This window comes from Dermacentor variabilis, chromosome 8 (assembly GCF_050947875.1).
Source record: "Dermacentor variabilis isolate Ectoservices chromosome 8, ASM5094787v1, whole genome shotgun sequence".
Taxonomy (NCBI): domain Eukaryota; kingdom Metazoa; phylum Arthropoda; class Arachnida; order Ixodida; family Ixodidae; genus Dermacentor; species Dermacentor variabilis.
In genome coordinates, this window is record NC_134575.1 from 91059222 (window position 1) to 91203400 (window position 144179).

Below are 144179 nucleotides of genomic sequence, written 5' to 3' on the forward strand. Positions count from 1 at the left end.
AGAACATGGCTGCAAGGCCGTGCCGCAGATCACGTGGTTGGGCACACGCATGCCTCTGAATAAAATCACGACTACGTGCGAGTTCTTGATTCGTCTGTCTTCTATTGCCGTGGGATTTCTTTCGTTCACAAACATGTTTCTAAGCGTGCCTTCGTCGTGACAGGGGTCGATGTACCTTATTACGCCTTTGCACGTATCTTCGGGGGCGGCGACGTACACCGAGACTTCGCAGGCGCCGTACTGAGTATGGATTTTCTTTAGTCTCGCACAGATCCTCGCATTAGAGGCGTGCGGAGTGGTGATGATTAAAATATTCTGTACCTTGTTCGGGCACACGGTGTCTTTCTTCCTTCGCTTGATGCTCAGGCAGAACGCCGCCATCGCCAGGGCTTGAGCGAGCAGTACTACGTCGACTTTTGATACGTTTAAACCTCCCTTTGGGCGCACGATAACCTTGATCTGTTCCTTATGGAGCTGCGGAAGCCACGAAGCTGCCGTTACTTGCGACAACAGACCTTTAGCCGGTCCCTTGGCAGTAAGGTAGCCAGCCGTCTTGTTCACGGTGCCACGTTGGCCATCTCGTGATGGCGGCCTCTTCGTCTCCTACTTTTTACGGTTGCTGAGGGCGGTGATTCACCCAGCACCGTTGAGATCTTCCTGGGTTACGTCCATACCTTCCACAGTTACGACTTCGGGCATGGCTTCGCTTTCGATGAACGCACGAGCCATCGCTTCATTCGCCCGCAGAGACGGGCAAACGCAAGCGTGGGCCTGCCTGTACAGGCAAGCCTGCACCGCCGCGCCGAGAGCAGGGGCGCTATAACGTAAAACTATTCCAAACTTTTCTATTCCAATTCTGCTATCAGCCCTCCACGATTGGTCAAAAACTTTTTTCGACCACCCCCACTTCACCTGCCTGTCATGCGACGTCACGAAAACCGCGATACCTCCCCATCTTATATGATGTGTACACACTGATTATGCAGGATTTGACAGAAAAAAGAAAAACAGTTATTTCTGATTCGACTCCTTTTAGCCATTTGCCTTCGGCTATTGGTAAAAAGTTTTCGGGCTGCACTCACTTCACCTGCCTGTCACGCGACGTCACAAAACCGCAAGAACGCACCACGTCAAAGTGACGTGTACGCGATAAAGATGCATTAATATGCCGAACAAAACTGAATTTTCTTCGGAATAGCCGCAGGCTGCCCCGTTCCGAAAGGAATAGAAGATGGCTGCCACCGATCGCTCAGACGCTGGCTACTCGCACCTGCCGGAGAGCATGATTGTATTTGCGTATATTAAAACTTTTTGCGTGGCCGTGTAACGTTTTCGAGCACTTTCGGCACGTTTACCCCGTCATTCTGCCAATTCTTCTTTGCTGAGGGTCCGTTTTAGCGTCATTCTTGAGCTTCCGTTGCATGCCGCCGCGATTTTCCACCAGCCACAGCAAACTAAGTAAGGGAAAGCCGACCAATCGTAGGCGCCGGCACCACCCTCTTCATCTGGTTATCGACTTTCAGTGCAGTGGCTCGGCCCCATCGAATCCCTCTCCACTTGAGCGTCCTCCTCGCCTCTTGTCAGCCAATTAGATAGGACAAGCCGCTCAGTGTAGGCAATGTTATTCGTTTTTCAAGCAAACAAAAGTGACCTCCTATGAACGAGCAGAGCATTTTATTGGTCTGTTCAGACAACCCTGCGGGTGACCGCCCGGTGCTTGCGTTGGTAGTTACGCAAATTTGACGTCAAGAGATTGGAATAGAAACATATTGGAATAGTTTTACGTTATGGGGCCCCAGGCTGCGTCCGTTAGGGCTAGCTCCCTCGTCGGCGTGATCGTAGAGCAAAAGCCTCAGAATGTGATGAAATGTCTACCCAGCGATAAAACTGTGGTACTTAAACATCGTGTAATATTTATCTTCTCAAGATGCAGGAAAACGAGCACGCATAACACCGGCATTATGACTGATGAGCAGTAGTCGAACGAATAATGTCACTAAAGCCAGCATTTAAAGAAGGAGAAGCGTCGTCTTCAAACGCTAGCTCCAGCGATATTACTTGTTCCACTACTGCTCATCACTTCAAGCCCTGATGTACTCGTCCACTCTTAATTTGGTTGAATCGTAATAATCACGCGCATCAAATTCGGCCTACAAGTCGCACATTGCGTGCCACCCATTATCGCCAAATATCGACCCAGTGATACTCCCAGTTCGTCGTCAACTCCGTGAATATGAACTGCGAGCACCTCGTTACTTATGTATTCAGATATATACACGCACGGTGTCCCAGTAACTTGAGTCAAAGGTTAATAATACACTGATGCACTCTAAGGGGGAAAAATACCACGTGACGTGCCCGGTTCCGCGCCGGGAATTCTGTGTCCCAAAACGTTGCGCGTACAAAAAACCACAGCATTTAGTGTGGTGTGCTGCCGCTTAAAGACGACAGGGCAACCGTTATTGCAACGCATACGATAAGCATTGCTAGCGTAAATCGCACAGCCAATGCCTGCGTTTCTCTTTTGTCGCCTTTTAATCGGCAGCATACCTTCCTAAACACTATGTTCGCTTCTATGGGGAAAGTTTGTGAGCACTGCAATCAGGGCGCTCAAGCGGACATGCCACGCGGTTTTCTTCAGTATTTCGCGTGCACCAGACGTAAGCGCAAAATGACTAATACCTAAGTGGTAGAGAGTTAGAATCCCTTTAATGTGATATTTTCCAAACACCTCTACAACTTCCTAATTGCATTATTTTGCCTAACTTCGTTGCTTTAAAAGCGGGTAAATAAATCTAATTAGGCAATTAAACAAAATACAAGAAATTGTGTGTTTTACTCAATTCAACAGTAAGCAACGTGCATTTGGTCGCGTCCTATTAGAGTGCATCGGCATATTTTTAATCGGTGACTAAAGTTAGCTGGGATACACTGTGTATATATTCTGGAGAACGGTCCGTTGCTTTTCGCCCCTCGAATAGACAAAACGTGTGCCAATTGAGGTACTGAAGAATACTTTGCAATGTGGTGAACGCGGTGTCGATCATGGATTTGGAATCTGAAATAGGTGGGACGTAATGCTAACACATATCTCTCGGATTTATTGCTAAATTGCCAATTATTTTTTTTCGCCACCGGTGGACGTTTCGAACACCGATTTGGTGCATTATTGTATACGGAGGTAGGGAGGGTTTTTGTTAAGCATTGTGAATACATTTTATGGCCAAAGCAATCACCCAGGGCCTACCGGCATCTGCAAGGGTGGCGGCCGCCATACGGGCAAGTTATCCTTTTGGAACCATTGCCCACACTACGCAGTGCACAGCATTCAGATAATTTGCAACTCCAAGTAGATGATATATATATATATATATATATATATATATAATGTACCCGTTCTCTATATCAACGCGGTGAGTTGTCAGTTTTGCTCGCACGAAATTTAGAAGCGACTGGAAACGCCTCTCGTTCCAGCTTTGGAGCGTTCGACCTGCTACGACTTGCATTTAGACACTGCACACAGCTAAATTTCAATAGAACTGATTTAGTTCGTTTCCAAGCCATATATTTCCATTAATACTTCTGACTTTGTTAAAAGTAAGCCCACGCTAAATTTTCGAAGCCTATTGGAAGAAACACAACATGATCCGATTGGTTTTTATTCACTTCTCACGTTCTACAGAAGTTCTGGGATTTATGTTCTACTCCCAAGCCCCCGCTCTACATCGAGCACTCAGTACTGCAACAAGCGCCAGTCATCGGACGCAGACGACCTTATCACAGGTGTAAGCTAACTATAAGAAAGTCGCAGTTTCACCCGAAAGACAAAGCGAGGGCGTAAACGTGCCTAAAGGGCTCGAAAACGTTACACATTCACGCCAAAATTATTATTGTGAGCAAATAAACACATGCTTTCCGGCATGTGCGAGTAGCCAGTGCCTGAGTGGTCGGCGGCAGCCATCTTTTATTGCTTTCGGAACGGGGCAGCCTGCGGGTATTCAGAAATACATTTCAGTTTTGTTCGGAATGAATCTTTAATGCGTACACGTCACTTTGACGCGCTGAGTTTTCGCGGTTTTGTGACGTCGTGTGGCAGGCAAGTGAAGTGGGTGCAGTCCAAAAACTTTTGGCCAATAGCCGAGGGCTCATGGTGAAAAGGCGTCGAATCAGGAATAACTATTTTTCTTTCGTTCAGTCCAACGATGCATAATCAGTGTGTACGCGTCATATCAGATGGGGAGCCATCGCGGTTTCCGTGATGTCGCCTGATAGACAGGCGAAGTTGGGGTGTTTCAAAAAAGTTTTTGACCAATCGCGGCGAAGTGGTTGCAGAATTGGAATAGAAGAGTTTGGAATAGTTTTACGTTATAGCGCCCCAGATCACTTTACAGCTTTAGCATCGTTTTATAAGAGCAGGATATCCGTATATAGCTTCTGAGAGCGTGATAGAGGTTACTGGTTATATATTGCAAGATGGTATACGAGTATGTGATATACAGCAACACGAATCGCAGAGTGGAGTTCTGTATAAACTTAGCAAACAGGCAAGTATCGTACTTGTAGCAGCGCGTGGAGGAACCCCGCGAAAACGCACCCGCACGTTTGCAAAGGCCGTTACGCACAAACACTTTCTTTACTATTTTTTAACCTCCTACTCGCTTGAAAGGCACTTTGTTTTAAAAAAAAAATCTGATGCGGCTCGCTGGGCAAGCCGGACGTTTGCACGCACAGCACAACTATTTCCCCAATTTGGTAACTCCAATCTTGTGACCTATCAAAATAAGGTTAATGGCTCGCACGAAACACATCGATTCGACGTCACAAAAGAGAGACGTCGCCACAGGACCAAGCCAAAGGGCCATCATGAAGCTGGGTGTTCTTGCCATCTTTGCTCATCTCGACAGTGTTACCAGCTCAAGTAGCGGATTCTGGGGTTGTCATTCAGTAGTGCTGTTCAAGGCCATTGCACGTGAAGGAAAATGAACGCGTCAAAGCTAACGCTTCACGTAGAACAAGCTCTACGTGTTTCTAAGAGTCCATAGAAAGCCTATCTACAAGAACAATATTTACTTCACCTTAACAAGTAAACTACCTCAGGTTCGCAGTTCTCCAAAACTACATTGAATTACGAAACATTTTCAGTACTTTAGCAATTTCCCTATCGTCCATATTGTTCAGAACGTTCGCTCTGTCCGGTGTACACTGCTTCAGCTGTTATCGCGGGAAAGCTGAAACTGTTGTCTTGCAGCCGATGCAAAATTTCCAGCACCGTAAAGGCATAAAGCCACAGTACTTTTGGACGAGCTCAAGTAAAAAAAAGGCGGGGTAGTGAGCAACGTATATTACACTATGGAGCGTCAGAAACAACCAACTTCAGCTCCTGTTTATTCAAGTGTAAATATAAATGTTACATCTTCGTGCCAGAGCACGCATGTACACGCGGTAGGAAATGTTCAATAAAACAATTACGCTCACATGCAACGTTCAAATAGCGAACCATTCCAAAATGGAACTTCCCCTCGGCGGCAGAACGAGTATAACTTACGAGAACAAATATATCGAGTAACAGGTTAGATAGACTTACCATTTCCTACGACGACTCTAAACCTGCATTTCTTCACCTGATCTGGATGGTCCTGTCGGCAAAACAGTATTATAAAAGGAGAGGTAAAAGCTTGAAAGCCCATTTTCTTTCGTGATCGATGCCTCGCCATGGGTTTCCACGTTGCTTTTGATGCGTATTATATAATGAAAATGTTTTTCTTCGTTTACTTCATATTTTCTCGGAATAAGTAATGAGAATAAAGAAGCGAGCTCTCAAAAGTCATATAAACGCCTGTACTGGTTTCATACGTCAATACCCGTGACTATTTTCAAATGTCAAATCATGTTTCTGCACTTACTCAGTGCATCGATCTCAGATATGCCGGCAGAGCTCCTACTACGTTGATATTGGCATCGGTGCAAAAATAATCTGTGGTTTCACGAAAGCTCATCTAGTCGAGTATGATCATTGTATAATTGTGGGAAACACGATAACACAGACAATATGAAACCAGTGAAATTCTGATTTCTGTTAGCCTGAATTTAGGCTAAATGAAAAACATTCTTTCACCTGCCTATTTTACTTTGACTATGAGGAAGGTGCAGAACAATTCGACTTATTAGAAAAAGCGTTGTGGTTATGACGCGGAAACCATAGAACAGGTGCCAATCAATATTTTTCTTTTATTTTCTAACATTCTTCATACCTAGGTACATCTACTTTAGCTATCGTGTATCTTAGTTCTTATGGCAAGAAATGAACCAATTTACCTTAACAATTTTACCATTTTCTGATTCGCCGGTTTGTCTTGTACTTAGTGCAAAAGAGAGGCACGTTGTCCTTTGCAGTCAGAAATTTTGCAGTGCCACCTTTGCTGTACTTTTTGGTGTCAATTTCCCGCGTTATTATGGTGGACCACAGTATGAGGTGTTGGGGCAAGTAGTGAACTTTTTTTTTCCGAGCTCTCTTTCCACGGATAGATCCAGCTTTCCTGTTCCTCATGAGATCCTTGTTTTGGGCAAAAAGACCGCTAGATACAGAACCAGTTAAAGTTATGTGCTCAAGTTGCTCCCATTTCAGATTTGCCGGTGCGTCAGAACCTCTGCGATGGAGGAGTGAGCTGCTCACGGCAGCCACCCCGTGGAATGCATGAAAAAAATCTCAGGTACCATTCGATTATTTCCGAAAAATGTAGGTCGTCACGCATTCGTTAGTTCGGCGCCACCCACACGATTGCTGGCTGTCGCACATCGCAACTTTCCTTTCTTTTGTTTTTATAACGATTGCACCTTCCGAGGCGCTCAGTTCTGCCAAATGTGCTGTTTATATTTACTCCGCTGCTATCGAACTACTTCCTCGCTCTTACTTCGACCCCTTCAATTGTGGCCTGCCTTTCGACGTTGCTGTCTCTTCTCTCTTTCATTTCAGCATCAGTGGAAAATCGGCAGCCGGAAATCCTATTCGTGCGTACGCTAAACATGACAGGACTATCTCGCTGCTGCATAATGGCGAGGAGCTTTATTAAAGTGAATCATTCATAAAAAAAAAGAAGTATTTGTTTTTTTCCGGAATACACCGCAATAGCTCAAGACCAATATTACAGATTGCCCTCAGGTATTATGGAAGGCAAATATTCCCCTTTCAAATGGCGAAATCTTGCACAAGCCCAAGGATGTCGCAAAGGACAAAAAAGAGTGCAGAAACTCCGCTGTAATTGTCCTGGTACGCGTAAGCATTTCCCCAAATTTTGGTTGGTCCGCCCACAAATTTGCGTTGGCCCACCTGAAAACTCAGAACTTCCAGTTTACCCAACCCGAAATTTCAAGTTGAACAACTCCTGAATTTCAGTGGCCCACCCCTACTATAAGCTTCCCTGTGCATTTTCTAAGAAGTCGTATGTATCTATGAGTATTATCGTGTCATTTTTTTGTTTAAACTGTTCCTTATCGCTTATAGAGCTACCAATCACGTATCTTTTAACTACCATAAGGATTAAATGCCTTATCTTTGCAATTTACACATTCTTGTGTATATGCACTGCATTGCACTCTTCCCGTGATGGGATTGGGGTATTCGCGAAAGAATGCTTCGGCATTATAATTCATAGCCCCGCCGTTGAGCTTTGCTGGAGTCCTATTATTTTAGGAATGTAGGCCAATGAACGATTTGTTCGTCCACCGCCACCAATTTCGACTTAGGGGAAAACTTGAAATTTTGGCAGCAATAGTAAATCAGCGTCTGTATTTCGAGCATTCGGATCAGATCGCACATTACTGATCAGGGCTGCATATTAATGCGCCAGCGTTAAGCCCCCCTCCCCCCCCCCCGTGTCGCAATAAAAGAAACGATGACGGCGTCAGATATCGCTTGATGAAATAAACATTCAGAACCACAACCACGCAGGTCCTCCGCGTGATGCTCAGACATCGCTTGATGAAATAAACATTCAGAACCAGAACCACGCAGGCCGTCCGCGTGGTGCAGATGCGTTACTGAACTAATTCTACTCCTCAAAGTAAAATACATCAGAAAAATCGTAACTTACGACGTACACACAACCTACAGACATGATAGCGTCGTAATTCATTTTTAAAACGCCGGAAAACATCATTCTGTTACCTAGAATCTCAAGCACAATCCCCTTTCCCAAGCGACGCAGCCCGCTCGGTTCCTTGCAACAACACCATCGCGCTCGCCTCTGCGCAACAGCAAGAAAGCTGCGCTTGCCAGGAAGCGTGACAAGCAGTCAGGGACCTTTGAAATCTATCGCGTTCCACTCTTAAAGGGGAAGCTTAAGTGTCCTGGCAATTTTTTTTTTTCATATCGCTGTCCCTAAGGTAGCCTCCTACCTCTCATCCACCGGCGACAGTCTGACCCCGTGGAGCTTCTTACATTCCATCATGGGCAAAAGAGATTTTATAACTGCAAAAGCGCGATAAATGTTAGCTCTGGGACCACAATCAGAGAAAGAGCAACATTCTGCGTAAATAGGGACGTCACTGCCGAATCATGATAAAACATTACAAAGCGAAAGTTGCCTCAAATAGCAACAAATCTTCAAAGCCAAATAATTTTTGTATACTACAAGAGTGTGTCTAGTGCCCTAGTTCTTAACGTCCGTGTCGAAAGCATTGCTTTTCAGCCCGTTGTTCCACCATGAAAATGCCAGTGTTATGCAACAGGCTAGCTTTTATCAGGGCTGTTATTATATTCAAAATACTTATCTTCCTGCATAGAGAGCGATTTGAATGAATGGACATCTCAAGCACGCTGTCTATCGGTGTCAACAGCTCAAAGTGGTGCAGCAGCCCTTTGTTCAGTGAAAGGTAGCTGTCGCCCCTTTCAGTTGTTGCCAGCGTTCTGTGGATGTCTGAACGGAGCCATAGTATATACCGGTTGTTAGTTTTATTTTTGCGTCGTATAATCGGTATGTCACAAGTTCGCGACCACTGGCTGCAAGAGTTGAAATAAACAACAAAAAAACCTATTCCGACTATCCCAAACCGCGACCATGGTGGTGGCCTCTATGGGATCTTTTTACTGGGACAGCAGTTAAGAGCGGTCCCAACAAAACGGCAAGATACTGGTTTGATATTTGAACACAGTTTAAGGAAGAAGTTCCCGCGCCATTGAGAAAAGATTACAGTGTTTGAGCAGAGATCTTTATTTATTTCTTCTTTTAGAGGCAAAGCCTTCTTGTATTATCCGTGTGCGCGTTTTTTACGGAGCGATTTCAAGTACGCAGACAATTTCGGCAGCCTAAATTTCCATATTTCTTATGCTGGAACCGAAAATTTAAGAGCTCTTACACACTTACTGCAAGTAGTATAAGTACAGAAGCTCGTTTTCATTTGGATTTGAAAGTATCAACAGGACAACTGAGAATTAGGCAACTGATTGTTTAATACAATAATTTAAACATATTTCGATTGTCTCTGGTGCGCTTAATACAGTACGGTCGTTCCCGTTAGAAGCACGTATTATATATTCAGCACATTTTAAGGCTTCTACATTTTTTCAAACATCCAAAAAGCACATACATAAAACACACACGCGTTGAAATCTGTGTGTAGATAAGCCTTAATAAAGCTGGTGGTTGCATTCCATACGTAACATTTTTTTTTTATATATAAAGCACAATTGCTAAATATCTCGACTGAGTGCCCAAACACATCTTGCGTCTGTCAAAAGTCTTTTATCACTGCCACATATAAAAATTTACTGGCTCCTTCGATATAGCTACTTTCGATAAACAAAAAACAGCGTTTCCCAGCATAACAAAACAGAAAATAATATCGTTTAAATGGTATTGATACCATTGAAAAGTTTGGACCAAAAAAGTCACTGTACATTCGCGAACCTTTCAGGCGCAGCCATGTCTACATTATTACAAACTCACATTTTTGTTTACCTCTATTTAATACATACTACAGATCTCAACAGGATTCAAGCAGCAGAGGCGTGTCGTAGTAAAGATATTGCAGTAAATACTTATATGGATGGACGGAAAGATCATCGCAGAAAATACAATTTTGAATACTTCGAATGTGGCTACCAGCAAAAAAACACAGAAGATAGAACAATTTGGAAAAAAATACGCACAGAATATAGGAAAGGTACAGTAAAATATATTGCAACATCTAATAAAATGAATGAAGCGATAAATTAGAGGGAAAGTGCGCATAGTATGTAAAATACGGGTTATACAGGAACATTAACCGAATACTCAAGGACTGGTAAAACGTACTGCTGTGTGTGTGTTGAATAAGCTCTTTTGCGGCGATTCCATTTAGAGGGAACGAAGAATATTTATGCGTATCCGTATGCGCAAAGTTAGGAGTTAGTGAGTGGGCCCGGTGATTTCGTGGATACCTTCAATATAAATGAGTTAAACATACAGAGTGTTGAGCGCTGACATGTTGCTATAAGCAGGCAAGAAAGTTCAGGGATGCACTTTTTCTTAGGGTTTGGAGAGCTTCAATTTAGTTACTTTTCATCGGCTCCATAGGAGATTAGCTTGTTTTAAATTGACAGTCAATAAACTTGTTTTCTTCTAGGTAAAAGTACTCTAGATTGTTAATATTCTTCTTAGTTATTGGGTTTCCTACAATAGACGTGCGCTGGGATTTTCACCTGACATAACCAACGTATACTGTTGCGTTTACAGGAGGGGTGGGAGGAGGGGGGTGCTAATTGCTAATCTTACGTTTCAAGAAGCACTGTTTACGGAATGCGTTGAAACTAATCTTATCTTTGAGTAGACTCCAGGAGAGATTGTTTGTGATTGTTATGCCTAGGTATTTGTAGCTATTGGCCTGCATCACTGGCAATATTTCCAGTTGATACTGATACGCTATTGGACTAATTTTGCGTGTGCAGCGAAGAAGACTGGCGCGCCCTATGGACGCACTATCATCATCGGCTCGCCGACGAAGAGGGGCTCGCGCTCTCGGTGTCTGACGCTCGACTGAGACGGTCGCGTTTCTGAGTGTTCAATAAACCGCGTTACATAGTTGGCTGAGCTATGTTGGGTAGTACTTCCCCAACCACCCTGCAACTACGTAAGCGGACGCTGCCAGCCATCTTGCCTGAGGACGCCAGCCAAACAACACCGCCGGCATCGCCAACATTGATTTGTCCTGGCTCAGTGCGTCAACGCGATCCTGCCATCTTCAGCGGTTTCGACGAATACGACGTAGAAGATTGGCTCTGGATATATGAGCGGGTGAGTGCCCACAATAAACGGGACGATGCTGCGAAGCTCAGTTACGTGAACTTCTATCTCACGGGTGTCGCCAGCGTGTGGTACCACAACCACGAATCCGACCTCAGCAGGTGGCCAGATTTCAAGGCGCGCATTACGCAAGTCTTCGGTCGCCCTGAGGTGCGGAAGCTCCGTGCCGAAGAGCCCTTGCGCAGCCGTTTTCAGCAACCCGGTCAAAAATTTCACCAAGTACATAAAAGACGTTGTGGACTTTTGAAAGCGCGTCGATCCATCCATGACTGAGTCTGACAAGATCCATCACTTAATGAAGGGCATCGAAGACGACGCATTCCAAATGCTCCTCTTGAAAAGCCCGCGGACCGTGGCCGAAATCGCTGAACTTTGTCACAGCTACGACGAACTCAGGAGGCAACGTCTACTCACTCGACGTTATTCGATCCCCGATACTTTCATTGCAAGTTTAGCCGCTGTGACTAGCAACGACCATCTGTTCGGTGAAATCAAGGAATTTATACGCTCCGAAGTCGCCCGCCAGCTATCCCTACTCACCGCCGTCCCAGGGCCTACGCCCTCCTTGGCTCCTACGTTGCGTCAGATGCTCCAGTAACAAGTGTCCGAAGCCATTCAGTCCCCTCGTACAGCACCACCATTGCCTATGCCTCTAAGCTACGCCGAGGTTGCAGCACGACCACCTCCATCGACTTTTTCAGCACCACCGTTTGCTGCACCGCCACGTCCAATCCCTCCAGTGTACACCACCAGATCACCAGCTAGCATGGGACCGTGGCGTACACCCGACAATCGCCCCGTGTGCTTCTTCTGCGGAATCCCTGGTCACGTGGCACGGCACTGTCGCCGTCGCTTATGGCTTCAAGGTAATGACCAACCTGTCCACTCCTACGCTTCGCCAGCTTCCTCCTTCTCGCCACCAAATGACCCGCCCTTGCCCTCCACGAGCAACATCATTCCTTCTGCCCGTGATCGTCGCTCGCCACCCCCTCGTTGCCGCTGACTTCCCCCTCCGTCCGGCCCCATCGGAGCAGGAAAACTAGCTACCGCAGTTCAAGAGGCGAAAACTGCGTTCCAATCGAACCACACAAAGCCTCGCTCTCTTCCGACGAACGTAATCGAAGTATCTGTAGAAGGAGTCCTCACACTGGCATTAGTCGACACAGGCGCCGCCGTTTCAGTAGTTACGGAAGAACTTTGTCGCAAGCTTGGAAAAGTAATGACGCCCTTATCTGCGCTGTCACTGCAGACAGCAAGTTCCCAATGCATTACTTCTGTTGCCCCATGTACCGCCCGCATCTTCATTCAAGGATACACGTGTACAGTCGAGTTCGTCATCCTCTCATCCTGTTCGTACGACGTCATCTTGGGGTGGGACTTCCTTTCCGATCATCAGGCCACCATTCGTTGTTCTCGCGCTGAAGTTGAATTTTCCCCGCTTCCCGATTCCCGTTTACATGACCTTGACGATTTTGGTGACAGACTGGCCGTTACAGAAGACACCACGATCCCTCCGCACTCTTCTGTGATTGCGAATGCCTGCTCTACTTTTGCCACGGACACTACTGCCCTGTTTGTCCCATCCGACATTTTTGTTCACCGACGATGTTCCTTTCCCTTCTCTGTCTTGTCAGCAATGGCTGCACGCGACGACTCGTTTCAAGCGATAAGGTCACGCCCCTCGTCTTACGTCGTGGCGCGTGCCTTTGACGTCTTCAGCCTGCCGACTCAGTAACCATCTTTGGCGCACCTCTTGACAACACCTGTTCAGACGTGAACTCCTTGACTTATAGCTTGCCTTGTTCCCAGCCTACGCAAGACGTCTTCCATAGCTCAGTAGATGCCCTCCTGAGCCCTACGCAGCGTTCGCAGCTTCTCAGCCTTCTACGGAAATACCAGTCTACGCTCGACTGTCAACAAGCCCCTCTAGGCCGCACATCGACTGTGCGTCACGAGATCGACACTGGCACCCACGCACCACTGCGCCAGAGGCCTTATCGTGTATCATTCGCGGAGCGCCGTATTGAAAACCAATTAAGCGAAATGCTTGAGCGTGGAGTGATACAACCCTCTAATAGTCCCTGGGCGTCCCCTGTAGTCCAGGTTAAGAAAAAAGATGGCTCAATTCGGTCTTTCGTCGACTACCGCCGTCTTAATAAGATAGCTCGCAAAGACGTCTACCTTATACCCGCATCGACGATGCTTTGGACTATTTGCAATGCGCAGAGTATTTTTCTTCGCTCGATTTACGCTCAGGCTATCGGCAAGTGCCTATGAATCCCACCGATCGTCCGACGACAGCCTTCGTGACCCCAGACGGCCTATATGAATTCATTATTATGCCGTTTGGGCTTTGGAACGTCACTGCTACATTCGACCGAATGATGGACAATATCCTCCGTGGGCTAAAATGGAAGACATGCCTATGTTACCTTGATGATGTCGTCGTCTTTTTTTCTCCAGATTTTCCCACACATCTGTACCATCTCGAACAAGTCCTGCAGTGCATCACCGAGGCAGGCCTCCAACTCAACTTGAAGAAATGTCGCTTTGGAGCCAAGCAGCTTGCAATCCTCGGACATGTCGTATCGAAAGATGGCATACTACCTCATGCTTCCAAACTTCGCGCCGTCGCCGAATTCCGGAAACCCACGTCCCTGAAAGAACTTCGGAGCTTTATCGGACTCTGCTCCTACTTTCGTCGTTTTATCCGGAATTTCTCTTCTATCATTGCTCTGTTGACTCAGCTGCTTCGCGGCGACACATGACTTTCTGCTTGAGCCACAGCTGGCGACGATGCTTTTGAAACAATGCGGCGTTTGCTCACTCCGTCTCCCATACTGCGCCGTTTCGACCCCACGGCCACCATGGAAGTCCACACTGACGCCAGCGGCGTAGGACTTGGTGCCGTGCTTGCACAGCGAAAAAGTGGGCATGATGAATACGTAGGAGGCTACGCAAGCCGAACCCTAACGAAAGCGGAATCCAACTACTCCGTCACCGAAAAGGAGTGCCTCGCTATCATCTGGGCCCTAAGAAAATTCCGTCCCTACCTGTACGGCCGGCCCTTCGACGTCGTTACAGATCACCAGGCTGTTTGTGGGTTATCCATTTTAAGATAACCGTCTGTCCGCCTTGCGCGATGGGCTCTACGGTTGCAAGACTTCGACATACGCGTCATTTACCTGTCTGGCCGTAAACACACCGACGCGGATGCCCTCTCTCGGTCGCCCACACCAAGTGACATGACTTGCGTTTCAGTCATCGAATCGGCGTTTTCGTCGCCTGTGTAGGTCAACATGGCTGCGGAGCAACACCAAGATCCCTGGATTCCGGGACTTATGGATTGAATTTCTGACAATTCAACAACACGCCCTTCAAGCGCTATCCGCCGCCAAGCTTCTCATTTTGAGTTGCAGGACGCTGTTCTCTATCGTCGAAATTACGCTTCCGATGGCCGCAAATGGTTATTAGTCGTGCCCCATCATATGCGCACAGATGTATGCTGCACTCTCTATTCAGACCCGCAATGCGGCCGTGCCGGCCTCCTTAAGACTTACGCCAGGCTTCTCACCCCCCTTTATTGGCGTGGCACATGTACTTTTGTGCGAAAGTACATTCGGTCGTGCACAGCGTGCCAACGACGCAAGCTTCCCGCCCCTCGTTCTTCTGGTCCTTTGTAGCCCATTCCTTGTCCGTCCTGACCATTCGACCGCGTCAGCGTCGATCTCTACGGTGCTCTTCCCTGCACACCAGCTGGCAATCGCTGGATTATTGTCGCTGTCGACCACCTCACCCGCTATGAAGAAACTGCTGCACTGCAAACAGCGACAGCCTGCGACATCGCGTCCTTCCTCCTGCATAACATCATACTGCGACATGGGGCACCGCGGGAAGTTCTGAGTGATAGAGGGCGTGCGCTTCTTTCCGAAGTTCTTAACGCCCTTCTGACCTTGTGCCATACCGTCCATCGCACCACTACAGCTTATCATCCGCAAACGAACGACATAGCAGAACGGTTCAATCGTACTTTGGGCGACATGCTATCCACGTACATTACATCGGATTACATCGGATCATACCAACTGGGACCTTGTTTTGCCATATGTTACATACGCCTATAACACCGCTTCACAGGCCACGACGGGATTTTTGCCATTCTTTCTCGCATAAGGCCGTGAACCTACCTGAACGCTCGACACCATTCTCCCCTACCGACCTGATCCATCAGAGGGCACGCCTCTATCTGAAGCCTCCAAGTATGCCGAGGAATGCCGTGAGCTGGCCCGTTCGTTCACGACGGAAGACCAGAGTCTCCAAAAATTCCGTCGCAATGATGACCGACCCCCCTGTACCTATCAGCCGGACTCACTAGTCTGGCTGTGGATACCTTCAAGCGCCCCTGGTCTATGCTCTAAACTCTTCGCTCAATACCACGGTTCGTACCGCGTCGTCCAACAGACGACGCCAGTCAACTACGTCGTCGAGCCGCTAACGCCGTCTACTCACTTGAGGCGTCGCGCACGCCAGAGCACGTCCAGAGGCTTAAACCCTATTACGACCCCCTTGTCCTCGCTTCTCCTTGAGTCGCCAGGATGGCTCCTTCTTCTCCAGGGGGCAGTTGTAGCGAAGAAGACTGGCGCGCCCTATGCACACATTATCATCATCGGCCCGCCGTCGAAGAGAGGCTCGCGCTCTCGGTGTCTGACGCTCGATTGAGACGGTCGCGTCTCTGAATGCTCAATAAACCGCGTTACACGTGTTATATTCAAATATACACTTTTGTCGGTTGCACTCATTGGTTCGTTGAACATCGTTCAACGGGACCACGCCACCTCAGAAAAAGTCAGACATTGGACGGCGCACCGGCCTGTGACAACGAAAATCCCTGAATGTGCCAACGAAGACTATTCGCTTTAAAATTACGAGGCGTTATTCTTGCTCGCGCGGTTCCGAGACTTCGACGTGTGAAGCTTCAAAGTTGTGTCCACCTAGAGGATGTAATATATAGATGTGATCGCAGATAACACTTATATCACTAAATGTATGCAGATCCAACGCGCAGCCTGAAACTACGTGAAGAAAAGATTTCATGAAGCGGTTAACCAAACGCTATAAATTTGTTCATTTAAATCCTGCAACTCTTGCGTAAAGAAAACTTGCGTGCGTGCATGTGGTGTTGCACACTTGGCCACAAATTATTTGTCTGGAAATTTAGTATGATAAACATAGCATACGATCGGAATATAGAAGCTGCAAAATCTATATGGGTAGAGATGTAGAGAGGCAGAGGATAAAATAAAGAAACGATCGGACTAGACGGCTTAGATGGCAAAATGTTCAACGAGAGCACGAGGCCGAGCTGAAAAAATTGCGTGGAATATATCCAAAGAAATTCTTGCTCAAAATGTGACAAGAGACGCAATGCGCACGATTGCAGCTCGCTCTGTCCGTCTTCTGCGGATGCCTCCGAAGCTTTCAGAGCCCTCGGCTAACAGAAACATGTAGAGCCAGCCGGGAGCACGCACCCGTCTAGGCTTTCCTCTTTTGCTTGGGAGCGCGGCCAATGCGACGGCCGGAGCAAAGCGTGTCAACGTGCGCAATCTCTAAGGTCATGGTGCTGGGCAAGTGCATAAGCGTGTCTTGTACAAATAGTGCATAACTAATCCGCAGATTCAGTTTTGTTCCGGCTCATAAGGAAAGGTGCTTGATAACTACGAAATATGTTAGCAAAACCAGGAAAAATAAATGAATCATTAAGTGAATAATATTATATTCGGAAATGAATTGGCGGCAAATGAAAAGCGAAAAGTCTGGGTTTCCTCCATACCCGTACATAAATATTCCACAGCGGATCTTTTGCCTGAGCTTAGCAAAGCGTCAAGCTGCTTTGAGTTATGTGCATGGCGAAAGTACAGTTAACTGTGCCCTTCCTGGAGGTCACACGAGAAAGCGTCCTTTATGTTTCCTACATGTAGAAATTTGGCCACTGCTTTTATGTTTCCTTCGTGTCTCCGTCCTTTATCTATCCTTTATGCTACGGTCCTTTAAACATCCTAGATATTGAAATGTCGCCACTGCTTTGATGTTTCCTCGATGCTTCCAACCTTTATGCACCCTTTATGTGGCCATGTTGATAACACCACTCATCCTATGTAGACACGCATATATGAAGAGTTACCTGAGCCCATTTTATATTTATGCACATTTTGTGAGTTTTAAAGTTCTGCATTGGTATTCATTATAAGGTTACTGTTCTCTACGATATGCAGCACACTGATTTGAGGAAGCTGTAAAAGACAGCAACCTTATATTAACAGGAGGTCTTAATAATGCAGAAAATTTAAATGCTTATTAGTCGGCTTTCACCTCATGGTAAGGAATATCAGTAAAGATGTCCTTATCATAATTAAAATCTATCCGCTTGACAATGTTTCATCTGAGTTCATCTTTGCAAGCTGATACCGACTTGAAGATGGTTCATATTGTGGGCCCTTGACATATGTCCAACCATCAAACAAAGGTTATTCCCAATGTTTCATTTCAGGAAGGCGTGCTACCCTCCTGCCTTTCGCACCCTTTCACAAACACGCATAAGCCAAAAGTGCTGCGTGAAGAGCGTTGTTACTCAAAATGCACAAGCTACCGTAACTCACCTCGCCTATATCGTGGTCATTCAGGCTTAGATGAGAAATGTATGTTTTAGATACACACATCATGAATCCGAAAAGAGCAGCCCGCGACCAGTCCGCCTAGGTTTCTTCGATTTCGTACTTCATCCTAGCCGCTAATTGCAGCTCAGAGAGCAGAGCGCTAAATGTGGAAGTGGCAGAGAAGGTGCTCGATACTATCTCGTCACCCACAAAAAATTTCACGCAACGCTGCTTAAAATTCCTAGACAATTTCATTTGCGACACCCAGCCATTTGTAACACAGGATCATTGTTTTGCGATGGCAGAGTACAGGTGACGGAGAGGATGGTTATGGAGATGAAGGCACACTATATTCAGCAGCAATTTAGGAATTGTTGAATGAATGACTTAAGTTATTGAGAAAAAAGAGGAGCAAACATCGGTTTAAGCATGTCTCGGCACATTGGGAAAGGAGCGGGGCAGAAAAAGAGGAAAAGCTGAAGTCCGGGTGGCAGGTGAAGCCGCAGTTTAGGGTCGAGATAACTTAAGCGAGAGTTTGTGAAGCCGGTTGAATTCCAGTGTAGATGTGCGATGTGGCGATGAAGTGATTAGAGTCACCGCCCAGCATCCATCCTTTGCTTTAGTATAAGCAGCCGCCGTTCTTGGTAATAAACGTTTACTGAAAACCAAGGGCGCTATAACGTAAAACTATTCCAAACTTTTCTATTCCAATTCTGCTATCAGCCCTCCACGATTGGCCAAAAACTTTTTTCGACCATCCCCACTTCACCTGTCTGTCACCTGACGTCACGAAAACCGCGATAGCTCTCCATCTGATATGATGTGTACATACTGATTATGCATGATTTGACAGAAAAAAGAAAAACAGTTATTTCTGATTCGACCCCTTTTCGCCATTAGCCCTCGGCTATTGGTAAAAAGTTTTCGGGCTGCACCCACTTCACCTGCCTGTCACGCGACGTCACAAAACCGCACAAACTCACCGCGTCAAAGTGACGTGAACGCGATAAAGATGCATTAATATGCAGAACAAAACTGAATTTTCTTTGGAATCGCCGCAGGCTGCCCCGTTCCGAAAGGAATAAAAGATAGCTGCCACCGATCGCTGAGACGCTGGCTACTCGCACCTGCCGGAGAGCATGGGTGTATTTGCGTACAATAATATTTCTTGCGTGGCCGTGTAACGTTTTCGAGCCCTTTCGGCACGTTTACCACCTCATTCTGCCAACTTTTCTTTGCTGAGGGTCAGTTTTAGCGTCATTTTTAAGCTTCCATTGCATGCCGCCGCGATTTTCGACCAGCCACCACAAGCTAAGCAAGGGCAAGCCGACCAATCGCAGACGCCGGCACCACCCTCTTCATCCGGTTATCGATTTTCAGTGCACTGGCTCTACCCCAACGGATCCCTCTCCACTTGAGCGTTCTCCTTGCCTCTTGTCAGCCAATTAGATACGGCAAGCCGCTCAGTGTAGGCAATGTTATTCGTTTTTCAAGCAAACAAAAGTGACCTCCTATGAACGAGGAGAGTGTTTGATTGGTCTGTACAGACAACCCTGTGGGTGACCGCCCGGTGCTTGCGTCGGTGGTTACGCGAATTTGACGTCAGGAGATTGGAATAGAAACATATTGGAATAGTTTTACGTTATAGGGCCCCAACTTTGGCAATCATTCATCGGCCATACCTTGCCGCACATTCCTTAGTGGCAGGTTCTGTGGATTACAATTGTGCCGTCGCGACAAGTTACGACCATATCGTGACGCTGGCGGTTGCGGTTGCCATACTCGTGACTCTTGCTATTGCGGGAATACTGTAAGAGGGGTTTAATGCACAATTTAGAGAACATACATTTTAGAACAGCGTTTCTCACCTTATATACGCTCGACGTAAGCACCATTGCAGCATGCTATAGTGCGCGTCCCTTCAAGGCAGAAACGCATACGCAAACATAAGAACGCATTATAAGACAGCGTGCCGTCTTGGGCCTCGTGCTAAACATATCCAAGCCAGCAATATATTAGCAACCATGCTGTCGTTTTGATGCAAGGAGGTTATATACTTAAACTTCTCGAGTACCCGTCCCAGCCGCCGCCTATGGGAGCTGGTGAAGCCGCTGGCGGCGATATTGATAGAGGGATTGCTAGCAATATATTGCTAATATTGCTAGCATCACAATAGCGGGCGTAGTCAGGCAAAAATTTAGCGCATTTCATTAGAGTGTGCCTGAGGACTCTGTGTAGATTACGTACGACAGTGATAGCAAGACTACAACATTATTAGAGAATATATTTCAAAAACAAGTTCACTTAATAATGCAGTGCAGTAAAAAGGAAGTACCACCACTGTATAGCTGTACATCATGTATAGATGTACTTCATAAACAGCAGTGGGGATAAAGGGCACCCACGCCTCAGTCCCTTGTTGATATCAACTTTCTCCTCGCTCCACATTCCTTCCCATTCAACGCAACGGTATTTTCTAGGTAAATCTCTAAAAAGCTGTAGATAATCGTCACCTAAACCTTCCCCGTCCAGAATATTCCACAAAATGCTGCGCTCTACGTTGTCATATGCCGTTGTCGTATGCTGCGCTCCTGTAATGCCTAAAAAGGCCCCATATAATGGTCTGCTTTCTACTTTTGATATTTCAATACAGTGAGTAAGAACGAATAAGTTATCATCTAAACGCCTACCTATTCTGAAGCCATTCTGAAATTCTCTGAAAATGCAACTATTCTCTGCCCATGCTTGAAACTTTAGTTTGGTTACCTGCATTGTTAGCCTGTATTTACCGATGTAACGGTCAACGGTCTATATGAGTGAATTCTATCTTTCCCCTCCTTACCTTTATAAATCAAATTAATTCTACTTTGTCGCCAACTGTCTGGTATTCGTTTATCTTTTAAAGTTTTTTCCACTGCTTTCACCAGAGCTTTCTTGCTTCTTGTTCCTAGTTCATTTATCAGCCTAACGGGAACCTCGTCTAGCCCTGTGGTTGTGCGCTTAAGGATTTTCTCTTCGGCTTTCCTCCAGCTGAAATTTGTTAGCACCAGCTCCTTTACCACCTGGGTCTCTTTCATGCTCTTTTTTTCTTCAAATACAACCTCGTCATTGCCTTGGGGAGATTCGGCTGTTACTTTTTGGATGTAATTTAATGCCGCTTCTCCTTCCAATCTGTTTCCAACTTCGTCTAGGATATGTTGTTTATTGTTGTTGACTTCCTGCCTAATAATTTTATGTGGTTCCAAAATATTCTAGGTGCGGCCCTCCTTTTCTCGCGTATTTCTGACAACCAACGTTCACTTTCACCTTTTATCTTTGCTTGCGCCAGTATTTGAACCTTGGACATTTTCTCCCGGTATATTTCCCATTTACTGGCTACTTCATCCAAGAAGACTACTGCGACTTCTTTGCCTGCCTGTGCTAACGGGATGCTTTCTGTCGTTCGGCGATCACTTCTCGTATTTCTGTGTTCCACCAGCTTTTCGGTTTCTTTCTTCCTTACCAACGAACATGTTGTTTCTCTTTCCGTATTTTTGTCGTTATTACACTAACAAGTTCACTATGTTCCCACTCTTTATTTGGCCATTTGCCAAGTTCTTCTGCGACTCTAGTGACTATATTTGTTATTTGTTCAGCGTTCAAATTTGGACTGGCCATCTTGCACGGCTTGCTCTCTTCCTCAACTACATATACCATTTTCAAAATGATGCGTTTATGGTCACTCCCTATGCAGATATAGCCTTCCTCGTCAATTACCACATCCCTCAACTTATCATGAATTCCTTCTGTCATCAGGCAGTAATCAACGGCTGATTGTCCGTTTCCCACTTCCCATGTGATCTGCCCTTCACACTTCTGCCCTGTATTCGTGATAACGAGGTTATTAGCTAAGAAGACCTCGTTTTCTAAAATAAAGGTGTCGATCGATGTCTGTTTATTAACAAAGTTGATGTCAAAAAACGTCGCGGACGCATGGTTCCCCGACCTGTCGTCACTCACAGTAAAAGGCATGGGAAATGCTGGCATACTTATCTCAAGCAACAAGTGACAACATTAATTGAACGCATCGGGCTATCTTTCCTTTACCGTGATTTATTCCAAACATGTAGTTATTGCAACAACCAACACAGCTTTATACGTGATGTGTGTCTCTTGAAACAAAACAAAACTTCTTTTCAGACAAACATGACCTACACTCCAAGTGAAGTAAATTCAACTGCTGTTTGTGTAGTTTCTGTCATTCGTGACGGGACTTGGGGAACCATCAGCTAAACGACCAGAAGCCATGAACAGAGAACGGAGGTAGCGTAAACCCAGTCAAATGCACCGTAAACTATACACTACGCAGCACGCCTCTGCTATCGCGAAAGCCGCATGCAGCACACGCAGTGACCGGATGCAATATTTGTGGTTTGCGGGTTGTTGTTGAAATGCTTATTGAAACAATATTTAATTAATATTGGCAAATAAAAATAATTCTGTCTTGTTTTTAAATCGCAGATATATTTATGTTTCACATATTTAACTGTAGAGTTAACAAACAAGCAGCACTGAGAATGTTCTCACGATCACAAAATCAGCCATTCGTGTTGGTGGATCCAGCTGTTTGGGGTGACATTGCATGACGGCATTGCGAAAGCGACACCAACCAATTTTTCGCAAGTTTTTACAAGAGATTGTCAATTACTTGCTGGAGCCAGTGCAGTAATATTCGGCTCTCGTGTTTCAGGGGCCCTTAAAGCTACATAAATTCAGTCCACCTTAACATGATGAGACATAGAGTAGTCAAGTCTGTGCAAGAAGGGAAACCAAGGGGCTTCATTTATGTTAATAACGGCCATGAAAACCCAGCACACCATGAAGCCATGAATGAGCTGTGGTTGAAGTGGGTATGTAGAAAATTATTAGGAAAGGCAATAAAAGTGGACGGAAAGCTAACTTGCTGGCTGGAGGAGCCAAACCCACAACTTATGTATTACGCAGGTGCGTTTGAACCACAACCACAGCTAATTTCCTCTGTGGCTTCCTTGATTTGATTGTTGTCTTTCAAAAGTTTGTGCATAGAAATTCAAAATGAAGATGGCGCTGACAGATGGAGTAGCGCATTGCTGTATAAAGGTTACAAACACGGGTAAGGTGTCTCAGAAAGGCCGGCCAACTTTTCAATGGCAGGACCTATCTTTGTTAAAGGTGGCCTTCATCCTCGGCAGATTAGTTTTAACATTTACTAGAGTGACGTCACATGTGGTCTTTGTCGGTGGCGTCTCGCAGTAAAGGGAGAGTATAAAAAGGAAGTTAGCGCTATTCTAGGCGTGGTTTCTGAGACGAGGGCACAACAGCAGGACAGCAGGGAGGTGGCAGAAAAAAAAGAAAGAAAAGAAAAATAAGAATATAGGAGGGTGCTGGGGAAGCGATAGGTTAGGAAGCTTTCAGCGACCTTGTCAGACCTTGTTATGTTGTACAATGCTTTTGATACTTGTATAAGATAGGCATATGTTTTCTCAGTGTCAATTAATAATGTATGTCTATTATGTTTTTTATATGTTCTATATACTCTGTTAATCTTATTGTAACGCCCCCCTTACCCAATGCCTCATACGAGGCCTGTAAGGACATTGTTAAATAAATAAATAAATAAACTGAACAGAAGCTGTACGGGTAATAGGCGGCATGCGTTTCTGGTTTTAGAAAAGCCGGTCAGCCGGCCACTGCGCGAGTACCAAAATGGCATCAGTTTAAAGAATTACTTGAGAAACGCAGCTCCAATGCGTCGGGTAATCTTGAACATGTTAAGATGGCGACGCGGAGTCGGGGGGAAACTTATGAAGTAGTTGGAATGCAGCGGCTTGGTCTTTTAAGGGACGTTGGCTTCAGTAGTTCGGAATAGGCGTCTTCACCGCGGTATGCCGAAGTGGGGCCACACTGTGTGATGGAGGAACCAAAAACGGTGTTCCGGCTTCTGGTGCTTTCGAAAGACAAAAAAAAGACGAGAAAAGAAAAAATACGGAACAATAAATAGGAGGGTGATAGCAGAAAAAGTGGGAGGGGGCAGGTAGACATAGGAAAAGGGCTCGTATGATTGATATGTGCGTTAGGGCGTGGAATAAGAAAATATTAAATTGAGTAGTCGGGGAGGGCCAAGGAATAGCTGGAAACGGAGGCATAGATGAGCTTAGGAATCGAGGTTAGCTGGTGGCTTACCGTCTTTTGTACCTATCTTACTGATATGAGAATTTCGGGTTTAATTACAGCTTTTAGAAATCCTAAGTTGACATGTGCGAAATTGATTCCCGTTGAATGCACGCAATTATTCTTTTGTGTGAGGTATGAATCTGTATATTCTCTCTCGAGCTGAATGGAATATTGTAGTATATAAAACCACGGTTTATCGAATTAGTCGCCATGTTCATTGAAATGAGTGGCTGCTGCTTTAGGTAAATTGCGTTTTTTATATACGCGAGGACCGTTGAGTCTTGCATGAATTTGTTCTCCAGTTTCACCTATGTATTGTTTATTGCAAGCGACATAGCCTACACCGTTGGCTACGTTGCTTGATAGGCAAGTTAAACTCGAAGTTACTTTGTGAAGGTGACCCGATGATGTACTTTATACTGTAGTAGATTGTATATGTTTGCATGTAGAGTACCTTGGGTGGCCACAGGGACCGGTCGTTGGCTTCATCATTGTTCTTTGTTTGGCATGTACAAGAATGTCTTTGAAATTAGTTTTGCGTCTGTACGCCACTCTGGGCTGGTCGGCACAGATCTTAAGTTTCTAGTTGGTGGTGAGATATGGGCAGTATTTACTGAGGATGTCGTTCATGTTTAGAAGTGTGTTTGAGACTTTAGTATTAAGAAGAGGCGCTGTTGTTCTTGTGATCTTAGGGAGGAGTTTGAGGGCCTCGACTCGCTCAAGGTTAGTGGCGTAAGTGTAAGCTCTTTGAAGGACAGTGTTAGGGTGTTTCCTCTTTGATAAAGTATCTTTAAGGTGATCGATTTTATATGTGTATTCTTGGTTTTCAACACATATGCGACGTAGACATGTGGCTTCTCCTTTGATGACACGTTGCTTGTAGTGCCTGGGATGGTGGCATGTATATTCAGGTACTGTCGTTTGTCAAAAGGCTTCCTGTGCAGCGTTGCTTTTAGTGTCCCATTGTCAATATGTATTGTTGTGTCCAGAAAGTTTATGCGCTAAGAAAGTTTATACACGCGCGAAGTCGGCCGGGGAGCCCCAAGCATCTGTAACAGCAGCGTTCACTTTACTCGAAAGTGAAGCGATAATGTTGGCATACGCGTCATTCACTTTGATTTAGCAGCTCGTTCAAAAATGTATCCACCGTAGACACCACTGATGCCTTCATGTGTTTTACAGAGTCAGAGATGACTCGTCTGTTTGCACTGGTGCCTGCAAAATCGCTTTCGAATACTTACTCCTTTGTTGCTCTGAAGCAATAGGTCGCGGAATGTTTCTTCCTCGTCCTCTACTACGAATTCGTACACCTAAGGCCACTATGTTTCATGAGTACCCACAGCCTCCTAAAGGGAAATATATAGGACACTACCAGCTCATTATCTTTCCTGATTCTTCTTGAAGAACAAAGGGCGTGCGAAACTTCTGACAAGCTGCCGCGTGCGCGGAGAGGGCGCAAGTAAAGGTTCGATATAAAGAGAAAAAAATACTTTTGGAATGATCTGATATGAACTCCTAATTTAAGGAGTTTAGGACATGAAAGGATTAAAGGCAGTCTCAGGAGAAGCACTGAATCAGTGTACGACTGACGAGGTCATATTCGAAAGCACTACCTTCGTAAATTTCCTGGTAGGCCTTCTTTATTAAAATAGAATATGGAGGTCAAAATTGTATATATTTTTCAATATCACGCCGAAACTTCTGCACCAGTATGTCACTCTAATGTCATGGATTTCAAAACATCTTGTCCTGCTTGAGGTGTTGTGGCAGTAAATTTTTTTAAACTTGCCGAATTCAATCTTTGGCTCTTTTACAATCTAGTCCAGCCCATTTTTATTTATAACAAATGCATTAGGTTACAGCAGGCGCTGTCAAATTGTATGACATCACAGCAAGCTGGTGCGGGAACTTCAAGGTGGCGTCGCCCCATACCTTTTGCTTTTTGCGTTTCCCTCTAGCTTGCCAAACTTCATATCTCAATGAAAGCAGCTTTATAATATTGTTAAAGGGTAATTTACTAAGACTGCTGAAAGTATCTTTTTCTCTTTAATGTTCCTTGAATTTTAGCCTTGGAGGCGTACTTCGCCACATTCCGCATTCACATCTATTTTTAATGCACCACCATTTATGACCTCGGCTGCTCATAGCTCTCCGAGGATAAACTAAAACGCCTTAATTGAGCCACGCTCGGGCAACTGCGCCTACAGATTACTCACAACATTCCTTGCTATATCAGACGCCGTGAAATCCCATTGGTTATAGTGTATCGCTGCTGAGTCCGAGGTCATGGCTGCCGCTCATTGGGGGCAGTTTCCAAAAACACTTGTGCACCTGTGAATTGGGTGCACGTTAAAGAAGCCCAGGCGGCGAAATTATTCCAGAACCTCCAGACTACGGCGAGCCTCATAATCACATTGTTATTTTGCCACATAAAACCTCAGAATTTTCATTGCCTCTGTGTCCATGTAATGCGAACAAGGTTAGTCGTTTAATTTACCCAGGACAGCACAGGATGTCTCGCACAACGCATAAGAAGAGAGAAAACCTATGGTTGAGTAAATACTTGCACAGCTGCACAATAATGCCAAGGCATTAAAGTTTTGCCCATCATTGCACATCACAGGCGCCCCATTTTCATTAACATGGTCAAGAATATAGTTCTTTGGGAGCATTGGTGATCAGCACATAACAGCCAAAAAACATTTTCGAGCACTTGAAGACGATATTTTTTACGGAGGTTCACTTTACGCAGACACTTTCACTTCGCATCCCAGTTTGCACGAAGGTTCCCCTCATTTTTAGCAAACTTTGGGTCAGTGGTAGTTATGTTTCCCCCAGGATGACGAGGTAGATTCTGCGCCTTTCCTAAAACACGCTTTTAATCCAACGTTCCGGATGTCTCATGTACGTTTTTTACGGAAGAGGCCACAACTGAACAGACCACACTCAGCTTACAATTACCCACATTTTAGAGCGCAGCTCTTTGGCGTCCGTTCCTGGGTTTCGCGTCGTCGTCGGCGTTGTCGTCGGCCTCGTAACCAGCTCCGCCCCCCTTTCATCCCCCCAGCGCTAGCAGCGACCGACTGATACCGCTGGATGCCGCTGACGCCGCTAGAGAGTCAAGATAACGTGACTGCATAGAACACCGTCGCCGCCATGCAGAAAGAGGAGGAAAGGGCCCCCCCCCCTGTTCTTGTGTGGCGGATAGGGTGCTCTTCAGTTGCCGACGCGCCGGTTATTTCACGTAGGCCCCGGCACGTCGACGAATACGTGACCACCTTCCCACGGCTAGACCTGGTTCTTAGCGCTGCGGAAGCGAGGGTATCATATTGTTTGTGTCGGCATCGGCGGCGTTGTCCCTGAAACCAACTCCGCAGCTGGGGTTGACTCACTATCGGCGTCAGCGGCATCAGTCAGTCGCTGCTATCTCTTCCCTCCTCCCTTTATCGTGTTGTCCGCTTGCTGCGCGCGCTTCTGCCCCCATCGTTTGCCGCTGGGTGTACACGCCGCCCCCCTCCCCCCTCTTCCTGCGAGTCTCCGGTTGTCAAAGCGCCGGCTCGAACTTAATTCAACGGCCGCTCAAATACCCAACCCCACACCCGAGCAGTGGGAGGCCGTGCTGACTAGTTCGGACCCTCGTAACCAGCAGCAACTGGTGCGGCGGGCCCGGGAGACAGCAAGAGCCGCAGGAGCCCTGGACTAAGGGCGCCTCCCGCACAAGCAGAAAGACACCTGCTTGTCCTTTCTTTTTAATAAATGTTTCTCCTCCTCCTCCTCCTCCTTTCTTCGCTCCTCCTCCAATGCAACCCCTGTGCGGTGGCAATCAGAGAGCCAGATCGGTGGCGGCGGATCTGTATATGTGCACCGCCCGAGCCGACATTGCCGCTGCCGTTCGCCCTGTGCGGTGGCAATCAGAGAGCCAGATCGGTAGCGGCTTGACATAAAGACAAACAGCAATTTCCTAACACTTATGCGGGAGAACATCCCGTTCCTCTCGCTCGTAACGCGTCCCACGGCTGTGACAACCTCGCGAGGCACTTGTATAGATCTCGTCTTTGAGAATCAAGCATTGGTGTACCAAGTCGAACATATATCAGTCTATTTCTCCGACCACAAAGCTTCCTTCATGACTGTCAAGAACTGTTAGTGGAGTCTTTGTTAAAGGAATAGGTGTGAAAAATAAAAAAAAAATTCTGTGATAGCGCATACATGTGTTGCTCGATTTCTTTGCCTCAATCTATCGAAAAGGTGAAACAGCTTATTTGCTGCGCTCAAATTTCGCATTAGGAAGTAACGTAATCGTCCGTAATTTTTTACTCATACTCTCACTTAATAGAAACCAAGCTACTCGTTTAGTCCACTAAGAGCATTGAGAAAACCTACTAAGTACTTCGTGGAACGCATCAAAAACACGCAGAAGTTAAGCATTCAGTAAAAAACTTTGAATTGTCATAATAAGGTCTCAAACATTGCACTTCTTCCATACATGCAGCCCCCATTCCCCCTTTATGCGAATTGGACGTGATGTAGAATTATCGTGGAACATCAGGAAACCTTCAATCATGAACTCACTCACTCACTCTTTCAAACACTTACTGAATATTTTTTACAGAAGCTGTAATTTAGCAACGAATCTAACTTCATATGCCCATTCGCCACATAGTTCCCCCTGTCCAAATTCCATCTTGGTGAGAATCACAGCACAGCGGGCGAAATTCGGTGGTGTTCGTAAAACACACCTCTAACGCTCCAGATCACTGGAATACCTAACTTACCGCAACTGCTGGAAATTACCCTCCACACTTTTTACTTCGCCTGCACAGTACCCTAAATATTTCACTCATTTTTACCAATTATAAAAACGGCACCTAGTTTAACTCGCCGAAGCCACCGGAAAAACCGTCTACAAACCCCAAATATCGTGCGAAAATAAACACAGAACAATGTCTCAGTAAGAATTTCCAAAGCTCTAACTCAGGCCAGGAACGCTGACGTTTCATGGCGCTTTACATTTACCATGCCCCCTATTCTCACTAATTAAAAATTGTGTTATAGGATTCCCTCGCTACACTGCCAAAGACAGAGCACGCATGATCTATGTTAACTAGGGTCCTGAGACAACTCTATGACTGTTATACTGGGTGTTCGAAATTAGGCTTTATGGTTTTCTTAAAATTAGGCACTGGGAGGCACGCGAAGACCGCCTGTGCAAATAAATTATGTGGCCAGGGGGTGCACAAAGTCAAATTATAATTATCCGTACTCGGTTACCGTACTTGGTTATCAGTACCTGGTGACAATTCATTTGGCTTTTCAAATAACGCTGGAGGTTACTGTTCGATACGAGTTCAGAAGATTGGAATAAAAACCGATTGGAATTGTTTTACCGCGTCCTACTTCTCGCGTTATCGCGTCCTACTTCTCAGTCAGCTGCTGCGCACATTTCAGTTTAGCTTAAAGGACACGGCTTGCCACTGGTATCTGAAACACTTTTAAAAATTTGTAATGCTATTTGATACGAAAGCAGTTCCTCTGGATACAAGGTGTCGTACGCCATGAATCGCAGTACAACGCAGATCAAAGAAATTGCGCTTCATTAAGGAAAAATATTCTCTCACACTCAATTTCTGTACATGAGCAGTCACGTCAAGAAGCCCGCGGATTCTTCATTGCTCAATCTTTATTTGTCTTCTTACATAGTCCGGGTAGTCACGCCTCAACACTTTCTGCACATCAGGCTTTGTTGTGTCCCACATACGGTCCGCAAAGAGCCTCATTACTTCGTTCGCAAGTTCTTTGTCGCCAATGAAAATTTTTAATTTTGTAAAAGGTGGTTGTGTAGTGGTCACGACAACAAAATTCGTTGCGAATGTACTGACAAGCAACCCTGAAAAAAAGGCAGCACATAAATCACTTATTACTACAAAAGACGAGCAATTGGCATATTGACTTATTTAGCATATACGTTAGTGCCCATACCGAGAGAACATGAGCAGATATCCTCCTCGGGAGCTCTTCTGAATATGTGCCATCTGAACTTCATAATTGCATGTGAACTACAAACGTCTGGCAAATATATATAAAGTAGTAATTTGTTCATATAGCACGGCGAAAAATTCAAGCAGTACTATAATACGCACATCGAACACGGCAGAAGAATAATTTATATAGCAGTAAAAACCAGGTAATGTTATGCTAAAAATCCCCGATTCCTGATTGTTCCCTTTATTACTACACCGCACATTACTTGAAAGTTACGCAATAGCTTCCAGACGTTTTCACATGTCGAGAAACAACTGGCCGCTATGGCAAATAAGCCGGTGGCATTGCGCACAGCGAAAAACGAAGGCTCGGTATCTAGCGGCTATACGAAATTTCTGTGTAGCGTATGTGCTTAAATAATACCCATGCTCTTGCTCATTTAAAAGCATTGCCGTGTAAAAGAAAATTTAAATAAAGCTATGTACCTGGTATTAGCACTTGCAGATATATCCTCTTCACAGCTTTCAATAATAAGCGAAACGCAGCACATTTTTGTTCGTTTCTGGGAACGTGCACGTTACACGCCTCACACATATGGCTATGTGGCGCGGTTGGCTCAGCGTATTTTATTTCCCCCCCCCCCAACTTTTTTTTCATAAAAAATATAACCTTTATTGCAGCTAATGTCTCTTCGCAGAGATAGTGAGGGAGAAAGATGTAAATAAGAGAAGGCTGGGAGGTTAACTAGAGCTAAAGCCTCCGGTTTGCTACCCTGCACTAGGGAAAGGAAAAGGGGAAGTAAAAACGGAATGAAGAGTGGTGACAAACAGAAAGGCGGGAAAAGAAAGGGACGGGACCATTACAGTCTTCGTAATAGGCCACTGCCACGTAAAAAAGTCAACAAAGCCTTGACGGACTTTCGGTTCGACGACCAGTTCATGTCGGCACTCCAAGTCTGTCCGTTCGGAAAGTGGCCTGTTGTCAAGGCGTGCCAACACGGCCGCTAGCGACAGCCGGTGCGTGCTGTATCGAGGAAAGTGGCACATACGTGTTCTATAGTCTCCACGCTGCCGCAGTGACTGCGAGCCGCGCCCTCGTATATACCGACTCCGGAAGGCGAAAGGTTAGTAAACTTCCTTCATCGCCAACGTTTTACGCACGCCTAGCCGAACATTTTCGTAGCCAGGGGGGAGGGGTCGTAGTCTCAACCTTTGACAAGCCCTCTCCCCACACTCGTCTCCCTTTTCCCCGGCACCGAAAGATTTAAGAGTTGGGCTCACAAAGAACGACAGGAATGGAAATTGAAAGGTTCAATGTGAAAGCAAGTCGAGGGCTAGTGCCGGTCCGAAGGGCGCCGCGTGAGGGGTCATATCGGCGATTCCCTGTGCCATGCGCACGCCAAAAACGCCTTCGCCGTCGCACCAAGAACAAATAGGTGAAAGGTGCGGCTTACTATGCGTCTGCATCAGCTCGCATCCGGTTTTGGAAAAACCGACTACATTTGTGCTTTTTTGGAAGCCGACACCGTAAAATTGGCCTGAAATGGGGGCTGGTGCAACTAGGAGGGGACAGAAATTGGAAAAAGCACTGATTTGGGCGACACTAAAGTACACAGGGCCTATTTCCAATAATTACAGGATTTGGAATTCTGAGTATTAACGCTATTTACTGAGTTATTTCGCCTCCCATTGGGGACACACTGTCTTGTGGGTATGAATATGGCGAGCAGACGATTAGGAGAGGCCATTTCAAGAGGCGCAAGCCTACGGGCCATTGTATATAGTGGAGGAGGAGGAGGAGGAAAGATAAAAGTAGAAGGCAGGGAGGTTAATCAAAATAACGTCCAGTTGGCTACCCTACACCGGGGGAATGGGAAAGGGGAAAACAAAGATCACATCGAGAGAGAGGAGGGAAGGAGAGGTGGAAATTGCGGTGAGTTCGCTGACGCGTGTGGTCTTACAGAAATTGCATTAATAGTCACAGATAGTCGCCCAAACCCATCGTCCTTAAGAAGCACAAAAGCGCCTTCGCCGCTTTATGATGGGGGCGGTGTTCAAGCAGCACAAAAAGCGGCCGATTGTCCAGTTTTTGGAAAGCTTTGGCAAGTTCTTGTCTCTTTGGGCCATATCATGGACAGTGGCACAGCAGGTGGTCAATGTTTTCTTCGGTGCCACAGACCTCGCATGCTGCGCTGTCAGTCACTCCAATTAATGTAAAGTATGCCTTTGTGAAGGCAACTCCTAACCAAAGGCGACAGAGAAGCGCAGCTTCACGTCCAGGAAGTCCGAGTGAAGATAGGAGTTGGAGATAGGAGATAGAAGTTTGGCGAGTTCCACTCGGTCACTGTGAGACTGCGTGCCAGGTGTCGAAGCTACCTTGCAGCGTCTGTTCTCGAAAGCTGAATTGGAACGCTGTGCTCTTCTTGATGTGCTGTGCGAGCAGCGTAATCGGTGGAATCATTGCCACTGATTCAACAGTGGCCAGGTACCCATTGAAAAACAACCTTGTGACCTTTTTGTTGGACGTCATGGTAAAGTTTCACGACTTCGTATGTCAATTGGTCATGACATCCGTGTCGGAGAACTGACTGCGTGCACTGTAATGTCGGTTTTGAATCACAGAACACAGCCCATTTTCTAGGTCTTTCAGAATCAGTGAATTCCACTGCTAGACGCAGTGCCGTTAGTTCTGCCGCCGCTAAGGTCGTGACATGCGATGTGTTGCACCGCAGTGTCATTCCTCGTGTTGGTATAACCACGGCGCCACCAGAACTGCACGACGTAGTCGATCCATCGGTATAGATATGCACGTGGTTGCTGTACTTTTCATGTAGAAGAAGTAAGCTCAGGTGTTTTACAGCAGGGGCCGGTAGATCTGTCTTCTTCTGTAGTCCTGGAATCATATGTAATTGTGGACTGCTCAAGCACCACGGAGGAAACGCTGGCTTGGCGGCAGGGGCGTACCCTGAAGTAAACGAGGCACGATTTGCACTGACAATACCGCTAAATGTCGAGCAAGACCTTGCAGCAGTGAGGCTCGCCAAGTGGTGAGAAGGGGTCCTAGCATAATGCCTGAGATGCATACGCATTCTCTCAACGGTATTGTGTGACGTGATTGGGTAACCCTGCGCAAGAGCAATGGTTTCGGCAGTTGACGCACTGCGTGGTAAGCCAAGACATACCTTAAGGGCTTGGGCTCGAACATTCTGAATCATACGCAGGTTAGTCTTGCAGGTGTTGGATATTACAGACAGGCTGTATCGCAGGAATCCAACGAACAACGCCATGTACAGCTGTAAAATACCGTGTATAGATACCCCCCAACTTTTCCCTGCAAGGAACCTGAACAGGTGACAGATAGCAGTCAGCGGCTTTTTCACGTACTTGACGTGCTGAGTCCAAAACAGGTCTCTGTCAATTACGACTCCCAAGAACCTGTGACTTCAGTTGTATGGTATAAGTTGTCCGTTAATAGATACGCAGTAATCAGACATTGGCTTCCTCGTGAATGCCACCATTGTGAACTTTGCGCATGAAATTATAAGTCTTCGTTCACGAAGGTAGCAAGATGTCATTTTGGCTGCCTTCTCAAGCCGGGCGCGAAGCTGAAGTCGTGTCACACCTGATGCCCAAATGCAGATGTCCGCATAAATGGAAAGTCGTGCGGTGCTTGGCAGGGCGTAAACTAGTCCACTGAGGCTGAGATTGAAAAGAGTCGGGCTAAGCACTCCGCCTTGAGTTACTTCGGCTACCGTAATGCTCGGATGTGGGGCCATTTTCTGTGTGCACGTAGAATGGTCTCCTCTGTAAGTAGTTGCACGCCCACATATACATCTTACCACCAAGTCCGACGGCTTCTAACCTGCTAAGGATGGCTTCATGGGTGACATTATCATAACCTCCTTTAACGTCTAGAAACAGAGCAGCAGATGGTCGCTTACAGGCCTTTGGTGTTGCACAAAAGTTATCAAGTCCACAAAGTTGTCTGTTAACGAACGGCCACGTCTCAATCCGTCCTTGGCATGTGGATAGATTTCATAGTACTCTAAGTACCATTCCAGACGTGTTAAAACCCTTCTTTCCATTGTTTTTCCGACACAGCTGGCAAGTGCGATCGGACGGTAAGATGAAATCTCCAAACGCGACTTGAGAGCTTTGAGAAGTGGAATGAGGCGAGCTGACTTCCATTCTTGCGGAACCGTACCCGTCTGCCAGGAGTCGTACAGGAGCAAGAGTGCCTTCCGAGCTTGATCTCCTAGGTTACGCAGGGCACGGTATGTAATGCCGTCAGGTCCTGGGGCTGATGAACGCCTGCACAACGCCAGTGCAGCTTCTAGTTCTTCCATAGAAAAAGGGCATTCCATGCGGGGATCGCGTGAGAACAGTGGGTGGTCGAACGTTCCCGTAACAGTTCCATCGCAATTTGCCTCGCCAGCAATCTTTCTGCAGAAAAATTCAGCGACGTCAATATCTCTACACTGTAGATAAAGTACCAGAGATTTAAACGGGTTGACGAAAGGTTGTGCGACCAATTTAAACAGACCAAAGGTTGTGCGAAGGCCACGAACAGTCCTCCATATAGGCGACAAAGGTTTTCGCGGATCCCGGGACTCGCAAAAGGATACCCATTGTCGCGAAGCCAGCTTGTTCATGTGACGCTGTATTTTCTTTTGTGTTCGTCTAGCCAATCTCAAGTCATGATTGGACTTCGTGCGTCTATATCTTCACTCCGCACGACGGCGAATTGCTCGAAGTTTTGCTAGTTCGATGTCGAAATTGGTGCGGGAAGAACTCCTCGAAAGCAAATGCGTGGTTGCTTGCATGGCATCCTTTATTGCGCCCTGTTGGTTATAGGAGGTGCGGTCACGACAACAGTCTTCCATTATCATTTTGTATTTAGGCCAATGGTGCACTGGACGGTCTCGAAGGACTTGGAGCTAGTCAAACCTTCGATATTCAAATAGGTTGGGATGTGGTCACTACCCGTGTTTCTAAATCCAAAAATCACTGCACTCTTCTCGAAAGCGAACGTGAAACGAAGGTTAGGTCCAAGCAGCTTCTATACGCTGATCCGCGCATATAAGTAGGGCTTCCATCATTTGAGAGGGAACATTCGCGTTAAGAGGCAAAGGACATCAACGTTCTGCCTCTAGAGTTCACTTTGGAGTTTCCCCATATGTAATGGTGGGCGTTAAAGTCACCAGTGAGCACCCACGGCTGTGGAGTCGATGTCAAAATTCCCCGTAGGCACTCACAACTTAGACAGCTTGCTGTAGATAAATAGGCTCCAAGAATTTTGAACGTGATCTTTTTGTTCTTCACATTTAATCTAACGCATTGATTTGCGTCGTCAAAAGCCACTGCGTGATGTACATAAGTCAAGTCACGGCGTATAAACACAACAACCTTGCTGCACTTTCCATGGGTAGAGGACATAAAAGCACTCATACTCGGACAGTCTGACGGGAGCTGACAGGTTGGGCTCGCAAATCACGATAATAGGGAATTAGTGCGTAAAGACAAACTGTCGAAAGTCGGACATGCGTGACTTAAGCCCTCTGGCGTTCCACTGAAAGACAGATGCATTCGCGACCTCCTCTTGAAACGACGGCATCTCTCGGGCAGTGGTTTTACCCTAGAGCCGCAAGCATCGGACTCAAGGTGTCCAGCACCTGCAGTGTGCTCTGTGCCTATGGGGTTTTCATGCTGCTCAGTAGAATGCGCATGGCGTCCATAAGTGACTTCAGCATCACTATGACTTGGCGATCCTCAGTCGGCGTCCCATCCGCGGTTTGTGAGGTCATTGACGGCGGCGCAATTTGATGTGACTTCGAAGCAGGTTGTGCTCGTGGAAGTGTAGGCCACTCTCTAGGAGGTGAGAGTCTTGCCCCATTCTTCGTTTTCGCTGTGTGTGTCTTTGTGAAAGTCGGCATTGACGCGGTAGCCGCTTTGCCGGAAGATGGTGTATATCTTTCAGTAGATGCAACTCTTCGTGATGCTTTTCGGTGGCGATGTCGTCGTCGCCTGAGAGTAGCGGCAGCCTCTCTGTGTGTTGAATGCTCCCGTACCATACGTTTGAGTACTGCTCGCTCGTTCCTCACCAGCGGGCAATCATTGGATGAGGCCTCATGAGTACCATGGCAGTTAGGGCACCTTAACACAGTAGAGCGGCAGGCATCTGCTGAATGAGATTCGGCGCACCGTGGGCACACGAGGTTATTCCTACAGACACCTTTTACGTCCCCATCTTTCAGCATTTCTGGCATTGCAGGGGCTTCGGTACGTATTGGCGGACTGAATAGTGGACGTGGCCAACTTTGACATGTGAGGGACGGCTGTCTCCCTCAAATCACAGCTTCAGGCAACGGGTGTTGCCAAGTCTTGTGATGTGCGCGATATGAGTGCCTTCTGTAGTTAGCTTTAATAATATTAGTAATTCGTCGGTTTGTATAGAAATATCGGCATCATAAATGACGCCGACAGTGCAATTGCAGCCTGTAGGTATCATGGATCGCATTTGCACTTTGTTGATCTCCGTTACGTGCCGCAGGCTTTGCAGTGCACTACGGTGTAGAACATCTACTGCAAGGACATTCTTCCGTGCGTTTATTCTCACGTCCTTTATCTCGTTTGGCCCGATTCCCTCAAGAAACGCAGAAAACTTGCCTGTTTAGGAGTCGCAGATTTGCCACTGGGTCCACAGGCATGAAGACCATATTGTGCGGCCAGCGCTGGGGAGTTGTCTTCCCGGTGGAGATACTCGGCTACGATGACCTCCGTAGCAGCCTTCTTTTTGTGGTTCGGCTCATGACAAGCGTGAAATCGTCGTCCGACGAGTCGACGCTGTCCGAGTACAACTCGGTTGTCTAGCTCTCCGTGTCACTTGACGCATTTCCACGTTTCCTGGACGCAACCCCACGTGATGGCTTGGCTCCAGGAAGGTCTTCCAGGGCTTCTTCATCCATTGCTGCAACACGGGAGCGGCAGCTACCAGAGTTTGGAAAGAAACAAAGCCAGACAAAGGTACACGCGTTCTATGATAGAAACACTTCCTCGTCGTCCTCAGTGTATCTAGTAAGACTCCACAAATGCTATGAACTCGGATAGTTGGTGTGTATGCATTTTTTTAGTGCTGAGTACTGCAAGATACAATGGGGACTAAACGAAACACTGGATATGAAGCGAACACGAGGTGACACATGGGAGCGCTCCCATCTGTGACCTCGTGTTCCCTTCATATCCACCGTTTCGTTTCGTCCCCATTGCATCTTGTAGTACTTAGCGCAAGAAAAATGAAATGAAGATTCCAGGAATTTTCCGGGGCATTAGCTTTGTTCACATACATTGCAGAGGCGTTTCCAAGAGAGAGAGAGAGAAAAATTATTTACAGGAAGGCAGAGAAGTCGGCCTGAGCTATAACTTGCTCTGGCCTACTACTCTACCCTGGAGAAAAGGGACGGGGAGGAAAAGGGCTGATGATTGATGATGGTATAAGGAAGAGATGCGTATATACAAATTCAGAGAATTGTGGCATCTCTAAAGCCATGCGCCCAGCCCAATGGCTTGGAGAAAAGCTATAACGGCTCTTGTTACCAGGGCTGCGCTGTCTGCATTAGGCCAAGGAACTAAAAGAAGCTCGTCTGATAGCTGTCTCTCATGGATCTTTCCAATTGAAGAGACAAGTTGCTGTCGTTCTTGCGCGTAAGCGGGACACACTCAAGATATATGTTCAAGTGTTTCTGGCACCTCAGCATTCACAGTTTGTGCTAGTATCACTGGCGCCTATCATATGTCTATAACAGTTGGTGCATGCGACACCAAGGCGAATCCGGTGCACCATCCTCGTGTGGCTTCTTTTGAGCTTGTGAGGCATAAGAAATTTCATTTCTTGGTCCCATTTGTGTAATCGCTTGTGTCGTCGATCTCGTTGGCTCCAGTGTTCCAACGTAGAGTTGCGGTTTACGCGACAAAGTAGGGCGTTTATGTCTGTTTGTGAGAACGGAATACGTACTTCACATGCATAATCTAAAGCAGTTTTCGCTTCGACAACGTGAGCCACGCGGCCATCATGGAGGGCATCAACAACACCAACTGCGGGAAGAGAGTGCACGATTACGTCAGGGACTTCCTGAGCAACAGAACGGCCACGGTGGGGCTGGGCGAGCTGAGAAGCAACATCTTCCCGGCGCCGTGCAAGGGCGCACCCCAAGGAGCCGTCATATCGCCCGTCCTCTTCAACGTGGCAATGATTGGCCTGGCAAGAAAACTTAAGGAGATCCGAGGCATCCAGCACGCGATATACGCTGACGACGTCACGATCTGGGTCACCCAAGGATCCCTCGGAGAGAAGCAAGAAAAACTGCAGGAAGCGGCGACCTGCGTGGAAAAGTATACCAGAGAAAGGGGACTGCGATGCTCCACAGAGATGTCGGAGCTCCTCAGGGTCGGCAAGCACCCAACGCAAGCGACACTGGATGTGACTCTCGAGGGACAGAACATCCCGGAGAAGAACATGATTAGGATCCTGGGCATGTGGCTACAAGGCAGCCGGAAGTGCAGCCAGATCATTAGCCTGCTGAGCAAGGCGGCGGTACAGGTGGGCCGCATGATCAATAGGGTCTCCCAAAAGAGATACGGAATGAAAGAAGACATTCCGAAGCTAGTCAACAGCCTAATTGTCAGCCGAGCCACGTATTCCCTGCCGTACCACGTGACGACCAAGGCAGAAAGAGAGCAAGCAGACACCATCCTCAGGAAGGCGTACAAGACTGCTCTGCGTCTACCCAGAAACACGTCGAACGAGAAGTTGCTCCAGCTGGGCATCAGCAACACCTTCAGCGAGCTCGCCGAGGCTCTGCTGGGTACGCAAACCGCGAGACTCAGAGGCACCCCTACGGGACGAGCGCTCTTGAGGAGGTTGGGTCGGGATACGAGCGGACTGACAGACAGATACGCGGACGTACCGGACCACCTCACGAAAACCATTAATGTGGGACCACTGCCAAAAAATATGGATCCCAACCTACACGAAAACAGGCGAAAAGCTAGGGCCAAATACGTTGAGAGAACACTAGCCCAGCTAGACACTACAGTATACACGGACACTGCCGTATATCCACACGGAAGAGACCGCGTGGCCGCGACGGTAGTGGTTAATTAACAAGGAAGGAAACCCGATCACGTATGCCACGGCAAAGGTCGCTGGCAAAGCGGAGGCCGAGGAGATTGCCGTAGCGCTGGTGGCAGCGGAAGGTTATAGAACAGGCCGATCTCTCTACATACTGACGGACTCAAAAGAGGCGTGCAGGAACTACACGAGGGGCAGAATCAGCAAAACTGCCCTCAGAATACTCAGCGGAGCCACCTCCGCCGAGAAGGAAAAGCCCAGGCACAAACTAATCTGGATCCCGGGTCACGTAGGAATAGGGGGGAATGAAAGGGCAGAGAGCCTAGCTCGAGGCGAAGCGTTCCGAGCAGGACGGTCTAATGCCCCGGAGACCCATCTACAGGCTTGCGAGGGGGGATACGCAGAGGCCCTGAACTTATATAGAGGAACTAGAATTAGATATCCGCCACCACACAAAGCCCTCACAAAGGAGGAAGCGACCAGCTGGCGCAGACTACAAACAAACTCCTTCCCCAACTTACACGTGCTCAATAAGATGTTTCCGACACAATACAGGGCCGCCTGCCCTTGGTGCGGTGCCGCTCCTACACTCTACCACATCACCTGGGAGTGCGAACGCAACAAAACATTCCACAAACACCGACACCCGAGTGCGGAGCAATGGGAGAGTCGGCTCACCAGCAGCGAGCTCACGGCAAAAAAGGGCCCTAGTGCAGCACGCGAGCGATGCAGCACGACTCAGTGGAGCCTTGGAATAGGGGCCCGCCCTTGCTGAAGAGAAGTCTCAAGTCGCCAGCGCCAAGAAGATGAAGACGATGGAGACCTCGCAACCGCGAAACTCTTAAAAGACTCAATAAAAGTTTTCACTCACTCACTCACTCGCTTCAGCGTCTGCCTGTTCGTTCCCGATCAGGCCACAGTGTGAGGGTATCCACTGAAAGGTGACATTGTGGCCATTTCTAGTTGCGTGGTCGAGACGCTCTGTAATTTCTATAGCCATGGAATAATACTAGCCCCGTCTGAGGACACAGTCAATCGTTTGAAGAGCTGGCTCGCAATCGCAGAATCTGGCTTGCAATCGCATTGTCCATGCGCGAGGAGGCTCCTCGGAGAGAAATCGAAGTGCCTCCCGGATAGCAACAAGTTCTGCGGCAGTTGATGTTTAGCTATGGTCTCGTTTAAACCGTCGAGCGATGATCATATGTGGAATGACAAAGGCTGCAGTGGAGGCATATGGTGTGACAGAGCCATCGGTATACACGTGTACAGTATCTCCGTACTTTGCATAAATGTGCAACAGGGTCAGTTGCCTGAGGCCAATAGATGCAACGGATGACTTTTTAGTAATTCCAGGGATCTGCAATGTAACGACAGGTTTAGGCAGAACCCACGGGGGTATTTTCGGAATACAGTTGTGTGAAAATCTTGACGGAAAAACACCCTGATGGCGCGATATAGTCCTTGAAACCTGGGTGGGTGGCAGGAAGCGATGACAGAGGATGGTGCCTGTGTCGGGTCAACACGCGAAGGTACATTCGAAGAGGCTCGCAGAGCAAGTATACCACAATAGGACAAGCGCGAGCTTCCTCTATTGTTCCACTGGTTGACGTGCATCATGGGAGGGCTAAACATGTGCGCAATGCTTGAGCTTGAATGCTCTCCAGCGTGCGCACACAGCTAAGTCCCATGCTTGAGAGCGCCGGAATGCTGTACCGCATATATCCTATGAATAGTGCTTGGTACAATTGAAGTAATGATGACTCCGAGGGGCCCCATCTCGTTCCTGCAATGACGCGAAGGATGTGAACAAAACTATTCAGTTTTGACTTCAGTGCGGCGACGTGTCTTGACCAAGATAGTCCCCGGTCTATGACTATGCCAAGATATCTGTGGTGTGTAACTGTAGGTATCGCTACTCCGTTAACGATTATCGGATACCTGGTCATTTGTTTTCGCGTGAATGTAATCACGGAAAATTTTTCTGTTGAGAGTTGGAGTCCTTGACGCCGCTGATACTTAGCTGTGATTGTCACTGCCCGCTGAAGCCTAGCACGCATTTGTGGACGGGTGGCTCCAGATGTCCATATGCATATGTCGTCCGCATATGCGCTAATCTTCACCGTGCAAGGAAGTTCGGATGCAAGGCCAATCAATGCAACATCGAACAGAGTTGGACTGAGAACTCCCCCTTGTGGAACACCTCGATGTATCTGGTACTGTCCGGTGTCGCCATAACTTGTCGACATATACACCGTGCGGCCACTGAGGTAGCTAACAATTCATGCATACAGCCGGCCACCGACGTCTAAATCTTCCAGTGCATCAAGGATTGCATAATAGAGTACATTGTCGTATGCACCCTTAATATCCAGAAAAACAGCTCCAACTAACCAACGGCGACTCCTTTCCTGTTCATCAGTGGAGACCAAGTCGATAACACCGTCAATGACAGAACGGCCTCTTCTAAATCCATGCATAAAATCAAGAAGGCAATTATTTCTCTCTAGAAACCATTCCAGCCTTGACAAGACCATTCTTTCCATTACTTTGCCGCGCAACTGGCTAAGGCGATCGGTCTTAGGAGGAAAGCTCGTTAGGGCACTTCCCCTGTTTAAGCAGCGCTACAACGCGACTGCATTTCCAACAATCTGGAACATTTCCTGTCTCCCACGTCGTATTATAATAAGATAAAAAAGACGTCGTGATTCAGTGTCAAGATGGCAGACTGCAGCGCATGTGATTCCGTCTGGTCCTGGTCCCGATGAGCGTCGAGAAACCGAAATCGCAGCGTCAAGCCCTTGCTTCGTAAACGGTACTTCGAGTCGCTCATCAGGTGACGGGGGCGCGATGGTGACAAGGGATGAAGTCACTGCATTAGATGAGTCCACAATGAGTTTACGGTAGTCCTCTGCCACCTCCAATTCGGTCCGACATTGATGTAGAGCCACCGCACGGAATGGGTGTCTGTTGTGGAGTTGCGTGAAGACTTCGTATGACCCGCCAGATCTTAGATAGAAGCTGTCTAGAATCTAGGGATCCACAGAATGCCCTCCAACACTGTCTGTCAAGCTTCTCCAGATGTCGAAGAACATGTTGAGCTCGGCGACTGTTCGAAAGATCTGACGGTGACTTTGTTCTTCTGTATCGCCGTTCCGCTCGGCGACGGATTGCACGGAGGGCCTCATATTTTGTGTAGACCAATGATCTGGGCCTCGGTATGCTGACTTCTCTGGTTTTGTGCCGCAGGGTAGAGACAATGATGTCCTCTATTTCGGATGGAGGCGTCATACTCTGACAGGCGGTTTCGGCAGAGGTCTTAAATAAAGTCCAGTCTGTTTGACGAATGCAACGTGAGGCTGAACGGCGAAACCAGTTAAAGTGAACGTAAGTGGGGAGGTGGTCACTACCATGAGTCTCTAGATCCGTCGACCAGCATGCTGAAGACAGAAGGCTCCTTGATACAAACGTTACGTCTAGACAACTGCTGTAGGACGTGCCACGAATAAACGTAGGAGACCCGTCATTGAGCACATGTAGTCCCTGACTACACATGAAGCCGGCCAAACATTTGGCGCGAGAATTCATCGAAGAGCTACCCCACAGGGGATGGTGCGCGTTAAGGTCTCCAATGAAAATATGAGGACCTTGCGATACTTGCAGCAGAGACATCAGGTGCGAGCAATCGATCCTCGCTCTTGGGTGGATGTATCCTCCTATCACTGTAACCGTGCGACATTTGTGTTTTATGGTAGGGCGTACGTAATCATTAGTGGTATGCGATGGGACGTCATGTCTGAAATACACCAGATCGTGACGTGACAAACTAACAAATTCATCCACGTCAGCGCTCCCCCAGCTGCTTGTGCCTGTGACAGGCACATAGCGATTACTTGAGCACAAATGAATGCCTAATTGAAGGGAAAAGGCGGAACCACGCTCGCAAATGGGAACTGAAGAGAATTCATTATTATTTAAGGGAATGTTATGTGAGACGACGCGCATGAACCGCAAGATCGAATTTGGCGAAAAATTACGGACATAACAACAGCGTCGCGTCAATGCCCGATCCTTCGAAACCACACGGCCACACCTACCCCCGCGTAACTTGTAACAAAACATCTCTACAATTTTCAGAACAGCCATGTGTGAGGAGACACGATGCACTCAAATCTCTCGGAGCTGCTGGCTCTTATTTTACTCCCAAGTATGGGTGCCGTAATCTTGACAAAGATTTCTAACACACAAAGCAGCCCTGTATCGGACTGTCTGCCTCATGTATTTCCCAGTGTGACCAAATAAAAATATGCGTTGTGGTGTGACGACTCAAAGAGTATGATCCCATGTTTCCTGCAAACATCTCAGACAAGTCTGGCAGCAGGTCACCGAAAGTGAGTGAAACGTGCATCGCAGGCTACTATCGAAATTCTGGCGCAAAGCTTTGATCCTTTGATAGGCGACTTGTGAAATCTTTTTAGCCCTCCTCCGTACATCGCCGTGGCCGGACCACTAACAAGAAGATCATGCTTGGAAGAAACGCTTATCTACTCAATTACCTGGGCTGCAACAAGTCTCCTTTTGCTCTTTGCCTTTCTTTCTATCGCCATTCTTCCTACTTACTTTCTTTAAGTAGTGGTTGAAAGAAGGGCCAGTCCTACTTCTGTTCACGAAACACAAATAGACGTCGAATTTTTATGGACCCCTTGCGAAATATCCAAGTTTGCTGTCTTGAACGGCTGTTTGGCGTTTCAGATACAAAGCTGTTTATGGCTAGGGTTCCTTGCGCTTTTGTTCTGCGTCAACGAAAACGTGGTGATAGTGATGATACTGGCGACAGTGCAGAAAGGGTCCGAGCGCAATGACATCTACCGCTTTGGATCCCGGGTTGTGGATTCGTGGACATTTAACGCGCACTTGAGCTACCCTTGCTACAAATGTGACTCAAAGAGGTTCCAGGCACAAGGGTAGGAACTACGATCGGATCTTAACCCGAAAGACCGACATGCGTCGACCACGCCTATGTCCTCACTTTGTTCACTCTTTGTCCTGTGACCATGTCCTCTCTTTCTCGTCATTCCAAGAGCTTGCTTATCTAGTTTCTTTCCTTGAGCTCTCCCGTGGTGGCGACGCCGTCCAAACGTCACGGGTGTCTAGTTTCCTCCGGCTCCTCGGAGCCGCAGTCCCGTCGTACACGCAAGTGTATATCAAAACAACCAACAGGACAACTTTCCTTTCTCCATTTTGAATTTCACATTCTCTTCTGTCGTCGTAATGAACATGTCACGTATGGTCCTCACTCTGGAGGAGCAACGCGCCTACGAAAAGTGATGTCTCGCATGCGCTTGCCGTTTTGTGCGCGATCTTCATCGGTGGTGTTTGCCGCCCGCCGGCGACGGTTCCATTCTAATCACTGCTCCTGCCGTCGCTCTTCGTAAGCACGTTGCTGTTCGAGAGTACGGACTATAGACGAATATGATGGAAATAACATAATAATAACATAGGTGGCATTAGAATGTGTAGTGCGCACCTATCTTCTGGATGACCACCAACCAAGACAATAAATGTGTTCGTACCTTTGTTCAAAAATTTTTGCCACCTCTGTATCGTGTGCTAAACAGCTTCGCTGGTCATGCACCTTCACCAATTAAAATGGCTCAAGTTTATTTCATTTATTTTGTCCATACTGCCAAGTCCAACGGGGATTTCAGCTCTCCTCCGCAGACTCAATTCCTCCCTATAAGTGCAGTCTTTCGAAGGAAAGAGCGCGAGCTTAAAGGCTTTATGATACTTTCTGGGAGAATGTTCTGCCTTCATGGTTCCCGAACCCTCACCTAGCCGACGAGTGGTAATGTATTTTTTCCATTTCCCAAGAAGATTGAGTAGTGGGGTTTCGAGTGGTGAAGGCGAGGCGGTTCAATGGTAAGAATACATTGTTCTACTAGTCGGTGGAAAAGAATATTGTAGTTGGAAAATACATCTCTCGTTCTTGCACAAAATGTATCTGCAAAGGTTTGGCTACGATGGTTTACCTTGGTAATTATGGGGTAGTAAATGCTGCTCCTTACATAATTGCGTGTAAAAACAAACAGCGCCAAAAACGGGACTGAACAAGCAGGCGCAAGAGAGTGCGCTGTCTTGGATGTGTTTTGTTCCATGTATATATATTAGAGATAGAGAGTGAGAAAGAAAGAGCTGAAGGAAAGGCAGGAGTGGTAGTGGCCGACGCGAAGAATCCTCACTGAAATAAATTTCTGGTTACGCCACTATAGCTGAATATTATATCTCACCCGAACGGACCTAATCTACGTGCGGCTGTCCAATTAACTAATCAATAATCGATGATTTGTACTTCTTCACCGTTTTCAGTAAATTAGCCTACAATATGCTACACGGGCTTCACAAGTAGAATTGTTTCCTCCAAGCATGAATTGGCACTTCGATCTCGTTTCGGCGGAATGCGGGATTTGATATCGAGAGGTCAGTCGTAACTTTCTGTTTTCGCAACATTTAAAGCTATCAAATATACAAAAGCGGTTTGTTTGATTTATTCTTTACTTATATACACAATACTTCGAACTGCCCTTTGGCAGTTGTGGCCGGGTGGGTCAGAAGAACAATAATATATTTGAACACGAAAAAAAAACGTACAATAAAGCAAGTCACAATGCCATAGAAACTTCAATGTGAATACAATATCTTATGCATTTCACATATAGCTCCAAATAATGAAGAAAAATGAAACAAAACATACAGATATCTCCAACCAATATGCATCTGTTTCACGCATTTAAAGAAACGCACCTATAACAAAGAATTGCAACAACAAATTGAACACATTATGTTTCAACGTAAATTGAGTCCATCAGGAAAGCGTATCACATGCAAAAATAAAGAAAAGCTTAGGGATGCAGTAACCTGACATGCACGAAAGAATAAAAACGAAAGACAAGTTTCGAAATAAATGACGCGGAATGATAAGTCAAGTGCGAAAAATAAAACGACACCCAGTGTCTTACGTCAAATTGGCGGTGATACAGCCTCTACAAAAAGTTGTACTAACTACAAACACGTGACGTCATTTCAGGTTGATTCCAGAGTGCAATAGATCTCAGAAAGAAAACTGGTAGGTCACCGCTCTGCTGAAAGGCGCTGCTCTAGTTCTGTCGTGTTTTTCGAGAATTGGTCTTGCACTGTAAAGTTTCATGTGCTCGCTTACCTTCAGTTTAATTTGATTTTAAATTATGATACGTATCGTATTAGGTCGGTATAACATATGGTGAGACAGCAGAGTTGGTATTCCGCAGCAACTGAATGCGGGGTTCTTTTTCAAGACACATGCCTTCAGTATGCGTGATAAATGAATAGGGGTGCTTTGTTCGGGACCAGTTTATTCTTATAAGTTTTTCGGTATATTTACATGAGTTGCATGCAACATCCACACAGTACAGTAATCGTCGATGAAATTAAGTCTGCGGAATTTAGTATTATTAGTTAAGTTCTTGTAAAGTGTTTTACTTGTGAAGTTTTACTATTGACTGCTGACCACAGACATTTAAAACAGGCCGCCTTTTATTGCTAATGTCCGTGCTTAAGGGTAGTGAGAGGGGAGAGGAAATTTATTTTGGTGAAAGAGCTGAGCAGAGCTATTTTCGTACAAGCTGAGCCGCCGTCACGAACTGGAGCCCCGCGGTCTTCAAAGTCCGCCTCCTATCCAGTCAGCCATGGCCTCGGATTCTTCCAATTAAGTAGTGCCCTCGGCGATACTACCCCGCGATCCCGAGGTTCCCAAGCTCCCAAAGTTCTGGTCTTCAGACTCGGAACTTTGGTTCATTACCATAGAATCCTTGTTCCGTCACCACCGTCTCAGTTCGCAGTTGACCATGTTCGATCACGTGGTTGGAGCGCCTCCACCTACTACACTTGCGATTGTTCGCAATGTTCGACGCTCCCCGCCCGTCAACCACCTCTATGGTCAGCTTAAGGCAATGCTAATCCAACGCACCATTGAAACAGAGCAGCATCAATTACAGCAACTTCTGACATTGGAGGAGCTCGGCGACCGCAAATCTGCCAACTTACTGCCTCGTAGCAAGCCTTGGCTGGAGACCTGGCTCCTTCAACTAACAGCGTACTTCCCCAGAAACTTTTCCTGCAGTGCCTTCCACCGCAGGTGCGCATGATCCTGACCACGTCTACATTCTCGACGTTGGAATCTCTGGATCAGTTCGTCGACAAATTCCCATAGATGTCGGTTTTCCATCTGTGGCCACAGTTCATCGCCCTCCTGACCCTCCATCCCACAGCGCAGCCGCTCGCGACAGCTATGCGCGTCTCCTCGAAGCTAACGAGCAACTCACACGGCAAGTAACGTGACTGACTGCTGAGGTAGTTCTTCGTCACGACCTCGCTGCCCCAGCCCCGGTCACTGTGAACGCCGTTCTACTCCTCCCGATGCGCTTTCCTGGTACTACCATGGCTATGGCTCTCGCGCAAACCAGTACCACCAGCCCTGCTCCTACGTGGGAAACGATTGGACCGAACATTGACGGCGACCTCTGTACCCGGCCACAGATCCAATCACCTTTTCCCCACCACTGACCACGTCACCAAAGTCCGCTATCTCGTCGGCATAGCTAGGCGCCGAGATCCTACGTTGGCTGCGCGCCGCCATTCTCCCGAATCACCTCCTCTTCCCACGGTCCATGGATCGTCCATCTGGACCTACGGACAAAAGTCTGTCACTCTGGCCTCAGACGTACCTTTCGCTCGATCTTTGTCATCGCGGCCGTGGCCCAGCCCATTATCGGAGCCGACTGTCTTCGGCACTACAAACTCGTCGTCGATGTGCAGCGCAGTCACATCTAGGACTCGGAGACCAGCTTAACCGTCCATGGAGTTTCCTGTCGCGCTCCACCGCTTCGGTTTCTCCAGGCATACATGGCCGTTCCCGACCCTTGGTGAGCCATCCTTGCCGAGTTTCCGGATGTCTTTCGACCCCCGTGCATTCAGTCCTCGGTAGCTGACAGCGTGACACATCATATCGTCCGGACTGGCCCTCCCGTGTTTCATCGGGCTCGTCGCATCGCGCCGGATCGTCTAACTGTCGCCAAAGAGTGGTTTGAACACATGCTTGACCTTGGCTTCATTTTTCCCCCTCCAGTCCTTGGACCTTGCCACTTCCACATGGTGTGCAAGAAAATCGGAGCCTTACGTCCTTGCAGCGATAACCGGGCTCTCAACAAGGCCACTCTCCGGAATCGATACCCAATCGACCGTCTGAAACCTGCCTACTCGGACTCTGACACTTTAGCCACTTCTGTTGTCACATTCCCTCCCGACCCGGCCATTCCTACTCGCCGCGTGCATTTCGCACCACCGCCTGGATATATATATATATATAGTTGTTTTTTCATCACTTTAATTTCCATTAATTTATCCATTCTTCATTTCGTTGTTGCCAGATTCGAGACGAGGGTCTCGAATCCGGCAACATTGATGCCTTCAGGTAGCATATGTAGGTTTATTCACCAGTTGCCTTCACCCAAAAAGAGTTGCCTTCACCCGCAGGTGCCACGTTCTCGTGGCACCTGCGGCAAGAAGGACGTTCCACGCCCGCCGCCAAGGTCTGTGAGTGGTGGCGCTGGCTAACACACCCAGGGTTCTACTAGGACACATAAATACCCAAGAAAGTGGATGGGGAAACCGCGCCGTGGCAGCTCAATTGGTATAGCATCGCACGCGAAATGCGAAGGTTTTGGGTTCGGTTCCCACCTGCGGCAAGTTGTTTTTTCATCCACTTTAATTTCGATTACTTTATCGTTTCTTTATTTCATTGATTAAGCACAAGTAATTTCCCCTATGTTGTCTTTGGTGTCTGTGTTTGTTGGCTTCATATGATATGACTAAAAAAATCGGGCCCCTCGGTTAACCCCCTTTCTTCTCGTATATATGTGTGTATATATATATATATATATATATATATATATATATATATATATATATATATATATATATATAGCAGTGGTGGCGTAGAGGTAGAACATCCTCCTCGCGTGCAAGAGGAGGATTCCGGTGCCGCGCAATTTCCCACCGGAAACAAAACCGCGTCTGGATAAAATTGCATAAACACGCCTGCTAACTGGCAACGCACTCCCTCACCAAAGCCAGATTCGTCACCCTGGAGCCGTGCTTGGCCACCACCTCCCATATGAGTACAACAATCAAACCCCCAGCCCTCAGTCCCCAGCAGCTGTGAAGCAACTGACCACGGCTGCAGTCAGACCTGTGACGCAGCAGAAGTTGTTAATAATCCCTGGATCCGGACAGGCCGCCATTGGAATCTGAACTTTGCAACGATTAACGCTAGAACGTTATCTAGTGAGGCGAGTCTAGCAGTGCTATTGGAGGAATTATAGGGCAGCAAATGGGACATATTAAGGCTCAGTGAAGTTAGGAGGACAAAAGAAGCATATACACTGCTAAAAAGCGGGCACGTCCTGTGCTACCGGGTCTTAGCGGAGAGACGAGAACTAGGAGTCGGATTCCTGATTAATAAGAATATACCTGGTAACCTACAGGAATTCTATATCATCAACGAGAGGGTGGCAGGTGTTGTTGTGAAACTTAATAAGAGGTACAAATTGAAGGTCGTACAGGTCTACGCCCCTACATCTAGTCATGATGACCAGGAAGTCGAACGCTTTTATGATGACGTGGAATCGGCGATAGGTAAAGTCAAAACAAAATACACTATACTGTTGGGCGACTTGAATGCCAAGGTAGGCAAGAAGCAGGCTGGAAACAAGTCAGTGGGAGAATATGGCATAGGCACTAGGAATAGCAGGGGAGAGCTATTAGTAGACTTTGCGGAGCAGAATAATATGCGGATAATGAATACCTTCTTCCGCAGCGGTATAGCCGAAAGTGGACGTGGAGGAGCCTGAATGGCGAGACTTGAAATGAAATAGACTTTATACTCTGCGCTAACCGTGGCATCATACAAGATGTGGACGTGCTCGGCAAGGTGCGCTGCAGTGACCGTACGATGGTAAGAACTCGAATTAACCTAGACCTCAGGAGGGAAAGGACGAAACTGGTACATAAGAAGCCGATCAATCAGTTAGCGGTAAGAGGGCAAATAGAGGAATTCCGGGTAAAGCTACAGAACAGGTATTCGGCTTTAACTCAGGAAGAGGACCTTAGTGTTGAAGCAATGAACGACAATCGTCAGTGCATCATTAAGGAGTGCAGTAGAAGTCGGTGGTAACTTCGTAAGACAGGATGCCAGTAAGCTATCGCAGGAGACGAAAGATCTGTTCCAGAAACGCCAATGTATGAAAGCCCCTAACCCTACAACTAGAATAGAACTGGCAGAACTTTCGAAGTTAATCAACAAGCGTAAGACAGCTGACATAAGGATGTGTAATATGGATAGAATTGAACATGCTCTCAGGAACGGAGGAAGCCTAAAAGCAGTGAAGAAGGAACTAGGAATTGGCAAGAATCAGATGTGTGCGTTAAGAGACAAATCCGGCAATATCATTACTAATATGGATGAGATAGTTCAAGTGGCTGAGGAGTTATATAGAGATTTATAGAGTACCAGTGGCACCCACGACGATAATGGAAGAGAGAATAGTCTAGAGGAATTTCAAATCGCACAAGTAACGCCGCAAGAAGTAAACAAAGCCTTGGAAGCTATGCAAAGGGGGAAGGCAGCTGAGGAGGATCAGGAAACAGCAGATTTGTTGAAGGATGATGGGCAGATTGTTCTACAAAAACTGGCCACCCTGTATATGCAATGCGTCAGGACCTCGAGCGGACCGGAATCTTGGAAGAACGCTAACATAATCCTAATCCATAAGGGACGCCAAGGACTTGAAAAATTATAGACCGATCTGCTTACTGTCCGTTGCCTAAAAAATATTTACTAAGGTAATCGCAAATAGAATCAGGAACACCTTAGACTTCTGCCAATCAAAGGAACAGGCAGGATTCTGTTAAGGCTACTCAACAATAGACCATATTCACCATATATATCACCATATATCATATATCACCATATATCATATATCACCATATATCAGGTGATAGAGAAATTCTGATTCTGTCAAAAACTCAGCAGTCATTTAGGCATTACCGAATCAGGGTGTAGACGAGCCATATGTAAAAATATTGAAATATATCTATAGCGGCTCCACAGCCACCGTAGTCCTCCATAAAAAAGCAACAAAATCCCAATAAAGAAATGCGTCAGACAGGGAGATACGATCTCTCCAATGCTATTCACGGCGTGTTTACAGGAGGTATTCAGAGACCAGGATTGGGAAGAATTCGGGATAAGAGTTCATGTAGGATACCTTAGTAACTTGCAATTCGCTGATGATATTGCCTTGCTTAGTAACTCAGGGGACCAATTGGAATGCATGCTCACTGACCTGGAGAGGCAAAGCAGAAGGGTGGGCCTAAAAAACATTCTGCACAAAAATAAAGTAATGTTTAGCAGTCTCGGAAGAAAACAGAAGTTTACGATAGGTAGCGAGGCTCTGTAAGTGGTAAGGGAATACATCTACTTAGGGCAGGTAGTGACCGCGGATCCGCATCATGAGACTGAAGTTATCAGAAGTATAAGAATGGGCTGGGGTGCGTTTGGCAGTCATTCTCAGATCATGAACAGCAGGTTGTCATTATACCTCAAGAGAAAAGTCTATAACAGCTGTGTCTTACCAGTGCTCACGTACGGGGCAAAACCTGGAGGCTTACGAAAAGGGTTCTACTTAAGTTGAGGACGACGCAACGAGCTATGGAAAGAAGAATGATAGGTGTAACGTTAAGGGATAAGAGAAGAGCAGATTGGGTGAGGGAACCAACTCGAGTTAATGACAACTTAGTTGAAATCAAGAAAAAGAAATGGGGCCTGGGCAGGACATGTACTGAGGAGGGAAGATAACCGATGGTCATTAAGGGTTACGGACTGGATTCCAAGGGACGGGAAGCGTTGCAGAGGGCGGCAGAAGGCTAGGTGGGCGGATGAGATGAAGTTTGCAGGGGCGACATGGCCACAACTAGTACATGACCGGGGTAGTTGGAGTAGTATGGGAGAGGCCTTTGCCCTGCAGTGGGCGTAACCAGGCTGTTGATATATATATATATATATATATATATATATATATATATATATATATATATATATATATATGTATGTATAAAGCTTTACATGTCACCCACTCCCCTCTCTATTGCCGTTGCCCCTGTGGGTATGTTAAATCAATAAATAAGTATATAAATAGAAATTTTCAATGCTGTACCATGGATAAACGGTGCAGCGACGCCTTTTTCTTGAACCTCGACCGACGTTACTACTGGGTAGCGTGGCGTTGTCGGCAGGCTGCAGGCGTTTGCAGACCTTGGCGACTAGGCCGGGACGAGACAATTTCTAGTGCAACACTTTCACTGTTAATTCAATGGTAGTGAAGTATATAGAAGAAAAGCCATAATGAATGAATAAATACATTGCGGGGCCGCTTATATAGGCCTACTAAAGTCGTAGGCGGGATCTTGCTCACGTCAACGTCACGTTACATGCACTGAGTCTGGTCGGGTATGGGCGGCTGATCCTTTCTCCTAGGCGACTTTGCATGTGCTTGCCTGTTCTGGCGGCAACCGGCATGTCCTGCTTGGTTCGCGGAAAGGGTCTCCCCTATACTCGTAGAGTTCGCGGAAAGGGTGCCCCCCTAGAGTCGCACAGTTCGTAAAAAGGGTTCTCAGCTTGAGTGGCACACCCACAAAAAGGCCTGTAATCACTGCGGGGCGCCTGCCAGACCGAAAACCACTCGAGACAACCATAGCAAATTAGGGATCCATCCTCCTTTTTGATTAGGCTTGGTCCTTGAGGATGCTTTTTGCCCGGGGTGTTACACGCCAATCGTAACAGCATCTCCGGCGGGGGACGAAGATCCCGACGCAAAGGGGCCAGCAGCCACTGGGCGAGGGATCGTCCTTTCGGCAGCAGAATCTCCCTATGGGGTGACAAACCCTTGGTTCATAGCTTCTAGATTCCTTGGAGTCGTTCATGAGTCCTCATGGCGCTCTTGTATGCCTTTTCTCAATGGTCCGGTCCAGTGAAACTCAACTTGCAAACCGGTCTCGCTACTTTTCGTCTCCTGTTTCTGCAAGCAATTACTCCAGAACAGTGCTGGACCCACAACCACAAAGCAAGCGAGCACAAGGCCACCCTCCGCCAAGACACACCAGGCTCTACAAGAAAAACGAAAACCCACTACTGCTTTCCCATCCCTTTCGCGTACCCCCCCCCCAAACACTAGAAACAGTCATTTCTTGAAAGTGTTAAGACGTGGTTACTAAAATCAGCTAACAATCAACTAAAACTTCGCGATAATAAATAGAACGTATGAAGCAAATTACCAAGGTAAAAATTCCACAAAAACCAGAGTGAGCATGAGGCTTTCGCTACTATAGCGGCAACGACTCAGACCGTCGCATTCACGTTAAGTTTACCCTTCTCGTAGCGAATATCGAAGGTGTGCTGTTGAAGAGCCAAGCTCCAGCGCAAAAGACGGCTGTTTTCGTAGACATGGACTGCAGCCATGTGAGGGGACAGTGGCCAGTCTCTATGGTGAACCTTAAACCAGCGATATAGCAAGCTAGCTTCTGCGCTGCCCATACCACGCAGGCGCATGCCTTTTTTGATGCACTGTATGCTTCCTGGCGGTAGGTGGGCTGGCGGTAGTCGATAAACGGTTTCAGCTCGTTTCTTGGGACCTCAGCCAAGATAAGAGGCGAGGTATAATCACTCTGTCCTGGTTCGATTACACTTAGCTCTAACATCTTGTTTATTTCAGCGGCCATAACTTGTCGCTGATGAGGCGAAACGCGATAACCTTTTGAACGAACTGGGTCCGTTGAGGATAATTCGATGTCGTGAGTGATTTCATTGGTCCGGCCTGGTGCGTCCGAAAATCTGTCTTTAATTTCAAATACGAGTTCCTTCAGTTTGGCCATTGGAGTTGCATTCAACACCGTCTGCTCTACTAGCTTGTCATTCGTCTCGTGAATGCCTTTTGCCCCCGTTATTGATGTTAACTGCGGAAAGTCGACAGGCATCTCCTCAGTTTGGTTAAGGGACATGTTCACAATGGCCTCCCTCTGCCGGTAGGCTTTAAGTAGATTGCAGTGGTACACTTGGGGTGGGGTCCTTAGTTTTCCCGGTACCGTGATTACGTAGTTTGTTTCATATAATTTCTGAATTATATCAACCGGTCCTTTCCATTGAACCTGAAGTTTGTTTTTCAATGAGGGTTTCAGGATCATTACCTTTTCCCCAGCTTCAAAGCGTCGCGTTCGAGCCGTCCTGTCATAGTATCACTTAGGATAGCTTTGGGCCCTGCGCATGTTCTGCCCTGCTAATTCTTGAGATGTATGCAGTTGGTCTAACAGCTCTAGCACGTATGCCAAACGAAGGGTCGTCCGCCCGGCCTTCCCAGGCTTCTCGAACAAAGCGAAAAGGGGACCGAATGCAGCGACTGTAAACGAGCTCTGAAGATGAAAAACCTGTGGACTCGTGTGGTGCATTTCGAAGCGCGAACATTACTGCATGCAAGCAAACCTCCCACTCGGCTTTGTGCTCATAACAAATGGGTCGAAAAAGCCGTTTCATGAGTGAGTGGACTTTCTCTACAGCGTTTGACTGCGGGTGGTACACTGAGCTATGAATAATTTTAATGCAGCACGCTTCCCGAAACGCCAAGGTCAGTGCGCTCGTAAAAACGGATCCTTGATCTGAATAGATTTCTGCGGGAAACCCCACTCGCGCGAGCGTAGACAAAAGCGCGTTGATGATCTCCTCCGAGCTTAGTTCTTTCAGGGGCACCGCCTCTTGGAATTTTGTTGCGGGCATAGTACAGAGAAAATATGCCGATAACCAGACTGCGTTGCAGGAAGTGGTCCCACTGTGTCTATTATGAGCCTGCGAAACAGTTCCGTGATAATGGGAACAATTTTCACTGACGCTCTAGCCTTATCTCCGGACCTGCCTACGCGTTTAATGTGTCTCAGCTTCTCACGAATGCTTCCACTTCCAGAAAGCAGCCGAGCCAGTAACATTCCTGCTGTAAGCGGTCCTTTGTTTTCCGAATGCCCAGATGCCCTGTTCAAAAGCCGCCGTGAACCAGGTGTAGGGGCGGCTCACGCTAGCGATGCGGCCCCAGGAGTTGGTCGACTTGCGCTCCCTTTTGACTGGTGTACTTTCTTTAGACGACGCCTGCCCTCTTGGGGAACTTTACGTTCTGTTCGGCCATACCTTCTTTCGCGTCTGGCCTTAGGTTACGCAGAGTGGAATCTTTTACCCGTTCAGCAATCAGTGTGGCAGGGCTTACATGCAATAACTTTCATCTGCATTCTGCTTCTCGAGACATTTCCGGCTCTGGTGCTTTCTAGACCCCCTCATTAGCTGGTGTACTTTTCTCAATATCACTTATAGGGCTGTCCTGTGGGTGTTGGTTGACGAATCATCCATCAAACGTGTCCACCCCCCCCCCCCACTGTACATTCGTACACTGCATTGGACGCGAGCTTCTTTGCCTTGGAACGAGTTAGGGTTTGTACTATACCCTCACTAAACCCGATTCGCCTCGGTCGCAGCAAATCCTTGGATTTTTTAGAAAACAAATACGGACGCTGCGGGGGGAGATGGACCGAGAGGACGGCTTAAGTGTCCAGCACTCCAAAAGGCCTTCGATACGAATCTTTGCCACAGGGAGACAAACACCGGAGACCTCTGCGGCTTGCCTTATCCAAGCACATTCTCCCGTGAACGGCCCTTCCTCCACGTACAACGGATGCACCACGTCCATTGTACCTGCCGAGTCGCGAATCACCCGACAGGGTTTGCCGTTTACCACGAGGTCTCGAATGTATGGTTCTAGCAATTTCAGATTTCCCTCGTTACTACTGAGTGACAGGAACACTAGTTTGAGATTTTGGCACCCCACGTAGATATGCCCCGTTTGCTGGCCGTTGTAGCAAACTACTGGTTTCTTTGCCTTGAAAGCGCTTTTCTTTTACCTTTCTGCCCTCTGTTCGGGTGACTCCTCCTTCCCCTTACTGTTCTCGTGACTAATTTTCACCGAACCTGACCACCTTTCCTTTAATATATACTTGCTCGACTTTGACCATCGCTTTGGCTTGTTGGGTCTGTATTTATTCATCTCCTTCTTAGGAGCTTCGTTCATCTCCTTCTTAGGAGCTCTTAGCCGGCGGCAGAACTGTTCTAATGCAGCGCACTGCATTACCTTTCCTCCGAAGCCGAGTGCACCCTTTTCTCTGAGCCATTCTTTCAGGCTTATCACCAAGGTGTACGCGAAATCTGAGTATGACTCACTTTTGGTCTTTTTGACCTCCTTGAATTTTCGCCTGAATGATTCTGCTGATAATCTATACTTTTTAAGCAGACTTGCTTTGATCTTATCGAAGTCCTCTGCTTCTTCTTTCACCATCCGGGTAATGATATCAGCCACCTCACGTGGCTGGTAATGATATCAGCTACCTCACGTGGCGACAAGGTAAGCAAGCCTTGTGGCCACGTGTTTCTAGCGAATTTTGCCTTCTCACGCACGCGCTCAAACTACGCCTGAAAAAGACATGTCTCCTCCTACTGCGTAGGGTGCCATCAAGTCTGTCATTCCACGCTCGTTTTCTCGTGCCTCTCTGCTAGGTCTGTAATTTTGAGCCTTCAGAAACTCAATCTCTATGCGCCTCATTTCGAGTGTGTCGCGTGCTACACGGTCGCGCTCTTCTTTTTCTTCTGGGTGCTTGCGCTCTTCTTTTTCTTCTGGGTGCTTGCGCTCTTCTTTTTCTTCTAGGCGCTCACGCTCTTCCTGCCTATCCGCAACGCACTCTAGGCATTCCTTTAGTTCGTCGTCTGCCCCGATCGCTCTCATTCCCTCAATGATCTCCGGCTTTCTCTTCGATTCGGCAATTTGGAGGCCCAACTCTCTGGCCAAGGTAAACAACTCCGGCTTCTTTAGCGCCTTCAAGTTCATGTCTGCACTTAGTGCTGCTAACTCTTCGCTCTATAACAACCACGACGTACTCACAACTTCCGTCAACGGTTAAAGAAAAATCACTGCATTGTACTTCCCAAAAATATGTAAAGTCAAGTGATATCTCAGTGAATAAAAGCCATGCACTCAGCATATGCAGTCATGAATCCTGACGCCTTCCTTCCGCAGTTGTCCCCAGGACAAAGAGGAGGCGACCCCTTAGATGGCATCCAAATTTGTGGCCACCGGGGTAACGTATCCCATCACTGCCAACCAGTTGTTGCGACGCCTGTTTCTTGAAACTCGACTGGCGATACTGTTGGGTAGCGTGGCGCTGTCGGCAGGCTGCAGGCGTCCGGTAGACCACGGCCACCAGAGAGGGACGAGACAACTTCTAGTGCGAAACTTGCCCTGTTTATTCAATGGTAGTGAAGGATATAGAAGAAGAGAATGAATAAATGAAAAATACATTGCGGGGCCGCCTAAATAGTACCGCAGAAATCATAGGCGGGATCTTGCCCACGTCAACGTTACGTGAGGTGCACTGAGTCTGGTCGGGGATGTGCGGTTGATCCTTACTCCTAGGCGATGTTGCACGTGCTTGCCTCGTCTGGCGGAAACCCACGGGTCCTGTTTGGCCCGCGGAAAGCGTGTTCCCCTAGAGTCGCACAGATTGTGAAAAGGGTTCTCTCCTAGAGTCGCACAGTTCGTGAAAAAGGTTCTCCCCTAGTGTCGCACACACATAAAGGTGTATGTAATCACTGCGGGGCTCCTTCCAGACCGGCAACCACTCGAGACAACCATAGCAAATTAGGGATCCATCCTCTGTTTTGATTGGGCATGGCCTTTGAGCATCGTTTTTGCCCAGGGTGTTACACGCCAATCGTAACAGTCGCATAAAGGTAACATACAAGTTAAAGTTCCAAACCATAACTGGCCCATGAGGAATCTCACCAGCGAGACAATCTGACCGTAATAACACCGTAATGAATTTGTGTAGTTGCTGTGCTGTACAGCAGATTTCATGAATAATCAAGACAGGTGCTCGTTTGTGTTTGTGTTTTGTGTTGTACAGTATTCCCCAATGTTATAGCTATTTGCTATGTAGTCTAATTTAGGTAGAACTCACACAGTCAAGAGTTCATTTGAAAATAAATGTTAGCCAGAATAATGAATAAAACCACCTTTTTGACTTTTGTATGGGTATCAAGAGCTCAAGTATTGTTGATGAGTTTTCCCTTCTTTCCAATACCACCACATGTTTTTTTTTCATGCAGTAATAATTGATGCACGATAAAGGTTACATGAATATTACGGATAGTCCTAGGGAAAAAAACAGGTCAGGGTTCAGTTGTACTGTATTTAAAGACCATGAGCAGCCGGTCTTGGGTCATCTGAGGAGCTGAAATGAAGAGCAAGAAATGTAAGTCAGTACCTGAGGTCAACTAAGCAATATTCAACAAGACTCACAGAGCTAAATTTATTGTTGGATATAGCAGTCTCTGCGCAAGCCGCCAGAGCATTTTAGCGAGCTCCTCTATTTCTGTTAATTTGCTGGTGCATGTCTTCTTCTTCGCATATGTCAGCGATGTATTCGGAATGAATATGCAATAGGCAGACGCCAAATGCAATTAAAGACACCCATTCAAAAAACAATTGTCACAACTAACTTATATTCCCAGATTTATTCCGCATCATGTACTAAACCTGGCACGTAATCGAGGTCCTACCACAATCATAACTTGTTATGGCCCTAGGCTATTTCACACTGCAACGAAAATACGTGTGCCCATGATGGTATCCATGCATAAACAGCTTCTGTAACTATGTGTGTACCTTCATTCTTAACAAGCATAATCAATGATGGACCAACTGAAAACTCTTCTTATGTGTGCACGAAATAACGTGATTATGACAACTTATCAGCTTGAAACTGCCACATATCAGCAAGAAAGTGATATTTACAATGTAATAGAATGCAGAGATGAAAGACGGCATGCTGTCTTTCTTATGGATAATTCAAAAACAGGTACAACAAAAAGAACCCCAAAGACACTAGTCCAAGATATCTACGTGTCCTTATTTTCTTGAGTATTATTGTTTACAGCCAATGTTATCTGTGCAATAAAGGTCAAGGGGATTGAGCACGCTGATGCACATCCTTGTAACATGCGGATACAACTTGCAAAATATACTGGTTAGTCTAAGATGCGTTTTCCAGAGCACCATTACCTGTTTTTTGTGGTTAAGCTGAAAAATGGCAGAGCATAACAGCTCTGTGTATTGCCCAGTGTTTTGCTTGTTCGAATAATTTGCTATTTCCTCAGGCACTCCTGGCAGGCTACTTAAATGAAGTGTGGGTTATTGTTCGATAAAAATATTCTATAGTGACCTTGAAGTGAAACATAGTTTGATCGGCACGATCACTCCAGTCCCTGGTCGTCTGAAACAAGAAGGACATCAGGTACGAAGATGCACGTCGGGGAGGCTGATATACATGTGTTTATGATGAATGCGCAATGGTACAGTGGCGCTGTACAGGTAAAATGGCAGAGTTAAGAGGGGTAGAAATTAAAATTTAAAAAAAGCTAACTTGGAAATTTTGTGGCCTATATTTAGGTCGTTATAATTACTTTTTAATGACACCCTACTGTAGTATACATAGTCATCTTAAATAAATATTGCTGTAGTACTTTGAATAGATTTGAGGGTGGAAAACTGGACAGCGATATTTTATGTTCGGTCATACTTTGTCGAATATGCTTGTAATATTACAGAAAGACGTGAGGGTATCAAGGAACGACGCAAGCAATCAAAAACGCAGTAGGCTTCCTTGCTTATTTTAGTGCAAAATTACTACTGGCCTACCAACCTGGATTTCGCCTCCCTCTGGATGACGCCTCTTTATACAGCGTGCTCAAATTGTAAAAAATATCGACAGTTACTTCAGCATAGGCTAAAGAGGAGGAAGGCGAAAGCCTGCGCGCTCAATAGGCATTCATTAAATTACTTAATCCGTGGTTGCTTCTTTTCTTCACCAAAGTGGGTGAGTCTGAGCGTCTTAATTGAAGCTACTTTAATTAGTTTTACCTTATTCCCTCGGTCATAATTAGAACCAGTGGTCGTGTGTTTAAGTGCATTAACTCTATAATAATTACCAATGTCTTAATTAGCTTCGCCTTAACCCCAAACATTGTGGGCTCGACTTCAACATAAGCTCGAAGGTTCAAATTTTAAACCTTTCGCCTTAGTAATCGGTGACCGGCGGTAGACTCGAACACAGAAGCCCGGTGCAGTTATAATTAGACCACGATCCAATGCATACTCCTCTTGTTCCAAAGCCAGCCAACCAGCTCTTTCAAACGCTCGGCGTGTGCATCCCATGCTACTTCCTCGTTTTCTCTCTTTGTGACAGCTCGCCCGTGACGTCATGAAACTCAGCCGGGCTCCCTTTAATGTGCACGCATGCTGTGCCACTTAGTCCCTGTTCCCTTAAGCTTCGCCTTGTGCACAACGACCGGCGCAGGCGTATGTGTGAAAAAGAAAAACAAACGTCAAGACAAACAAGAAAAACATATAAACAAGATATCTGATCCGTGCCCGCGAGCGCATTGTTATGAGTTGTGTTTTTGTCGAAGTAACGCAGCCTTACCCGCGCCTCGTTTGCCGCCAGCGTTGGAAACGACGTGAGATGTTCCGACAAGAGGTAGTCGTGCTGTGATAACCGCAGCTGACTTGCGAATATTTTTCCAGCGTTAGTCGAACGGGTCCTCAGCACTGGCGCGAAATCTAACGCCGATATATCAATATAAGGCATAGTAGCATCTCTGGCCATGCTTTCGCACGTAATTATAGCGAAGGCATCATATGCACCATTAGGGGAAAACACAGCGTAGTCGTCGCCGGCGCGACCTAAAGATGGTACCCAAAATATCCGACGACGCGAAGAGCGAAAACACGTCAAAAAGATTCGGATTGACATCAGATTTAACAGGCAGGTATCTGTAAACAAAGTCAATTAGTCGAATTCAAAAGAAAATTCGGTACACTTTGGCCTGGGTTGGAATCGAGCCCGCGACTCCGGGGTGCCAGGCGAACACGCTCCCCCAACGCCACGGTGGCCCCACGTTTATGGTTAACTAAAGTTGTGCTTAACGTGTGTGTCGTTGTACGTGTTGCGTCACTGCCTCCCACTTTCACTTGCTCTTCCGATTTCATCTATGCTGTGTCGGCTGCGATGAACTCTCGACGCCAAAATCTTGAGCGTGTAAAACGAGACGTGCCTATTTCGTGCGTCTTTCCAGACGTCCCGTCACGCCCTACGCCACGTCTCTTTCTCTTCGCATTTCGTCGGTGCTGTGTGTACTGTAATGCACTCCGAAGCGCCTAGCTCAGCAGAATCTGTGCAACCTGGTCGCCCACGTAAGCACGCAGCAGAAGGCGAAGCAAGGGAACACAATAACGAATGCCGTGAAAGAAGTAGTGTATCTGTTCGGTCACTGTCTTTGTGTGGTGCTCTGATTTTCCTGGTTTTGTTGGACATTTACGGTTATCATTGACGAAGATTGACTAACAAGACTTCCGGTGAAGATTCAGTGAGCCAGGCGCCTTGCAGGTACGACGTTTCTTCTTTTTGAGGCCCTAGCTATTACCCTTCCACTATGGTGGTCGGAAGCCGAGAACATCGTCACGAGCTTTATGCTCGTCCCAGTGTAGCAAGCCATATGAATGATGCTACAGGCCGTGATGAAAAGTCTGGGGCCTTGCAAGCGTCACAAAGCCTAAAAAGGCAGCACGTTTGCTTTTCCACAACTCGGAATCAACTTCGTCGAATTCAGGAATAATGGCTGAAAGAAACCTCGCCTAGGAGACAGCAAGTATGATGATACTACATCGAATTATGAGATAAGTGATGAAGAAGAGATGGGTGAAGAAGGATCATTTACTTTGTTCACGTATAGGAAAAAGCGAGCAGAAGGCAGTCCGGTTGTTTTCCGCTTAAGAAGTAAAGGTACTACTTTTTGACAAGTAAATTCAAACCGAGTGTCTGTCGAACTAGTTTCCGCTGCCAAAGAAAAAGTAGTCTTTCAGGACGACCAGAGATGGAAGCTTCAGTATCAGCGTTGCTTCCTTGGTATCCGCAAAACGCATTTTGGTGCTCTCAAGTGTAGGCGGCCTGGAAGTCAAGCCCTTTATCCCAGACTCGTACACGAAAAACGTTGGGAAAGTTAGACTTGTGCCTCTGCAGTGTACAGACGAACAACTCCTAGACTTCTTAAAAGACGCAGGAGTTATATCGGCACGCATACAGATAAGGTATTCCCGCCACGAATATGGAGCAGTAAAGTAACATCAACTTCACATGGTAATTCTGACTTTCACAGACGATCGCCCTGTTCCAGGAAAAATTTACTTGGGCTTCACCAGGCATCCTGTCGAGGAATACCTAGGACCACCACTTCGCTGCTATAATCACCAGAGATTTGGGCACATGTCGAAAACTTGCCGCAGCATACGTCGATGCGAAATCTGCTCGGAAAATCATGTCAACAAGGAGTGCAAGACACTTCTTCAACCTAAATGTGTGAACTGTGCGGGGACCCATGCCGCCTCCTTCTATGCCTGCCCTCATAACAAGGCAGCGGCACAAATGCGTCGACATGAACTTATCCATGGAAGACAACCGCGACGCAATGGACCCGCCCCAAACCTTGAGATTGTTCCTCCAGTTGCAGATCACCCATCTAAGCGGGCACCGGAACCATCACAGCCAAGAGAACCAACAAGCTATTACTCCTCAAGAGAACAACCAACAGTGCAATCAAGAGACCAATGGAGAGGATCACAGTCAAGCTCCCATTATTTTGCGTCAATATTGCGGAACCCCAGACGACAACAGGCAGAAACTAATACCCAAGAAAGCTCCAATATTCGCACAAATTTTTTGAGCGACATTACGCACCTACCGCAGAAGTAACGCCAGCTAATAGCGAACATACAATCGCATCGGTGACACAACTGATTTTTCCAGTGCTTTTCGCAGCTCTTAAGGCAATCCTATCTGCTCTGCCGGAAGCAAACAACCTACCAGAAGTGAAAGCCTTGTTGCCTCTGGAAGCACTATTGAGTCAGCAATCCGGGCCGAAACTACGGCAGGCAGTACATGAATAACCGCTACAAAAATGTCGCTATATTTCAGTGGAATTCCAACAGTCATCCAAGGAAGTGTGCTGACTTTCGTAAACTGCTTGTGCAATACAACTTTCGAATACTTTGCATTCAAGAGGCAGGAATCAATGACGACTTTCGCTTCTCGAATTATGCGATATACAACACTTCTCGTCAAGGTGCTGTTAGCAGAGTGCTCCTGTGCCTCAGGAAGGACCTACCATCTTATCAAATTCAGTCCAGTGATTCAGACTTCACGGAATTCATCGCATGTAATGTATCCTTTCGCAAGCTATGCACAACAATCATTAATATATATCTACCACCTTCAAATCGGATTTCAGTAGAAGCGCTAGTAGATATGTTCAAAATAGCTCATTGTAATGTATTTACATGTCGCGACTTCAATGCACACATCATCTGGGGCAGTGATCATTGTGATGCACGTGGTAACGCTATTGAGTGCGCCATAGATAAAGGCAACTTGAGTGTTTTAAGCGATGGGTCGCCAACCTTTCTTCGTGCATATAATTATTCGAGCTGCATAGATGTTACCATGTGTTCACATGATCTATTGAATGGTGTGGGACGGACAAGAGATACGGAAACGCGCGGAAGTGATAATTTTCCCATCCTTGTAAATCACCCTAGCATGCACTATGATATCAGGCGTTACAGCAAACTAACCAACCGGCCATTTTTCGGCAGCGCATAACGGATCAAATTAATCAACATGCAACAGTGGAAAGATTGACAGAATTTTCGCAGGAAAGTATGAACGTATGCACAAAGAAGGTCTCAAATGCAATAGATTATGCTGCAGTTGGCGGAGAGTATGAAGACCAAAGAGCCATCAGAGGCCGATTTGAAAGAGCGTACCGACGGAGCGGAAGTTTGCAAGTGTACAGAAACGCTCAGAAAATACACAATGTAATGCGCAGACGCATGGAAAATTTAGGAAAACAGCATTGGCGTGGTTTCTGCGGCACGCTCTCTCTCCACACGTCTGTCGCACGAATTTTTCTAGTAATTCGTTCTTTAAGCGGACCTGTAACACAGAGCTTCCCATTTCGTGCTCTCGATCTAGCTCAGGACACGTGTGAGATAATAGCTGCAGATGAATTTTCTGAGCTTATTTCCAGACCTGATTTTTCATCGCAATGTACAGAATTTGATAATTCAGTAGTGTTAGCTAAGCAGAAAATTACTGCTTGCTACTGGGCCCAACATCCTCAATTAGATCATACTTTCACATTAAGCGAGCTTCAATGTGCAATTGCATCATGTCGCCAAAAGTCCGCTGCTGGGATGGACGGCGTTGCGTACGATATACTAGGAAACATTGGACCGACAGGCACAAATGCTCTCTTACACGTCTATAATAATTTATGGATAGAAGAAACTGTACCTGACTCTGGGAAAGTCGGTCGAATCATAGAAATATTAAAACCGGATAAGACGTCCTTGTGCCTTGAATCCTTCCGCCCAGTTAGTTTGACAAGTGGTTTATGCAAAGTAACGGAGAAAATGATTGACGTGCGACTTAAGTGAAGGTGTAATGAAACGAATGTGTTGTCGAACTACTTAGTAGGTTTTAGAGAATATAAATGCACAATTGATCCAATATTAGATATGGCAACCTGTGTGGAACACGAGCGTGCACACAGAAACATGACGATACCAGTATTTCTTGACTTCAATAGGGCATTTCACACTGTTAGTCACGGTCATGTTCTGCTAAGTATGTTGGAACTTGGACTGTCTGGCAGGTTCTTGCAATGGATTTCTAAATTTTTATCAGGTCGCAAAATATTTGCTCACACGGGTGAAGGAAAGAGTGCTGAACATGTTGTCAAACACGGAGTACCACAGGCAAGCGTGCTCAGCCCCTTTATTTTCAACTACGTCATGGCTGATTTAACAAGATGACTGCCACAGTTCATGTTTTCACTGTATGCAGATGGTGTGTGTATTTGAACATCTAGGTCTAATGCTCAACGGCTTCAGATGGCATTGCAAGACGGCACAAATATCATTAACCAATATTTGAGACAGAGGAATGGTTCTATCACATGCAAAAACAGCTTTATTGCACTTCACTCGGAGGCCGTTAAAAAATTTCACCCTTATTCTGGAAGGACACCCTCTAATGATTGTCACACAGCATCAATTTCTACGCAAAATACTTGATAGGCAGCTATCCTGGGCACCTCGCATAAAAAACTCGAAAACGAGGTCAATGCCATAGTGACTGTACTTCGCAGACTTGCAGGCACATCATGGGCCCGATCAGTATCGTCCATGGTGAATGTATACAATGCATTAATACGACAAAAAAATGCCTATTCTGCGCCTAACTTGCACCCACTTTTCCACACGTCAGAAGGGCGACTTTAAAGACCTTTAGCTAGAGGTCTATGCATATGTCTAGGAGCTCAACGAGCGACTTCTGGCTCTCTTGTAATATCAGAGGATTGCCAATCACCATTTCCAGTTATGCGAACTACAGAAACATGCCGACATTATTTCTGTCTTCAAACACAGCATAAAAGCCACCCATCGGCTCTAGACATCATGAAACGAGATAGAAGTTATGTTCATATAGAAATTCGAGAAAATCTTCACATATTGCCAAGAAATGAATTTTGGAATTCAGACGTCGAATATCCTCCATGGCTGCTTGCACTTCCAAAAATCGAATTGTCAGTAGACGGGATATTCAGAAAAAGAGACATGTTCATTCAAGCTGCTCAACAGCTAGCACTTTACCAGATATATATGCGGTATTCAGGGTACACACACGTCTATACAGATGGCTCCAGTACAGCAACCTCTTCAACTTCATCATTCATTATACCGCACCTCAACAAACAAGAATCGTTTAAGTTATCTCGTGCGACTTCGTCCACAACGGCTGAACTGTTCGCAATTCTATGTGCGATAAAATTTATATTGTCAGTAAGAGATGCACAAAAATGGGTAATTTTCAGCTATTCACAGGCGGCTCTAACATCACTCTGCAGCACAAAAGGGAAAACATTCAGTGACAGTATCATACACAAAACACTTAAAACCTCACAAAAGCAAGCAAAGCGAAACATGCAATAGCATTCCAGTAGATACCAGGCCATTGTAACATTCTTGGCAACACAGCAGCCGATGAGGCAGCATGACAAAGACACCTCAGATATGATGCGTTTCCGCTCCCAATATAAAATAATGAATTACGCTGAATTATAAGGACAATGTCTTTCAACATGAGTAGAAACACTTGCGTTGACTAGAATTCTAAGAGCTCGGACTTATACCATATTGAACCGTTTACTGAATTCAAATTTTCATTGTCATTAGACAGAACTATGGAAACCCTCGTTCATCGATTAAGGCTAGGCACTGCCTACACAAAGCATTTCTTACACAGAATTGGCCATGCCGAAACCGCCGAATGTGATTGTGGATTTGTAGACGAAGATATATATATCACCTCCTTCTAGACTGCCCACATCACGACACACCAAGATGCCGACTTAAATCAACCCTAATTAAATTATACCGCAGACCTTCCAGTTTAAAGAAACTTTTGGGTCCTTGGCCAACAATGTCTTTGCAGGAAAGCGCTTTAAAGGCACTAAAGACTTTTCTTGAAGAAAGCAGCATTATTGGACGTTATTAATGCTTTTATTGTTCTTTTCTTTCAATGTCGCTGTATATATGCATGTGTCTATGAATTATGTTGACTGTTCTGTTGTGACTATACGGGATAATGCATTTACACGATGTATGTACCACCCGCTGACTAGAGGCTGTGTTATTAGGCGACAGCATCGTTTGTATTCTTGGGACTTTTATCTACATACCTGTGGAGACATTTACCCTGTATATTGTATGTACCATGTGTTTCTTAAGTCATAGTCTTCCTATTTAAACGTTGCGTGACAACTCCTGGTGCTTGTGTGAAAAGGTTATTTGCTATGTATTCTTCAACCCTGTATGTCGTATGATGGAACCATTCAAGAGATAAGGAGTAGCCAGCGCCTTAAATTATACGTCAGCATCTCCTTTTATCACACCAATAAAAAAAATGCCGTGCAAGTTTACAATGTGCACGACGACATACGGATAAATACATAAGCTAAAACATTTCCCCAAATGGAATACAACGCTTTCGCATTCCCATACGTAAGCAGTTTCAAGTGCTCATGCCGAATTTTATGAGCAGTTGGGAGGTGTGCGAAGGAAACATGAGCACGTGATCAATGACGATCGAAGCTAATGCAACGTCAAACCAAGCAATTCACCACCTCAAACGCCCATTAAATACGCATATTCTCTCTGTGAGCGGCTAAACGAAGTGACAAGCAAGCACTTGCCTGCGATTCGGTGACAAATTTTAATTTCTCAGGGTCGATAGAGAAACCTACACTGACCAGTTACACGCACAGAGAAAATGGCACACGCGGCTGAACGTCACAAAAGCACTCGCATGACGTCTAGAAAACTAACCTATGGCAAGAAAACGTGCCATGGAAAATGGCAGACGCACGGGCAGGCAGTAAACCAGTGATTTGTTGATGAACAGATTTCTGACACAACAAAAAAATTTAAGGTAATTGCAGCTTACCATGAAATCATTTCGCAGGAGCCGGAGAATCCACAACTGTACACGGTTGGACCTTGCAGCAGCGGAAAAAGCGGGAAGTGATGAAACCCAGAACGAAGCTCCCGCTGCTGGCGCACCCGAAACCACCACAGAAATTAGTGCTGCGTGCGCCTTATGGTGTTCTTCCGCGCAGTGGCGTCGTCGTCCGAATTGCGAGCAAAATCTTCGATTGAAGCTTTAATGCTGCACTGGCGAAACGGATATAGGATGCGCCTCCTGGCAATGGCTTACAATAACCGTACTCACCACATCAGTCACACTAAACGTAGCTACTTATTATACCCCGAAATAAGATTGCATTGCGGAACAGGTTTGGAGCCGTTGAAGCCCGCCACATGCAGAACACGGCAGGTATGGCTTTCGTGCGTCTGCGGTCGCGTAGGATGTTTCGGTAATTTTACGGTTCTTTTAACAGTGCATCCATCCATCCGTCCATCAATCCATTCATCCATCCATCCATCCATCCATCCAACCATCCACCCATCCATCCAACCATCCATCCATCCATCCATCCATCCATCCATCCATCCATCCATCCCCTATTCAAGAACAGTTTCGTTAACTGAACTGACATCTGCTATCTTATCGCGCTCTGGCACGTTACACTTACCAGATTGAGGATTTGGCGCGCTGATATATACAGTAATGTCAGCAGGATTGCGAGGTAATTTATATTCTTCCATCGTTACATTAACTGAGAATGATTCGGTGGATATTTCGTCAGGTGGTTGTGTTCCATTGTATATGACTCCGTCGTAGGTGGCGTACCAGCCCGCCGTTGCTACACGACAGGTTACGTGTATGGCAGTGCCGCTTGCTGCGGCGCACGCGTTGCCGCTTTTACTCTTGCGTGGTATCCACGGCGTATGCAGAAATCCATTTGTCAAGTTGAACATGTAGACTTTTTCTAAACACTTTGTGCTATTTCGAGTGATCGTAACATTGAAATGTTGATCTGGCAAGGACAAGTTGGCATCCTTCGAAAGTAAGGCATCCGCTAGGCCTGCGATTGCCGAGGTCTGGGCCAAGGAACCTGGAAGGAACGAGACGTATAACAAGCGTGGCTATTCAGTTTACTCTACCTAATTTGGCATATATTCAGGCAGGCTTTCTCTTACGGCATCTGCAAACAGGATTTTCCTTGGGAACTCGTTAACCTTCTCAATTTCGAATGCAACAAAGCGGCATACTTGCGTCCCAGATGAGTTTCTAATACCCACTCGCATATTTCAAAGCTGAAAACCCCATTCCTTGTTCAAGCACCCCGGTTATGTGCAGAATATGCCATCTTCTTTAGGTTTGGCAACTAGCCGTTTCTTCATGATGCTTGTTTTTGTAAACAGTTTTACTCCGATAGAAATTAGACACGCACTCGAGACAACTTTGCACCGCCTCCGCGATGTCCTGACACAAAGTGCCTCGAGTGGCCAGTCGCGCGGCAATTTTGCGTGTACTCGCGGGCTTTTTTAACGCTCTCAAAAACACATTTAAATAGAATGCATTCCGCAACAAAAGCCGGATCGGGAGCTTTTCATGTTGCTCTGAAATTTCACCTTGGCACTTTTCATCTCATTATATTTGACAAGTTGATCAGTTCACTAAGACTAAATATGTCATTAGGCCCAATGCGAAAATAACCTTAGTATCTCCATGCAACGGCAAAAAAAACATATCTTTCGTTCTGTCCGGCTACATTGCATTTGCATATCTTCAAATCTTGGTCATGGTAGTTGGGACACCCTGTAGTTGGGATACCCTGTATTTCTTAGGACTCTGGTTCATAGTAAGTAATACCATGCGCCCTAGTAATGAAGTACTCATAAAGAAAGGCAGAACATAATTGTGGTCAGCGTAAATTTAAGCTTTGTCTGCATGCATCATAAATAGTTTTTAACGACATTGCTTACCATGTATGAGAACGGAGATGAAAGCTAGGATTTTCATGGCTGCAACGAAAAAAGATGGCAAGATTATCTCACGATGTGCGGATAACACCAAGTGATTGCGGTCGTCACTAATATCGCATTTAGTAACTCATATTATATTGAGAACAATTCAGTAATTGACGCTGGTAATACATGCAGAAACGTCAAAATACCGCAACTTATCGCCCACTCAGCTAATGAGACATGGTTTTACAACTTAGGATCAATATATCGATTCGTTGCCTAGTTCTTCCTTGAAAATACGATATGTGCTAACAAGTTAGTCACTTGATGCAACTATTAAGAAAAACTACAGTTCTCTCTTTTCTAAACAAAGACGGTATTTTATCCATGTATTTTGGAAGGCAACCGCAGTATTGTTACAAAAATGTGAGCGCTCCTAAGGAAGTAATACTCAGCCACGCGAATGATGTAAATCATGATAGGCTTCAAATTGTATGACGCTAGTCTGACTACAAAATTCAGGGATGTGCGTCCTCATGTTTGATTGTGAAAAGCAGAAAATATTCTAGTCGTCGTCGGTTTACCAGGACGTGCAGCGAATTATTCGCCTACATAGATGACGTCAATAAACAAGTCTACAGATCCGACAAACGCGATGAAATGTGTGTCAAGCGAAACTCTCGTAAAGCGCTGATTTGGTACTATACAACTCAATGCTATGCGCGCACTTACAGTTAATTTTCTGTCCTGTGCAAAGCTTGGAGTCAGCATTGTTGGTGTCTATGCACTACACAATTGATAACATACAGACAGAATTGAGAAGTGAGACGTGCTGGTTGGACACATCAAAAGCGCATCGGCAGCATCTTCCCCTCCAACCCCCCCCCCCCTGGTGGCCTCCAGTAAACAATCAGTTTCCATCTCTGAGTCAAAAACATTTTATGGGCTAGTATCGATCTACCACTGGAACGTATCCCCGATAGCCTGGAAAACGCGGCGTTTGAAAGTCACGTGTGCTCGCCTCTCGTGGAGACGCGCTCGTGCCACTGCTCGCGCGTTCTTCGTCATCTTCTTCCACGGCAGGCTCCGATTCGGCTCATAATGACAAAAAAGGCAAAGTTAATTAACATGGAGTTAGCTCAGGCATTCGAACGCACGACATCTTGTGTTAAGGCAAAATTAATTAAGGTAGAGTTAATTAATAACGACCTAATTTGGGCGCTCGAACCCACGACCTTTGGTGGGAGAAAAGAAGTAATGATAAGTTAGAACGCATTCGAATGAGACTGCCAAGTAATTTAATTAACGTCTCCTGAGCGCGCAGGCTCTCGCCTTCACCCTCTTACGCATACGTCAAAGTGACTGCAATTTTTATTTTCCAGCAGCCAATAGCTAAGACGTGCTTGTTGATGTTTTACGCCGGCCTTAAAGCTCGCCACAACCATTGTGCTCAAAAAGAAAACACAAGAAGGAAAAGGAATGGATAACGTTAAAAATTCAGGCTACTTTAGAAAAGAACCCTCCTTGGCCGCAGGCTAAACACTGTCCGGCCTCTAAGCGAGTTAGTGTAACCTTAAGCAAGCGAGAAATAGTGCAAATGCGATGATTCATCACACTATACAAATGCATTAACGGGATGAATTTAAATCTAACCGTGAATGGACCACAAAAACATGGTCCTAAATAAACTTAGAGGCTCTATTAAGCGTAGTAGTCGCAAATGTGATTCCACTTCTTATTTTGGTACTGATGGCCGGACTATTGCTAGAGATTTTCATAGTTCATTCCCTCGAGTGTCGGTTAATGCACCACCGCTTCTACTTTCGCGTACATTACATAATAACGTATTGAAAATTGATCATTTACCTTTGCTATCCGAAGAACTTATGCCACTTATCTTTAGCTTAAAGCACCCCTCACGAGGTCTGGTCATTTTTAGCTGACAAGCGTAGAGTATACAATGCGCGTCAACGATAAGCTCTGCAAAGTATTACATCGCTACGCGCCGCAGCAAGAGAAATGTACTTCCATTTCGTCTGCTTGTTCCCATGTCGTGCAGTCGCGCGTGCAGACACCGAAACTATGTTATTTTTTGCTGTGGTCAAGCGCTCGGTGATGCACTGTTATCGGCGTGTGTCTGCCTCAGTATTCGTGTAGCACTGAATTGTACTTCTAGTCGGGTGTCCTCGTGCACAGCATTCAATAGCGTGCGCTACGCGAAACGAGACTATCACTTCAGCTCGCGCGCGACACCCTCAGCGAGCGCGTGCCGCACCGCAGAAAAGCCAGGAGGAAAAAAATGAAGGCGGGGTCCGGGACGTATGCGCCACGCGATCCTCGATCTCCGGGCGTTCGCTACATCAACTGATCACTACGGTGCGCGCACGAAGGAACGGATACGTTTAACGCACTTGAAACACCAGAAAAATCAACCGCATTGGTGCCACATTTGGCGCAAAGCAACGTCCATTGGACCGGCATTTCAGGAAGCTATTTGGGTTGAGTTGAATGATACCTCGAAGCTCAACGCCTGCTCCATCGAAGAACCCGCCGTGGTTGCTCAGTGGCTATGGTGTTGGGCTGCTGAGCACGAGGTCGCGGGATCGAATCCCGGCCACGGCGGCCGCATATCAATGGGGGCGAAAACGCCCGTGTACTTAGATTTAGGTGCACATTAAAGAACCCCAGGTGGTCGAAATTTCCGGAGTCCTCCACTACGGCGTGCCTCATAATCAGAAATTTAGTTAACGTTGCCTGTCTTTTGGCTTGATGAGGGGCATCGGAGCCAGCTGTGGAAGAAGACGGCGCCGAACGCGGCAGCAGCCGCAAGAGCAAGTGTCTGCGAGAGGCGAGCTCACACGAACTCCTGTGCCACAGGCCGCGTTTTCCAGGCCATTGGGGGTGTGAGCCATTTAAGGGTTTCGGATTAAGAGGAAGCTTTAGCTCGGGCCCAACTCCGACGCGGCCTATTCAAATGCATGTAAAACGCCAAAACGTTTTTATGAGATACCCACTAATGAAATTTGTTGCATTTGAAAGAGAAAGTTCAATTCCAGTGACTGTTGCAAGCGGAGTTTCGATTTAGGGCTTGAATTTTCTTAAAAAGATTTTCAAATATTTGACCGTTTTAAAAAGAAAATAGAAGCATCAAGTTTACAAATTCATACCTCTGCATAAAGACCTGCTATCGCGGTTCTGTAAACGGAATCTATTAGATCAATCAAAGCGGACAAATTCGATATGTCGTTTTACATCTTACGTGAATTTGTTACGTTGGCTACAAGGGTTCTGCAAAAGCTGTATTCGCATATTACTAAATTTCTTTATAGTCATGTGTGACATATCAATTTTGTGCGCTTTACATGTCCTATAAGATACAGTTCACAGGATTTTATTATCTTTTTTCGTTGTTGAGTTACAGAGTAGTCAACTTGATAGTTTCGTTTTTCGAAAATTATCGATTTTTGGCAACTTTTAATAAATATTTGACTACCTAACTCAAAAATTCGAAACTAACAATCACTAGATTTTAAGTTTTTCTTTTAAATGCAACAAACCTCGCCAAATTTGGTGCAGTGGTTACCGAGAAAAACGAATTCTCCTTTTACATGTATTTAGATGGCAGCAGCCGAGCTAAAGCTTCCTCTAACGAAACTATCAAGTTTACAACTCTGTAACTCAACACCGACAAATGATAATACAAATCGGTGAATTGCACCTAATAGAAAATTTAAAGCGGACAAAATTGATATGTCACACATGACTATAAAGAAATTTAGTAATATGCGAATACAGCTTTTGCAGAACCCTTGTAGCCAACGTAACAAATTCACGTAAGATGTAAAACGACATATAGAATTTGTCCGCTTTGAATTGTGTAATAGATGCCGTTTACAGAACCGCGATACCTGTTCTTGATGCAGAGCTATGAATTTGTAAACTTCGTGCTTCTATTTTTTTCAAGCGGTCAAATATTTGAAAACACTCTTATCAAAATTCAAGTCCTAAATATGAATTCCGCTTGAAACAGTCACTAGAGTTTAACATTATCTCTCAAATGCTACAAATTTAATTAAAATCGATCCAAGGGTTGTCTCAGAAAAACGTTTTTGCGTTTTACATGTATTTGAATAGGCCGCGTCGGAGTTAGGCCCGAGCTAAACCTTCCTCATAAGAGGAAGCTTAAGCTCAGGTGCTCCTATCTAAATACACGTAAACACATAATTCGTTTTTCTTTGCAACCACTGCGCCAAACTTGATGAGGTTTGTTGCATTTAAAAGAAAAAATGAAAGCCTAATGACTGTTGATTTCGAATTTTTCATTTAGGTGGTTATTGCTTCATTAAAAATTTGCAAAAATCTAAAATTTTCAAAATACGAAACTACAAGGTTTACAACTCTGTCACTCAGCAACGTAAAAGGATAATACTACACTGTTAATTGCATCTAATAGTACATCTAAAGCGGAAGAAATTGATGTCAGGCATGAATCTCAAAAAATTTAGTAATATGTAAATACAGCTGTTGCAGAACCCTTGTAAACAACGTAAGAAATTCACGTAAGATATAAATTGACAAAGCAAATTTTTCCGCTTAGAATGGTGTAATGTATGCTGTTTACAGAACCGTGATATCTGCACTAGATGGAGGGCTATAAATTTGGAAACTGCGTGCTCCGATTTTTTTTTTCGAACTTTCGAATTTTTAAAAGAATTTTAACAGAAGCCAGGTCGTAAATCGAAATTGCCCTTCCACCAGTCACTAAAATTTAGCTTTGTCTCTCAAATACAACTAATTTCATTAAAATCGGTCCACGGGTTACCTCGGAAGAACGTTTTCGCGCTTTACACGTATTTGAATCGGCCGCGTCGGAGTTGGCCCGAGCTAAAGCTTCCCCTTAAGAGGAAGCTTTAGCTAGGGCATACCTGCGACGCAGCCGATTTTAATAAAATTGTTGGCGGACCGATTTTAATGATGGACCAATATTAATGAAATTTGTTGCATTTGAGAGAGAAAGTTAAATTGTAGTCACTGTCGGAAGCGGAATTCTGGTTTAGGGCTTGATATTGATGAAAAGGATTTTCAAAAATTCTAAATTTTGAAAAGAGATACACACGAAGTTCATAAATTGATAGCTTTGCATCAAAAACGGATATCGCGGTTCTGTAGATGGCATTCACTAGATATTTCAGAGCGGACAAATTTGCGTAGTCAATTTATATCTTACGTGAATTGCTTACATTGTATACAATGGTTCTGCAAAAGCTGTATTTCTATCATACAGAATTTTCTTTCAGATTCTTATGTAACATATCAATTTTGTCCGCTTTAGATGTACTATTAGATGCCATTCACAGGGTTGTGATATCACTTTTTCTTCCTGAGTTACGTAGTTGTAAACTTGATAGTTTCGTTTTTTGACAACTTGAATTTTTGCAAATTTTTTATAAATGCTTTAGACACTAAATGAAAAATTTAAAACCAGCGGTTGCTACGTTTTAAGTTTTTCCTTTAAATGCAACAAATCTGGTGAAATTTTGTACAGTGGTTGCCGAGAAAAACGAATTCTCCTTTTACATGTATTTAGAGAATAGCAACCAAGCTAAACCTTCCTGTTAAGAGGAAGCTTTAGCTTGAGCCAACTCTGACGCGGCCTATTCAAATACATTAACGCTTTTCTGAGGTTACCTCTGGACCGATTTTAACATCATTTGTTGCATTTGAGAGATAAAGCTAGATCTTAGTGACTGCTCGAAGCGATATTCCGGTTTAGGGCCTGAACTTTGCTGAAAAAATTTGCAGAAATTCGGAAGTTCGAAAAATATAGAAGGACGATGTTTACAAATTAATAGTTCTCCGTCAAGAATAGATATCGCGGTTCTCTGAAACGCATCCATTAGATGATTCAAAGCGGAGATGTTCTATATGTCAAATTATATATTACGGGAATTTGTCACACTGTGTACAAAGGTTCTGCAAAAGCAGTTTTTCCTAAAACTCAATTTTTTGAGATTCATGTGTAACTTATCAATTTTTTTTTCCACTTTAGATGTACTATAAGACGGAATTGAGAGAATGGTAATATAATTTATCATTGCTCTGTTACGGAGTTTTAAACTTGATAGTTTTGTTTTCTGAGAGTTTGGGATTTTTGAGAATTTTTAGTAAATGTTGACGACCTAAAAAAAAATCGTAATAAGCAGTCACTAGATTTTAAGTTTTTCTTTAACATGCAACCAACCTCGTCAAATTTGATCAAGTGGTTACCGAGAAAAACGAGTCCAGGTTTTGTATATATTTAGATAGGAGCACCCGATCTAAAGGGTCCTCTTAATAGGATCTCTCTATGGTCTAGTGTTCAATCATTCCATAGGACCTTCGCCACTTTCGTGTGGCGCTCTGAGTGGGAGCCAACGCAACGCGATGAGTTGTTTCTTCGGCTCGAAAGAGATGGTGTTGGCCTTGAACATTCGTTTATATGGCAGCTAGTTTGGCTTTTTCTGTACTTTCGTGGTGTTATGCACCCGTTTCTGCGCGAGATCATCCGCCACCGTGTTTCACTTCAATTGCTTTCCCCAGTTGTGTCCACTCTAGTTATTCCCTGTCTGGGTTACAAAAGAAAATAATCGATGTTGTTTATCTTCCCACCAAATTTTGAACAGAATCTTTATTTTGCTCAGTTCCTAATAAGTTTGTCGGAGATGTTATTGACGCGTGTTTTCCCGTGCTTGTACTACTTCATTTTTTTAATCTTCAATTGTATCATGTGCTCAATTGCGTTGAGGAAGCGTGCGTTTCTCGGGGAGCAAATACATTTTTTTAAATCAAAGAAGGCGACGATTTCGAACGCACACGTGCGAGCAGGTCGGCATTCGTTTCTACAAACGTTTTGGATCACATTTCTTGCCTCAACTCACAGGAACTGTGCATCAATCGACGCTGTTTGCTCCAAATAACAAGCGGCTACCAGAATCTTACTGGTGGGTGGATTTTTCAGCCTCTCCCGAGACTTTTCCACCGCACGCCACGTTGGCGCGCAGCTAGGCCTAACATGCCAAACCATACGGGGCATGTATGGCGTATGTATGTATACGGGGCATGTATAGGCAGGCGGCGAGCCTAGGCCCAACGCGTCGTCGAGCTAGAAAATGGCCTCCAACTCCAATACCTCGGCGGTAGAAGGCATGGAAATCAATCCGGAGGAAGCGGACTGCTCAGGCTTGAATCGAAGTCGTGAGCAAGAAGAAGAAACTTGCCGAGCGGTGTGATTCTAAAGCGCCCACGTCACCGAAAGGAAGTGGATATGGCGGCGCCCGCACTGCCGCACCACAGAATGTATTGAGACGAGTCGTGGCAGCTTCCAGAATCGCGAACCTTCCTAGCCGTCACTTTAAGACCATTATACGACCTCTTGGAGGGTTGGATGCTGAGAAGACGGACCTTATTATCTTCAAGCGTGCGCTCGCTAAGGCGGCTTTCCTAACAGTTGAGCAGGTGTTCGACGATACGTTGTGCACGAACCCCTTCCAGAACATTCTCGTGGTTGCCACGTCGTTCGAGGAGAACGCGTGCGCCTACGCCAAGGTCCAACAGATTTGTATGGCAAATATCGTCATGGAAGTGGCGGCCTACATGGCTGCGTCGGACAACACATGTAAAGGAGTGATCCGCCGCGGAATCAACCTGGATATCAGTGACGCCGAACTGACGGAGATGATCGTCAACCGGAGAAGCCCCGGCACTCTGGGAGTTCGAAGAATCAAGAAGACACCAACAGTGATCGTGTTGTTTGACGGACACAAGGTCCCACTAGACGTCGTGTGTAATGCTGTTCGCCACCCTTGTTCCTCGTATCACAGGCAAGTAGATGTTTGTTTTGCGTGTGGAGGAACGGGCCACCGGGACGACGTTTGCCCGAAGGGTGAAGATCAGAAAAAACGCCGCCGATGTGGCATGCTCACACCATCAGAGGATCATCAATGTGATCCCAAATGCGCCATATATGGTGGGGCACACCAAACGGCAGACCGCAAGTGCAAACAGCGCTTCCAGGTGCCATACATCGTGGGCCAAAGACAGCGGCGCCGCACGCGCGCACAGCTAAAGTACGCACAGCAAGCGAATCTGGAGGCAGGACCACGTGGCTTCGACAAAGCCAGCGGCGAAGTAATGGCGGGAGAGAAACCCTTCTCCTCCCCCACCGCAACATATTGGCACGGCCGCTCAATGGAACGCACTTGGTGCGGCCCGTCCCGTCGGCCGAGAGAGGCGTGACGCGCCTAGTTCCCATCGCCACCGCTTCAGCGCTACTGCTCCGGGACAGTTGCAGGGGGAGAGCAGTGCTCCCCGCCCGCCGCGGCCGAGCGGTCAGGGCTTTATTTGTTCCCATAAAGAGCTGTGCAGCGGTGTTTCACAAAATATGAATGGTAATGCCAACTGGCGATTTGCTACTGATAGCAGTACGTCAGCATCGCTGCAGTTGTCAGCGACAATTCGTTTCGGAGGTCACCTATGTTAGGTGCGCTTCTTCGAGCGTTCGCCTATTCAGTAACTCGCGTTCGACACACACAAAGCCGGTTATCCGCTATATTAACTTGTTGCTTATAATTAGTTGGTTAGCATAAAAATGCTCGTTTTAAGAAGTCCGAACTCTGATCAGTCTGGTCTACAATTAGAGCCGATGATTAACGCTGTTTTCCGTTTCTGGACATGCAGAGATTTACTGCATTATAGTTCAGCCGGTTCCGGGTATGTGCGGGAAATATTTTGCAAATGGGCACTACTAGCCTACATCAATGGTCGGAAAGAAAACAATAAAGCCAGAAGTCAGTAGCTTATGTCCAGTTTTTCTTTTCATTCCAAAGTTCATGTACACAGAATCTGAAAGCGTTACAAGCGCAGAACTCTCCTCGAGAGAGGTTTATGTGCAAGCAAATTTTTTTCCTCTGTCGAATTCAAGCTGCTAGCCCAGTTCGTCAATAATGGTCTTATGAGCTTGCTCAAAAATACTCTGGAGAGGTCCTCAGCGTGGTTGCGATCCTCTTTTTCACAAGTGAGCGCCGGACATTGTGTGAAATGAGGAAGTAGTGCTGACATCAAGGTGTTGCATGGCCTGCTGGTTCGTCTCACGTCTGAGCACTTGATGACCTTGGTGACGAAGGTGCGTGCAAGCTTACACAGGCCAACTGCTTCTATTGTTGGGTACATTAGCCATCCATCATCAACGTTGCGGATCCATCCATAAATTGCTTCAGCTGGCCTCACTGCTTGAAGAAGGAGTTTGCAGGAATTACAAGCCACCTGAGGACGAGCATAGCAATGTAGTTTGAAAAACGGTACCAAAAGAACATAATCTATTATATACGTAATGAAATCAACCACAGACATATTTCAGTATATATATATATATATATATATATATATATATATATATATATATATATATATATATATGTGTGTGTGTGTGTGTGTGTGTGTGTGTGTGTGTGTGTGTGTGTGTGTGTGAATTAGTCACTTAAACAAAGGATAAAATAATGCAAGCCTAATTCAATTTTTTTAACTTGTAAAACAACTGTACCTTTTCCTCACATGCACGTGCAACGTAGCCGGCCAGGTATGCAATTGGTGCTATCAGCTACTAGCTCACTCCACATAGTGATGAATTCAAGCTCACTCGATAGCTCACTGGCTGCAGATGAGATGGCAGCTGGCAAGACAAGTTTCACCATCCTGCATGGGAAGTTTAATGGCTGCTTTCGCAAACCATGGCGAAATCATGTTCTTCAACCATGCAGCCCGCCGTTTAGGTTCGCACGGAAATTCATGATATCTGATCGTCGGATCTTTCCTTGCATTGGTGCTGCACAGCGGCACACAGCAGTTGCGCGGCATGGCACTGTCTGTGCCGAAACGTCTGTTCGCACCGTACACGATCACACACGCGCGCAGATCCAGTAGGGCAGTCGTATATCATAAAGAAACCCGCCGCGACGCGTGAGACCCACTGGTTCTGCGGCGCTCGGGTGCACTTCCTCCTGCAAAGCGTCCCGGAGCAGTGGCGCCCCGACGGCGGAAACTGTAAACTCTCGCATCACGCTCTCGCCCAGTAAAACCGGCGCGACGCGACGGGCCGCACCAAGTGCGTTTCCATTGACCGGCCGTGATATTGGCATCGAGAGGGCGCTCCCGCTCCTTTTTCCGAGGGCGCCCCGGCAGCAGATCGCGCTCTGGCTCCAGAGGGCGCGACAATAGCAGCAAACGCTCCCGTTCGAGAGGATGATCAGGCTCCACGGTCTGAATCCCGGAACCTATATCCTAGGCGGACAAGGCCAGAATGAACATCCCAAGCGGCAAAAAGGTAACACAGGGTGTCTCGCGGGAGCATAAAATAGAGCAATCCGAGATTTTAATGCTTAAGAAAGAAAATGCAGAGCTCAAAGAGGCACTACGAGTGCTGAGGTCTGAGTTCGAGCTCTTCCGTAACTAGCGTGAAGCCCGCGAAGTAGCCTTACCCATCCCGGTTCAAGCAGAAGGGTCGAATAAGCACAAAGCTATCCCTCCCCCCCCCCGCGGACACGATCACGGAAAGAGAGCCCATGCAAACTCACGAGTCCACCGCTCAAGACCCTAAGCAAGAGCCAAACATACTCGCGTCTTTGACGGCAATTGCGGAATCGCTCACGCAGATGAGAGAGGCCTGAGCCATTTAATCTAGCACTGTCGAGCATATGTACGGTAACATCTCCCAGCTAAGGCGTAGAGTTGGCCTCCTCGAGTCTAAAATGGAAATGAGAGACTCTAGCAAAATGAAAACCATCACCACTGGCACTATTGCAAAAGCCAAGAAAGTACAGCAGGATCCCGATAACACCAGTTCCCTGCAGGTTATGATAGTTCAATAGAAATCAAAATGGCAGGACAAACCGGAAACATAATTATCTGGCAGTGTAATTGCGCCAGCTTCTAAAGGCGCAAGGCTGCTTTATTGCAGCTCTTCAAAGCACAAGCGTTAATGCCGCACGTCCTCCTCTTGCAAGAAACACTTAGTGAGAAGGTAAATTTATCGGGCTACCGTTCCGTTAGCCAAAAAGGAGAAAATGGCAGAGGTATCGCCAAATTCGTCAGGAAAGACAACTCTTTTGTGGAGCACAAAAGGAAAATTTGTAACTCGGATAACAAATCGGGTCTCGATGCACAGTTAATTGAAATCATCCCCCACGGAAAAATCTGACGTAACATTTTCATTCTCAACTTGCATAGCTCTGCTTCGGCTTATAAGCACAATCTCCGCTCACTACTAAATAGGGTCGCAACCACTGCGAAATCGCAGCCCTTAATAGTCGCAGGAGATTTCAACGCTCCTCACCCGGCTTGGGGTTATGTAACACGAACAAAGAAAGGAGCCAACCTAGTTGCAGCGAGTACAGACCTAAACCTAACGCTGGTCTCGAACCCACGTTTCCCCATGAGGCTGGAAAACTCAATCGCCAGAGAAACGACGCCTGATCTCAGCTTCACTAGAAATGTGGTGGCCAAGTGGTCCAACTTACAGGAGAACTTTGGAAGCGACCACTACATAATAGAATTCAGGAATGAAATAATAGCAGCTCCTCCCAAAGCCTATAAATACACAGATTGGCAGTATACGACACCTTCAGTGAACGAACTGCTTGATCAGATCCAGATGGATGTCGAGAAGGCCACCAAGGAAGTAGTTACATATTTTGATGCCCCAGGTATGGACGCGAGGTTGGCGCACCTCCTTTAAACCAAACGCTCTCTGCTCGAGTGATGGAAAACACAAAGGCTCAATCGCAGGCTACGGGAAAAGATCGCGGAGCTCGATAAACTCATTGAGGAGCATTGCTCCGACCTTAATAGCAATGGAGAGACGCCTGCTCGGCAGCGGATGGAAAAATGCGCAAAGGAGGCAATGGACGCTCTTCAAACATCTCTTAGACGATGGACAATCCAAATGTAATCAGAGACTAGTCATAGACCGATTAATTCATAAGGAAAACGTGGAAGCACCTCAGAAGCATGCCATATTTCGGAAACTAGCCAACAAATACCTTCCAATTGGCCAATGCCCAGGTTCTCTCCCCCCCCCTCTCCGTATAAAAGCGCGCCAGCCCCAGATCTGGACCTCCCCTTCTCGGAAGCTGAGTTCAGGGAAGTGCTGCACAATTTAAACGGAAGATCTTCCCCAGGCCCCAACGGAGTTACAAACCGGCTCTTCAGAAATTTGGACGGCAAAGCAATTCAAGCTTTAGTGAAGGAGATAAATGAGGTATGGGAGGAGGGCGTTAGACCAGAAAGTTGAAAGAAGGCCACAGCGGTCCTATTCCCCAATCCAGGTATATCAACCAGTTTGGAGAACCTCCGTCCTATCTCCCTTACTTCTTGCATTAGCAAAGTAGTGGAACATGCTGTGCCTAACAGGATACCGAGACATATCGAATGGAACGAACTATTCCCGTATAATATGGTTGGTTTCAGGCCCTTGCTTTCAACGCAGGATGTGATGCTCCAGCTCAAAACACAGATGATCGACTCTCAAAGCAAAGATGTAAATGGGGTCCTCGTACTGGATCTATCCAAGGCGTTCGATACAAATGCACATGACTATATCTTTTAGGAGATATCGGCCTTGAACTTAGAAGGTAAATTCTTCTTCTTCGTTGCATCCTTCCTCGTTAGCAGGACGGCGGTCATAAAGTTAAGGCATTCAGTCTCGGAATCTTTCACACTCGGGGAAGGGGTACTCCCGAAGAGGCAGTTAACTCACCCCTTCTGTTTATTATAGCAATGCGCAAGTTGTCGGAACGCCTTGCAGCAATTCCTTACGTAGGTCATGCATTATATTCTGACAATATTACAATCTGGTGTCCTGGAGGATCGGAGGCAACGATCGAACAAGCTCTACAGGAGGCTCTGGATGTTACAGAGTCTTTATTGGAAGGTACGGGACTGGCACACTCGCCAGAGAAATCGGAGCTCCTGCTGTACAGACAGGCTAGAAGAAGTGCTAGGGGACTCACCCCACTCGATCAGGTGCCCATTAGCGTTCGTACCAGAGATGGACACACCATCCCGAGAGTAGACTCTATCAAAATCCTAGGGCTTTCAATAGACTCAAAGCGCTGCAACGCTAAGACTATAACCCATCTCACCACGAAAACTGAGAACATTATTAGATTCATTATAAGAGTGTCCAACAAGAAAGACGGCATAGGCGAGGATATACTCCATAGGGCTCACCATGCTTTCCTCATGAGCCGTGTCATTTACATAGTCGCGGCCCTCAATTGGACGAAAACGGAAATAGATAAATTAGACACGCTTATGCGCAAAAGTATAAAAAGGTGATCGGCGTGCCAATCACGGCTTCCCCAGAGAAACTCACGACTTTGGGAGTACACAACTTCGGAGTTATTAGAAGGACAAAGATAAGCACAAATTACTACTTTATCAAACTCCAAAGCTGGCAGAAGACTGCTGGATGCGGCTGGCCTCCGTCCTAGCTTCAATCAGGGAGATACCACGCAACTTGATAATCAAACAAAGAACTCCTTTACTGTAGACCCTTTTTCAAGAAATGTCCACCCCCAACACAATAAAGGTCGACGGTTAGCGAGGGCACCTTTCTTTGGAAAGGTGTAATAGTTCCAGGACTTGCATTTGGAAATACCTTTGTTTGATTGAAATCAAGGGTGCAGTCAGGACTCGGTGGGAACCAAAGGGACCCTACGTTGGAGGTGCCTCAAGACTTGTCCCAGACCACGAGGTAGGCCGTATCGTATCAGAAGGGGTCGATGTACTACAAAGGTGGAAGCAACCGAAGGCGCGGATTTCGGTGAATCGGGTGGCCTCTTCACTCGTTGACAATTTGCTGCGTGTATTTCTTGCCGATAAAGAAGGCGGTTTTGCTGTGTTACCTGCTGAAGACTTTAACGCCAAGGCTCTAGAAGCCATCAGTGCCAATTTTAACTGTCATAGGGAGGTGTCGCTAGCCAAGGTAAAAGCTGTGGCAAAGCGCATGCGCAACAGACTTAATCTGCGAAAATTAACCAAGGCTTTTGAAAACAGCAAGCGAGATCATCTACAATTTTTTTTAGTGCCAAAACGCATAAGCCCGGTGTTCCGTTGCGGGATATTGTGTCAGGAAATGATACTTGGCAAAAGCCGTTCGGGGTGTTTTTACAAAAAACCTTGGCCTTCTGCCTGTCAGCGACCCTTTCCTCGTTAAGAGCTCAGATACTGTGATTGATTTTTTGAAGTCACATTCTGACCGTGGTCTTCAGGCGCTTTCTATTGATGTCAAGGATCTTTATTATTCCTTGCCGCATAGAAGCGTACTGTCCTGTGTTGAGCAATGTATTGATAAGTATGTTGCTGTTCCCTTCCAGAATGAGGCCGGCATGTCTTGCAGTCAATTTTTAGAGCTTTTACAGATGTATCTTAATTCCATTTTTATCACTTTTGATAACCAATGTTTTTTTGCAGAAGAGCGGAGTTTGTATTGGCTCTTGCATTGCTCCCATTCTTAGTGACTTGTTTTTATCCTGTTTAGACCGCGACATTTCATCACAAGTGCAAGGAACTGCAGTTTTTAAAATATTTAGATACGTTGATGACTTTTTAATTTTCATTGGCTGCTCTTCTGATGCCTTCATTCTGGAACCTAAGAAAACGTTAGAAACGTTTCAGAATTGCTTAGTCCCCCTTCAAACTACTCATGAGATGGCGATAGATGGGTCTCTTCGTTTCCTTGATCTTCGCCTGAACTTTCAGGACAGCCACACGTGTTGGTCGTATGAGCCGCGAGCCAGCAAGCCATTTCTGCCGTATACGTCCACACATTCTAAGCTTGTTAACCGGGCCATTATCAGTTTGTGCTGCAAGAATGCCCTTAGCAAGTCCTGCTGTCACGTTGTGGACGTAAGCTTTGAAACGCAAACTGTACGTTTTTCCTTGGCTGGATATCCTAGGGTAGTGCTAGCATCTGTCGCGGAACGCATATTAAGAGAAGCGCGATCCAGCACGCAGAAGTCAGTTGCCGATGCCCCTCCCGGCATACGCCCTAAAGTAAGTGTCATACCTTACATACACGGGATATCGCACAACTTGAAAAAGATGGCCCAAAGGGCGAATGTAAGAGTTTTTTCTGCTCCCAACAAGCTCGGCAGGCTCTGCAGGCTGACGGATCCAAATGCCGTCCCTTCCGATAAGTGCAGAAAGCATCACGGCAAAAAGTTTGTCGAGTGTGTCCACTGGGTGGTGTACAACCTCCCGCTTTCATGTGGGAAGAAATATATCGGACAAACTGGGCGTTGCCTCTATGATCGGCTCCGCGAACACAGCAACAATGTGGAAAACGGCTCTGATGGTTTCTTGGCGATCCACTGTCGCGATCATGGATGCAAACCTCTTGAGGATCAATGCACGATTGTTTCCCGTGGCAGCACGCAGCTCATCCGTGAAATATCTGAAGCACAGATGGTCGCAAAATTCGGTGATAAGTGTGTTAGCTTCCCGTCTCTGGCTCTCACAGAAAAAGAATTAAGTTTCTTGGACGCGGCATCACATGACTCGCAACTATGTTACGTGAATTCGCACTTTATTTTCTTGTAAGCGCATGCGCGTTCTGCACTGCCTCCCATGTATAAGATCGACGCAGTGGCACAATAAACTTAGTTGAAAGTTTGCGCTTGGTGTGTCGTCTTCTCTCACGTCCGTGTCGTCTTTTTTTTTTTGTCGCACAATATCATTTAAGTAATGGATTACCAACTTGCCCGGAATGCTGCTCTCATTAACCAAAGGTCAGTGGGACCTTCAGGTCAGGTCAGGTCAGGTCAGCATTGAGCACTCACTTGAAGACTCCAAATGAAACTGTGCAGGGTGAGATAGGCTGGACAATCTTTAGAGTGAGAGAAGCGCACAGTAAAATTGATTATGGAGACTGCCTGAGAAATATAGAAGTAAATTGGCTGTGAGAGTTTTTGGTATCTGTAAAGAAAAAACATTGACTCACAGTGGAGGCAAAGAAGTAGGAAGCTTACCAGCAGGTATGCTGCCTGCACGGTGTGCAACACAGCAATAAGGAACGTCAGCGGGAAGCCAAAGATGCTGAAATTATCTCACGGGTGCCATCAATGGAAAAGAAGCCTGTCATGAGCAACTACTTAAGTGGAAAGAACGAAATCAGGAAAGAAACAATTTATAGTAACTCAAAGAGAAGCTCATTACTTTTCGAAGAGAGATCAGAATGCCTTAGAACACGTACCTCTAGAGCGAGATATACGAAGGAAGAATAAGCATGTGCTTGCTGCGCTAAAGCTAGGGAAACGATTCAGGAAGTTTTATCAGAACGGGAAAATATCTGCCCAGTGGTTGATTTAGGCACCGCTGGACTCCTTGAAGCCCTTAGGTTCAGCGAGAGCAGTGGAAAAGTAAGCATGTGCGCATTAGAGATTAGTAGGAGGCTATTGGAAGATTGGTGGAAGAAGGTTAGGGAAACGACAAAAAACGGACTCGTACAAAAGCAAAGTTCTCAATAGGGGGTCAGAAAATTTGGAAAATTTTGAAAAATTTTCTTTTTCTTCTTTTTTGGCCTAGGTACGACATTAGGCTCTATAATAGCAAGAGCTTGGTGGCACAACCCACCCCCCCCCGTTCCAAAGGGGACGCTCATAGCATCCATCCATCCATCCATCCATCCGTCCATCCTTCCATCCAAGGATATAGAAAATCTATGGCGGGGTTGACATACATAGCCGCGCTGGGAAGTTCTGTCAATAGCGATTGAAATTGGACCTATGAGGTCGTTCTATAGAAAATGTAAACAAATACTTTACTGAAAAGTCTTTTATAGCTTATATCACCTTGAATGGTAGGCACCTGGGTCTTACGTGGACGAAATAGCCAATGGTGAATATGCACTTCAGGTATATGACGCATTACGGTGAGAGGTATACGTGAGTGATCTGCTAATATACGTAATTTGCATGCTGAGGAACCCACCTTTCAAACGTTGCTGGATTCTCTAAACAATCATTTAGAGAATAATAACTTTTTTTTCGCGAACCGACATGGATTTAGAAAGGGTTTATCGTGCGACACTCAACTATTTGAGTTCACCACTGAGTTACATTTTAATCTGGAGAAAGACCTCCTAACTGACTGCATTTTGTTAGATTTTTCAAAAGCGTTTGATCGCGTAGCTCACTGCAGACTAATTTCTAAACCGTCTTCTTTGTCCTTAGATTCACTAACGCTAACGCTGTAACGTAAATGTACAAACAAACAAAAATTGAGGCATAAATGTTTTTTTTCACATAGTCATTGTATAATGTACAATTATCTTGTTTATTTGTATTTTCTACATCGTACTTGCTCGTTCTTGTTATATTTGCTTTTTTGGTACATTGAATAATCACATAAGCCGAACGCGCCTTAGAGCAAGAGGCCCTGTCAGGCCGTATGACCTTCAGCTCTCGTTCCCTCTTTCTGTAATGAAGAAAGAAATAAACTTGAAACTTCAAACTATGTTGCATTCGGAACTTTCTTTCCAATCGGCAGCGGTTCACCGTGGTTAAAAAAATTTCCTCCTCGCTCTCTTACGTTTCCTCTGGTGTACCACAGCGCAGAGTCCTCGGTCCAATACTTTTCCTGATATATATTAACGACTTACCGAATAACATATCTTCTCATGTGCGGATTTTTGCTGACGATTGTATAATTTACCGAGTAATTGCTTGTACTGATGACCACGTAAAAATTCAAAATGGTCTTGACCTTATTAGCAGTTGGTGTAGCACTGGGCTAATGTCGCTTATTCCAGATAAACGTAATGTCTTCCACTCGCAAACATTTCCTTTCCAACTTTTCATGCTATATTAATAACAATCCTTTGTCGGTAGTTACTTCTTCCAAATATCCAGGCGTAACCCTGACATCAAACCTTTCCTGGATTACACATATCAACAACATCTGCGGAAATGCCTCCCGATATTTTAGATATTTACGCCGAAACCGCCATAAGACGCCGACTAATGTCCACAAATTTCGCTCTCAACTTTAATTTCTTCCTTCAATATGGTACCCTCATTACATTTATTTAACGCGAATGCTAGATTCAGTTAAGAGTAGAGCCGCTCGATTCATGTCACAAAATTACAACAGCAACGAAAATATACCGCAAATATAAAACAATTTATCAATTCCTTCTTTGAACACTCGTAGCGATGTAGCACTGTTATTGCTGTTTCACAAGTACATCACGGGCCAAGGCTATCACAAATAGCTCTGCAAGTTATTGCATTCACCTCACGAAGATTGCATAATCATCTTTCTTGTACGCGCATATATGGAAAGACAGGCGCTTTTAACTCATCTGCACTTCCACGTGTCATCCCCTTGCGGAACAACCTTCCCGATATAATCGTAGCTGAAGCTAACGAAGAAAATTTCCGTCACGATATAAACATTCATTTGTTACTTTAATTTCTTGTCTGCGTGGCTCCTTGTATGCCTGTATTCTATGCTTCTTTTTTATCTGAGCATCTTAGATTTTGCGTAAACTTGATTCTTCCTTGTAATATTATTAACAAAGCGCTTTATGTCCTGTATAATTGGATGCTCGTTATACTTTGTAAAATTTTTTAAATCTTTTCTTACCCAATGCCCATTATTCGGGCCTGTAAGGAATTTTGAATAAATAAATATTTAAATTAAATAAATAATGGCAAAGAGCAGGGCCGACACCAGGTATGTATTCAAACTGGTCATTGCTCTCTAATGCAATGGGAATTATGTCTGAATTTGAGACACACTACACGGCACTGCTTAACGCCCCTGGTCATACACAAATTATAATCTGGCAGCATGTTTTGTAACCTTTATGACATTTTTAACTAAAGACTGCGGTTTCATTAGTGGTTCTGTAACTCAACAACAAACATATTCATCTACTCACCGCTTACCGCTTTGAAAGACGCCCGGTCCTGATGGCATGTCAGCGAGTTTTATTACGCTTTCAAATTCCTACTTTGTCCTGTAGTACTGAAGATTTTCAAAGTTGCTTTTGATTTGGATACCGTTCCTCAGTCATTGACTAAGAGCCAAACAGTGTTTATTCTATAATACACTAACAGAGAGGAACTGCGATGAAATTGTTCCAAAAGTATTACCAAACAGACTACAATTTGTAATGCCGATTCTTATTGGTTCTCACCCAACCTGAGGTTTTAAAGCCACTCAATACAAACGTACACAACCCTCGTACAGTACTGGAACATTGTTTCAGTTCTCATGCCCAGCTAGCAATGCCCCAAGTGCACTTAGCTGAGGAGTTTGATAGCGTCTGCCGTTATTTTCTATTTTCTATTCTCGAACATGCTCAAGTCGGCTCCTTTATATTAAAGGTATGAAACTGGCTATAATAGTTGTTCGACCCATTTGGTTGCCAATAGTCACGCGTCCAAGCCTGTGTCCTTTCGTTCTTCGGTGGTCAATTCATTCCCTTGTCGCCATTACTTCTCTTTCTTTACTTAGAACCACTGTGTTAAAACGAAATTCACTGTACTAATATTGATGATTTTAATGTTTCTGGAACAGAGTTAGCATGACTGGCATAGGCAGACGACGTCGCTTTCTTTTATACAGCCAAGTCCATTATCAGAACTGCGGTGCCCAATATAGAACAATGCGGCGCCATCTCTGGTGCACCAATGCACTGCATTAAAAGTTTGGGGCGGTTGTTCGGCTCATGGATCTTTACGCCGAGACATTTTGAGGGTATTGAATTGCCTTGTGAACCTCGCCGTTCTATAGATGCATCTAAGTACAGTGCACAATTACGGAGATAACGTGACCAACCAAAAGGTGTTATGCCCAAAAATTCGCTCGGTAGAATCGCTCTACCTTTGGCAGAGCTAAGGCGTGCGATTTATTTTTTGCAACAAAACCCTTCTATTTGCTGCAAGTAATTCAATGTTCCAGGGTTTACATTCAGTGGTTTCACCGAATCTTTGTGTTTTTATTTGGTCGTCAGCTTATGAGCCTATGAGGTATGACAACACTCTCAGAGTAGTTAGTGCAGGCGGACTTGGCCGGGTTCACTTTTATGTTAGACCAATGAGTGTCTCGTTTCTTCTATTTTATCGGAAAGCATCAAATAGCTCCTGGGTAAAAAGATCTGTTGTCTGGCGTCATGGCACCAAAATTCAATGGCACCAAAATTGATGGTGCCACCATTGATGGCCGAAACCATGACTACTGGTGGGAGTCGAATCCACGACCTTTTATGCTTATACGCTCGAACCCATGACTTTTGGTGGGAGTTCCGACCCTCGCCATTTAATATTAAAAGAGAAGTTAATTAAGGCACGGCAATTAGGACCATTTAGGAACCCGAACCCATGAACTTTGGTCGGAGATAACAAGTTAGGAAGTAACAGCGCATTCGAATGAGAATGTCAAATAATTTAATGAATGTCTCGTGAGCGCGCAGGCTTTTCGCCTTCATCATTTTTAGCGTATCCTAAAGTAACTGTCAATTTTTCCAAGACTGTTCTCACCCCTTACTGCGGACATTCTCGCAAGTTTATCTCGTCAACATTTTACCAAATTTAGGAATTATGGCAAACTTTGCTTAACGTCCACATTTGGAGGAATTCATGCTTGAAGTGTTGCCTGTGCTTCCTAGTAGTGAGGTTCTCAAATGAATATTTATCTCTGCTACCCGAGAAAACTTCCGTAAAATCTGATTGATATTCTTTTTCAACCTCCGTATACAGATCACTGTGCATCGGCTTACCTGCAAAATGACTATTTCTCCAGTCCAAAATATTCTTCTACAAAGTGTATACTAATAGCCACCTATTAAAGCCTAGTTAAGGAGGAAAAGCAATTTTGTATCTTCGATTAACTCTCGTTTCTATAATGTACCGGAAACTATAGAACAGTGCTTTATTGACTGCAATGACACCATCTAGTTTTGGAACGCTCTACAAAGGACTTTGAAAAGGATCTTGATGTATATCTTCAAACGATACTCTAGCGCCCGCCGACGCCACAACGTGGGAGCGCTATGGCCGGCGTCTTGGTCCCGGCTGCTGAAAGGGAAAAAAGTTAAAGTTGGGTGGATAGTGCTCGAGGCGCAAGCTCAATACGCAGTCTGTTGTTCTAGAAGCCTGTTACGTTGTTCGCCGCAGCCAGCACCCCGCTCGCCGCTTCGCCCTTCTGCCGAAATAAATGTACGGACCAGAGAGAATAAACTTTATTGTACGAAGGAACTCCGTGGGGTTAATCTCAGGTGGAGCCTTCTTGTACAGCTCCACTGGCCGTAGCGGCTCGCCGGGCCTGGTCCAGGGTCGTTAGTTGGCTTCCCAGTGCCAGCTCGGAAAGCCGTGCCTCCCAAGACCACGTCGTGAATGTTTGTGATGAGCTCACCAGCCTAGGTAATGCCTGGGCTGGGCGCTCCGTACACTTGTAATTTGTGTCAGTGTGGCTGTGTGGTCGTTACACCAGGAACATATCCCGGTTGTGCATACCTCTGGAAAGATTGCGTGCAGTCTCGATATGTGCGGGTATGTGTTTATTTGAAGGCGGCGCCAGTTCCTGGCTTGTTTGCTACTTAAGTTGGGATGAAGAGGTACGCACTTTCATCTGGTCAGGCGTTGGTACTCCGAAATCTGCCAGCTAGTGATGGTTTCCTCATGGTAATCTGAAGGGGGTCCCGAGGAGGGTTCCGCAGCTCGGCCAGCAAGTCCTCGAGCTACGCAGCTCTCCTCCTCGTTGCCGCCAAGGCCTGTGTGCCCCGGGCACCAGGCGACGGCATGGTCCTCAGTCAATCCAGAGCCCAGGATATCAGTGACGCACCTGGGAAGCGTGCCTCTGAGGAATAACCGACAGGCGGCTTGTGAATCTCTCAGGATGTTTGCGGCGTGACCCCTTCGTTCTGCTTCTCTTACTGCGAAGGCTATGGCTGCAGCCTCCGCGGTGGCGCTTGATCTGGCTCATATGGACGCGCAAGACACCACCTTGTTTTGGTTGGTTACTGCCATTGCGTATGTCTGTTTTCTGGGCCTTTTATTGATGTAGAGTAAAGGCTAGCGTTGGTGTAGTAGGTATCAGGATTACTCGTTCTCTGGAGGAGCTTTTGTTTGTAGACCGGGTGCATGTCCTTGAGCACTAGTTCCAGGATGATACGTACCCGTAGGTGCATCGGTACGATGACCGTTTCGTGTTCGCCGTATTGCAGGGTGAGTGGGTATCCCAGTCTTCGCAGTAGTTTTCTGCCGTGGTGTGTGGCGTTGAGTCGTTCTCTTTGTATGATTAGTGTGGCGGCGGCCAGTTCTTCATATGTCTTATTTATGCCGATCGAAATGAGTCTGTCTGTGCTCGTGCCGTAGGGAAGTTGCAGTGCAGTTTTGTATGCGATTCTTATGAGCTTGTTGGTGTGTTCTATTTTGGTCTTGCGTGCAGCTTGAAAGGGCAAGGCGAAGGTGATTCGGCTGAGGACGAAGGTCTGTACGAGGCGTAGTGTCTCGACTTATGTCGTTCTATCTTTACTTCTTGCTATTCTAGCTATATGGGTTGTAATACTCTAGGCAGTGTGTTTGATATTTGTCTATTCCCGTCTTTACGATGTTATTTTCTTGTACGTGCATGCCCAGGATTCGCGCTACCTGGGTCGTGTTGATGCCTTATCCGGCAATCGTCAAGTGAAGGGGGGGGGGCGCAGTTGGGCTGGGTGCGCAGTGGTCTTATTTGCATGTATTCTGATTCGCTGGGGGCGCAGGTCATACCTGCGTCCTGAAGGTAGCTTTCAATCTTGTCTATAGCGGTTTGCAGTACGTCCTGCCGTTCTCCGTAGGAGCCCTTGGTTGTCCATAGTGTAATGTCGTCCGCGTAAAAGGCACAGCCTAGCTACGGTATATCCTCCAGTTGTAGGACTAGTTTCCGGAGGCCGATGTTAAAGAACAACGGGGACAGGATGGAACCTTGGGGCGTGTCCTTCAGTGGGTGGTCGTATGGTGGCGAGTTAGTGCCGGCCATGCCACTGTGCCTTACGATTGCCAAGGAATGCAGAAATAGTGGAATATGTGCTCCCCGCACCCAATGGCTGTGAGACCGTCTAGTATGGTAGAATGCGCATGTTTTCGAAGGCTTTTTCGATGTCGAGCACAAGGAGTAAGTTGTTGAGGCTACCTGGAGGTGGGTTGAGCACCTCCTCCTTGAGCAAAAAGAATATGTCCTGGGCAGACATCCCTCGCCTGAATCCGTACATAGATGTTGGTAAGAGCCCCCTTCCTCTGTGTGTTGTTCGAGACGGGCGAGTATAACATTTCAATGATGTTGGCCATGCAGGATGTCAGTGAGATTGGTACAATCTCACTGACATTGGTACAGTGAGTATGAGTACAATCTGTGCCAGTGTCCATTCTGTGGGTAGTTTTCCACCCGGTGTCCAGATTTCCTGTGTACGGACGACGGCACAACTCGTGGGCCGCGTGAAGACTTCCTACGATGGTGACCCGGGAGAGAGAGAAAGAGAGAGCAAATCATACACGAAAGGCAGAGAGGTTAACTAGGACTGAGCCCGGTTGGCTACCTTAAACTGGGGAAAGGAAAAAGGGGAGGGAAAGATTAAACGAAGAAAGTCCACTGGGCACATTGTTCGGTCACTCAGACCGGATCACAGACGGTGACTCAATCCGGTAGCTTCCAAATATCGCAGCAGCGCTTTAGTGGCCCTTTGTAGCTGCGATATCTAAGGCCATGGTCCCAAGATCTTGGCCAAGGTGAACGGTGTTCTATCTAACCGATTTGGAGCTGCGCTGAGGTCAGGTCTTTCATTTTCAAAAGTTGGGCAGTAGCACAGTAGATGTTCTATAGTCTCCTCGACGCCCGAGGCATTGCACTCGACGCTATCAGTCATTCCGATCAAACACCTATATGCATTGGTGAATGCGACGCCCAAGCGTAAACGGCACAGCATTGTTTCCTCATTTCGCGGAAGCCCTGGTAACAGCCGCAGTTGCATAGATGGGTCGAGGGAATGCAGATTATGTTGGGTTAATTCAAATGTGTGCCACTTCTCCTGTGTGTGCGCTAGCTTGCTTTCTTTTATTGATATGATATAAGGAGATGTTGACGCACAACTTAAAGCGCTGGCTACTCCGTATCTCTTGAATGGTTCCATCATACAACATACAGGGTACAAGATCACATATGAAATAATCTTTTCACGGATGCACCAGGACTTAATTATCATCAAAACTCAACAAAACACAACGTTTTCACAGAAAGACTACGACATAATAAACACATGGTACGTACAATATACAAGGTTAATGTCTCCACAGTTATGTAGATAAAAGTCTAAAAAATGCAAGCGATATTGTCGACTAATGACGCAGTCTCTACTCAGCGGGTGATACATACACCATGTAAACGCACTATCACGTATAGAAACAGCGAAACAGTCAACATAAAATAATTCACAAATACATACATATATCTAGCGACAATGAAATGAAAGGAACAATAAAAGCGTTAATAACGTCCAACAATGCCGCTGTCTTCAAGAAAAGTCTTTAGTGCCTTTAAAGCGATTTCCCGCAAAGACGTTGTTGGCCAAGAACCCAAAAGTTTCTTTAAACTGAAGTGTCTGCGGTCTAATTTAATTAGGGTTGACTTAAGTCGGCATCTTGGTGTGTCTGACGTGGGCAATCTAGAAGGAGGTGATATATATCTTCATCTACAAATCCACAATCACATTCGGGGGTTTCCGCACGGCCAATTCTGCGTAAGAAATGCTTTGTGTAGGCAGTGCCTAGCTTTAATTGATGAATAAGGGTTTCTATAGTTTTGTCTAATGATAATGAAAATTTGAATTCAGTGAACGGATCAATATGGTATAAGTCCGAGCTCTTGGAATTCTGGTAAAACCAAGTGTTTCTACACATTCTGAAAGACGTTGTCCTTATAATGCAACGTAACTCATTTTTCGATATTGGGAGCGGAACCACATCATCTTTGAGGTTTGCTTGTCGTGCTGCTTCATCGGCTGCTGTGTTGCCAGAAACGTTACAATGCCCTGGTATCCACTCAAATGCTATTGCATGTTTCGCTGCGCTTGCCTTTGTGAGGTTTTTAAGTGTCTCGTATATTATACTATCACTGAATGCTTTCCCTCTTGTGCTGCAGAGTAATGTTAGAGCCGCCTGTGAATCGCTGAAAACTGCCCATTTTTGCTCTTACTGACATTATAAATTTTATTTCACATAGAATTGCGAACGGTTCAGCCGTTGTGGACGAAGTCGCACGAGATAACTTAAACGTTTCTTGTTTGTTGAGGTGCGGTATAATGAATGATGAAGTTGAAGAGGTTGCTGTACTGGAGCCATCTGTATAGACGTGTGTGTACCCTGAATACCGCCTATATATCTGGTAAAGTGCTAGCTGTTGAGCAGCTTGAATAAACATGTCTCTTTTTCTGAATATCCCGTCTACTGACAATTCGATTTTTGGAAGTGCAAGCAGCCATGGAGGATATTCGACGTCTGAATTCCAAAATTCATTTCTTGGCAATATGTGAAGATTTTCTCGAATTTCTATATGAACATAACTTCTATCTCGTTTCATGATTTCTAGAGCCAATGGGTGACTTTTATGTTGTGTTTGAAGACGAAAATAATGTCGGCATGTTTCTGTAGTCCGCATAACTGGAAATGGTGATTGGCGAGCCTTAGCTATTACAAGAGAGCTAGAAGTCGCTCGTGGAATTCCTAGACATATGCGTAGTCCTCTAGCTAAAAGTCTTTGAAGTCGCTCTTCTGACGTGTGGGAAAGTCCGTGTAAGATGGGCGCGGAATACGCAATTTTTTGTCGTATTAATGCATTGTAAACAGTCAGCATGGACGATACTCATCTACCCCATGATGTGCCTGCGAGTCTGCGAAGTACAGTCACTATGGCATCGACCTCGTTTTCGAGTTTGTTTTATGTGGGGTGCCCAGGATAACTGTCTATCAAGCATTATGCCAAGAAATCGATGCTGTGTGACAATCATTAGAGGGTGTCCTTCCAGATTAAGGGTGACATATTTAACTGCCTCCGAGTGAAGGGCAATACAGCTGTTTTTTCGCGTGATAGAACCATTTCTCTCTGCGTCAAAAATTGGTTAATGATATTTATGCCATCTTGCAATGCCATCTGAAGTAGTTGAGCATTAGACCCAGATGTCCAAATACACACATCATCTGCATACAATGAAAACTTTAACTGTGATGGCAGTCTTCTTGATAAATCAGCCATGACGCAGTTAAAAAAGAAAGGGGCTGAGTACGCTTCCCTGTGGTACTCCCTGTTTGACAGCATGTTCAGCACTCTTTCCTTCGTCCATCTGAACAAATATTTTGCGACCTGATAAAAATTCAGAAATCCATCGCAAAGACCTGCCAAACAGTCCAAGTTTCAACATACTTAGAAGAACGTGAATGTGACTAACAGTGTCAAATGCCCTCTTGATGTATAGGAATACTGCTATTGTCATGTTTCCACGTGCACGTTCGTGTTACAAACAGGTTACTATATCTAATATTGCATCCATTGTGCAGCTATGCTTCCTAAAACCTACTAACTAGTTGGACGACACATCCGTTTGATTACACCACCACTGAAGTCGCGCGTCAATCATTTTCTCCATTACTTTACATAAACAACTTGTCAAGCTTACTGGGCGGAAGGATTCAAGGCACAAGGGCGTCTTACCCGGTTTTAAAATTGGTATGATTCGAGCGACTTTCCAAGAGTCGGGCACAGTTTCTTCTATCCATAAGTTATTATAAATGTCTAAGAGAGCCTTTGTACCTCTCGGTCCGAGGTTTCTTAGCATATTGTACGTAATGCCGTCCGGACCAGCAGCAGACTTTAGGCGACCTGATGCAATTGTACATTGAAGCTCGCTTAATGTGGAAGTATGATCTAATTGAGGGTGTTGGGCCCAGTAGCAAGCAGTAATTTTCTGCTTAGCTAACACTACTGAAATATCAAATTCTGTACGTTGCGATGAAAAAGCGGGTCTGGAAATAAGCTAACAAAATTCATCTGCAACTATTATCTCACACGTGTCCCGAGCTACAGCCAGAGCACGAAATCGGAAGCTCTGTGTTGCAGGTCCACTTAAAGAACGAATTGCTAGAAAAATTCGTGGGACAGACGTGTGAGGAGACAGTGTGCCGCAGAAATCGCGCCAGCGCCGTTTCCCTAAATTTTCCAAGTGTCTGCGCATTACTTTGTGTATTTTCTGAGCGTTTCTGTATGCTTCTAAATTTTCGCTGCGTCGGTACGCTCTTTCGGATCGGCGTCCGATGGCTCTTAGGTGTTCATACTCTCCGTCAACTGCAGCGTAATCTTTTGAAATTGAGACCTTTCTGCATATGTTCATGTTATCCTGCAAAAGTTCTATAAATCTTTCCACTGATGCATGTTGATTAATTTGATCCGTTACGCGGTATCGCAAAGCTGGAAAGTTGGTTAGTCTGCTGTAACTCCTGATATCATAGTGCATGCTAGGGTGATTTACAAGGATGGAAAAATGACCACTTCCGAGCGTTTCCATATCTGTTGTCCATCCCACACCATTCACTAGATCATGTGAACACAAGGTAACATCTATGCAGCTTGAATAATTATACCCACGAAGAAATTTTGGCTACCCATCGTTTAAAACAGTCAAGTTGCATTTATCTATGGCGCACTCAATAACGTTACTACGTGCATCACAATGATCACTTCCACAGATGATGTTGTGTGCATTGAAGGCGCCACATATAAATACATTAGAATGAGCTATTTTGAGGATATCCACTAGCGCTTCTACTGAAATCCGGTTTGAAGCTTGCAGATATAGATTAATCACTGTTATGCAGAGCTTGCCAAAGGATACTTTACATGCGATGAATTCCGGGAAGTCTGAGTCACTGGACTGAATTTGATAAGATGGTATGTCTTTTCTGACGCGCAGGAGCACTCTGCTAACAGCATCTTGACGAGAAGTCTTGTATATCACATAATTCGAGAGGCGAAAGTCGTCATTGATTCCTGCCTCTTGAACGCAAAGTATTGGAAAGTTGTATTGCACAAGCAGTTTACGAAAGTCAGCACACTTCCTTCGAAGACTGTTGGCATTCCACTGAAATATAGCGACATTTTTGTAGCGGGTATTCATGTACTGCCTGCCGCAGTTTCGGCCCGGATTGCTACCACACTAGTGCTTCCAGAGGCAACAAGGCTTTCACTTCTGGTAGGTTGTTTGCTTCCGGCAGAGCAGATAGGATTGCCTGAAGAGCTGCGAAAAGCATTGGCAAAATCACTTGTGTCACCGATGCGGTGGCCTGGTCGCTATTACCTGGCGTTACTCCTGCAGTAGGTGCATAACGTCGCTGAGAAGAATGTGTGCGAATATTGGAGCTTTCTTGTGTATTACTTTCTGCCTGTTGTGGTCTGGGTTTCCGTAGCACTGATGCATAAAACTGGGTGCTTGACTGTGATCCTCGTGATTGGTCTCTTGATTGCACTGTCGTTTGTTCTCTCGAGGAGGAACAGCTTGTTGATTTTCTTGGCTGTGATGGTTCCGGTGCCCACTGTTGTAGGTGATCTTGCACTAGATGAACAAAATCAAGGTCTGGGGCGGGTTCGTTACGTCGCGGTTGTCTTCCATGGATAAGGTCATGTCGACGCATTTGTGCCGCTGCATTGTTCTGCCTTGTTCTGCCTTGTTCTGAGCTTAAGTGTTTGGCTGCGTCAGTCCGCGATAAAGGTGCAGAAGCAAGGGTTGCTCCTTTGTGTGCTTTCCTAGCAGCTTTGTGAGCGAGCTCGTTGCCGGAGATAACGCAATGGGCCGGCATCCACTGATACACGACGTCGTGTCCTTTCGCGATCATATGATGATGCATTTCTCTTTCGCGTATCTCTGACCCGAGTTGTTCACAGGACCTGCGACGAAGGCATGAGGAAGGCATTGGAAAGCCGCCTTCAAATCGCAGAATATTGCCCACCGATTAGCCGGTTGGTTGTTAATATAACCAACGGCAACTCGGAAGGCCACGAGCTCCGAACCGGTCGATGTTGTCACGTGACCAGTCTTGTCATCATCATCATCAGCCTGTTTTATGTCCACTGCAGGACGAAGGCATCTCCCTGCGATCTCCAATTACACCTGTCCTGCGCCAACCGAGTTCAACTAGCACCTGCGAATTTCCTAGTTTCATCGATCCACCTAGTTTTCTGTCGTCCTCGATTGTGTTTTCCTTCTCTTGGTACCCATTCTGTAGCCCTAATAGTCCCGCGCTTATCTAACCGGCGCATTACGTGTCCTGCCCACCCCTATTTTTTCCTCTTGATGTCAATTAGAATATCGTGTATACCCGTTTGCTCTCAAATCCAAACTGCTCTCTTTCTGTCTCTTAACGTCTTGCCCAGCAATCTTTGTTCCATCGCTCTTTGCGCGGTCCTTAACATAACTTAAACTGACAAAGAACCTTGAGCACAAGTTAACATTAAGGAGTCTTGTACAGGATGCTTATTGATCGTGACGGTATAACCACTGTGCCGGTAGAGCTGGTCTGAGTGGAACAGTCATCCGTATATATCTGGACTCGGTCAAAGGAGAAAGTGTGCAAACAATCCAGAGCTGCTCGCTTCAAGGCCAAGGTAGGCAGGTCGGTCTTCTTTCTTATCCCTGGAACCGTATGACGCACTTCAGGTTGTTTTAAACACCACAGAGCTGAGGTTGAACGTACTGAGGGTGTGAAGTCCGAAGGTAGGGACGCACGATGGATGCTGACCTCGTTGGAGAATGACGTCTGTGGTCGCTGTTCTGGCAGGCAGGCAAGAAAGCTTCATTGAATCCATGAAACATGACGAATATGGGCCCTAAGCTTGTCGATGCTAACGTAAATCGTGATCGGATGCTCTCGAGACATGATTCCTGCTATTGAGGCACTCCGTGGAAGACCTAGGCAAACACGTAGTGTCTATGCTTGCACGCTGTGAAGTTCTCGAAGATTTGACTTGCATGTTTCAGCAAACACGGGAGGGGGGAGAGCCATAGCGTAGGAATCCGATAAAAAGTGCTCGATATAAATGGAGCACGGAACCCTCTGACAATCCCCATATTTCGCTGGTCATGAACTTGAAGACGTGAACAATAGTGGGAGCTTCTTCAAGTGGGCAACCTGAGGGCTCCAAGAGAGGTCCCGGTCAACAATGACACCCAAAAACCGATGATTTCTCTTGTAGGACATAGGGTCGCCATTGATGCATAATGGATAACGAGATATCGGTATTCGCGTAAAAGGGACAAACGGACACTTTTCTGTCGAAATGCTAAAGCCTTGTGTTTGAAGATGGTCAGATGCCTGTGTTGCTATTTTCTGTAGCCTTGCACCAACCTGCAGGCGAGTGAGCGCTGGTGTCCAGATGCAGATGTCAGTGGCGTAGATTGAGACACTCACTGCTTCCGGTAGGTATTCGGCCAGCCCAAGAAGCACGAGGTTGAAAATATTAGGCCTTAGAACACCGACTTGGGAACACCTCGGCATGCGTAATGGTCGGTGGCCGGACGAAGTTCTGTGCGCAAGCACAAGGACATTTGTGTCAAGTAGTTTCTGATCCATCGATATACTGGCCCTCAAAGTTAAATTGTCAAAAGTTTCGTCTAGAATGCTTTCGTGGGGAACGTAGTCGTAAGCAGCTTTCACATAAAGAAAGAGTGATAGTGATAATCGCTTCGAACATTTTTGCTGTTCTACAGATGACACTAGATCGATGACAATGTCAATCGATGAACGGCGTCCTCGAAATCCTGCCATAGAGTCAGGGTAAATTTGGTGGTGTACAAAGTACCATTCGAGACGCATGAGGTTCATGCGTTTAATGAGATCCTCGACGCAGCTAGCCAGTGCTATAGGCCGATACGATGCCAGTTCCAGCGGTGGCTTTCCTGCTTTTACCAGCGGGACCAGGCGGCTGCGTTTCCATTCCTATGGAACCACACCATCTTCCCATAAACTATTAAAAAGGTTGAGGAGTTCTCTTCGCGCTTCTCGACCTAGGTGGTGCAAAGCAGTATATGTTATGCCATCGGGCCCTGGTGAAGAGGAACACCTACAATTGCTATAGCAGCTTCTAACTCTTCCATAGAGAATGGAACGTCCATACTTTTATCTTGTGGACCGGGAATGTCGCCTGAAGCCATGTGAGGGACTAAATCTGTGTGACCGGCGACTTTCGCACAAAATTCCTCTGCAACGTTTGTCTCACGGCGGTTTCAACAGAAACCAAGGGCGTTAAAAGGGCGTGGTTGCTGGGGTGCTGAGCAAAGACAACGAAGGGTACGCCAGAAACGGGACAACGGCTTGCGCGGGTCCAGTGACTCGCAAAAGCATTTCCATCTTCGATCCGCTAGCTTATTCATTCGGCATTGTATCTTCTTTTGCATACGCCGAGCTACACTGAGGTCAAGAATTGACTTCGTGTGCCTGTACCTCCTTTCAGTTCGGCGACGGAGCGCACGAAGCCTTTCCACTACAATGTCATTCTCTGTACTCTTTGATGAATGTCCGAAGCAACGCGTTCAATCTTGCATTGCGTCTGCAATTATGTCTTCTAACCTGCGTGCGAAATGTTTCTTGCATGTGTCATCTACAGGATATTCAAACACTGACCAGTCGACTTGGCGAGATACAACCAGCGGTGCAGTGTCGAATCCATCAATTCTCACCGGTTGGAATTTGCTCACTTCCATGAGTTTCAATATCACTGAACCACTGCAGGCTGGAAGTCAGGCAATGTGACACCAAAGTCCAGCCAAGGCAGCTGCTGTACGTTGTTCCCCGCGGAAATGTCGGGCTTCTGTCATTTAGAAGACACAGTTTGTGGCATGATTCAAAGGATAATAGTGACCTGCCCCTCGAATTTATCCTGGAGGGTCCCCATATAAGGTGGTGGGCGTAGAAATCCCCTGTTATCATCCAAGGGCCGGGAGCAGCAGCCATAATATTGTCACGTTTAATTGATGGACCACTTCTAGAAGACGCCGTTAAAGTACTAGTCGTTGAAGGGGCAGCGCACCACCGAGCAAGGACCAAGGCGCGAGCTCGTGAGCCAGCCTGTCCTCGTCTTCTTCTGGGAGCAAGTGGCCCAAGCACATGGAGCAAGCGTGTGGCATTAGCCTTCCTCCCAGAAGAGCATCGACTCGATACTAAACAAATCGTTGGCATCCAGAAAGACTTGCCCAGGACAAACGCAATGGTCCGAACACCATGACTATTACGGTGTGCGACATGGTTTTAACCACACGAAGTGCACAATCTCGTGCCACGGTTGTCGTCGGCGTGCTGTCTGGCTGCCGTTCGGAAGATTCTCATAGTTGAGGTCACTCACACACCGAAGCACTTTGTAAGGGCAGAAGTACCGACTAAGAAGTTTTTCCGAAAGGCCCGTACGGTGTACGAGGGTCTAAACTAACACTTGGTCACCCGGTTCGTAGTCAACTTGTCGGCGGCGGAGGTTGAAGTGTCGCGCGTCAATACAGTGCTGTTTCCTGAGGTTCACGCGAGCCTGTTGGCGTGCTTATTCGGCACGCTGCACAAGATTCTCGGCGTCTTCATCAAGAATGTCAGAATTGTCACGTGGTGACAAGGCTTCTAACATCGTCTGAACTTCACGACCGTAAACAAGAGAAAATGGCGTGTAGCATTTGGTCTCTTGTGTAGCGGTATTGTACGCAAACGTGACGTACGGCAGTACCTCGTCCCACATCTTATGCTGCACGTGTATGTACATAGACAGCATGTCGGTCATGGTTTTGTTAAGCCATTCCGTCAAGCCATTTGCTTGCGGGTGAAAGGCAGTCATCTTTCGGTGCGTGGTGTAACTCAGCTGAAAAACTTCTTCAAGCAGTGTTGCCGTAAACGCCGCCCCTCGATCTGTGATGACACATGTTGGGGCGCCATGACATAGTACGGTGTTCTGTACGAAAAACTGTGCAACCTCAGAAGCTGTACTTTTAGGAAGAACCTTTGTTTCAACATAGCGGTTTATATAGTCGGTGGCGGTGATCCACTTGTTTCCGGAAGTAGACAACGGAAACGGGCCCAGGAGGTCCATGCCGACTTGATCGAAGGGCCCTCGAAGCGGCTCGCTAGGATTCAGCAATCCCTCAGGTTTCACATTGAGTGACTTTCGGCGCTGGCATTCACGGCAGGCTTGGACGTATCTTTCAACACACTTGGCGAGTTTCGGGCAGTAGTACGATTTCCGCACATGAGCAAGGGTTCGAGTGAAACCTATATAGCCGGACGCAGGCTTGTCGGGGCATACGAACAGGATTTCGTCACGAAGCTCTGCTGGTACGACCAAAAAATAAGTTTTCTTGCTGGCCGCAGAATTCTTCTTGTATAAGATTTCCTGTCGCAAACAAGATGACTACTGTCCACGTGCAATTTGTCGGGGCAGACGTGCGTTGCGGCCTTCTAGGTGTTCAACGATAGGTCGCAATTCACAATCTGCTCGCTGCTGTGAGGACACGTCTGTCTCGCTAATGGCGCCAAGAAAAGCGCTGTCATCTTCCGTGTGTTCATCGGCAGGTTGAACAGGTGCGCGTGACAATGTGTCGGCATCTTCGTGTATGCGGCCTCACTTGTACAAGATGGTCCTGTCGTATTCCTGCAGGCGCACGCTCCACCGTGCCAGGCGTCCGTAACGGTCTCTCAGGTTTGCCAGCCAGCCTAAGCAGCGATGATTCGTCACCACCCGGAATGGGCAGCCGTAGAGATAAGGTCGGAACTTTGCAAGTGCCCATATAACGGCAAGACCATCTTTCTCTGTGGTGGTTTAGTTGGACTCAGGTCGCGATGGGCTGCGACGGGTGTAAGCTATTACCTTTTCGCCGTTCCCCTGCCGTTGTACGAGCACCGCACCCAATCCATAGAGACAGAAATTCAACAAGAGGGGACACTCTTCAAAAACTGGCAACAGGAAACATATCACGCCTAGTTTCAACTCCATCCGTTACTTGACGCGAGCATCAGAAAAAAGGAATATGAAATAAACTTCCAGGCAACGTTTTATTTTTTGTTATTATTTCCCACTAAAAGTGAAAAAGTTTTGCGTCTAAATGAACTTATACTTTGCAACTTATTTCTGTTGCGTTGCCTAGCAACAAGCTAGCGGCACGCCAAACGCGCGTGCATACGTCATGCGCCAGACAAGCCGCAGGAGTGAGCGAGGCCAGCCGCACATGTAAAGCTCGCGTGCTCGCCGACCCGTCTCTTTTGGATGTAGCCCGTTTTTGGGCTCCCAGCGTTCTCTTGTGTTCCGTCTGCATTTCGACACAGCACCGCTGCACTACTGGACTACAGCAAGGTGGGGAATTTTGTTTGGCAGTCTGCGACGCACTTAAAGCACATTTAGGCTTACTGCACAAAACTGAACTTATATAGTGACGCAGTTATCGAAAAACAGCTCCGCAGTCGAAGCCTAGTTAATATGAGTTAATAACTCGTACTGGGAGATGTTTGCGACGCTTTCTATGACCCCAAGCATAATTATAACTTGTTTCGGTAGTTTTTGGGCACGCTCGCCGCACCTGGCTTTCTGACGAAAAGCACCTTGGCCGTGTGACGCAGTTTCGCTTGTACTGAATCTTACTGCGACAAGTTCTGGCGCTTTCACTGACCTCAGACATTATTTTAGCTAATTTCACTACTTTTCGGGTACTGTTCAAGCAGAGTGGCCGCGCTCGGCGTAGTGGCGCAGTTAGCGAAAAACAGCTCGGCTGTGTGCCGCGGTTAGTTTCGCGTGTACTGAATCTTACTGGTAGAAGTTCGTGATGCATTCTCTGACCCGAAAAAGTATTGTAATTTATTTGCTAACTTTTTGGGATATCTTGAGGCATGCTCGCCGCGCCTGGGGTTGTGAAGCTGTTAGCAAAAAACGCAAGCCGGCCATAGTGAGTTAGTTTTACGTGTACTGAATTTTAGTGAGACAAGTTTGTGACGCATTTTTTAGTCCTGCAACAACATATACCTTATTTGGGTACTCACGCTTGCGAAAACGCGACGAGCGATTGCCGAGAGTGATAACACAGGAGTGTTGCATGCGCTGACAGGACGCGTAAAAGATAACATGGAGGCCGGAGCTCAAGAACTTGACATTCATGTATTCTGAGCGACTGAAAACAGGCTTTGCACCCACGAATCTGTCTTCGACTAGAATGACTAGAATCGACTAGAAGGCATTCTGCGAGCGTGTAACATGGTCTGGCTGAGCCTGTGTTGTAGCCACCTCTGTGTACTTGGCGTACTATCGCGTCGACTGAGGCCAAATTGTTTTGGAAACGCGCAGTCACCCTTGTATTTGTGCACTTAAATTGCAGGAAATAATGCCCGGGAAGGGAAGGGTGCTTGAAAATTGCATGTTTCGTTCAGATTTTATAGCATTGCTTGGGAGGAGTCTTTGCTGCGAAATGTACGTAAAAGTGAATTCATCTGTAATGCCGCTCATTCACCACTTACGCACGTTTCGCCTCTACACGCAATAGTCCTGTTATGTGAGTATACCAAAATGATACATGCTTGTAACTTACTTTCTGTCAGCTGATGGCATCCGGTGGAGCTTCGCACGGCAACGACTGCTGCTTACCTGGTGCCCCAACTTTGGATGAATGTAGAAGCCCGGAACGAGTATTTATAAAGAGCAAAATAAACATTTCATCATTTCAGAAGACGTCTTGCGTTTTCTTTATGAAATTGCACCTGACGGATTCGGCTGAGTCTTGTAAAGGTCCTTTGCAATCAGTTTTACTAAATAATGAAATGATTCCACGCCAAGGCCACGCGGGGTTCAGCAGAAGCGGAGCCGGCGCGGCGTGTTCCAACTGGTGCTCAAAACGCGCGCGTCCAAAACCGAAACCGGAAGGAGTTGATACCATTCGCTTGGTGTGCTACAGTCAATTCGGCCGCTGGGCTCTATGGGCGTGTCTGCTCTTGTTGAAATTTCTTTCTCTACGCCCAGACTGTCGTTACTGGCGACAGTATGAATTTCCGTTTCGGCTTCCCCGTCGAAATGCCCAACAACAGGGTGCGATGTCAGGCGGTGTTGAAGCTCAGTGAAAGACGCTTCCTGTTCGCAGCTCCAGATGAATGGCGTGTGGTCTCTAGTGAGACGAATTAGTTCAGCAATTTTAGAAAATTGCGCATAAAGCACCGCTAGTATGCGGCCAGTCCCAGGAAATGTCGAACGCTTTTTCTTGTCGGTAGGAGTCGGGAAAGCAGCTACAGCAGACGTTTTCTCGGGATCAGGAGGCACGCCTTCCGCGCTCACGACATGCCCAAGGAACTTCAGCTCTTCATAACCGAAGTGACATTTCTGAGGCTTTAAGGTGACGTTGGCCGATCGGATTGCCTCGAGTACTTGCCGCAGCCGCTTAAGATGTCCGGAGAAGCTGTCTGAAAATACGATCACATCGTCCATGTACTACACGAGACAGGTTTGCCATTTTAGGCCGGCTAGCACAGTGTCCATAATTCGTTGGAAACTGGCCGGAGCAGAGCACAACCCGAACGGAAGTGCTCAGAACTCGTAAAGTCCATGCAGGGTGACAAATGCTCTTTTCTCCCGGTCGCGCTCGTCTAACCTCAATCTGCCAGTACCCACTTTTCAAATGAAAGGAGGAAAAATACTTGACTCGCCGTAGCCGGTCGAAAGAGTCATCTATGTGCGGCAACGGATAGACGTCTTTCCTTGTAACGTTGTGCAGTTTTCTCTAATGAACGGAGGGTGCCATCCTCCTTCTTTACCAGGGCAACCTGTCACGACCACGGACTGTTCGGAGGTTGGATGACGCCATCGTCAATCACCTCCTTGACTTGTTGAATTGCTTCGCTTTCTTCCTGCGAAACACGATACGGCTACTGGTGAATAAGACGTGCATCGTCGTAAGTAATTATCATGTGATGCGTGATTGGCGTCTGACTGACTTTAGACTATCGAGCGAAGCAGTCCTTAAATTCACACAACCGTCTTCACAGTGCCTCCTTATTGTCCTCTGACAGCTCGTTGCAGATGTCGGTATTTGTAACGCTTTCTTCATCGATACCGCTTTCCTCGCAAGCTTAACACTCAATAACGTCCTCCAAGGCTTCAGCGTAAGCGAAGGGAAGGCCACGGTTGAGGTTTACGTGTTCATTTGTGAAGTTGGTGATCAAGACGTCAGCTTGGACATCCCAAACGTCAATGATTCCCCGAGCCACGCTAATTCCGAGGGTATGTAGAAGGGAGACGTTCCACTCTGCCAGTACTTCGCCTGCGCATGTGCCAGAATGTTACCGGAATGTTACCGGAGTCATTACACTAGCACGCGGTGGTATCGTGACGCTGTCGTCGGAAATTCGAAGAAGGGCTTAATGAAAAAAGAGAGCGCTACGAAGACAAGGACGAAAGAACAACATGTACGACAGACAAGGCGCTCTTGATGTGGGCGAGTTGGTTGAGCATACTTAATGAAGAAAGAGAGCGCTACGAAGACAAGGACGAAAGAACAACATGTACGACAGACAAGGCGCTCTACGGCAGCAGGCGTCTCGTGTCGTCCCTACTTTATAGAGAACGATATACAGCGTCGACAGAGGTCGATGATGGCACCATAGTCTCGAAGAAAGTTGATTCCAAGTATCAATTTACGGAAGCATTCTCGGAGAACAAGGGAGCTGATCCGAAATGTACAATTTCCAATTTGTACACGACAAGTGCATACACCAAGTGGTTTGATGACATGTCCGCCAGCTGTCCGTACGTCTAAGGCGTAACAACTTTCTTTAATAAACAGCTTGCCACTTTTCCACTGATAATGGAGTATTCAGCGCCAGTGTTTATTAAAGCAGTAACATTTCGACCGTCGATCAGCGCAGGTATGTTCATTGAAAAGTTGTCTCCAGCCTGATACACCGGTGTCGTCAACTCCCCGTCAGTCTGAGGTCGCGTCGATTGGAGATCGTGCTCGCGTTGAGTGTAAGCGGCCTCGCCTCGAAATGTCGCTGACGTTAGTTTTCCAGGCGACGGCTCGGAGATCGTCCGTGAGACATCCGACTTGTCCCTTTCGAATATAGTGTTGGTGCTGACGGCGATCGTGACTGGCGCCTTGATGACGGGGGCGCGCGCTGCCGGCTGATAAATTATTCCATTTCAGGTGGCCTTTGTCCGAAACGGGGTCGGAGGAATTAACAGGAAAAGCCTGGAGTCCTAGGTGGTGGTGCTGGCACCCTCGGTAGGTATGACCCGCCTCACCACAGTGGTAACAGAGCGGTCGTCAGCCGGGTATGCACCAAATGTCCGATTTGCATACGGCTGGCAGAGCCACTCCAAAATAAGGAACCGCCTGCGCTGACTGAAGCATGGCATACAGGGTGACGGCAGGTAGTGGCGCTGGTGCCGGTATAGGGTGCCCGAAAGAGTCGGCATAAGTCGCACGCTGGTATTCGCTCACGGTACGAGGTGTCGCCGGCGACGGGACGGTGCCTCTTAAAGCGTCAGCGTATGTTGTGCGTCGTAATTCAGTTGAAGCTGTAAACGCCTGAAGTGGTGGAGCGGCCTGAAGTGATGCTTCGTAACGTCGTACGCCGAGCGCATGCTTCGCTTCATCATGCACGACGTGAAGGCCAACTTCGTCGTGCGAACGAGTCCACCAAAAAGCTGCTCTTTCACGCCGCCCATCAAGTAATGCAGGTTCTTGTCTTCCGACATAGTAGGGTCAGCTCGCCTGAAGAGACGCACCATATCTTCCACGTATATAGCCACACTCTTATTGGGTTTCTGAATGCTAGATTGGAGGGCCCATTCTGCTCGTTCCCGGCCACCGGAGCTGGCGTAGGTGCCCAAGAGGCTGTGACAGAACTCACGCCATAATATCAGAACACCTTCGCGGTTCTGCAACCATGTGCGAGCACCGTCCAAAAGGATGAAGTAAACGTTTCGAAGCTTCAATTGTCTTCCCATCCACTGAACTCCGCCACGCGCTCGATGTCCGCCAGCCAGTCTTCCACGTCTTCAAGCAGGTCGCCATGGAGGGGACTTGGCAAGCGCGGTTTTTTCAGCGTGTAATGGGAAGGCACCGGAGCACCCGTCGCAGGGTTAGTTGTGGTAGTATGGGATGTAGCATCCATACCTGCCGTTGTTGTCGTTGTTCTCGCAGGTAACGGCTCAAACTCAGGGGCGAATCCCAGGATTCTCCGGCTGGCGCGCTGTACTGGCGTGAGCTCCGGTATCGGTCTAGCGTGCCAGCTGTTAGGAGGGGTCTGTTGCATGGGTCTAGACTACCCAGCACTCCCACAGAAAAATGTCACGTTTAATTTATAGATGACTTCTAAAAGAGGCCATTAAAGTACGAGTCGTCGAAGGGGCAATACAGCACCGACCAAAGAAGAAGGAGCGAGCTCGTGAACCAACTCGTCTTCGTCTTCTTCTGGGAACAAGTGCCCAAGAGCGTGGGACGAGCACGTGGCATTATCTTCTAGTGTTTTGCAGTTAAATTGACTTGTTGGGGAAAGGTAGACGCCAATAAGAGTAAAAAAGAGCCCCTTCTTTTTCGCAGTAACACAGACGTATTGGTTACCGTTGTGTGGCGCTACGGGTTGGGAAAAATACGTAAGGTCCTTGCGAATGTAAACCAGAACCTTACTACTTCGGACACACGTGGCTGAAACGAAAGGCTGATATCCTGATACTCTTACGGAGGCTGATAACTTCGGTTAACCGATGACCGGCATAGGAAAGTGATTTTTAAACACTAACTGCCGAAAATCCGAAACAGGTGACCTCAGGCCTCTCGCATTCCTTTGGAATATGGGGGTGCTTCTGATATTATCGCGGAACGATCGCTGTTACTGTCGATGATCCATGGTTCTGCTGTAGAAGGTGACCCGGGAGAATGCGCCTTAAACCGGGTCACATGGTGTTGTGGCTAGCTGGCCGGAGCCCCAGTTCTGTCCACCACTACCATCATTCCGGTCCAGCAACGTTCGCGCATGGTTCGCGTAGTCTGAAGCACTTATGGAGCGGAGTTACATTGCGATTCAAGAGGTCAAGTACGAGGTACTCCTCTTAGTCGTGCCACTTGAACTCCAACTCCGCCTCGGCATTCGATCGCCCGACCCCACCCGTACGATGAGCTACAACAGGCTGTGTTGCACTTCTACGGCGCTGGGTACTGCCCTCTTTCTGACGCCGACCACGGGATACGCTAAACAACTCTGCCAACACCCTCACGCCAGCACCCATCGTCTCTTTCCCTGTGCACGTAAGCCATCGTCCCAAGACAGCCTTCTTCCCTCGACCTGTAAAAGGTGCGTAAGATACTGGCGTAACACTGCAAGCCGGCGAAAGCCTTCTTTACTGGCTACATAAATGGTTCGCATCGGTGTCGGTATCTGTGGTTGTTTAGAGCTTTCTGATAACAACCTAGGAATTGTGGTGACATTTCAGTATATGTGCATTGCGGTTCGCCTAAAAGGGTGGTTTCGGTGTGATTGAAGCAGTCAACAAACGGTTGAAACGAAAGACAGCACACGTGAAGTAACAAAAGCATGGAAATATCTTGCGGACGAGTCAGGAGGAAACGGCTTCCCCTGCCAGATAGCTGTTAGCAAGCTCGGACGCGCAGTGTCACCATGTTTCATCCTGCCCACAGGTGTAGGCGTCGACGGGCCTGGGAGTCAAACTCGGTGGGCTTGCGATGTCAAGAAACGTTTTGTCGAAGGGAGGCGCTGGCCGGACCCATGATTGTTTGCCCAGGTCGGTGACGTCCCGATGGCCCGTGTTCGAAACCCGACGGCAGTTTCTGAATGCCCAATTCGGTGGCCGACCTTCTTGGTAAGTGAAAGACTTACATGAGCCCAATGAACTAACTCACATAGCCGTATAATCCTATTAGCATTCGTAGGATTCGTCGTGCACTTTTAACTGTGCCTTGATATATCTACCTATGTTTTTAACTTTTTTCCTACCAACTCGGGTCACTGGGTAGTCCAAGGTCAAATGGGCCGAGCGTCGGGCTGCTGTTGTGAAGGATGTGGACTGAATAAATTAGCAGACCAACATGAGTGACTTCGTACAAGACAGTGCGCATTTCCCGCTCTTCCATAAAACTCTGTTTCGACAACTTCGGTTACTGAGCATGTGCCCCTCATCAATGACCTTCTTCGACACCAACTTGATTCACTGGATCACTGCCGTTGGGTATGCGCCGCTCTTGAATGAATCTCTTTACATCAACTTGGGTAACTAGATATGTGCCATCACATTTACAAGCCAGTGACCCAAGTTGGGCGTGAACACTTTGACATACGTATAGACAGACCAGCAGACAATCGGTTAGGTGCTGCTCTTAAATGAACCTCTTTCACCTCAGCATTGGTCACTGGGATCAATGAAGAGCGAGACATAGCAGTGGTACATACTCAGTAACCCAAGTTGGGCCTGAAAAATATTAGATACGCATGCCCAGACCGGCAAATTGATTAGGTGCCGCTCTTCAATGAACTTCTTTCTCGCTAATATGCGTGACTGACTACATGCCACTGGTTTGTACCACTGTTCATCCTACCTATTTCACACCGACTTGGGTAAGTGGGTACGTGTCCCTCAGCATGTGCCAATTATTAACTGACCTCTTTGAAGCCATCTCGGGTAACCTAGTGTGTGCCGCTGGGTATAAGTCGCTGTTCAATTAACATCCTGGCATTCAACTTCGGTCGCAGAGTGTCTGCCCCTGGGTATGGGCAGAGCTTCAATAAACATTGTTGGCGCCAACTCATACCCTAAGTATGTGTTTGTGCCAGACAGGGGTAACTGGAGATAGCAGAGAGTGTCCTTCGTCCTCCAGGCTGATGATGACAATTATGATGACACTTCTTTCTCTCCTTTGCCTTAGCCACTCTCCTCGCTCTCGCCCACTCCTCTCATCCCCCTGCTACAGATGAGAGCGGCCAAATGAAAGGCACGCAGTACTTTTGATATTTACTTATGCGCACCGTGCTCATACCACTCTATATTTCTAAATGACGTTTGTATTTTATTGACGTCACCATAAGGCCAAGGTCATCAGGTCTGGCGTTCGTATGCAAAATTCTGTTTTTAATTTAAATGTCTATCAGTGCTTCTGATCAGTCATGCATCTTACGGGTTCACCTCTTACGTGGGAGTAGTGTGCCCGAGATCTTCTGCGACTGCGAAAATATGAGTGCGTACTCCACTAGATATGTTATTTGCCTTGGAGCGAACTTAAAGAGAGTTAAATAATTGCTGTGAAGAATACGCCGTAACAAAGCAATAGCCATGGAGTTCTGGTCACAAGGAGGTGGCGGGTTTAATTTCCAGACACGGTACCCGTATTACAATTTGGCCCGAATTCGGCAATCATGTAGGCACTTTGTACTCACAGTAAATGACGCTTCGTTTAAGATTGTCAACATTAATAATAACTCGCGCTACACTATTACAAACTCGCGTTTTTTTTTTCTAGGACATACAGCAGATCACAACATACTCTCACCAATACAGGCTTGTCATAGCAAAAATGGGGCAGTGAACAATCACATCTATACAAGAAAAGATCATAGTCGAAAACAATTGTCAATACTTGCAATGTGGCTATCGGCAATAAAAACAGAATATAAAGGAACTTGAAAAAAAAACGTACGCACAGATACTATAGCAACTGTACAGTAAAACATATTACAAGCAGAAATGCAATCAATGAAGTGATAAATCATAGCAAAAACGAACTTATCATTCAAAATACGGAATGTACAGGAGCATGAAACAAATACTCAAGGTATGTGAGCAGGTATTACTGCGTGTGTGTTGAACAGACTCTTTTAAGCCATGCGACCAAAAGGAAACGAAGAATATTTGCGGGTATCCGTATACGCAACGTTAAGTGTTAGTGAGTGGGCTCGGTGATTTCCTGGGTACCTCCAAGATAAATGAGTTAAACATACAGCGTAGTGAGCGCTAACATGTTGTTAATATCTTGCAAGAAAATTCAGGCGTGCATTTCTTTCTTAGGGCTTGAAGCGCTTCAACCTTGTTATTTTTCATCGGCTCCGCAGGAGAATCGCTTGTTTAAATTTAGAGTAAATAAACGTCACTGCTTTTTGGTGATGGCTCTCTACTTTGTTAATGTTCTGTTTAGTTATAGGGTTCCGCACTATCGGCGCATGCTCGGATTTAGGCCTGAGGTAGGTATACTACGTCATTATTAAGGGGGGGGGGGGGAGGGGTATTTCTAAGCTGACGCTTCAAAAAACGTAGTCTGCGGAATGCGGAAAAACTAATGTTATCAGTAAGTAGCCTCCAGGAGACAAAATTTGTGATTGTCACGCCTAAGCCCTTGTAGCCATTCACCAGAATCGCTGGCAATATTCCCAGTTTATACTCCTACTCTAGTGCGCTAATTTTCCGAGTCATATTCAAATAGGCAGTTTTGTCGGTTGCACTGATGGAGTTGTTGAACTTCGTTTAATGGGAGCACGAGACTTCAGAGAAAGTCGGATAGTGGACACCAGAGCGTCCTCTGACAACGAAAATGACTGAAAGAGCCAACGAAGACTATTCGCTTTAAAATTACGAGGCGTTATTCCTGCTCGTGCTCTTCCGAAATTTCAACGTGTGAAGTTTCAAAGGTGCGCACACAGCGATAATGTGGTACATAAATGTGATCGTGCTTATCGGACTTATTTTGAGCGATATTCTAACTTCTTCTTCACCGAAAACGCGGCTTAATGTGAACCTAGAGTTTATATATGTGACCACATTTAGAATAAAGAAAAGAATATGCACAACCAACACGCATCTTAGAAACTACGTGAGGAACAGATTTCGTGAAGCGGTTAACCAAACGCTATAAATTCGTTCATTTATTTCCTGCATCTCTGGCGTAAAGGAAACTTGCGTGCGCGTTTGTGCTGTTGAACATTCGTCCATCGTGTGCTCGCGCTATGTGACACATTCGGCGACCATGTGAAATAGCTGCCAGGCTAGTTGCCGTTGGCACGATATAAGTTATGCATGCGACTGTGGCCTGATACTTAGAACGTCGCATGGTTGTGCTGGAAGACAGACATTTGAGCCCACCGTCGGGCCCGTAACCAAAATTGTTTTAAGTATGACCTATGCTTCATGGCAACACCGCCAAGCACCTGAGGTGTGGACTTTAGGTAGGGTTTTGTTCGCGAAGAATGCTTTGTTTTTAGAAAAATGGCAATTTCGAGCCAGGAGCAAAGTTTCAACATTGCGACAGAGCTTCTAGGATGGTGTTTAGCAACACGCGTGGTCGATGTGCTGGAGCGAACGAACACTTCAGTGCCATCCGCTATAGCAGGACGAGCTCTAGGATGCGCGCAAACGCGTGAGCTTGTGCGCGTGTGAGAGCTCATTAACCGGCTCAGCTGAGCAACTTCTGTCCCCCGTCATGGAGGGGTTAATCCCGAGTGGTGGTTATTGGAACTAGCGGCGCTGCAGTTGCAGCTTTATTCTCAGCTCGCGCGTCGTCTGCTGCACCACGACCAAGAAGTACAGGCCGCAGCAGACGCCAGTGTGCGCGATGGCTCTGAGCGCTGCCTTCGCTTATCACTAACCTGTGCTTAAAGCACGATATGTAAATCAGAACAATTTCTTTGGTGCGAAGGTGCGGAGATGTGCAGAACGGGCGTTCATAATGGAGCCCAGACGCATACACTGACGTCACGTACTCTTTATATAGTGCGCCGCTGTTCATACTACAAGTGAATCGGCCACGGCTTGGTCGGTTGTGCTAAATTAATCTAGCACGCCTACAATAACCTGTTTTACGTGAACAGCAATGTTTGCAATGTGCTGCAGTGCACGCGTAAGACAGCATCTGGTTGTGCGACCTGGTGTTAGCCATAACCAAGATGCCTGCAAGGAGATATAGATAGAGACGGGCCAAACGCAATAAAAATAAACGTTTACATCAGATACGCCCTCGTGAATAAAGGGGCCTTGTATAAAAAAGAAAGTCCTTCACAAGTTCAGAGAGAGAGGGAGAGAATTTATTTGAAGGAAGGAAGAGAGGTCGGCCTGAGCTAGCGTACTCTAGTCATGGTAATCAACAAGTTCATGTTTCTGTATTTGTTTAATGCAGTTTGTAAAATTTATGAAAATCTGTAAATTGTTATTGAATTATCAGCGCAGTCTGGCTGATTTATTTTGAACAGAAGGTGATAGCACGCCTCTGATGTCTTTGACAAAAAGCGTTTCAAAAAATACAGAAAACTCTGACACTTTTCAAAGTCGCATCTTTAATTCCGACAAAGCTGTTGACTTCGAGGATTTGCGTTAGGAGTTTCATTCGCCCCTATTTTAACAGACTTTAAGATATTCCCGCATATGGCCCATGAAATTAATCTATTTAGTGCAAATTTAAACATGGTGTCACATTTATCTTCTCAACATGCAGGAAAAAGAGCTGCGTAACACCGAAATCATTATTGATGAGCAATAGTCGAACAAAGAATGTCCCTGAAGCCAAGATTTAAAGGAGAATTGTCGTGTTCAAAAGCTAGCTAAAGCGATATTCGTTTTTCCACAACTGCTCATCACTTCAAGCCTCCATCTACCTGTCAACTTCTGTTTTATTTGTACCGCAATAATCACGCGCATTATAACCAGCCCACAAATCACACATTACGTGCCCCCCATTATCGCCAAATATCAGCCCCGTGCCTCTCCCAGTTTTTCGTGAACGCCGCGACCATGCACTGTGTGCACCTCATTACTCACGTACTCAGATATATGCAAACCGGGTGTCCCAGTTAACTTTAGTGAGAGTTTAAGAACTCGCCGATGCACGTTAAGGTGAGAAAAATACCACGTGACATGCCCGGTTGCGCGCCGTTATCGCAGTGCTCCCAAACGTTCAGCGTACAAACGACCATATCATTTAGCATGGTTTGGTGCTGCTTAAAAGGCGACCAGACAACCGTTATCGGAACGCAAGTGATAACTGTTGCTAGGGTAAATCGCACAGCCAATGCCTGTGTTGCTCCTTTGTCGCCTTTGAAGCGGCAGCACAGCCTGCTAAATGCTGCGTTCGCTTGTACGTGGAATGTTCCATAGCTCCGCAATCACGGCGCGCATGCGGACATTTCACCGTGTTCTTCTTTTATATTTCGCACACATCAGCAGTAAGGGGTAATGAATAATACCTAATTCATAGAGATTTGGAAACTCTTTAATCTAATGTTTTGCAAACCCCTCCACAACTCTTTAACTAGAATTATGTGCCTAACTTCGTTGCTTTTAAAAGTGGGTAAATATTTTTGACTAATTATGCAATGAAACATATTACAAGAAATAGAGTGGCTTACTCTGTTGAATAGTCAGCAACGTGCATTTGGTCGCGTCGTCTTAGAGGGCATCGGTATATTTTTAAACTGTGGCTAATATTACCTGGGATACACTGTGCATATGTTCTCGAGAACGGTCAGTTTCTTTTCGCCCCTCGAAAAGTCAAAACGCGTGCCGAGTGAGGTTCTGAACAATACTTTGCAATGTGGTGAACGCAGTTCCAATCATGGATCTGGGATCTGAAAGAGCTGTGACGTAATGCTAACACATTTCTCTCAGATTTATTGCAAAGTTGCGAGAGATTTTTTTTTTCGCCACAGGCGGACGTTGGGCACACCGATTTGGTGCACTATTGTATACAAAGTTAGGGAAAGTTTTTGTTAAGCATTGTGAATACATTTTATGGCCAGAGCGGTCACCCACTGCTCACCGACAGCTCGAAGCGTGATGGCCGCTATACGGGCAAGTTATCCTATTGGAACCACTGAGCATTCTACTCAGTGCACAGCATTCAGATAATTCGCAACTCCAACTAAAGTTATCTGGAAACACCGCTGGTCGCAGCTTTGGAGCGTTCGACCTGCGTAAAGCGCCGCTAGCTTGCATTCCGACACTGAGCACACAGCTAAATTTCCTTGCAATTATTCACTTTGTTTCCAAGCCGCGTCTTTACGCTAGTACTTCTGACTTTATTAAAAGTAATTCCTAGCTAAATTTTGGAAACCTGTTGAAACAAGGAAAACACGATCCCATTGGCTCCTTTCACTTCTCACGTTTTGCAGAAGTTCTCGGATGTCTCCTGTGTTCCGATGCCCGCGCCCTACCTCCAGCACTCCCTACTCCGAACAAGCGCCAGTCATCGGACGCAGACGTGCTTATCACCCATATAAGCTAACTATAAACAGTCGCAGTTTCAACCGAAAGGTGAAGCATCGATTGCGATAGCGAACTATTGGACAGCCAGCTGTACAAAGAAAGGATTGTAGTTTTATGATCCGTATAACCTTGTAAAAACAAGCATACTAACTAAATTAACAAGCATGGTGTCACGTGCACGCAAGCAAACATGAACACATCTCACTCGATGACCGCGGAAACTGGTTGTGACAATGCTGCAGTGACGAAGAGCGGCGGTAGCAGTGAGCGAAAGGGCCTTTCTTGCTGAGTTCTGCGCTAAGCCTAATTATTCCGCGAAAACAGCGCGCGGCCGGACTCTGTCCCCGCCGCAGATGGCCTTACAGGCCCGGACGGGCGCGCGCGGCTAACGGCGCCGCCGAGAGTAACACACGACCCCCCCCCATTCTTCTCTACCCTCCGCCCGGATCCTTGTGCGCGACAGATGGCGCGCTTCCTCCCCGCTTCCCTCGATTGCGCATGCGAAATTGAGCCACCGACTGCGGGCTAACCCTCGCACGCATTTACTCGCACATGCAGCACACGGCACCCGGCGATGATTTTATCGCCCTTGGATTTTATACTGAACCCCACGGCGACAGCGAAGACGACGGCAGAAACGTGCTTAGAGTTCACATAATTGCTATCACAATAAAGAGAAGGTGCACCACGGCTCACAGACTAGACTCCTTTGTTTTTATACCAAGACACACTGACCAAGTCAAAGTTTTAGCCTGGTTTTATAAGCACAGAATATCCGTATGTAGATGTCCTGAGAGCATGCTCGACATTACTGCTTATAAATTGTGAGATGCGACATGTGATATACTGCAACACGAGTCGCTGAGTGGAGTTCCTTATGATGTTCCAAAACAGACAAGTATCGTACTTTTAAAGCGCTTGGAGGAACCCTGGGAAGTGCCCACACCTTTTGGGAGGCCACTACTTACAAATCCTTCCTTCATTTGTTTTTAAACTCCGACCCGCTTGAAAGGCACCTTCGTCCTTTAAAAAAATCTGATGCGGCTCGCTCGGCAAGCCGCACGTTTCCAAGCACAGCGCAAATATTTCCAGAATTTCGTCGCGCGAATCCTTCAGACCCATCAAAATGAGGTTATTGGCTTTCACGAAACACCTCGATCAGACCCCACACAAAAGACAGAAGTGACCACAGCACCAAGCGAAAGAGCCGCCATGAACCTGGATGTCGTTGCCTTCTTTGTTCATTTGGACAATGTTACCAGGTCAAGTAGTGGATTCTGGAGTTGTCATTATGGTAGTGCTGCCCAAACCATTGCACGTGAAGGAGGATGTACGCTTCAAGACTAAAGCGTCATGTACAACATGCTTCACGGGTATAAAAGTATCCATACAAAGCCTCTATACAGGAACAGTAATCACTGCACCTGAACAAGCAAACTCCTTCTGCTTCACAATGCTCCCAAACTATATTGCATTAATAAGCTTGGTCACTATTTTAGTAACTTTCCTATGATCCATGTTGCTAAGAACATTAGCTCAGTCTGCTGTATACTGCTTCAGCTGTTCTGGCGGGAAAGCTAAAGCTATCTTCTTGCAGCTGATGCAACATTGTGAGCACAGTAAATTTATAAAGCCAGAAATCTTTGCGAGAAGCTCAAGCAACGAAAAGGCTGGGCAGTGAGCAACTCATTTCACACTATGCAGTGGGACGAACAACCGAATTGAGCCCTTTTTTATTCCAGTGCATATTAAATGTTACACCTTTGTATCAGAGCGCACATGTACACGTGGTGTGAAATGTTGAATGAAACATTTATGCTTGCATGCAACGTTCAAATAGAGACCGATTGCGCACTTTGACTTCCCCTCGGGGGCCAGGACGAGTATAACTTACGTAAAGAAATATATCGAGCAACAAGTTAGATAGACTTACCATTTCCTACGATAACTCTAAGCCTGCATTTCTGCACATCATTTGGATGGTCGCATCGGCAAAACATTGTCATAAAAATGGAGAGGCAAAAGTTTGAAAATCCAAACTTCTTTCGCGATCCATGCATCGCTTATGTGTTTCCACGCTGAGTTTGACGCGCATTATATTGTGATAATCTTTTTTCTTAGATCACTTCTTCTTTTCTCAGAGAAAGTTATGACAATAATGGGGAAGCGAGCTCGTAACTATCATTTAAATGCCTGCACTTGTTTTCTAGGCCAATACCCTTGAATATTTTGAAATGTCAAGTTATGCTCGTGACATTACTCAGTGCATTGACTTCAGGTATGCAGGCAGAGCTCCTACCACGTTGATGCCGAGATCAGTGCACAAGTGTTCTGTGGTTTGACGAAAGGTCATCTCGTCGAGTATGACCATTGTATAATTGTCTGAAACATGCTAACACAAACCATATAGAATCACAATAATTTTAATCTCCGTTAGCCTGAATTTAAGCTAGATGGTAAAAATTTTTTCATCTGCTTATTGTGGTTTGACTATGAGGAAGGCGCAGAACAATTTTGAAGTATTAGAAAAGGAGCTGGTGCCTATGACGCAGAAACGCTTGAGCATGTCGCAAGCAATATTTTGGTTTTGTTTGCTAACATTCTTCATACCTCGTTACATCCAGTTTAGCTATTTTGCGTCTTAGTTCTTATGGCAAGAAATGAAACAGTTTACCTTAAGAATTTTACCATTTCCTGATTCACAGGTGAGTTTTGCACTTAGCGCAAGAAAGAGGCAGGTTGTCCTTTGCAGCCGAGGATCTTGCAGTGCCGCCTTTGCTGTGCTTGTTGGTGTCAATTTCCCATGTTGTCACGGTTGACCTGAGTATCAGGCGTTGCAGCGACTAGTCCTCTTCTTTTCTTATCTTTGGAAGCTCTCTTTCCTTGGGTAGATCCAGCCTTCCTCTTCCTCATGACATCCTTGTTTTGGGCACAGAGACCGCTAGATACAAAACCACGAATAGCATGTGGTCAAGTTGCTCCTATTTCACAATCCTTAGTGGTTCAGAATCCCTGCGATGAAGGAGTGAGCTGCTCACGGCAGCCATGCCAAGGAAATTAATAAAAAAAAATGTCAGGTGCAACTCGATTATTTTCAAGAAATGTAAGACATCACGCATTTGGTAGCTCAACGCCACCAACACACGAGTTGAATGTCTTCACGATTGCTGGCTGTCGCACATCGCAACTTTCCTTTCTCTTGCGTTTACACGCTTGCATCTTCCGAAAGACTTAGTTCGGCCAACTGTGCTATTTACACTTACTTCACAACTGTCGAACTGCTTCATCGCTCTTAATAATTTAAATATGGGGTTTTACGTGCCGAAACCACTTTCTGATTATGAGGCGCGCCGTAGTGGAGGACTCCGGAAATTTGTAACACCTGGTGTCCTTGAACGTGCACCTCAAAGTACACGGGTGATTTCGCGTTTCGCCCCCGTCGAAATGCGGCTGCCGTGGCCAAAATTGGATCGCGCGACCTCGTGCTCAGCAGCCCAACACCATAGCTACTGAGAAACGGCGGCGGGTCATCGCTCTTAATTCGACGTCTTCAATCGTGGCCTGCCTTTCGACGTTGCCGTCCCTTCTCTCTTTAATTTCAGCATCAGTTGGCAACCGGCAGCCGGAAATCCTATTAGTGCGTATACTAAACATGGCAGGAATATCTCGCTGCTGCATATTGGCGATGAGTTTTATGAATGTGAACAAGTCATCAAAAAAGAGCAAATAGATGTTGTTTTCTGGAATACACCACCATAGCTCAAGACTAATATTAGAGATTGCTCTGAGGTATTATTGAGGGCGAATATTACTGATTAAGTGGCGAAATGTTGCACAAGCCCAAGGATCTTTCAGAGGACAAGAAAGAACGCAGAAACTCCGCTGGAATTGTCTTAGTATGCGTAAGCATACTCCCAAATTTAAGTTGGCGCACTCACAAATTTGAAGTCGGCCCACCCCCCAATTTCAGTTGGGGAACCCCTGCTATGAATTTCCCCGTGCATTTTCTAAGGAGCCCTATGTATCTATGGGTATCATTTTTTCTTTCTCTATTGTTTTGTTTAAATTCTTCCTTATCGCTTATAAAGCTACCAATCGCCTATGTATTCACTAGTATAATGATGGAATGTCTTGTACTTTCATATTACGCCTTTTTGTGCAGGTACATTGCATTGCACTTATCGCATGATGGGATTGGGGTACTCGCCAAAGACTGCTTCGGCATTAAAATGTATAGCCCCGCCTATGAGTCTTGCTGGAGCCTTATTCTTTCATGAATGTAGACCTTTGAGCGATTTGTTCGTCAACCACCAGCATTTGTGTCTCGAGGAAAACTTGAAGTTCTGGCAGCAATAGCCAATCAGCGTCTGTATTTCGAACATTCGGATTCGGTTCATTCGGATTCGGATATTCGTTTCCCCGTGCAGCCCTCAGAACACTGGATGACACTTCGACCTGCAGCCGCGGACTGCTTACTGTCGCGAAGCCTGTACTGCACTCGTATCTCCCACAAGGTGCACCGTAATTTCTCTTCGTTGTTTGTGATTTGCTATCAGTTTCACAGTAAGACGCAATCTTTACGGGCATGTATAATCGCGCAATAATTTTTTGCGAGCCCTGCAATATTTAACGTTCTTGTCAGAACCGCAGGGGCAATCAGGGTCTCATATTGAGTTCCCAGAATATGCACAAATACGACTTCTTATTTTTTTATGCGTCCGGGCTTGCATCGCTACTGTGGAAAGCCATGATTTTTTTTGCTTTCTTGATTGTGACCGCGCTGTGTCATTTTAAACATCTTTCTACGCCCTAACAGTGGATGCAGAGGGATGCTACTTATACTCATTGTCCTACAGACAAACCTCCTGAGCGGAGACTGAGGCCAGTGCTATAGTAAGATACAACATTAAAAAACAGCAGTCGGCAACCAAAGCACATGGACCGCACGGGGTTGTGTTGCTCCGCCAACCGATCACAGAAGCAAAAATCGTCGTCATGCGACTTTTTCAAAATGGCATCGTACTTGATAGCTCCGGAGCGTCTGTTGTTCTTGAAGAGTCGTTTCATCAGCAGACGCTATGAACTGGGCAGCAGACATGGGGAAAGTGCATGGAGTCTGAGCATTAGCCTCTTTAAAAGGCCGCGGTGCAGTTCATTTCACTGCCGAGTCCGTTTTATCACTCATGAAACTTCACTCCGAACTGCAGTGAAACTTTACAGTATTGTCACGTGTGCGCTCGATTTTCTTTCCTTGCCTGTCCCTTCCTCGCGTAGTCACCAAAAGTTAATATTCACCTACAAGCCCAACATATACAGGCGCGACCGAGATAAGAAAAGAGGGGGCGGTGTCATGATAGGAATTAAAAATAATATCGCATCTTTTGTTGTTCAAACCCGTACTAACCTCGAAATCATTTGGGTAGCCTGCTTTGTATCAACCGTGAAGGTACTGCTCGGTAACTGTTACCGCGCGCCGGATTCTAATTTTTTCTTCGTACCTGCATTGCATGACAGTATTAATGAGGCAATTGGTCTGTACCAGGCAGATGTAATATACCTATTCGGAGATTTCAATCTTCCTTTAATCGACTGGGTTAATCTATCCTATTCGTGTCATATGTGCACAAGCTTTATTTCCTTAACATTAGATTTGAACCTATTTCAAGTAGTTAATCAACCGACTCGTAATTCCTATCTTTTAGATCTCATTTTAACAACAGCTCCAGAAACTGTCACACATATAACTTACTTAAATGGATTCAGTGATCACCAGCTACTCCAGGTGACCATCGATATTCCGTGCGCGTCCACCGGTTTCACAACAAAGCAAATTAGAGACTACAATAAAGGTAATTATGATATCATCAATTTAGAACTAGACAACTTTTTTGTTGATGTTTGGGAGCCATCCTTCTACAGCAGATCTGTCAACGAAAATTGGGTTCTGTTCAGAGATAAGTTGTCGGCATTGATTGAAAAGCATGTTCCTCTTGTTACTATAACTAACGATAATTCCAACCCATGGTTTACTAAAACTCTTCACAGAATGAGAAACAAGAAAAAACGCCTATATGAAAATGCAAAGCGCGTACAAACAACATTGCCGTGGGATAAATACAAAAGCTATCTAAAAGCGTACTGCACAGCTTTATTGGTCGCCAAGAATAAAAATTTTTCAGAAGACTTACCGGGAATTCTTACAAGCAATCCAAGAAAATTCTGGAATATCGTTAACCCTGGTAATAAGTGCAGTAATATTTCATTGCAGGATAAAAACAACACGCCAATTCCTGACAGTCAATGTCCGACAGCATTCAAATCATTTTTTTTTAGATCTGTCTTTACAAGAGAAGACAGTTGTAACATACCTTTTGTTCCCGATTTTGATTTCCAGTACATGGCCCCCATCACTATCACTTTAAAAGGCGTAGTCGATCTTATAGATAACCTTAAAATGTCTTCATCCTGTGGTATAGATGGTGTAAATTCTAAAATACTAAAAAACACAATACTAGTATCAAGCAAAATTCTGCTACACCTATTTAACCAATTGCTTACAGCTGGTATGCCTCCTACAGACTGGAAGATAGCAAAAGTAGTTCTTGTCTTTAAGAAAGGTAACAAGAGTTCTAGTGATAATTACCGTCCCATAACACTAACATGCATTTGCTGCAAAATGTTGGAACACATTATCGCATCCAATATATATTCTCATCTCAAATGTAATAACTTTTTTTACCCGAAACAGCATGGTTTCCGAAAAGGATTTTCTTGCGAAACACAACTACTAGACTTCACGTCAGACTTACACTTTGATATGAACAGTAATAAACAAATTGACTGCATCTTTTTGGATTTCTCGAAAGCATTCGATCGTGTAGCCCATAGTCGCCTGATATCAAAGCTCTCAGCAATTAAACTCGACTCACTAACCCTATCATGGATTCGTAATTTTCTTACTAATCGCGAACAGTTCACTGTTGTTGCTAACTTTTCCTCTGGCCTCTCTGACGTCAGCTCTGGTGTACCTCAAGGCAGCGTACTTGGGCCTCTTCTCTTTTTAATTTACATTAACGACTTACCGAACAATATATCATCTTCTGTACGATTATTTGCTGATGACTGCATTGTATACCGTTCGATTAACTGTCCCTCTGACGACGTGGCACTCCAAAATTATCTTGCACATATCGGTGATTGGTGTGCTACGTGGCTCATGTCCCTAAACGTGTCGAAGTGCAAAGTGCTTTCATTTTCTCGAAAAACTGTTAACTCTCACTTTTCTTATTATCTGGATTCTAACATAGTTGACCACGCCACAGAATATAAGTACTTAGGACTGCTCCTTACACGCAATCTTTCATGGACTAAACACATCACCTCTATTTCAGCTAACGCCTCCAGATCATTAGCATTTCTGCGCCGGAACTTAAGAAGTGCGCCTTCACCACTACGAAAACTAGCTTACGTAACTATTGTACGGCCACAAATTGAGTACGCCTCTTGTATATGGTCTCCTCATCAAAATGACCTCATCGAACTCCTGGACAGCATCCAGAATAGAGCGAGCCGTTTCATTTCTAAAAATTATAGTAACCAGTCAAGTGTAACCCAAATATAAATCCATCTTTTGTTGCAACCACTAACTACTCGCCGTGATATTTCCCTTCTATTATTATTTCATAGATTTGTTCACACAGTTGGCCTAACCTTACCAAACCTGAAAGAAGCATCGTCGACGTCACAACGACTGAACAATCAGTTCAGCTACACCCAAATTTATGGCAACGCACACGCTTTTAATTTTTCAGCTTTGCCCCGTGCGGTCCGTTTATGGAACGCGCTACCAGATACCATTGCATGCCAATCTAAACACACTGCATTTCGCAATCTTCTAACCGACAAATATGCCGTTTCAACCGTCTAAACACGTCATGTCTTTTGTAATTTTCTTGCATTTTTTCTACAAGTTAAAGAATTTCAGTGCTCCTAAATTTTTACAATACTTACTACTGTATAACATGCAAAAACGTTTACAATGTTATTATGCTGTTATGTTGTTGTTTACCATTTATTGTTATTGCTCTACATATTGTATTTGCTAATTATTACTTTTCCATGTTCTGTGCGCACTCCTTTCATTATGCTGATGTTTATTTCTTTCCCGATTCCATACTAATATGTTACCGTATTTCCCCCCTTACACTATGCCTTCTCGAAGGCCTGTAAGGTACATTTAAATAAATAAATAAATAAAAACCCTTCTTGACAATAACTAGCTGCAGCGAAGCAAGACAGTACTTTCGATCTCCTTGCAGTTCCTTACTTTTCACCCTAAAGCCATGTCACTTCGTATTGATCGTGCGGGTTGAATCAGCTGTTCGGAAATATTTTCTTAACAATAAGTACTATTGATTGAGGTCTTAATGTAAATTCAGTTGTACCCATGCACTCACCGCATCGTAAAATCCGTACCGGTAAGGTTAGTCTGTACGCGTTTCATTGTAATTTTTCATGGTGTGACAGAACCACTGAAGAACCGCTGTCGGATTGCTGGCGTGCTTTCGGAACTGGCCGCTAGCGTTGCCGACGTCCTTTTGAGATAGCGCAACTGTCAAGCACTATCCAAAGGCACGTAACCTTTAGCTCGATTTCATGATTTCTGGACGCTGTGCAACGGTGAACGCTGTCATTGCGCGCTGGCTTGGTTGCTGAGCCCGAGTATGGGTGCAATCCCAGCCGCAGCGGCCCTGTTTCAATGGAGACTAAACGCAAGACGCCTCTATACTGTGTGACTTCAGTGCACGTCAAAGAACCCCGGATGGCAGAAATTATTCCAGAGCGCTCCACCGAACAGTCTCTCCTAACCAATGTGTCGTTTTCGCCACTTATCCAATGTCACCAAGAAGTCACGAGCTGTGTTTGATTATTTGAGGGCGCTATGCATTTTATGCCTAAATAAACTATCTTTGTACAGCCTTGAGCAGAATCATCCTAATACCGCTGTAATCATCTTAATTGCGGAGGTCAAATGTGTGCTGCACTCTTTAAGTACAGAGCAAGAAATTGGTTTCCGTAACAATGAACAATAAATGGTGGAGAATTTGTTTCTAATGTTTTAAGCGAATGTCTGATTCTTCACCAGCCAAACATTGCTTTAGAGTAAGCTCACACATGTTGTTACTGCAACTGGCAGTGCAGCTAAGCTGTGCACTGTGTGTCTCGTAGCCCATGCGCAGCTTCCAGAGATTAAACACCACTTATCATACATGCCATACTAACAGTAAGCGCAGACGTTCCTAGAAGCAGCGAATATCAAAGGCCTAGCATCATTGATTAGCAAATACCATGAGCATAGTATTGCATACATAATTGTATTGTTGCACAATGAAAGCTCAAGGTGCATGTGATAAGACATTTGCGAAGTTCTTGAGTCCAAGATCAATGCTTTGTTGAGCTGCACTGGATGCTTGGGTGGTACAAACAGGCAATATCTAATTCATCAGATATCAAAAGGTATTTATCCAGAGTACCATTATATACCAGTCCACAACGCAATGTTGCTCGGTCAACTTTTCACCGTGTTTCATGTTAACTTAGCGTTGATTCAAGACATCATTGACACACATACTTGTAGAAGGACTTTGTGTTTATTTTTCCATTCAAACAACATGAGGCGTTGGACTCAAGTGAAGAGACCGAAAATCCAGGGGCTTCAGTGTGACGAATAAGCACGTATTAAACTAGCACAACATAACCTATTAACAGATGTATATACATGCGTTATATTGACAGTAAAACAGTCACATCTGTCTACCACTGGCAGGTGTTAACTTGATCATTCATCGTTGGAGCCAATTCGGAGGGTTCACGAGGAGATACAGAACATTAATGAATGAAGGAATTAATGTTTTTTACAGAAAAAAAATACAAAGAATCTCTGTCAAACAGGCTGACAAAAAGGCATGAATGACTGACTAATTGTCACTCCCCTTCCCCGACCACTTCCCAGTGCACAAAACACTCAAACACACAGGGTAAGCATGGTACACAAAGTGGATACATGCACAAAAAAGCAAAGCACATGAAATACGTAACAGAAATATTGCCTGAGAACTATGGTGGACTATTGCCCAAGGGGCAGACTGCGGACAAACTATTGTGGATGTACTTATCCATAGAAAATGCAAGTTCATGTCGAGACAACACATGAAGTTAGAGCACATCTTGCCTTGCCATGAAAGGGGAAATCCTGACTGAATGTAATCGACTTGCTGCCTACTGTCAATGTTCGCTGTTAAGAGAGGAGGAAACATAAGTGTCAAAAATATGTCCCTTCTCACTATACATCATTCCACTGTATGGGGATGGAACACATTAGAGACTGGTCCTACGGCGAGTGCACTGATATTTACTCTGCGGTTGAGCAGAGAAAATACATTCGTTGACGTTGACTCACTTCTACGTATTGATTAAAGTACTGACTTCAGTCTTTCACACACTGGCTGGAGACCGACACTGCATAAGCAGTGCTTTTTGCCGTCCTCCTGAATGCAGTGTTCCGCTTTTATTGAGGAGGCACTCAATCATCCAGCTCCTTGGCCTGCGGTGTGTGACACTTATAAAATTATGATGATGTGGAAGCTATTCACCGCGTGCCCACCAAAGGTGATCGAACGCCACCGATCATAAAGCGATTCTCTCGCGTAAAACAAAGGCAAAGTGGCAAAAAAAAGCTAAGCAATTAAGAGACGCTACATGTGCGTTTCTGTGCCAACTTGACACCTCGCAATAAGCATTTGCTCTGGCTGGTACGTACCCCCGCTGAGAAGGCTACCAATTCACGTGGCACAGAGACGGAAAGATCGTGGTTCATAGAGTAAGCAGGGAAGCAGCATTGCTTATCAGAAAAGAATCTGACCTTGAAAAAAATTTGGCTCATCATCACATCATCATATGATCATCATCTCAAAGCTTGCAACCTGTAGCAAATGAAAAGGCTGGCAGAAACTAGGTTTTCGAGCAATGCATAAGAATCGTCCTTATGTTGTAATGCGGATAAATATGGATAACGAACGCAACTCGCATGTATACCACAGTGTTGAACAATTCAGAAAAACTGTAGCATATCCTTTTCGTGAACAGAGCAACAAATTCTCGATATTCTGTCTGAATACAAGGAATACAAGGATAAAGCTGATTATATTAGTGTTCTTCTGAGAACCTTAGACTACAACTTTGATGTTCTGTAAGTTTACAGAGACGTGGTTCACATTGCCACGACGCTGTATTACTACATGGCTATTCCAATGTATCACTTCGCAGAAAAAATCGTAAAGAAGGAGGTACATCACTTTACTTTCGTAATGGTATAGCATATACTGTTCTCTACGGCACACGTTGAGTATGAAGTTTTGGTTGTTAAATCAAATGGTATAATTGTAGTTTTAATTTGCAAAGGTTACTGTTATTTATAAAAAAGGAGATCGTAATGATCTGGGAAATTACAGGCCGGTATCCATTCTACCCGTGTTTTCAAAAGTGTTCGAAAAAATTTTGTGTCCAAGGATGACACACTTCATTGAAAAACATAACTTGTTAACACCACATCAATACGGTTTCCGTAAGAACAAATCAGTCGAGTTAGCATTACTAGAACAGAAAGAATATATACTAACAGAGTTTGAGAACAGAGCAATTGTTGTTGGTATTTTCGTAGATTTTTCAAAAGCATTTGATTTAGTTGACCATAATATTTTGCTGGAGAAATTACAGAATTATGGGATACGAGGACAGTCACTATCTCTTATAAAATCCTACCTTTCCAACAGAGCCGAAGTTGTTAAAATAGACACTTTTACTTCAAAAGCCAGGACTGTCCATAGCGGAGTGCCCCAGGGAAGTATTTTAGGCCCTATACTTTTTAATATTTATATTAACGATATCGTCAACATAAACCCTCAGGCAAGATTTATCATCTATGCAGATGACACCAGTATTTTTTTCGCTGGTAATGACATCCATACTCTAATTAAACAATGTAACAGTACAATGAAATCCTTAGAGGAATGGTCGAAACTAAATCTAATGAAGGTAAATGAGAGCAAAACGAAAGCAGTTATATTTAAGCCGGAACATAAACATATACCTCTGCATCAAGATATTAAATTAAACTCGCGCAGTATTGAAATAGTCGAGAATTTCAAATGTCTGGGTGTCGTCTTTTCCGCGAACATGTCTTGGGATAGTCATGTCAAAAATGTTGTAATCAAACTGAGCCAAATAACAGGTGTAATAGGCCGATTAAGGTACATTCTTCCTGCGCGCATTAAACTCTTGCTATATAATGCCCTTTTTTATTCACAGTTGAACTATTGTCAGTTAGTGTGGGGAAACACGACATCCAACAATCTAGAGCATATTCACTTAGTACAGAAAAAATATCTCCGACATACATATAATGCTCCCTACACTGCATCGACAATAACTTTCTTCATGAACACTGGGGTAATTCCAGCGTATAATCTGTACAAATATCCATTAAGTCGTGTCTACAAGGCAGAAGTCTATAAGAATATTTTTAATCTGCATAAACTCGCCCAATTGCAAACTAGACCACCACATTATAGCACAAGACACTTTGAAGACTGGACAGTACCGACACCACGGTCAAACTATGGGAAACAGTGTCTGAGGTATACATTACACACACTCCTAAACTATTACAATTCGGTTGGTTTCAATCTCTTCTCTTCGTCTCTCAATGAGCTCCGGCTGATGTATGTGATTAATTTGTAATACTTCTATGACCATTATATGTGTATTTTTCCTTGATGATCTTCGTGACTTCTTGAGTTATGTATATGATGTGCAATAATATGTATGTACGGTATACATGCGTATATTTGAATGAAAGAATCTGATGCTGCTTCTGTCCAAATGAGGGATGGGGGACTTGTCAAGCTGTTCAATGGACAGCTTTTTTTCCTCCACCTCTCCATCTGTATCTTACAAGATCTGTACCTTACAAGATGGAAATAAACTTTCATTTCAATTTACAGGCCTCTCTCCGGAAAGATCAGCAACTTTTTGTCGTATATAGGGGATACACTCCAGTGCATTGCTAACACTAACAATTCGCTCGTTGTACTCGGTGATTTTAACATTGACATGAAGTCAGGTAGTGTGGCGTCTAGAGACTTATCTGATATTTTGTCAAGTTATAATTGTGAGAATGTAATTACGGCACCGACAAGAATAACTGAGTATAGTGAAACTAGTATTGAATTGTGTTTTACGGATTGTCTATGCCCTGATGTTATTTCTGGTGTACTGGCTTCTCATCTCAGTGACCATCTTCCATTTTTTCCTATCCTACCTATTCATAAATATGGGTTAAATATTTCAACACACCAGCCTCGTTACAGAAAATAAAATCAGGAAACATTGAGCCACTTTACGAATTAACCCTTCAATTGGACTGGTCTGAAGTATACAAGGAAACAAACCCCAGCCTTTGTAACGATATATTCCTGAAAGAAATTTTTGCGATATACGAAATTGCTTTTCCGCTGACTCGTCGTACTAAACAAAAAAGGCCGGAAAAGCTCTGGATAACTACGGAACTATGCAAAAAAATTGTTCACAAAAACAAACTTTTCTCAAAGTTTTTACAAAGAGATTTAAACATATTTCATACTTTCAAAATAACGAGAAATAAACTAAGGTCTGATTTGAAGAAAGCTAAGCAAGAATAGCAAGAAGTATAGCAAGACGTTTTTTGAGGAACATATCGCGGAGCACATATAGAAAGTTTTTAATATACTGCGTTCGAAAACCTATCCATCAATACCAAACGAGATCAAGATTGACGGAACGGTTTACAGCGGTGCCTCTTTGTCAAATAAATTTAATGATTACTTTCTAACTGTATGTGCTAATAACAATATCACCTCAACCGGTCCAGACCCTACTCACTATCTACTTAATTGTTCGGCAAGTTCACTCTATCTCGAGCCGGTGACGCCATATGAGATACAGAAGTACGTGTCGGCAACTAAAGAATAATTCTTCCACTGGAACTGACGATATTAAACCGGAAGCAGTCAAAACTACACCGTCCTGATGCACATATGTACCCTAATGTTAGAAAAAGGGATATTTCCGCAGCAATTAAAAACGGCAAGGGTGTGTTATTCACAAAGGCGGGAGTCATGATGATCTTAATAATTACCGCCCAATCTCAGTTTTATCTGTTTTTCCAAAATTGCAGAAATTGTTATCAAGAGCCGATTAACATCTTACTTCACTAAAACATCAGAAATAATAATTGATCAGTATGGTTTCCAGAAAGGAAAATGCACTGAAATGGCACTTATCAAAATAAAAGATATATACAACCGTAACTTTTACAAAGGAATTGAGCAACCTTGTAGTGAGACAAAACATCGGGAACAGTGTCATGTCACACACTGGCAAAGCCAGCATTCATTATATGCTACTGAAAAGAACTTGAATAACGGGTCCCTAAGCACTTTCGTACCTGCACAAACAGCTGAATCAATGGGCACATTCACTGACTCTGTAACTGGGCGTCCATGCTAGCAGCAACGAGTGTCGCTTGTCCAGCATCCATGGGACAATGTAGTTAGCTACTGAAAATTATATCCACAACAAAAAATTTACAAGCAGATGCGTGAGAACAGAAGCTGGAGAAGGAAGTCTGTATAAGCATTGTACGCAATGCATGGATAAAAAGTTGATTTACGTGCATTACTGAAAAATCTACAATGCATCTTCAAAGACACTTCAAATTCATTTGGATTGTTTCGTTTTCCAAAATACAGGTCTTAACGGTAGTCTTCAACTTATATATACAAGGAAAAAAGCACTATGCATTCGACAAACAGCCATCATGTGCTCCAAGCCTTGCTTGTGCTTTATGAAACGCCTGGAAACAGTGGGGCTTTATAAAGGAGAAAATTGGTACAAACATGAGTGACAAATTATTCACACATGACCATTGCCTGGTTCACAAGAGAACCACCTGATGTTGAATATTATGGCGCAAGGGCGCCTTTGCTGAGAGAGTCCTATTCCACAAGGAGGGGTTAAAGACCCATTTTCGAAGCATTTCATCCCAGAGAACAGGACAGGCCGCCATTGGAATCTGAACCTGGCAACGTTTAACGCTATATAGTTATGTAGTGAGGCAAGTCTAGCAATGCTATTGACAGAATTACAGGGCAGTAAATGGGGTATAAGAGGGCTCGGTGAAGTTAGGAGGACAAAAGAAGCATATAGAGTGCTAAAAAGCGGGCACATCCTGTACTTCGGGCGCTTAGCGGAGAGACCAGAAGTAGAATTCGGATCCCTGATTAATAAGGATATAGCTAATATAGATAACCATACAGGAATTCTATAGCATTAACGAGAGGGTGGCAGGTCTTGTTGTGAAACTTATTAAGGTAACAAATTGAAGGTCGTACAGGTCTACGCCCCTACATCCCGTCATGATGACCAGGAAGCCGAAAGCTTCTATGAAAACGTGGAATCGGCGATGCGTAAAATCAAAACAAAATACACTAAACTGATGGGCGACTTCAATGCCAGGATAGGCAAGAAGCAGGCTGGAGACAAGTCAGTGGGCGAATATGGCAAAGGTTCTAGGAATAGCAGGGGAGAGTTTTAGTAGAGTTTGCAGAACAGAATAATATGCGGATAATGAATACCTTTTTCCGCAAGCGGGCCAGCCGAAAGCGGACGTGGAGGAGGCCGAATGGTGAGACTAGAAATGAAATAGACTTTATACTCTGCGCTGACCCTGGCATCATACAAAATCTGGACGTGCTCGGCAAGGTACGCTGCAGTGACCATAGGATGGTAAGAACACGAATTAGCCTAGACTTGAGGAGGGAACGAAAAAAACTGGTACATAAAAAGCTGATCAATGATTAGCGGGAAGAGGGAAAATAAAGGGATTCCTGATCAAGCTACAGAACAGGTATTCGGCTTTAACTCAGGAAGATAACCTTAGTGTTGAAGATAGGAACGACAATCTTATGGGCATAATTAAGGAGCGTGCAATAGAAGTCGGTGGTAACTCCATTAGACAGGATGCCAGTAAGCTATCGCAGGAGACGAGAGATCTGATAAAGAAACGCCAATGTATGAAAGCCTCTAGCCCTACGGCTAAAATAGAACTGGCAGAACTTTCGAAGTCAATCAAGAAGCGTAAGACAGCTAACATAAGGAAGTATAATATGGATAGAATTCAACATGCTCTCAGGAACGGAGGAAGCCTAAAAGCAGTGAATAAGAAACTAGGAATAGGCAAGAATCAGATGTATCCGTTAAGAGACAAAGCCGGCAATATCATTACTAATATGGATGAGATCGTTCAAGTGGCTGAGGAGTTCAATAGAGATTTATGCAGTACCAGTGGCACACACGAAGATAATGGCAGAGCGAAAAGTCTAGATGATAGATGAATTTGAAATACCACAAGTAACGCCGGAAGAAGTAAAGAAAGCCTTGGGAGCTATGCAAAGTGGGAAGGCAGCCGGGGAGGTTCAGGTAACAGCAGATTTGTTGAAGGATGGTGGGCAGATTGTTCTAAAAACTGGCCACCATGTACACGCAATGCCTCATGACTTCGAGCGTACCAGAATCTTGGAAGAACGCTAACATAATCCTAATTCATAAGAAAGGGGACGCCAAAGACTTGAAAAATTAGACCGATCAGCTTACCGTCCGTTGCCTACAAAGTATTTGCTAAGGTAATCGCAAATAGAATCAGGAACACCTTATACTTCTGTCAACCAAAGGACCAGGCATGATTCCGTAAAGCCACTCAACAATAGACCATATTCACACTATCAATCAGGTGATGCAGAAATCTGCGGAATATAACCAACCCTTATATATAGCTTTCAGTGATTACGAGAAAGCGTTTGATTCAGTCGAAACCTCAGCAGTCATGGAGGCATTACGGAATCAGGGTGTAGAGGAGCCGTATGCAAAAATACTGAAAGATATCTATAGTGGCTCCACAGCCACCGTAGTCCTCCATAAAGAAAGCGACAAACTCACAACAAAGACAGGCATCACACAGGGGGATACAATATCTCGAATGCTATTCACAGCGTGTTTACAGGAAGTATTCAGAGACCTGGGTTGGAAAGAATTTGGGATAAGACTTAACGGAGAATACCTTAGTAACTTGCGATTCGTTGATGATATTGCCTTGGTTAGTAACTCAAGGGACCAATTGCAATGCATGCTCACTGAGCTGCAAAAGCAAAGCAGTAGGGTGGGTCTAAAAACTAATCTGCAGAAAACTAAAACAATGTTTAACAGTCTCGGAAGAGAACTACAGTTTACGATAGGTAGCGAGGCACTGGAAGTGGTAAGGGAATACATCTGCTTAGGAGAGGTAGTGACCGCGGATCCGGATCATAAGACTGAAATAATCAGAAGAATAAGAATGGGCTAGGGTGCGTTTGGCAGGCATCCTCATATCATTAACAGCAGGTTGCCATTATCCCTCAAGAGAAAAGTGCATAACACCTTTGTCTTACGAGTACTCAGGTATGGTGCACAAACCTGGAGGCTTACGAAAAGGGTTCTACTTAAATTGAGGACGACGCAACGAGATATGGAAAGAAGAATGATGGGTGTAACGTTAAGGAATAAGAAAAGAAAAGATTGGGTGAGGAACAAATGCGAGTTAATGACAGTTAATGACAATTAAAGAAAAACAAATGGGCATGGGCAGGACATGTAATGAGGAGGGAAGATAACCGGTGGCCATTAAGGGTTACGGGCTGGATTCCAAGGGAAGGGAAGCGTAGCAGGGGGCGGCAGAAAGTTATGTGGGCGGATGAGATTAAGAAGTTTGCAGGGACAACATGGCCACAATTAGTGCATGATCGGGGTAGTTGGAGAAGTATGGGAGAGGTCTTTGCCCTGCAGTGGGCGTAACCAGGCTAATGATGATGATTATGACCCCAGAGAAGCCGAACACGAGGCCAGGGGAAAGCTAGTAGCCATTGCATCACCGAAGCGTACCCAGTGGCAATGGGGATAGAATTCCACACATCCCGTATGTGAGGTGGATGCCTAACCTACTAGGCCAGGGCTGTGGTAACAGGAGAACCTGCTAACACTTTCTAATGTTCTGAGTGAAAGAATGCTTTGGACAATTCAGTGACAAGTAACCTGAGTACGAGTAATCTACCCTTTCAAATACTTTCACATGTAAATGGGACCTGGATGGATCAAAAAGATAATATACATGCATTAGTAAAAAAAGTCCATAGACAATACATCTCGTATGGCACTTCCCAATCATTTGGAATGCTTTCTTACAAAAAACAGTACTTAACAGCAATCTTAAACTACTTTATACATGGAAGAAAGAACTTCACATTCAACAGTCATGTTCAGACACTCATGTTCAAACACTCATGTTCAGGCTACCCACTGACTGGCTCACACGAGAAACTACGGAGCACTTTGTGGCCTTTCAAGTGAAAACATGTTTTGGACATTTCAGTGACAAGTAACGTGAGTACGAGTAATGTACCCTTTTGCATACATTTGCATTACATGTTACAATTTCTGGAAAAAAACATTTTTGGCTCATTTTTTATACTGCGCTTTGAACTTTATAAAAAAGATAAATCTGTACAATTACATTCTACAACAGTTTTCTAGCTCAAGAAGACATGTAGATCCATAAAGCATTAATAAAAAACACAGGAAAAAACTATTTTGTACGTAGTCCTTGAGCCAGTTTTGCAGGCAATGGTTCCGCCTGGCTCTGTCTTGTGGATATGACTGACGTTGAGTTGACTTACTCAACCCGAACACAGTGAGGGCCTCGGTAACGAGCTCTCTGGTTCCAGAGAAAATCGCAATAGCCAAGTCTACCTAAATAATGCATAAGATTGCACATCAATGAATATAGGCTCACTGTGTCCTCCAACAGTTACATCACTCACAGGACTGAAGTGTCCCCGAAGGGGTGCTACTGATGGCACAGTGTGCATCTACAGAGACGAATGTGGGCCAACGCTGTCAGGACAACATTGTGAATCAAGTTTGTGCCTTCATGAGTCTCCAACGTGGTTTGTGTTGCACAACTAGGCTCAGGAGGTGCCATCAGTGGAGCCCTGATGGCCATGTCTTATATTGCCTTGCAGGTCGAGGAGGAAATGAAGTAGGACCTTGTGTATGCGAAGAAACTTCTTACACTTGCCAGCATGTTGGGTCTCGATCAGGGCAAGTTAAAGGAGATGTGGTGTTTGATCCCCAATGCTAGCTGGCAACCACCAGTGATAATGGGTGCAAGACATCCCTTGGCCTGGTGCTTGGTTTCTCTGGAGTGAGATGCTTGGAAAATGAGTTCTTGAGCCCCCCCCCCTCCTTGCGTAAAGAAACAGGGCTACAATAGGCTTTGCCACTCAAGGCGCATTTCAGTCACTTTAGGGTCGATGGCCCATTGAGGCGTCGAGTGGAGGTGGCACATACGATGGTTTTAGGCAGGACAAACTGTCAGCCATGACTAGATGCACTACTTGACGGCAGTGAACTGTACCCTGGTCTACGTTGATTCAATGCGAGCTATAAGTAAGTTTGGGAAGCACTGCTTCAATTCGCTAAAGATATGTGATCCACATCTTCTAGTTGACCTCTTGTGGCACGACAACTGCTCTTGCGAGGTCGTTGATTTACTTATGTGCTCAGAGACCTTCAGTTCTGCAACCCCTAACATTAACAGCGTTAACCCATAACATCCGAGGAGCTCTACCCAGCTTTCGTGTGGAGAATCAGCCGTAGCTGGGGTGAGCTTTGGGCGATTCTCAATTTACGGAATTTCTCGCGATCAATCAGCTTTTATTGTCTTAGCTTTATAACGACTATCTCCAGTTTGAGTGTTATTATATAGTGATCACTGCCAACATCAATGTTGGTATTGTCCCAAATCGACTTCGCAATACCCTTGACAAAAGTTAAGTCGCGAGTAGAGTCCCTACACGAGGAGTTACCACATCTAGCTGAATGTTAGGGGCATCTGATAAGAGTTAGACTGAGGCCCGAAGCGTGCATCTACAGCCTCTCACCCTTGTTGTGAAGAATGGGTATCCCCACGCTTGATGATGTGCAACGAAGTCCCCCGTTCTACAAGCAGAGGACGCTCCCTAGCAAGTTTTGAAGCACTGTCTGAAATCTTTAGGACTGCTGTGCAAATTGAGGAGAAATATGCTGCTGCTATTGCCTACGTAACTGTTGGGAACAATCTCAACCGCAATAAATTCAACATTAGTGTGTACCGTGTGGCGCTCATGTCAGACAACAGGAATTTTTCTGTTTATCAGAATAGTGACACCCCTGCCTCTATCTCCTCGAAAAAGACTCCACCTTGTAGCCCGCGAAGGAAAGATAGATCGTCAGTGTTTCTTGAAGCATAACTGTGTGTGGTTTCTCTGCCTCCGATTTATTTACCTGCAAGAGGGCAGCCTTTTTAGGTCTAGTTCCACTGCAGTTCCATTGCGAAATTCTGAAATTTCTATTAGCTGGCACCTTTCTGATTATTTCGACATATCTTATTCAGTTGATAGTTACTGAGAGACCTGCCCTGCATTGGTAGCGTTATGGGAGAGATTTTCTCCATCACGGGAACTACTGTCTCATGGAGATGCCTTTCAATCTTCTGCATCCTGATTCTCGATTCCCCCATGCTACATTCGATACCACTAAGTGGGTCGTTGATTTGTCTAATGCTACTGGTAATGGCAGAGAGAGCCTCCTTAATCTCAGACTTCGCCTTGGTTTGCGACTGGTGCGACTGATCGAGGCCCTCTTTTTGGGAGCCGGACACTCTTGGGGCCCGCCTTCTAGCGTTACCACCTACATAGACTTCGGAACCTCATTAACCTACGGCCGGTCTCACGAGGCGGACTTGTTACGAGTGATTTGTCTGCGGACCTCACCTAGCTCTAGTTTAAGCCTATTGACTGCCGCCCTTTAGCTGCTATTATCCTTTTCTAACGATACACTTCTACCTCTGTGTGGACTGCGAATCTCACTTTGCCACAGCTGGGCCGCGCCCTTCTCTTTGTCTTTCACCGTGTGAGCTCTAGAGTCAATGCCTCCACCAGACGAGAAGCGCAACTGCGGCCCCCTGGAGAGGGAGCGGCTCCTGCTTCTGCTTGACCCTAGTTGTCTTGATGACGCACGTTGCCGGGAGCGGGAGCGGCTGCACGAGCGAGAACGCTCCCTAGAAGTGGAGTGACCGCTCGCCACCGGAGGCTCCTCTTCAGCCACCTGCGTCTTCGTGCGCTTTTCTCTCGCGCGCTCCTGGCGTATCACGCGTGCAACGTATGGAATTAAGTGCCGCTTTTTGCACACCTTGTCAGTCGTTTTGTGCAAGTCACCGCACCACCTGCATTTCGGCTCACACACATGACATTCACATGGGTTATGGGAACCGCAGACCCTACATTCCTTATTTCCAGGCGCCGGGCAGACGTTCGCTCGATCACCAATCCTGTAACAGCTGTAGCATAGATCAACTTTTGTGTGATATAGAAAACAGCGCACCAAGATAGGTCCATATCTCACAAAGTTTGGAACAATCTCCGTCGAAGACGGTGATAATTTATCCAGCATCCTTGATTCTCTTGGCGCCGAGCGCTAGCGGGTTGCGGTCGTTCAAACAGTTTCTCTCAAGGGCTGCCTGCCCATGGGTAATCTCCACATTTCTTATAACCCTCTAGCAAGTATCGCTAGGAGCAGTTTCATAGGCGTTGACCTCCTAGGCTTTGCCAGTCACGGTAATAAACTTGATGTGCACACATCTTTGCGTTTTCTCTGAAGGGGGTGCTCGCCACCAAGATGTTTTGAACAACGATTGCAAAAATTGCATCATCCATCGCTTGTTCCAGACTTAGGCCTGCCGTCTCGGCGATTGCTTTGCTCACTGAAGTGGTACATATTCTCTTCAAGTTCAAGCCGCTTCTGCGGCGCAGCCTAATTTTTATAAGCTCATTGGGTATGGGAGGCATGTGAGAAGCGTTTACTATACGATTCATATTGTTAAAAAACGCGCAACGTGCGCTCACCTGCCCCGCGCGAGCGTGGCCTCGTTGCTTAGAGACCGGGTTAGGGGGGGAGAGCCGGCCAGCCTTTTTCGCTCTTCTGCCGGAGACCACCTACCCGCCCTATGAGGCCGCGCTTCCAGTGCGCCGAACATTATGATTAGCCTCAGGTGGTATTGGTAAGAGTATTCAGTGAAAGGAAAATAGTTGTACCAGATACGAGATTCTCTACACATCGGAAGAAATGGGGTCTTAGGCGGAAGGTAATGCAGACGGGGAGGACTGTGTGAAGGATATGTGTCCTAGGTTCACGGCTAGATTGCGTAGAGCACGAGAAGGATGAACTAGCTGAACAGGCTGGGAACCTAGAAAAATTAACAAAAACGTGAGCAGAAGCAGATGATGTTGGCAGAACAAAAGCGAGCACAAGCAGAAGGGAAGTTGAAGGCTGCCATTCCGAGATGCAGTGGTCGATTCTTCGATGAGAGCATCGTGAACACGGACAGATCTTAAGCGGAAAATGGACAAATAAGGCAAGAAATATGTCGATCCCACGCACTTTGGGCATCGATGTAAGCGAAGTTTTGTATGCTCTTTGCTTTGATTGCCGATAATTAGCGGTGATGTTGGCGGCAAATATCTCATCTCTTCAGCCTTTAGTACAACACGAGAGTGATGAGCTGATGTCAAACGTTACCTTGCGTGCACCACTGCTACGTTTCTGCGTAGTCGACAGAACACACAGGCAGACGTGTTAACTTGATGCGTTGTTGTGCGTCGCTGTTCAGAATCTCTGATAGGGTTGAGCATTATCATTGCCTCGCATGGCACATCCCATCATGGCATTAATGTTAATATTTATTTAAATTATGAGGCTGTCGACCATCCAAATAATTATTATAATTGTATGTATACATTGTCTACATACGTCCGCGGTCCGCACAACGTTTTGCTGAGTAGCAAAGACACTCCTCCGTCGCTTCTTTCGGGCTCGGGTGTCCTCAGCGCTGAGTGCACACCATTGGAACCATTTTGCTTCCGCATGTTTACATGCTCCTTCCGCATACGTGGGTAGCACGCTGAAGAGAGGCCAGCTCCAAGCGCTCTCTGAAGGTTAGGGGCGATTGTAATGTGTCCACTATCACAGCCCAACACCGCCACTTTTATCGCATAGGAAAGGAAGCAGTGCATGAGCCATACGTGCAAACCGAGAAACGCTGCCGCGATGGCACTGGCCAGGATGAATAGGGTGCCTCAGTGTCAGCGCGACCTCCCGCCTTCCAGGGGTGTGACACCCTTTGACGAGACCCGTCACGCACCACCGCCATATTGGGCCGGATCGGTTGAAGCCGCCGTACATGTGGTGCTGTTTCCTTGCCTGGTGTTTAATTTCCGAAGTGTAGGAAGTGTTGGCTCAGTTTACTTTGCTGGCTCACGACGAAAGATGAAAACTGCGCTAGAGTGTTTTAGTTAAAAATATTCCGTCATGCCCGTTTGCTGCACAGCTCTGTGCACTAGCTAAACGCAAAAACACCTATGACTAACCATTATGAAAATGGCCATTGCCTTTATCTTGTCTTCATCTTTTCTTCTTCTACCCTGTGTGATCTTCATGATTCGTTGTCTTTAAGGTGACCTCCGGGATGCCAACTATCTTGGGATCACATATTTATTCACCCTTATGTATACCTCGAGAAAGAAACTTTTATTGTGCTTGGGGGATGTGTCCTTTATGTTTACGGCAGGATGTTAAATGGATGTGCACTGTGTGTTACCTGTGTGTACATTTGAGCGCACATGTAGGTAATACGGAGGGCACAAACAACTGACTGTTCACGTAGGCAGATCAATCTGCACTCTGTGAAAGCCGTTGATACATTCAGCGGAGTCAATGTAAGGGCCGCATCTTGACTTATACTTTTACGTTTCCCAAGAAAACAACCCTTATTATAATTCTTGTAGGATGTGTCCTTTGTGCTTACGGCAGCGTGCTACCTACGTGTGCACTTGTGCACAGGTACGTACATAGAGCGTGCAAAATGAGCATCTGTTGCACATAGTAATTTAGATCTTTACTGCGTGTCAGTCACTGGTAGATTCAAGGAACCGGCACCGCCTGCCCCCTCACACTCGAGACATGCTGCCCGGCACTTCTGGCTATATTTTGCGAAAAATTGAGCAATCTGTAAAATTGGATAGCGTAGCCCTTTATGTGATGCATTTCCGGCATATATGAAGTATCTATAACTTTTTCTACCTCCTATTCCCAAGTAGCAAGTCAGATGCATAAGCCTGCAGTATTTATACCTTAAATGCTAGAATTTCGTGAACATCTTGCAAATAGGCTATCAAATGCAGTTGACTGAATGCTTAATATCGGTTCTTGTAGTAGTCGTATTTCTTGTTGATCGCAAGACATTGCTTTGATTCATACTCCGTTTAGCCTGGCGTTCGTGAAATAGTTGACTTCTTTAATTTATATATCTAGCTTATGCAAAAATGTCGGCTCCAGGACTTTTGTCACTAGAGATGCGTGCGACTTTGTGGTGTGCTTGCTTGCCAAGAGAAAGACTTCGATCTTGCTGCCAAAACAGCGCTGTAAGCACAGCCACGTTATTGGTAGAATGTGTTTCGCGTCCCTTCTATGCGGTAGCATCATTGTGTGCTTTGAAATAGAGTTATCGAAATGGCATTCCAAATTTAACCATTTGCTCTAGGCGAGAGTTTGATGGCACATAAACTAAGGCTGCTGCATTCGTCAGTAGGAATACACATAAAACACAAGAACAAATGAAGCGTCTCCTTTAAATAAATCTAACAAACAGCAATGTGATAGGTGCTGTGCAACACAAGTTTATTTTGTTTGGCAACATAAAAAATCTGAAAAGCAACACGTTACGTATAGTGCAACTGAATGTTAATTCATTTGGCAAACAGGCAGACAAATGATGGTTTCACAATGTAGGCATAATGTCATTGACCCCAAGAACAAACAAGGTTCTTTCAAATAATCACAGAACACTAGGCGAGATCGATAACAGTTGACTAAATGCTTTTTGAACACAACAATGCATCATGTAAAATAGATTAAACGCAGATTTTATTTTTGAGAATGAAGAACGGGAGGCACACTTGGGGGAAAAGCTGTCACACCAACTTGACGAAACGCCCAGGTCCATTACACAGCAGCAGGACTCACAAACGTATAACATATTTAGCACGAAAGCAAGAAAAAACGAATACGGAAAAAGGTATTTCTAGCAGCAGAGTTGAATTTCTATACGAAAATCTGTCACCCAGTAAGTGACTTGCATCGAACAATAACACACATCTTGAAAAAAAAGGTCTTTATGAATTAGAAAAATGAAAACAGACATTGCAGCATCATGAAATTGCATATCAAAATTCAGTACTACGAAAATAAAAGTGTACAACACATTTAGCACAATGTATTTGGCAGTAGAATGAGAGAAGCCAGTTGTGTAACTCGCTTTTTCTTGGATCAGTTATGTGTTTATACTAGACGATTACTGTTGCTATATTATGTGCTAAGAACTGGAGCATGCAGTTATATCGAAATCATGGAACTTTCTATGCATTGGGAGGTGTTACATTTCGTATTGGAGCAGGACTCTGATGTAGCAAGTGGACCTACTTGCATTTCGTGCTAGGTGTCCATCACTGGACTTCATCATTAGCAAGCGCACTGACACACTTGAGACGCGAATTAGAAGAAATGATAATAGAATAGATAGAAGCTCAGCAATATTTTCTTTTCCCTGCATGTGTATCATTTGTACTTCCGTTAAATTAAGGGAAGCTTTCACTGGTAAGTAACTGTGCTTTACCTATCCAAATACATTTAAAACACAGGAACCACAGCCTGAACTGCATTATGAAGAGTTGGTAGGGTCATCCCCTTAGGCAACTGCTCATATGCATATGCAATAGGCTTTACAATAACAGAATTAGCTGAAATTTACATTTGTTGTTGAACAGAGGACATTGAGGCCAAAATACGAGAAAAGAATAGGCCCTACAACGCATTCTAGAACGACAAAACGTCATCAGACTGAGAGGTCTACTACGAAACTAGGAGATCAGTGGAGAAAGCCGTTGCCGAAAAGAGGTTGGCCCACAAGGCCGAGGTGAATGAGAGACTGGGTATGCAGGGAAGTGAAGGGTATTTCTTCTACGTTCTCAAACGTCTACATCACCGAACACAGGACATTGAGCCGTTCCACTGAATCATAGAAGAAAACGGTCAACTAAATCTTGATAATAAGATCCCTGCAGCAGCACTTTCAAGAGAAAGTTTACAGCCGGAATTAAATACAAGAGACAATTCGGCTATTTTTCACATGTCAGGGAAAGTGGAAGTATTCAAAGAGTCATTAAATATAGATGTCGAAAAACCGTGGAGTTTCTGTACTCGCCCATCCTCCAATCTACTCCCGCCCCTGTCCCGCTCATCGGCGCAAAAGAGGACACTGAGGCACTCAAGAAATCCCGCAAGGCAGTAGTATCTGATGACATTGTGACAGAAATCGCGAAAGCCAGGAACTGGAACACCACTACTTGGCTTGCCAGGTTTTTGAAGGGCATTGTTGAAGAGACAAATATGCCCGCCAACTGGCAGCAAAGCACAACAGCGCCTATATGGAACTGGCAGGGCAATCCAGCTGATTACACCAACTACAGGTCAGCCCGCCTCCTCTCACCCACTATAAAAGTATTTGAATGTGTCTGGTTGGC

The 144179-nt window shown here is 45.6% G+C and overlaps 1 protein-coding gene across 3 annotated transcripts; it reads right to left on the reverse strand.

Moving 5' to 3' along the window:
• Positions 1–29786: 29786 nt before the first annotated feature.
• Positions 29787–119406, reverse strand: LOC142591171 (uncharacterized). 3 transcript variants are annotated; one of them, XM_075703536.1, is made up of 6 exons: positions 119255–119406; positions 70024–70062; positions 68727–69149; positions 59521–59731; positions 58473–58690; positions 29787–30011 (listed from the first exon to the last, which is right to left on the reverse strand). In XM_075703536.1, exons 1-4 carry the CDS (start codon positions 119379–119381, stop codon positions 59712–59714), a joined length of 609 nt encoding a protein of 202 aa, XP_075559651.1. In that variant the 5' UTR covers positions 119382–119406; the 3' UTR covers positions 29787–30011; positions 58473–58690; positions 59521–59711. The 3 variants fall into 3 exon arrangements, 2 of the variants coding, with proteins under 2 accessions (XP_075559651.1, XP_075559650.1); XM_075703535.1 differs by lacking the exon at positions 59521–59731; XR_012830374.1 differs by lacking the exons at positions 58473–58690; positions 59521–59731.
• Between the last annotated feature and the right edge of the window lie 24773 nt (positions 119407–144179).

What these genes read in the sequence shown, in the direction of transcription:
- LOC142591171 (XM_075703535.1), bottom strand. Translation starts at nt 119,381, where the DNA reads ATGCATGGATCGCGAAAGAAGTTTGGATTTTCAAACTTTTGCCTCTCC. An exon ending in TAGAGTTATCGTAGGAAATG is followed by an intron (nt 70,063 to 119,254) that starts GTAAGTCTATCT and finishes TTTTCGTTGCAG; the next exon opens with CCATGAAAATCCTAGCTTTC. An exon ending in CGCGCCAAATCCTCAATCTG is followed by an intron (nt 58,691 to 68,726) that starts GTAAGTGTAACG and finishes TCTTCATTTCAG; the next exon opens with CTCCTCAGATGACCCAAGAC.